This window comes from Excalfactoria chinensis, chromosome Z (genome assembly GCF_039878825.1).
Source record: "Excalfactoria chinensis isolate bCotChi1 chromosome Z, bCotChi1.hap2, whole genome shotgun sequence".
Taxonomy (NCBI): Eukaryota; Metazoa; Chordata; class Aves; order Galliformes; family Phasianidae; genus Excalfactoria; species Excalfactoria chinensis.
Window position 1 is genome coordinate 23,254,167 of NC_092857.1, and position 142,785 is coordinate 23,396,951.

At 41.6% G+C, this 142,785-nt stretch overlaps 5 protein-coding genes across 8 annotated transcripts; 3 read left to right on the plus strand and 2 right to left on the minus strand.

Moving 5' to 3' along the window:
- Window positions 1-6,145: 6,145 nt before the first annotated feature.
- FAM169A (family with sequence similarity 169 member A) lies at window positions 6,146-47,732 on the plus strand. Its single transcript, XM_072359698.1, has 13 exons — window positions 6,146-6,422; window positions 25,275-25,412; window positions 26,714-26,813; window positions 27,849-27,934; window positions 29,720-29,891; window positions 31,796-31,975; window positions 34,128-34,250; window positions 34,459-34,556; window positions 39,417-39,471; window positions 39,839-39,959; window positions 40,433-40,595; window positions 41,984-42,187; window positions 42,906-47,732. The coding sequence occupies exons 2-13, from the start codon at window positions 25,278-25,280 to the stop codon at window positions 43,473-43,475; spliced, it is 2,007 nt and encodes a 668-aa protein (XP_072215799.1). The 5' UTR covers window positions 6,146-6,422; window positions 25,275-25,277; the 3' UTR covers window positions 43,476-47,732.
- A 1,699-nt stretch (window positions 47,733-49,431) lies between these two features.
- Window positions 49,432-53,221, minus strand: NSA2 (NSA2 ribosome biogenesis factor). The gene is made up of 6 exons (XM_072359372.1): window positions 53,089-53,221; window positions 52,688-52,875; window positions 51,462-51,612; window positions 50,954-51,133; window positions 50,283-50,475; window positions 49,432-49,681 (listed from the first exon to the last, which is right to left on the minus strand). The coding sequence occupies exons 1-6, from the start codon at window positions 53,089-53,091 to the stop codon at window positions 49,614-49,616; spliced, it is 783 nt and encodes a 260-aa protein (XP_072215473.1). The 5' UTR covers window positions 53,092-53,221; the 3' UTR covers window positions 49,432-49,613.
- GFM2 (GTP dependent ribosome recycling factor mitochondrial 2) lies at window positions 53,090-71,278 on the plus strand. 2 transcript variants are annotated; one of them, XM_072359370.1, is made up of 21 exons: window positions 53,090-53,307; window positions 53,710-53,857; window positions 54,264-54,339; window positions 56,350-56,395; window positions 57,562-57,659; window positions 58,702-58,827; window positions 59,209-59,297; window positions 60,114-60,202; window positions 60,439-60,499; window positions 60,590-60,775; window positions 63,102-63,182; window positions 64,695-64,843; window positions 65,287-65,430; window positions 65,520-65,619; window positions 66,210-66,399; window positions 67,463-67,539; window positions 68,039-68,177; window positions 68,324-68,509; window positions 69,233-69,348; window positions 69,582-69,764; window positions 70,230-71,278. In XM_072359370.1, the coding sequence occupies exons 1-21, from the start codon at window positions 53,090-53,092 to the stop codon at window positions 70,356-70,358; spliced, it is 2,631 nt and encodes an 876-aa protein (XP_072215471.1). In that variant the 3' UTR covers window positions 70,359-71,278. The 2 variants fall into 2 exon arrangements, with proteins under 2 accessions (XP_072215471.1, XP_072215470.1); XM_072359369.1 differs by lacking the exon at window positions 53,090-53,307 and having other exon boundaries at window positions 53,395-53,857.
- HEXB (hexosaminidase subunit beta) lies at window positions 71,278-85,434 on the minus strand. The gene is made up of 14 exons (XM_072359371.1): window positions 85,065-85,434; window positions 84,801-84,952; window positions 82,293-82,358; window positions 81,473-81,519; window positions 81,160-81,270; window positions 78,888-78,989; window positions 78,433-78,562; window positions 77,145-77,325; window positions 76,002-76,088; window positions 75,346-75,418; window positions 74,535-74,709; window positions 73,654-73,744; window positions 73,338-73,442; window positions 71,278-71,463 (listed from the first exon to the last, which is right to left on the minus strand). Exons 1-14 carry the CDS (start codon window positions 85,355-85,357, stop codon window positions 71,400-71,402), a joined length of 1,677 nt encoding a protein of 558 aa, XP_072215472.1. The 5' UTR covers window positions 85,358-85,434; the 3' UTR covers window positions 71,278-71,399.
- Window positions 85,435-114,523: 29,089 nt separating this feature from the next.
- On the plus strand, window positions 114,524-127,413 carry ENC1 (ectodermal-neural cortex 1). Of its 3 annotated transcripts, none has more exons than XM_072359124.1 (3): window positions 114,524-114,728; window positions 119,289-121,098; window positions 124,355-127,413. In XM_072359124.1, exon 2 carries the CDS (start codon window positions 119,298-119,300, stop codon window positions 121,065-121,067), a length of 1,770 nt encoding a protein of 589 aa, XP_072215225.1. In that variant the 5' UTR covers window positions 114,524-114,728; window positions 119,289-119,297; the 3' UTR covers window positions 121,068-121,098; window positions 124,355-127,413. The 3 variants fall into 3 exon arrangements, with proteins under 3 accessions (XP_072215225.1, XP_072215226.1, XP_072215227.1); XM_072359125.1 differs by lacking the exon at window positions 114,524-114,728 and adding an exon at window positions 114,814-115,399; XM_072359126.1 differs by lacking the exon at window positions 114,524-114,728 and adding an exon at window positions 116,402-116,475.
- Window positions 127,414-142,785: the final 15,372 nt, after the last annotated feature.

Sequence of the window (142,785 nt, forward strand, 5' to 3'; positions counted from 1 at the left end):
CTCAGAGATGGAAGAGAGCAGCTCTTTGAGTGCAGTGATAAAAGGAACAAACACCTGAGGAGGAGGAAGAATAACATGTGTGACATAATACAGTACCACAAACACAACCAAAAATGACTCTTGGACACCTTCCAGGATGATCTATTCCACCAGCCTTGACTGCTAGAATGCCTGGCATGAATTACCCTTCCAAGTGGTCTAGTTTCCACAGTAATGTTAGTTAAAAGGCCAATTATGATAAAATATATAGAAGAGACTAAAGTATTCAGTGCCTAATTTTTAATAATAAAAAATTTAATAATAAAATTATTAATATTAATGATCATTAAAAACAAAATTTTGATTACATTTAGTATTTATGAGATAGATAAATGTGATGAAAAATCATGATTAATTTTAACAATAACAATATATAATATATATTTATATATATATATGAATGGAATAATTGAAAACCAAACAGAATAATATTAAGAGAGGATGAAGACAATTTTTGCAGCATACACTGAGGCAGTCTCTGACCTGTTAGCTTTATATTCCAGGATGCAAAAGATAAGCTCCAAAAAGAACACCAGTTTTCAACTGGTGGAAAAAACAGGAGGTGGAAAGCTGTAAACTCTATCCTGCTTGGCTGCCCAAAAATTACTGGGATAAAATCTTATACAGCTTCTTACTAAACAGCCAGTGATAAAGAATTACACAGTCAGGATTTGTCAGGTACTATAAAACTAATTCTTCTTTGGCAGGATGACTGCATAATAGGTAAAGAGGAAATGCTTGAAGAGAGATTTTTTTTTTTTTTTTCCAGTTTAAAAGGACTTGCAAAATTGGTTTCATGTGATAAAGTTGCAAAACATTGTAGAAACATGTTTTGTATGAAATCTGAACAGTGTATCCACACCTGGTAGAAAAACTCCATTCAGAGAATGTTTATTCATTATCTATCAGGAAAGGGACTTAAAATGGGGCTCTTGGGAGAACTACCTTACCTCCAGCTGTATTCCATTTTTTTTTTTTTTAAATGCTACCTTTTATGATGCAGTACACAGTATGGTTATTGTATTTGTGGGTGACACCTCAGCAAGAGAAAATCAAAGAACTCAAAGGGAGCTGTACAAGTTGGAGAAGTTGCACTGAATATAACTTCACTGTTTTTAGGGGGAAAAAAAGCTAAAAATAGTAGAAACACTATTTGAAAAGAGAAATAAAAGGTACATCCATAACACAGAGACTAGCAGGGCATGCAGCAGTTCTTAGAACTGATCCTGAGTTTTATACTACATCACAAGTTGAATGTGGAGCAGCAGAGAACATTACTGACCAACAGAGAAGCAATTCTCTTCAAAAGACCACAGGATAATGCAGGTTGGTCCTCAGGAGGTTGTTAGTCCTACTTTCTCCTCAACACACATCCACCTGTGAGGCCAACTGAGGTTGCACTGGACCTTATACAGTCTGCTAATGAAAATCTTCAATCACAGAGGCTGCACAGACTCTCTGGAAAACCTGCTCTGAAGTTTGACTGTTTTCATCATGGAAATGTGTTTTTTTTAATGGCCAGCCATAATCTCTCTTATTTCAAATCTCAAAAGGATGTGTGAATAGAAGTAATGATGACTATGGGCATTATTTTGGTCTACTCAGGCTGGTGGAATCGCAATCCTCCAGCTCATGGTTTTTCTAATATGTTTTCCAATTTGGTTTACTTCCCTTTAAAAGTGACAAGCTGTTGTGTTGAGAGAACAAGAAAGAATGAAAAAGGGAATGGAGGCATCATCTCTGTTACAAGCAGAGAACAATTTACAGAACATGTGAAAATGTTCTCTTAGGCTGGAAGGGAACAATCATATTAATGGATGATGACAAGGGACAAACAGTAATTGATATTGATATGTAGTCTGGTTAAACACCAAAGAAAGGTACGGTTTTTTGTTTGTTTGTTTGTTTGTTTTTAATACAGGGCTAATTTTGTGGATTCCCCTTCTCTGGAAGTTAAATATCTGACAAGGTTGTGTACAGGATCCCTCAGTACAAAGGGATGGACTGGGAATCCTTCTGGTTCTACATTTCTCAGAGAAGGCTTGCTGCTATTAGATGGAGTTAAAGTTGTAAAAAATCATGCTAGATTGTCAACAGCCTCTCTACCCTCCTTATATTCCCACAAAGGACTTATGTGCTTGTCTCTGTGACCTTATCACTCTCTGTCCAGTTTGAGAGCTGTGGTTACCTTCTTCATGTCCACCGGTTACCTTCTAGGCCAAATGATTCTTTGCTGGGACCTTCCCACCTGCAAAACAGTCTTTCCTACCTGTTGTGATCTAAGTACTTCCTCTTTATGGTGCTTTTGAGGGACATTCCACAGGTTTCCAGGCACAACTTCAGAAGTTTATTCTATTACCTCGTCCCAAAATACTGTCTCTTCTTCCCCATACAAAATGCTCATCAGTAATGACTAAAGACTTGACATTTGTATTCCTTCAGTGTAGAAATGCTTCAGCAGCTGCTCTCCTCAGCTGTTTCTTCTGGAGCCAGTGGGAGAGGGAGATGGTCACACAGCAGTGAGTGCTGATGCCACCCCTCTCCTGTGCTCAGAACTGACTTCCAGTATAGAGAGACCCTCTCCACCAGAGGGTCCAGGGGAACCAGCCTATAGAAACAAACAGTATGTAAGGAGAGCTGCGAGAGTAAACAAGATTTAAATGCAATTTTCACTCCAAATTGTGGGAGTAAAAAAGCAGATTTGCTGTTAAAAATGTGACTCTCAGTAGATGAGGTCACTGCTTTCCAAGCAACAAAATAGTCTGAATAAATAAAGTGCTAAGAATTAAACAGACTAATTACTAAATTCACATTTTGTGATGAGAAATGTATACATATATGTGTAGATGGAAAAAAAAAAAGCTCTTTTCTATGTCATTGGCACCAAATTGTTCAGCTGGAACAATTGTTCTCAGTATTTTCTGCATTGCAGGCCTCTGTTTTGTAATGTATATCTAATGTAAAATTAACCCTAGGACAGAATACTTGTTTTTTGTAATTATCTTTCAGGAGTGGTCAGAAACCCACAGGGATGCATATCCACATGTTAAAATCTCTACATTAGACCAGTAAAAAGATAAGGCAGTAAGAACTTTTAACCTGCAAAAATTGCTGCCTTGTAATTTGCTTATACTCATCATTGTGGAAAGTAGTTCTCACAGATAGCTTTGATTTGTGAATTAACAGTGTAAGCTAACACTGTTAATTTCTTCACACTACCTTGTTCTTGTCATGACACACTACACACTAAGATAAGATAAATCCAGCTTGATAACAGTGACTTTTTCTGTTCTTCTCTATTTAAGTAATGTCTTGCAAATGTAGTGCAATTTAACTGAAAACTTTGTTTTCTGTGTCTTTCCCCTCTTTCTTCCCATGTGTGCCCTTTAAAGACCCAACTTAACATTTCAAGTCTGCAGCTAGCCAACACATGGCTGAATTTTTCTGCACTGAGTGAATGGGGTTGCTGCAATGTTTCATCTCATGTCAGTAAAGCTGTGAAGGGCAGTAAGTCTTGAGACCAGCAGGAGTAGTAAGTCATGGGGCCAGCAAGAGATCAGAGGCCACAGGGCCAGGTTTCTAATTAACTGCATAGCAAGGGCACTGTGCAGGGAAATGGGAGCAGGGGAATTGCATCCTGCAGAGGCCATTCTACTGATTGCAGGCAGTGCTAGTACTGGAGGATGTGGAGGGTTATTAAACAGTGAAGAATCTACATATCTGAGCAAGAAGATTTAGGCAGTCTTAGAACTGTTTAGAGTTCCTTTCCATCCTCTGTGAAGTGCTCTCTCTTGGGTTGATCAGTGATCTAGAGCACTTTCTAAATCGAATTTGTCCCCTTGGCATTTCCAAACACACTGACAGTTCTCTGAGTTACTAATGTCTTTTTGTAATGAAGAGTAGAACTAATGTGGTTAAAGGCTGCACACTGTGCACACCAGTACATCTACCTGCATGGACAACACGCCTCTGACTGCAATATCTGCATGGTGCAAGAGGTCTACAAGTGGCTCACAATGCAGTTCTACCTGTATGAGGTAAAAAAAGGTAAAGAGCTATGTGCTTTAGTGCCAGAATATAAGAAGGAACAACAACAAAAAAATTCTTACAAGATGTTGCAACGCAAAATTTTGTTAATGAGTCATTTGGATAAATTAAGTAAGTCACAAATGGAGTTGCTGAGATGACGTCTCTTACTGGAGTGAATGTGGCCCTGCAAAGGATGTTAAGGCTGTATTTGACCTTAATGTGGAGACTGGTGGAGTAAGTTAAAAAGGAGATGAAGGTAGATGAACTGGATAGAGCTGTTTAAAGTGCTCCTTTTATTTGTCAATAAAAGGAGTTACAAGATGCACATTTCTTTCTTTCCACCTTTTTTTCTCTACATATATTTTCATAACACCCCAACTTTTAAGATTTCCCTTTTCTAAAAGTGAAAAGATAGAAACACAGCAAGATGGTCAGTGGCTGTGATTTTACATGTTATGCGTGCTTGGTTAGTTTTGCCTGGGTCTTGTTACATAAATCTTGCAAAAAGATTGTCCTTTTATTCCACATGGTTCAGGCTGATTCATTAGTGATGAACTAACAAGCCCTTCTTGGCTGATGAATCTTGCTGGCCTATCTTTGCACTCTGACATGCTTGCAGCCACCAAACCTCCCCCAGTGACATCTGCCACCAGTCCTTTACATGTCAGACCCTTTCTTTGGAACTGTTAGATCCCTGATTTTCTCTAGTGATCGATGCAAGGATCACTAGCTATAACATCTGCTAACAACTACATTTCATTTGCATCACATGATCCTGCAAAGCTTCTGTTAGGTCATTTAGCATATGATATTCACAAATACAGCATCACAACAACCAGTTGCCTTTTCTTTTAATTCTTTTTTCTTTCTTTCTTCTTTGAATTGGAAAGATGCTTAACCTAGAAGTCTACCTAGGCAGGCTAAGGGCATCTCATTCATAGTGGGGATTAAAAAAACAAAAAAACAAATGTGGGAATACAAGGGAGACTATTCAGAGCAGATGCTGCAGAGCAAGATAAACAGCATGAGAAAATAAGGCTGAGAACTAAGGACATCTCTAGAAGAAAAGCGAAAGGAACTGCCCATGGCTCTGACTAGATAAGAGCCTGTATGCACGGTTAAGGAGTGTTTGTGGAATGCTTTGTTGTCATGTAAAGGCAGATGGGAAAGTTGTAAGGGTGGTTGGGAAAGCTAGAAAAGGAAACCTGTGAATGTAAGTGACATGAGAACATGTAATAGTCTATTTGAATTGTTCACATATGCCTGGCTGCCACAACTAACAACTCAGACAAATGTCTCCCAGTCTTGGTCTTGCCTCACTGCAAGATGGGCTAAGGAATTCATTAAGGTTCCTTCCAACATGACATTTCTTAGAAAGCATCAGTTGTTCTATGAGACAACATAGATCAGGTTAGAGAGAAAGAAGTGGGCATTCCTATGTGCATTTTGCATGGAGACATAAGAGAGGAAAGAAATAACAATAAAAAATAAATGAAATGAAGATCTATATCTAAACATTGGTGAGGCGACGTGTGAGGGCAATTGTTTATTGCACGATCTCTTCTTTCTCTTCCCAGATGATTTTTAATAGCAAATCCATATCCTAAGCAAGTAAGGTGGAAAATATTTTATTACATCATTCATTGCTAAGGTTTGCAATATTACACTACCAAATTAATGTGCTAAGAGATGGATGAAGAATTTTTCCATCCAAAAAAAATCAGGATTTTATTTTGAAAGAAAAAAAAATAATAAAACAAAAAAAGGCACGATGCAGGGTTAAATTGTCGTTTGTGTCTTATGCTATTATTTATGCTACATCACTGCAAAACAGTCACTGCTGTGTAACACTGTAAACTGTTTTTCTGCCCTTCTTCGACCACGAAGAGCAAAATACAACAAGTACTAATTTAGGAGGGATAAAATAAGGTAGCACAGACCCTGGTCCACCTGCACGGGCAGGAGTCACCTCTGCACTCGCAATTCCCACTGAAGAGCGATTTCGCCGCTCTCCGGCCCCGCTCGCACCAACGCCGGGCCTCGCCGCTTCCAGCCCGGGGCGGCGCCAGCCTCCTTTGTGCTCCGGGTCCCTGCGGAGGCAGCAACCGTGGGATGAAGCAGGTACATCGGGAGCCGCCATCGCGAGGCCGCCGGCGCCTCGGGGCGTAGCAGCGGGAGTGCGTCACGACGAGGGGCGGGGAGCTGCGGAGGGATGATAACAGGCGCCGGGCAGCGGGATCGGGGTGCGCAGGAGGTGAGCCGGCAGACACTGCGAGGGAGCCGCTGCACCCGGCCATCCCCGAGCCGCGTTCTCATCTCTCCTCCTGCCCCGCGGAAGGCCGCCTGGGGCTGAGGTAAGGCTGCTCCTGAACGGCCGATCTGCGGGAGCTCACCGCGGCGCGTGGGCCTGCCTGGGGGGTGGGTGGGCGCGCTCGGAGGCAGGGGGCATTGCGAGAGAGGCCCGGCCCGGTCAGCGAGACATGCGGCCAGCCGGAGGCAGGTGGGCGGGCCGCGGGGCCCGGCTCCAGGTGTCCGCCGCCCCCGGCGGGCAGCGCCCGGACCCGGCCGCCTTCCAGGGCTGCAGGGAGGTGGGGGCTGAGGCCCGAGAGGGGGGTGGGGGAGAGGTTCAGCCGCACCTCGGATGGGCGGTGTGGCTCCGCCGGGCTTTCCCCTCCGCGGGACCGGCTGCCCCTCGTCTCGGCCCGGCTGAGCCCCGCAGAGGGCGAGCCGCCCGCTGCCAAGTTCTGGGCGAGTTTTGAGGGAAGCGGCTTCGTTTCTTCTGGCCCGGGCCGGTCTGCGTTGGGTAGAGCCAGCCATCTTTTGTGGAAGGCATCTATTGTACCGCTGCTATTTGCATATTTAGGCACGTTTGTGTGTGAGCTCTGATATCTCTGGAGGTCTGTTACGTGCGTGTGTTGGGAAGTAAAAATGACCGTGTTACAATAGATGTCTTCCACAAAAGATGGCTGTGTCTGTGTGTGTGTGTGAATTACGTGTGGGGATGCACATGCTTGCCCTCCCTTTTCATACACGTGATATGTGGGTTCTAAGCATTTTATTTTAAGGTAGAGTCAAATTCTTCCATTGTAAAATAAGGGGAAGCATCCTGCCCAAGGTGTTTGGTATAGCATTGCCATCCTGTTTGCGGAGTCTTAAATCCAGCCTGAGGAAGTGGGTTATTCTGGGAGCTTGGGTTAGAGCAAAGTGTTTTATGTCCATTAAAGGAAAACAGAATGCATCAACCTTCTAGTTTTATATTTGAGCTAATGTCCTAGATAGAGAACAAAATAAGAGTAATGTTTGGGTGGTCATCAGCTGTAGTGTTTGTATTACTAAAAATGAGAAATTCAAAATGCCTGCCTGTCATTTGGAGATGCAGTCCAGTGATGTTTGGTTCCTTATTCACAGAATCATTAAGGTTGGGAAAGACTACTAAGGTTATCTGGTCCAACCACTAACCTATCCCCACTGTGCCTACAATCCACATCCCTCAGTGCCTTATTTCCATACTTCTTGAATGCCTCCAGGGACAGTGACATTTCACTAGACAGCCTGTGCCAGTGCTTCACTGCTGTTTCTGCACATAATTTTTTCCTAATAACCAACCTGAACATCTCCTGGTGCAATGTGAAGACATTCCTTCTCATCCTATTGTGTGTGTATGTGTACGCAGTTCAGAAAAAGAAACTTCTGCTTGTTATTCTGCTTGTTTGTGAGTACTGGGCAGCACTATTGGTCCTGTTCTTGTGTCTAACTTGATGGTTTTTAAAGGGAGTTAGCGCAGTGTCACAATGCTCTGGGTAGTAAAAGTGGTGCTGTGTTGCTGGAAGTACTGCAGGAGGAGGCTGCTGCAGGTGATGGTGGTCACTTCTCTCATTCAGACTCTTCCCTTTGGGAACTTCATGCATCTTCTGTCTGGTTTCTTAAACACACCAGCATCTTCCTTATTTGAAACCTGCCAGACTTGAAAATTGGTAATTTCTCACCTCTTGTCTTAAGAATGGTCAGTAAGCGTTTCACTGGGGCACCTATTTCTCTCTGTCCTGGTGCTTTTCTCTGTGAGGTTTAAGCTATACACGTTTTAAGTTCAGGTGTTGTCAGCCTCTTATTTCAACATCATTTTACAAAAGAAAAGCCTGTTGGGACTCTGAGATTTGTATTTCAGTTGCTTTGCTATCCTTCTTCCTCCTGTAAGCTGGTCTTACTTAGTATTTGCCATGTGTAGAAGTGGATGTTTCAGTGTCATTGTCTGCTGATGTGAAAGATGGACGCTACTGTATCTTTTTCATTGAGATCTCTACAGCAGTGCACGATCAGGACACACAGTACCATGTTTTTGGAGTATTTTATAACCTAACTCTTCTACAATGAGGCTTTACTCTGACAAATGATTTGTAAGAAAATATTCCTCATCTCATTCACATGCATGTCAATGTAATGTCTCTTCATTAATTAAACATTTTTATGTCTATTAGTATTGCTAAGGTAACACAACTTAAAAGTGAAGATTTACCTGCATTACTTGCACAGACATCTTTTTTCCGACACAAACTGGTTCAAATAATTGTAGTATGTAACTATTGGAGATCAGAATCTTAACCAGTACGTGGTAGTTGTAGCTCACTTGGGTGTTTAGGCTGATGTTCAATAGTGTTTTTGTTTCTTATTTTAAAGAGAGAAAGTAAATGCTTATATGAAATTCTGTAGTAGTAGAAAAACTCATCAGAGTAGAACAGCCCTTTACTTACGCTGTTAGGTACGAGGCTTGATTTATTAATAACTCTAATTTGTACCATTCAGTAAATATTGGGTACTTTTTTTTTAACTAAACCAAGTGAACTTCAACTTTCCTCCCAAGCTTCTGTTTCTGGAGCTTCCTGTATAGACTAAGCAATCTTGAGGGCAAAAGCCTGCTTTAATATTGTTTCCCCTACCCCCTACTGCATTTTTTTTTTATAAGTATATGTTGTCAGGAGAGCTGTTACCTGTCATGCTAACAGTTGTGGTTTGTTGTTTTTTTTCTGTGAGGGGAAAGCAGGTAGCTAAGTCAATGGAATGTGACAGCTCGTATTTATTTAGTCATTATAAATTTAGGTTGTGTTCAATGAGCCTGAGATCTTTGAAATTGCTCTTAAAATATGTAAAAATTCTTCCTCAAAAAAAAAAAAAGTAGCAAGGTTTCAATTCATCGCGAAAAATCTCACTAAAATTTAGTAAGAATTATCAGAACTAACATCTCTTTCATTATTCAAAGTTAACTGGAAAGTCCTGTGTTCTAAATGATATATCTCCATGTATTTAAGCAATCCCTTGAGTTGCAAATCTAAAAAGTTAATTTTTTTTTTCCCACAGAATCACGAGGTTGGAAAGGACCTACAAAGTCATCTAGTCCAACTGTCTTCCCATTACCATTGCTACCACTAAACCATATCTTGTGGCTCCTCATCCAAATGCTTCTTGAACACTGCCAGGGATGGTGACTCTGCCATCTACCTGGTCAGCCATTCTAGTGCCTGACCACACTCTGAGAGAAAAAGATATTCCTTATGTCTGATCTAAACCTCTTCTGGTACAACTTGTGGTCATTTCTTCAGGTTCTGTTTGTTGCCTGGGAGAAGAGGCCAAACCCCTCCTCATCACAACCTCCCTTCAGGTAGAGTGCAGTAAGGTCTCCCAGGGGGACCAAGGGTCCAAAATTGAACACAGTACTCAAGATTACGATGCCATTGACCCCATCGGCTACTCGAACACACTGTTGGCTCATGTTCAGCTGAGCATTGACCAACATGCCCAGGTCGCTTTCCTCTTCAGAGTCATCCAGCCACTCGGCCCCAAGCCCATAGCTCTGCATAGGGTTATTGTGGCCAAAGTGTGGGACCCAGCACTTGGCCTTGTTGACCCTCATCCTGTTCCTCAGCCCAGAGATCCAGTCTATTCACATCCCTCTGAAGGGCCTCCCTACCCTTTAGCAGATCAACACCACCTCCTGACTTGGTGTCATCTGCAAACTTACTGAGGGCATTCTCAGTGCCTCATCTGGGTCATCAATGAAGGTATTAAACAAAATGGGCCCCAGTACTGACCCCTGGGGGGCGCCACTTGTAGTGGGTCACCAGCTGGACTTAACTCTGTTAACCACTACCCGCTGGGCATGGCCCTCTAGCCAGTTCCTTACCCAAAGGAGGGTATACCTGTGCAGGCAGCCAGTTTCCCCAGGATTATGCTGTGAGAGGCCGTGTCAAAGGCTTTGCTGAAGTCTAGGTAGACTACATCAATGGCCTTTCCCTTTTCTACTGTTGTTCTCGACAACTGATCCTGAGCTGGACCCTGTCCAGAGAGAGACGCAGTCATGGATGCCATGGAGTCTTCTCTAGACTTTACTGCTGTGTCATATGGCTTATATACCAGCATGGCTTCCACACGTTTGTCCTGTGCACCTGCTATGCAACCCCATGCACACACAACCCTTCCCACTTCCAGAGTCTTTCCTTGAATAAATCATGTCATCATGGGACATCTGGCAAAGCGCTTCTTCATATCCCCATTCCGTGGTTCCTCTTCAGGTGTTATTATCTTAGCAGTTCTTTACTTAGGCCCATCCCCTGGTTGATCTTATTCCCCAACATCTACCAGTCTGATCACCCAGTTGTAGAAGGAGGTGAGGTTGGTCAAGCACGACCTGCCCTTCATGAATCTGTGCTGGCTGGGCCTAAATCCCCTGGGTGCCACACATGTGCTGTGTGATCTCACCCAAGATGAGTTGTTCCATAACTTTCCCTGGAACCAAGGTCAGGCTGACAGACCAGTAGTTTGCTGGCTCTTCCTTACAGCCCTTCTTGTAGGTGGGAGTCACATCAGCAAGCCTACAATACTCTGGGACCTCTCCAGATAGCCAGGAATGCTGATAGGTAGCAGAGAGTGGCTCAGCAATCATCCCCACCAACTCCCTCAGCACCCGAGGGTGGAACCCATCTGGTCCTATGGGCTTCTGAGAGCCCAGATGGAGGAGGAGCTCTCTAACTGTCTCAACCTGAATTACTGGGGGTGTATTCTGCATAGCATCCCAGACTTCAGATTGGGGTGTAAAGTGACCTGAGGATGACTGATCTGCCTATTAAAGGCAGATGTAAAGAAGGCGTCGAGGACCTCAGCTTTCTTCTTATCCTCAGTCGTCACATTCCATGCTGCATCAAGTAAGGGATGGACATTTTCCTTGGTTCTTCTCTTACAAATGATATATTTGTAAAAGAATTTCGTATTCTCTTTTACTGTAGTGGCCAATCTGAGTTGAACTTGGGCCTTTGCCTTCCTAACTTCCACCTGCATACCTTAGCAACTTCCTTGTAATCTCCCCAAGTAGCCTGTCCCTGCTTCCAGAGGACACAGACTCTCTTTTTGTTTCGGTGTCTCAGCAGTAGTTCCCGGTTCAACCACACCCGTCTTCTTCCTCTGCAGCTTGCCTTATGGCATTCAGGGACAGCCTGATATTGTGCCTTCAGGATTTCCATCCAGAGGAGTATCCAGGCTTCCTGGACCCCTTTACCCTTAAGGAGCGACTCCCAGGAGACCCCTGCTACAAGCGTCCTGAACAGGTCAAAGTCCACCCTCTGGAAGTTCAGGAGAGCAGTTTTACTAGTCACCCTTCTGACATCTCCAAGAACAGAGAATTCTACAATTTCATGGTCACTGCCCAAGACAGTCCCCAACCTTCACATCACTCACCAGTCCTTCACTGTTAGTGAACAGCAGACCTATCAGGGCACCACCCCTGGTAGGTTCTCATAGCATCTGCATAGCGAAGCTATCTTCCACACAGTCTAGAAACCTCTTGGACTGCTTCCTTTGTGCTGTATTATGTTTCCAACATATATGAGGGAAGTTGAAGTCTCCCAAGACTCCCAAGAGAACGGGTGCTGGTGATTGTACGACTTCTGCACAGCTTTCTCAGCTGTGAGATTCTGGAGATATTCAAGACCCGCCTGGACACCTACCTGTGCAACGTGGTGTAGGGAGCCTGCTTTGGCAGGGGGGTTGGACTCGATGATCTCAAGAGGTCCCTTCCAACCCCTACAATTCTGTGATTCAGTGATTCTGTGTAGTAAATTTGTTGTTTTACAGCTATTCAAAGTAGCATTTAAGTTTTTTATTTTCCTCTAGGTCCTTTATTTGATTTTCATAGTAAAATAATGTCTCATGATTTTATTGTTGTTATTGTAGATTAGGGGATAAACATGTTGTCAGTGCTTCACCCTTCTTACGGTTAGACATTCTTTATGGGCGTGATGGATTCAGTTATTCTTTCATTTAGGCTTCATCAGAACATGTTAAGTAAAGGTCGTTAATAAACTTCTTAATTCCATGCAATTGCTGTAGAGGAAGAGTAATCAGGAAGGATGTAGTGTCCATCAAATCAGTGTCCCTGAGGCACTGCTAGAACAGACTTCAGAAGTTGTGGCTGCTGCACTGGCCAGTCCCATGTGGGGACTGTTGATGAACTTTGAAGAATATATGATACTGCATCAGGGTGAATTAATGTTATTCTTTCGATACGCCAGATGGAAAAGTATGAAATAAGCTTAGGTTTGCCAAGAAGTTGCTAGAAGATGAATCTTTTGTGTAACTCTTCTGCAGGTAGCAAGTCCTGCAGCTGTGAAGCCTTTCTCATAGCTGCTGCAGAATTAACCATCAGAATTTATTTCATCGAATGATTTGTGAATGGATAATAATGAAGTAGCTGGGGTTGTCAGCAATACCAATAACAGCAGCAATGTTAGTGCAATGCAGTTCAGACAACTTAATGATGATTAGCTTATCTGCGTTCAGAATGCACCTCAGCTATAAAAACAAGTAATGTCTATATCTCTAGAGGAGAAACAGTTACTAGTTCTGCTTTATAGTCATTCTTTCAGAAATTCAAGTACATCCAGAACAGGATAGCCTTGGTACTGAAAGGGATGCCTTAGTAATGTGGCGCATATTACTGTGAGAAGTGGGAAATGCGGTATGTTCCCAGGAGCATGTTATGTTCTTGGAAGTATGTTTGATGGAAGAATGATGGAGATAAGGACAGGATGGCACGAGGGAGGAGGCTGTGTGTGCATTCCTTTCTGTATTACAGACATCCTTGCTGACATTCTTGGATGTAGACCTTCAGTCCTGCAGTAACTTGTTCACCAGTAGCTAGTGAATTCATGTTAACAAGTATTTGATATTACAGCTGCATCAGGCTGAACTGATTCAGGAACACAGGCAGTTACAGGGATTCAAAATGAACCAGCTGCAAGTATGAGACTGCTGGAAGCAAAGGCAAACAAATGCTTAGGAATGTGAACTATGTAGTGAGGAGTTTGCTGAATATTGGTTTTGATAGCAATAGGTATGGATAGTAGGGAGAAGTGGGTAAGACTGTGCCCTGAGCTGCTGATCATTTGTTTGGTCCCACTGGAAAGTTTAGAGAAGAGGAACGCACGCAGTCGCTGTCTAAACAGATTCCTGACAGTTTTGAGCAATGGAATAATACTCTTTTGATGTTTTAGTTTTCCTTTTTTCTGGGAATAGTATTTCTACATGAACAAGAAATACTGGACCTTACTCCTTATTTTTACTTCTAGCTGGAACAGCTTAGATGATGTCTGTTTGTTAGCTTCTTAATCACACTGATATTAATTTGCATTTGTTTCTTGAATGCTTATTTTTCAGAGGACAAAGTTTACTCCTGATTTAATTTGTATATGTCGTTTTTCCATCCTTTTGAAGATGTTTGAAGATGTGATGAAAGCAAGCATATCAATAAATCCAGCTGTGAGCCAGATCAGAATTGGGATAGTCTGTCTGTGTGGTCTTTGTACAGGTGAGGAAGTGTAGGTTCTATTTTCCAGGGATGTATGAAAGTGCTTATACCTATCACTGTATTTGCTAGTATGTTGTCTACAGCCTGTGGTGGTAACTTGTCATCTCTCTTGACAAAATGATTGGCCTCAGCCTGACATTCAGAAATGGCTTCTTGTCTGTGGCTGAAAGTCCTGATTACTAGCTTTGAACATTGTTCTTAGTGTCTGTAATGTTCACGTCACCTGAATTTCATGCTATCTTTCTCTTGAGAAGTAGTTTTATTTACCTTGTCTTTCTAGGTGACTTTGTCTTCTTCTGGTTTTCTTTAATGCCATGCAATTTTGGTAAATGAGGTTCATTATTTTGTTTTGCATTGACAAGGCTACATCTATGTACAGCTGAAAGAACTTGCTGCTGTAGAGTGCTCTGCAAGAAGCAGGTGGAAATTTGGAATTCATTCTTATCCAACTCCATAGTTTTAGCTGTCTGTCACCTTCTGAATGTAGTGGTAATAATGGTTAGGGACATCTGCTTATTTCCTGTCTGGGAATAGAATAAATCAAAGGTCTTAAGGTACAGTGAGATTTAAGTTCTTAGTGTTCCAAATGTGTTGTACTTAGTGTAGTGCCAATTTCCAGATTATGGTCCTCAATTTATAGTAAATGGGCCATGTGACTGTATACTCAGACTATGAAAAGTGTCAGTTCCACCTTGATCTGTGAAAAGGTTTAGGGTTGATTGATGAGAACCTGTAGTTACAGCCCTTTGTATCAGATTTACCTGTCTCACATCCTGAAATTCTACCTACTCCCGGGAAGTTCCCTATTCATTTCTGACCCATCTTTTCTGTATTTTCATTTGGATCACCCAAGAAAAACAAGGTGAATAGCTCTCCCTCTGTTATAGGTCTCTTCATCCAGGTGACTTTTGAAAATGGGTTGGGAGAAGGAAGCACCCTTCTACTCACAGACAATAAATAAATCAAAATAAAATACTAGTAAAAAGAGCAGGAGGTGGAATATTACTTATCACTTGCATTTCCTGTGGCTTTTCTGCTGAAAGTGACAGCATTCTCATACTTCACATGGCATAGTGGTAGCTCAGGCAACTATTTTAATTTTTCCTCTGTTATGGAGGAATTGATGAACTGCTGTTCACCCATTAGTATCTACAGTCACCTTCACCTTTGAATTTTCATCTGGAATATTCTCAAAGCACCCATAGAGAGAGTTGCTGTTGTTTAGCTGGTGGGCAGTAACTCAGACCGGATAATGTGAAGCTGATCTAATCTACACAGCTTTGTCATTTGCCCCACTTGGGACAGAGAAGAGGATGGCACAACCCAAAGTTTTCAAAATAAAAACGAATTAATTCGTAGGATTTCTGCAGTACCATTCTCACCACTAGATTAGTGGCGTAAGGTTTGGAAGCCTATCAGCTGTCTACTTGGTATTTTTTCTAAATGCAGTCAATAGAAGAGTTTGCTCCACTGGTCTAATCTCTATATATGATATAGCCTATACCAGAAGGGTTGGATTAACAATAGGGATCAGTATACCAGTTTAAGGACCAGTATATTAGTTCAACAAAAGGCATCAGTGAGTTCTAGTTCTAAAACTTACCAGTTTAGCTTTGCTCGGTACGTGAGCAGCCTTGTTTTTGTTAACAGTTCTTCTTCACAGGAGCACTGGAGTCATGGTAGACTATTTTTATCTTTGCATTCCCAGATGCAAGGACTTTTGGATTTCACATATATTGTTTTGGTTTATAGTGTAACAAGATAGAAGGTTGCTCATTGCGACATAACAAGCAACGGAAATATGATAAACTGGAGAAAACCAATTGAAGGTTGGCCGAAAGTTGCTGTGATTAAGCTGAAGGAGAAATAAAGGGGAGGAAGCAGGTGGTCTGAGACTACCTCAGATGCAGTCATGTGTGCCCAGAAGGAGACTTAATGAGTTCTTGGAAAAGACTGAACATGTATGCCAGTGTATTGGATATGTCAGTCTTTACTGTTTAAATGTGGAACTTGAGAGCACATGGTTGATTTACTGAGTCACCTGGTATATATCATGAGGAATATGGGAATGTTGGCTTTCCAACAGCACATTGGATTTAGAGTGTTTTCTTCCTGGATTTTGTATGACACTTCCAAAATTGAGAGATGTTAGATGGAGAATGACAAGTTAGCAAGAAACGTGGGTGCCACATGGGATTAGGAGGCGATCTGATAGTAAGAGGCAAATAAAATTGAAAAAAATAGAAAAAGAATTTTTTTTTACTTATTATTATATCAGAGGCACATCTTCTGAAAGAGGTACCTGGAGAAGCAGGAGGGACATGGGATTGTGAAAGATGAACAGGACAGGAGCAGTGCAGAGGAAGGCTGGCTGTTGATTTACAAGTGCTGAGCTGTAGGAAGGCTGTTCTTAAAAAACAGAAGCTATGCCGAATGAAGTACAGAAATAAAATAAGAGCTGGGGGTGGAGCTGGAGAACTGCAGAACAGCAGCTTGAAAGTGCTGAAGAGTGGAAGAGAGAAAGAGGAGTGACTGGAAAGGTGGGTCATGAGCGGTTTTGTGTGTCATTATCTTTTTTTTTTAAAGCACTACACAGGTTTGTCTTGTAGAGAAGAAGTTATAGAGGAAGAATGAGTGCTGTGCACCATAGATCAATGCATATCCAAGAGATGAGGATCTAGGAAGTAAAAATCCTGCTTAGCCCCACTGTTCTGTCTTACTGATGTTAATGATCTTCAAGCAAAACTGGAATGGATTTAATTCTGTGTGTGGTTATGTTCACTTCAAATCTGGGAGGTGGATAAGAAATGCATGAAAGATTTCTATAAGAAACTTCAGCTTTGTTAGTTGTGGCTCTTTGAAGTTGCCTCAAACACAGAATTTGAACATAGGTAGGAAAGTGTGCCAGAACAATACTTTTGTGTATCAATTTCTGCAAACCGTATACTGAATAAAGTGATCTTCAAGAAACCAAGTGATGATCTCACTGAATGTTCAAGAAAATGTAAATAACAGGTTAGTATTTTGTATACTGAAGCACTTAGTCTTTGATTAAATAGGCTACCAAATCAAATGCCTAATTTTAATGACTTGAGGAAAACATCAATAGTGTTAGACTGGTGCTTAATCAAGCGTATGCTTAAGAACTTTACCTAGTTGTGGTGGGTTTTAGAGTGTAGTTGCATAACTGAGTCTCATGATTCTGTTCTGTGGTATTACTTTTGATAACTGATAAGAATAAAGTCCTATCTTCAATAAGCTGTAGACCTTTGAAGCTGATACTGGAGGCCATGTTTATTGTAAGAGAATCTGTCATTTAATTAAAGGCACTTTTTAAATATTATTGTTTATATATTTTACTGTGTATATATTTTACTTGTTATATATTTTTATCTGGTTCTGCAGAAGAAGATTTTGGCAACAGATTAGTCTTCTTAGCTACTGAATTTTAATATTTTCACTACATGTTAGAGCATTCTGAATAAATTTAATTGCAGAAATGCTTTCTTTAAAAAAATATTGTGTTGTACTGAAATTAATGTACTTCCATCTTTCTTTTAAAGGAAAAACAAGTCTCATATGCCAGTGCTTTTAAGTGTGGAAGACTTCTTTTTCTTCATTAGTCAGCATTTAATTCCACAAGATACTATGTGAACCCAGACAAATAAACCTTTCAACCATAGTTCTTGCTTACCTCAATTGAAGTCATTATATAGCAGAACTGAAAAGTAGATCCTTCGTGTGGATCTCCTAGTTCTGTGCTATACAAGTAAATTAAAATAAATTACGACAGCTAAATAACAAATGGCAAAGACTGATGGTATTTATTTACATTCAAATGAACTGATTTGATTTGTCTGTGGTAGAAAACTAGAGCTGCGTAAGCTGCTTCCAGCAGATTATGGATTTTGTAGTTGACACAGTAATCCAGGCTGCTTGGTGCATGTTGACAGCAGTTTTTAGATCACTGTCCTGTGCTTCCATAAGAAATGTTGTTGTTGTTGTTTGTTGGGTCTTTGTAAGGTTGGAATGTTGTTATTTAGGGTTTACTAGGGTTTCCTATTAAATGTTTTTCCTTCTCCTTGGGAAAACAAACCTCTGTGAACCAGGGCAAATTTATCTGAGTTGGCAAGAAACTGTATTTAAAATTGACAAGACAGTTTTCTCTAAAAACTTGAACAAAACCCATGCAGCAGGGAGTGGTATTTATGCACATTAGTGGTATGATGCGGATGATGATATGAAGCATGCTTCAGGAACATAGAAAACCAAACTACTTGAATTAAAATCCAAGAAAACCTCCCATCAAATGTGTGGTTACGTGAGTGGGGATGGTTGACGTCTGTTCAGTGTGGCAGATCAAGTAGCATATTGTTAATTCCTCAAGCCAGTAAGATTTTTTTCAAGATGTCCTAATTTATATCCTGTTGCTTAAAAAGCGTCATCTCTTTCCTGAAATGTTGACTTCTTGCCTTGGTCTTTATATGGTACATTGCAAATTAAAATGAACAGTTTTAAGAATTAGAGATAATTATAAAATATGAAAGGTGTGTTACAGTAGTGACCTAAATTAGTTGTTCAGACATCTCCTGTGTATTTCAAACTGCAGGTTTAGTAATAAGCAAGACAGATAATTTGCAGCGTTTCAGGCATGGACTCAGATGTGAACGATCCAAATTGTTTATTACAAGTTCTCACATCCCTTTTATACCTTCACAAGTTTTTGTTTTCTAACTTTCCCATCCTCCCTCACAACTTTCCCAGCCACCTTTACATGTCAACAAAGCATTCTACAAAACACTTTTCAACTGTCCATGCAGGCACATATCCAATCAGAGCTGTGAGACCCTTCCTCTTTCAGAGGTGTCCTTGGTTCTCATGCTGTTTATCTTGCTCCACAGCTGCTGCTCTGAACAGCTTTTCTTGTATTCCCACAATAATTGGTCATTTAAATCTGTATGGAGAGTACCTTAGTGTAAGTTTAAAATTTCAGTTTTAGTATTACAGGTGGATGAATAACCTTTTAACCTGATCTTTTCAGACTCTGTTGGGATAGAAGTGAGTGAAAGTCCAGATGCACAGCGTATTACCAACGCCTCCCCACTCATCTTTAAAGTAAATGATACTGAACAAAAAAGAAGCAAAAGTGATGGAAAGATTTTGTGTACGTTACAGCTGGTAATCTAAGCAAATAAACAGCTGTAGAATGTGGCTGTTAGTAGAACGGTGTGATAGAAGAACTAAACTGGTTTTGTGATTTTAGTGGCAGGAATTGTGTGGGGTTTTATTTTTGTTGTTGCTTTTTGTTTTACTTTAAGCTGGAAGATTAAATACACTACTACTTTTTAATCACTTTTTATTCTTATTTCAACTTTTATGTGGTTTCCACTTTCACTGAAATAGCAATTGAACATAGCAAGATGGGAAACTAGAACAGCAAAACAGAAATGATGTTCCTGCTGCTCTGATTGAGAAGGTGATTGTCAGTTTAGTGCATCATCAACTCTAGTGCTGTAACAGTCTCTGGACTTGAACAATCCTATGTCTTGGGTTTCTCTGGAATGATAGAAACTACAGAGGGAGATTTAGTTTGTAATTTAAGTTTCTTGTCACACTGCTGCCCCAGGTACAGCTCGTAGGTGGGCTTCTATCTTCTCATTTATTTTTGGGAGCAGATCTTTTGTTCAAGGTGTATCATTGTTAATGAGAGGTGTGCAAGAGTCCTTGAGCAGTTCTGTGATGCAGTAGTCTAGTGATTGCTAAATACTTTATATCAGACTATGTTGCAGTTCACTTTTTGTCAGAGCAGGACAGAACTTTGTTACAGGAGTGGACCCACTGTGTATATCCTGTGGGCTGGATTAGTTCCCCTGGTTTAGCAAAAATGTTCTGCTGGTCATGGCTTGAGCACCACGATGTGTGTGCTGCTAGCTTCAAATTCTGTCTTGAAGAAGAACAAATTAAATGTTTTTAAATACAAATTGATAAGCAACTATGCAGCAGTTGATTTAGTTTTATACAACTGTGGTCAGTTTTTCTATGTTGAAAGCTTGCTGGTGGATTGTTGATGATTTTTAGTTGTGCTGTGTAAGCATACTTCTAGTATTTGTAAAGTTTGGGGTTTTTTTTGTTGGAGTATCTCATGGTCTTGTTGAAGTATTTCTCACACTGATGTTTCTGAGGGATGGATTAGTACAGCTTTATAGTTGAGTGGTTGATGTGGATCAAGTAATGTATCTTCACTCACATGAAGTCTGCCAGAGCTGTGAATTTATTCTAAAGCCTTGGCTGGCTGCCTAACCACTTGGACTTCAGTTCCCCTAAGACAAAGGCACCCAAAATGTGTTTAAAACTGTGTTTATGCTCTGCTAAATAGCTGCGAGGAAGAGCTTTTGGCTTATTTTTGTGGTATAATGGCATTCAGTACTGAAGATCTACAGTGGGATGACCACATCTTTTGATTCCCAGAGCCTGCTGAAAGCCTCATGTGGGCTAGAAGCTATGGGGTCTGAACCTCCTTCTTTCTCCTTCATCTTCATATGCTTCTGAGATGTCAGATGTCTGAGATGCTTGCATGGTTACCTGCTTACTCTCTATCTAGAAGAAGAAAAAAAAAATCAATCTTACTGCTTATACTAATGAAGATTTTGTGAGCTAAGAACTTCCTCATTTGCGCAGGGATGTGCTTTACTTATCCTGGCAAATGTGTTTTTGTTGTTCGTTGAATTGATCTATTATTCTTTGTTGCTGCAGATGTTCCCAAAAAGGACGTGCCATTTCTCATGTAATAACTTGTGTAATGTTGAGAAAAGGGAACATGATACAATTCCACATTAAAGCAAATATTGCTTGTGTTGGTTTATTATGTACAGTCTTTAATACCATTATCTGAAATTATATGGCTATGAAGAGCTTAAGATATATTTTCTTTCAGTTGAAATGTGAAAAGCATAACTTGCCTCATTTCCCTCCCTTGCCCCCCTTTCTTTCTAGTATTTATTTAATACAAATGGTTGTGATGTGTTTGGTTGCTTGAGGCTACATCGTGTGTGCATTCAGCCTGATTGTTGGCTTGCCAATTGGCATGGCACCTCATGAGCAGAGAGCATGGTCCAGCAGCATATGATAAGAATTTGACCTGACAGTTTTACAGTAATGCTACACATGGAGGCTTACAGCAACAAAAAAGGGTATGGTGGACTTCATGGCTGAGACCTGTGCTGTTCCTGCTGCTGTACAGAGAAAAAATATATGTGTGATGCTCTTTTCAGGAAAAACAGAAAATCTTTCTTTCCTCTTTCTCTTTCATGCATTGCTTAAAAGTCTATGTGGACCCATCTGTATCTTGTACTTTCCTAAAGACACTGACAAACCAGTTGTATTTTAATTTGGGCCGTTTATTAGTTTATTACTATTGGTAGTCATTCACTTTGTTTTTGGTAGGTTATTTTGCCTTTCAAAATGAAGATGCTTGCATTTTGGGTTGTTAGATTACCTTTGCATGATCTTCTATAGATTAGCATACAGCAGTCATTTATCAGCTCTTTGGTGCTTTTAGTATGGTTTTGTAACTGTATAGTTAATGATTTATTCAGAGATCTAGTGAATTGATGTATTGTGAGATATTTTAGATCTTAATGATAAGACAGAAGTAGTACCACAAAAAAATTGTGACTTTACACGTTTAATCTGTTTCATGATACAAGTAGTAGGTGATTATTAAGCAGGAATGCTAAGTTCTCTGTGATGGTTCACTCTTGAAAACTGACCTGCATTCTTCTCTCTTGCAATGGTATATGATGAAAAAGTTATTAATAGAGTTATTCTGGGAGAGGATATAATTAATGAACTATATGAAAATAGAAAATAATCCAAACGTCTGAGTAGAAAGATAATAAAATTACTCTCAAAATAATTCAGTTAATTTATCAGTGAGTGGAAAGCAGGTTTTTTTTTGTTTGTTTTGTTTTTTGTTCTTTTTTTTTTTTTAATACGAAAGATGTGATCATTGCTTTAATTTTCTAAGTGATGTAATGACTGTATCTTAGATATTTACTAAACTTCTAGCTGCATGTTTTCTCCTTTGGACCCGCACTACTGTTTTGTTCTGAAAAATGTCAGGATTTTTTACCTAGAGGCTTTCAGTTTTAACTTGTGACTTTCATGTATTTTATATTTGTCATGTAAAAGGAAAAACTCATCTCACTCATCTGTTATTCTTAGTTTTATCTAAGCACTTAGGTATTTCTTTAATAATCTTTTTCTTCTTTCTGCCTGCAGACAGAAAATTTCCTTTTTTTTTTTTTTTTTTTTTTTTTTTTCAGGTCTATATTCCCTCGAAGCAGAGGGAGTGCTGTACTGTTGTAACCAGTGAGGTGATAAAGCTTCATCCTACTGTGGAAGCAGTGACATGTAATCTCACACCTCACATGAGGCTTTTCAGACTGTGGCTATTGCAGTGTGTCTGTATCAAGACAGTACAGATACTAAGGGTTCTGAATTTCCTAGATGTTTGGTGAAGGCTGTTTGACTTTATTTCTTGGTGTTATAAAACAGCACCATTAGTGCAGTTTTGCCCTGAACAGACTTGATTCTAAGATTTCATTTGCTCTTCCTTACCTTCAGCCATTTAAAATGCCCAAAGCTGCAATGTCTCACTCATGAATTGGGGGATAAATTTACCTAGTATAAACATCTGTAGGAAGAGGAATTGAGATGAGTAATGCTCCTGATATGGAAACCCTGATTAAGAGTTCAGTGTCGGTGGAATGGATCCAGACCTTACTGTGGAAGGACCTGGAAACTAGGAAGAGTTTAGGAAGACTGCCTCTGGCATTTGCCCATGACTGAGAAAATTAGGATAAAACAGTTCAATTAGAAGGGCTTTCCAAGGATTGAGTTCAGCTGCCTGACCACTTCAGAACTACCACCCAAAAGGTCAAACACATGATTGAGGGCATTGTCCAATGTCTCTTGAGTGCTGACAAGCATGGAGCATCTGTCACCTCTCCATGGAGCCTGTTCCTGACCACACTCATGGCAAAGAAATGTTTCTCAGTGCCCAGTCTGACCCCCTCCACTGGCAGCTCTGTGCCATTCCCATTCTGCAGTCAGTTCTCAGCAGCAAAGCCCAGCATCACTGCTGCTTCCCCTCCTTGGGGAGCACTGAGATCCTCTCAACCTCCTCTTTTCCAGGCTGGCCAGTGCAAATGTCTTTAGCATCTCTTCACAGGATGTTCCTTCCTGCCCTGTTACCAGTTGTATTCCCTCCTGGATGCTTCAAGTTTCCCAAAATGGATTTTGATGGTTAATTCTGCGGAAGCTATGAGAAAGGCTTCACAACTGCAGGACTTGCTACCTGCAGAAGAGTTACACAAAAGATTCATCTTCTAGCAACTTCTTGGCTAAGCATGTTTCATACTTTTCCATTTGGTGTATCAAAAGGACAACATTAATTCAGACTGATGCAGTATTATGTATTCTTCAAAGTTCATCAACAGTCCCTGCTTGGGACTGGCCAGTGCAGCAGCCACAACTTCTGAAGTCTGTTCTTCTCAGCAGTGCCTCAGGGACTCTGATTTGATGGATGCTTTGACATCAGTTATCCTGTGTAGCCTAGGACTGCATACAGTGTTGAGTATGAGGTTGTGCCAACACAAAGTATAGCTGGAGAGTCACCTCTTTTGACAAACTAGCTGTGCTTTGTTAATGTACTTAGTGTGGCGGATCTGTCTGCAAGGCCCCTCATCCCTCTAGGGATGCAAAGCCCCTCACAGTTCAGTGTCATCTGCAAACTTGCTGAGGGTGCACTACATTCCTGCACCCAAACCACTGACAGAAATGTGGAGTGGGACAGACCCTAGAATTGAGCCCTGGGGAATGCTGCTGGTGGCTGGCTTCCAGATGGGTATAAACTATGGGTTTAAAACGCGTGCTACAGCATTGCTAGTGTGTTGATATCTGCTAGCCCTGAGAAGATCACTTTTGGATGAATGGTTCCTCCAGAAGAGATTAAATCTGTGAACTCGTGCTAGTTTGTACTTCAGAGAGCTTGGACTCTAACATGAAAGGAGCTGCTGATGGTCTGTATATAGTTTTATAGAACTGGGAGAGCTTTAGAAGAAAATAATACAGCGTTTTCCGGGTGCTCACATTCATTTTAATCTGAAACTACTTTGAAAGTATTCAAGTAGCTCTTACTCCTATGGTGTCAGTGCTTTAGTTCTTACCTTGTCACTTCCCTGAAATGTCCCATTAGTCTATTGGGGGGCTCTGATTTTATCCAGCTTGTAGCACATCATGTTCACAGTTGAAATACTTCTGGAAACAGCCAGCTGCTAGTCAGACTGGGTGGCCAGGTGTGTAGAGAAGTTCTGAATAACAAATCAACTTCTTCAGATATTTAAATGCAGGCTCTCCAAAATAAATTATCTGCTTCTTCCTGTTGTTATTTTGGGGCCGTTTACTTTTAAACTGTCTGGCTGCTTGTCGCTGTGTTGCTGTTGTTCTGTGGCCTCAGAAACATGGGTTAGGAGGAAGACAACTGTACAGCTCTACCCACGGCTCTGGCCTGTCTCACGATGACAGCTGGGCTGTCCATCCATGCACTGCTCTTGCAGGAGGTGCAGAGTGGCATGCAGCTTGCAGCTGGAGATATTTGCACTGAGGGATATAGCAAAGAGTTGGGAAGGACTTTAATGGGTGTTGATGTGAAAGGAGGTGCTAACAGAACTGTCAGAGGGAGTTGCTGGCAGTTAGTGTTGAAGATACTGGTAAGTTCCTCTGGTGTTCAGATTCTGTTGTCTCAGATTTCGAGGTGGAAGTGATAGGTGGGAAGGAGACCTGGTGAGAAGGAAGTGAGTTTTGAAGTTGAAAAGGTGCAGAATGAAAGAATGGACTTGCCACTTTTCTGACTGCTCATCCCACATACAGACTGAAACCTTCCTTTTCTGCTTGTGAACACTCTTTGGGCTCATGTACCTCTTCACAGACTGGGTGTTAATAGGCACCATTCTAATTAACATGTCAGAATAATTTCTCCTCTCTGGCTTGAATGTGAAAGATATGGTTATACTTCATGCCAGTTGAAATGACACATTTAAGCACTGTGGAGAGAGTCAGGGCTGAGGAAAAATTGGCAAAAGTATGTTTATTTTTTTAAGTTGCATGTTTGGAAAATTAAGTTGTGTTGCCAAGGTTGAGTGATACTTGTTACTTGGTTTGAATGGTCTCTCCAGAGAGCAGCCAAGGGGGTTATTTATCTATCTCAGTTTTTAATTTTCCCTAGCTATGAGTGATAGACTATGCATTGTTTCCCTCATACTATCTCCAGTGATAAGTTTTCTTGTTTTTCAAGATAATGGCATTTCCTGTGGACATGTTGTGTGGCTACACTCATGAAGACTTGGAGAGCTCTGCAGAGGACTACTTGTCTGAACTTCGGTGTGGGGATCCATTTCAGCCTGAATTCTTATCCCTATCAGACCACAGCAAAGTAAGAACCAGCAAATAACTCAGCCTCAGTTCTCTTGATATACGTGTGGATTTTAAATACTTAGAAATACCTGGTCTATTTATTTATCTATATATATTGAATTATATCACTACTTAAGCATCTTTTTTTCCAAATTCCTGTTTGTTTTATTCTGTAATTGAAGTAAATCTGGGCGTTACTGTTTCTGGGCAGTGCATTTGCATGCATAACTAAGGGGCTCATGATTTATTGAAGCTAAATGCCTCAGTTTGCATCTCAGTCTTCCAGTTATCTTCATGGCAGAATTCAGGTTTTGATAAATCTCACTGATTTCAGGAGTGATTGTTTTCTTTTTTGTGAGAAATATTCACTGCAGTTGTTAAGAATTCTGGTAGGGGCTGGCTATGTCATTTCATGTTTTGAACACTTAACCCTTGAATGATGTTGATTCTATTTAGGTGAACACTTCTAATAGTACCAAAAAAACCAGCAGCATGTAGCTTTAATGAAAGATAAGACTGCTGAGGGGATTCTCTGTAAGATTAAAAGGTCAATGCTGCAAGCTCTGTTGCATTTGCAGTCTTGGGTACTGTTCTGTATTTCTGCAAGTGCTGCATTTGTCTGTGTTAATGTCATGGTTAGTGGCATAGCATATCATAATCTTTTCAAATTGCTTTCTAGGAAAGAAAGTCAATTTAACACAGCAGTCTTTGTTTATTAACAAAATACTGAAAACATATGAATTTAAGTAGCAAAATGCATTTTCAAAAAAGGTATCAGCTCCAAAGGATTGATTTATTTGACCATTCTTCTGTCATTGCTGAGGGAGAAATCAAACAGGCAAACCTGAGGTTCCTAAAGGGTGTGCAATTATAGTGAAGAAGATGCTTTTGAATCAGGCCTTTCTACCTTGGTACATCAGAGCTCATGTTAACAAACAAAAATTCAGCTGTTCCAGTTTGTTTTTGTGCCTACCTACCTGCTTTGTTATTCTTTTGCCTTTGGCAGCTTATGTAGCTGGAGCAGATACAGACACTTCACTGCAGTTATGCACAGTGGGCTGCAATCAGCAGTGAGCTGTAACAGTATAAATTACGGTGGCTGTGTCTTCAGAGCTTGAGTTAGGGCTTTTTGTAATGTAATCTTTCTAGGAAGAAATGTCTGAAGTGATGGCCAAGGTCTGATGCTTGTCTTTTGCAATTAACCATTAAGTACTTGGTTTTCAGCATTTGTCTTGATTACCCTGCTTAACCATTCTCTGTATATTTTACTAATTTTGTATTAGTAAGAGCCTATTGAAGTATTGTGCACTCTTGTTTCAGGTTCCTATTAGCTTGTCAACTGTGGGCTTCGTTCCTCTTTATGGTGGAGAGCAGACACAAAAAGTTCTTGCTTTGTTTTCGCCAGAGGACTCTCTCACAGGTTTCATTTTAAGATTCCAATCTGTGTTGCTGTTTCTTTTTCTGTGTTGAATACATGTAACTAGTCCCTTTTTTATTCCACACTAGCATATTTCATAACTTTGCCAGTTCTGTGTTAGTTGTTTACTGCCTACTTGTTCCTATACTGTTCTTTTTGTTGTGAATTCGTGTACACAGGGGATTGAACTTTGCCTTCTAATTGGAGTAGGGCTGGACCCATTGAATACATAAAACATATACCATAATAACACAATGCTCATCTGAATCAAAGTACAACATGTGTCTCTTGATTACTTGGATGTACACATCACCTGTCCAAATGGAATTTGTTGAGCATTCATAAAATCCATTATTTTGCCAAGGAACTTAAAAGCTTTTAATTAGAAGTGACTGTAACATCACACTGATACATATTTTTTTCTCACCTTTCCTCGTTTGTTTGTTTTTTCCCCCTTTTCTCCCTTACAGTCCTCCATATAACACTACATATATGATATCCGAGTGTGCCACAAATGCTAGTAGAGTAAACTCTTCCTAAACACTAATCATTTGGCCATCAGCCTTCTTGTATTCACACGACTCTCTAGAACAGTGTCTATATGCATTCAGCATCTATATGCATTCCACAACCCAGAACTAAAATATGCTCACACATGAGACTCCTCTTGTCAGGCCCAGATTCTCATGGAAAGAGGTACTAGAGTACTGTGGTGAAGGGCATCATTTATGTCTGAAAAGCAGTTTCTATATGTTATACTGTACAAAATCTGCATCTAACTTTACTGTTTTTTGTTGTTGTTGTTGTTTTAAAGCAAGATCTTAACTAGGGACAATTGCATAAGGGAGGGGGACAAGGGGGATATGTAGCACCACAAATATTGTGCTAATGTAGTATAAGCTGCATTAATCTAGCATCAACTAGTAGGTGCTTAATTTGGTTACTGTAGTGGTAATCCTAATGGTTTGACAGCTATAATGAACATCTTCTTTTGGAATGTTAAGAATCACTAACTTTTTTTTCCCTTGTTGTCTCAAGCTGTAGCCCTGTTTCTTGCTTACCAGTGGTGGTCGATTGATGACATTTTGAGAACATCTGTTTCTTCTAGAGAGGGCCTTCAGCAGGTAAAGTTTTGCAGTGTTTACCTAGCACTTGTTCCTATCTTTCAACATAATGGAATGTGATAGCAGCTAACTACTGTCTGAGATATTACACACTTTTACTTTATTCAGAAATGAGTTAGCTATCTTACATAAAAAATAGGGGAAAAAAGGGAGAAAGAAGTAGGCACTAATGGGAAGAGAATTTTCTAGTGAAAATGTATACAGAGAACTTCAGTGCATTAGCTGCGTGTGCAAGGTATTTCCATGTTAATGGTGTTAGGACATCATTAAATGTAGTACAAAGAGTGTGGCCAGCAGAACAAGGGAGATGATCTTCCTTTCTCCACTTTGTCCTATCAAGACCACATCTGTAGTACTATGTCCAGTTCTGGGATCTCCAGTTAAAAAAAAACAACAAAAAAAAAACATCTAGAGAGAGTCCAGTGGAGCACCACAAAGATGCTCAGGGGCCTGAAGCATCTTCCATATGAGAATAGGCTGGGCGACCTGGATCTGTTCAGCCTAGAGAAGAAAGGACTGAGAATTGACTTAAAATATTTTTTAGAATATCTGAAGTGTAGGACCCAAATGGGTGGCACCAGATTATATTCAGTGCTCTGCAGCAGCAGGACAAGAGGTGTTGGCAAAAAGTGGAACACAGAAGTTCCATGCGAACAGGAAAAGGAAATTCTTTACTTTGAGGGTGATAGAGCACTGGAACAGGCTGCCCAGGGAGTTTGTGGGATCTCTTTCAGTGGAGGTATTCAGCAGTCACCTGGACGCTTTCCAGTGTGACCTACTGTAGATAGCCTGCTTTCGCAGGGGATAGGATTAGATAATCTCCAGAGATCCCTTTCAATACCTGTGATTTTCTAAAATGTTTTTTCCTTACACGTGGGGTTTGGGATAACAAGTTTGGTATCTGCTTTTTTTGTTGTTGTTCACTGAGCTTTGTCAAGACTGCTGGCACTTGTGTAGCATAGTTATGCTGTTTTTTTCCTAAAACTGGAAACCTTGACTTTTTCAGGAACTTCATTCTTATTGCTGCTGAAATTTGGTCACTCTTGGAATCTTGTATTAGATTTACTCTAGATAATTTGGCATGTTGCATTGTTTTCTGTGTTCTCCATAAGGGTAGGATAGTATGCAGAAAGGAAAGCTGAATCTGTACATGTGGGGTAGCTGAGACTTTAGGTATTGGAAAAGGGACACAGTTCCTTCATTCTTCCTTTACAGTGGTTAGGATAGTAGTGAATTTAAATCGGGTTTGTGGGAGGAACCCTGCAGGACAGAGAAAAAGGTATTGTATTCCTTGTTTTGTGCCACAGAAAGTGCTGCAACTGGTTTTTCCACTGCATTGCGCCCTGTTGTCTGCCACTGTGTCAGCAGTGATTGAGTGCACTAAATCCTGCTGCCCAGTGTGTTTTGTCATGCCTCCTCTGTAGGATTTCTGTTACATGCTAGCTCAGGAAGTCTGAGGCTGCCATACTGCTGTTGTATGGAAAACAGTTTTCAGTTAAAATATTCCCCTCCTCAACCCCCCCCCCCCGGTACTTCTCTCAGTTTTTATCCATTGGATTGGGATTTACATTGATGTTGTGAAAGATACTCAATCTGTGGTAGTGCTTTATATTTAACTTGCTATGGCATGAAAGTATATCCAAGCTCTCAAACCTAAAAGCTCTTAAACTGCTTGTCTTGACTCCATTTACGGCTCTGTTAGTTGGAAACTTTGAAATATAAAATATCTGCTGTGTATCACCTGAATTGACCACTCTTCTGAAATGTTATTCTGTATTTCTTTAGGTGAATTCTGTGGGGGAGAGGATAGTTCTGTATGTCCTGAATCGAATTGTCTATCGCAAAATTGAAATGGAGAGAAACGAGACCCCATTCCTTTGTCACAGCAGTGATGATTATGCTAAGATCATGTGGAGAAAAGGAGAGGCTGTTGGGTTCTATTCCGTTAAACCTACAGGTAAAACAGTTATGAACTGGGATATGGGGGAAAATGGGTAATGGAGGTGAGGAGGTTATTTGGAAAAATAGTAGTAGGCCTTACAAGCCTTAGGAGGCCTAGTGATTTGGTGTATTCCTGAAGTCAAGAAAAGCCAGATTGCAGTTAAAATTTCTTGCTAGTAGTTCTTAGTTCTTACTTAATTCTTAGATCTTTTTTGTGTTCTACAAAATACATTTGAAGCCATGGAAATGAGTTATATTTGAAAGTTCTATTTTCTTTGTAGAGCACTTACTTTTGGAATATACCTCTAGGACTGTTCGAAATGTGATACTAGGTAAAAAAAAAACCCGAAAATTAATTCTGAAATGAAAGTGGCATCCTGTTCTACAGTCACTTAAATGTTTTATAGCATTACAGCATAAAAGCTGTTCTCACAGACATGAGATTCAGCTATGCTTGATGGTATGAATGACATTTTCTTCCTTATACATGTTTATTGCTTCAGAGTCTACAGTTTAGCTAGCAGGTTTATGTAATTTATATCACAGATTTCAGTGTAGTTTTTCTTTTTTTCTTTCCTTCCTTCCTTCCTTCCTTCCTTCCTTCCTTCCTTCCTTCCTTCCTTCCTTCCTTCCTTCCTTCCTTCCTTCCTTCCTTCCTTCCTTCCTTCCTTCCTTCCTTCCTTCCTTCCTTCCTTCCTTCCTTCCTTCCTTCCTTCCTTCCTTCCTTCCTTCCTCCCTTCCTCCCTTCCTCCCTTCCTCCCTTCCTCCCTTCCTCCCTTCCTCCCTTCCTCCCTTCCTCCCTTCCTCCCTTCTTCCCTTCCTCCCTTCCTCCCTTCCTCCCTTCCTCCCTTCCTCCCTTCCTCCCTTCCTCCCTTCCTCCCTTCCTCCCTCCCTCCCTTCCTTCCTTTCTTTCTTTCTTTCTTCTTTTTTTTTTTTTTTTAAACAACATTACAGTTTCCTTCTAGTTGTTTTAGTCTTTGATATGTATTTAATTTTTTCCAGAATAACATTTGGTGATTGAATAGATTAACTCCTCCATCTGACATTCATACTGTATTTCTAGCAATTTGCAAATCCCATTTTAAACAGTCTGAAATGTCATTGGTATTTCTGGTCCAGCATTAAACACAGGAAAACAAACAGCTGATTTACTCTGAATTGTTACCTTTCTCTGATTTTGTTTGTTTGTTTCATTTTGTTTTATTGAAGTAGTGAAGGACTGCATAATTGATGTATGCCTTGGGATTTTTTAATGTCAAAATTTCTGTAGTGTGATGATCACAAAATGACATTTGCATTGCTGTGCTTTTTATTTTCACCTTATCCAGGTGAAAGTTGAAATGTCAAGTTCAGTCTAGAATGGGAATAGTTGTATATGTGGCATTGTTTTACTATACTTACATTTATTATATTTTTCATGATCCTCTGCCATTCAATTCAAGCCAAGTCAGCAAAGAAAGCTAATTTTTCTAGGTGTTACTAGTATTTCACCTACATTTGATTCTGTGTTGTACTCTCCGAGTGAGTAGCCCACGTGGAGAAAGAGATCTTTGGAATACTGATGGTTAAGAATGAGTATTGGAGCTTGACAAGTTTGCCTGAGTGCATCTAACTGGTGTAACTAACCATTCACATTTTCATCGTTTTTAAAATGAAGTGTGTTTGTTAGTGTCAAGACTAAGTATATTGTATAGACAACTATATGCTTCTCTGTTTCTCTCTCTTTCCTTTTAGAGGAAAGGGTTATGGTTTTTCATTTTTGTTTTCTGCTTGTTTGTTTTGTTTTTTTTTGCTTTTGACGTGTTTCGCAGTGAGTGGAAAAGTGAGGTCTTTTAAGTCCTTATCCAAATACTCTAAAAATCTGCCACAACATGTAAGTACTGAAATAATGACGGATACTTCCCTGTTCTATTAATTCAGGAGCTTCTTTTAGCCCATACCATGCTTACTGTTACCAGCTACCGGTGCTAAACACAATGTTTGTAAGAAAGAAGTGTCGTGGGAATGACTTGGGGCTAATGATGTTAGAAGACTTTGTGAAATCTTTTACTGAAACCACTCTTGGTCTACGATATCCTCTGTCATCCTTCATGTACAAAGGCAAGTTGTTTGATTCATTATCCTGATCTTCCTTATGCTTTCTTCTCATGTCAAATGATCACTGTCATTCAAGCTGCATATATGTGGCTGCATCCTCAGTTTCTGTGAAGTGTTCTGCTCTTCGTTGAAGGCTGAAGATCCTGATATGTATAATATTGTGAAGTATTTCCTGATTGGAATTTAGTCGTCTGTGTGAGGTAAAGTTATTGGATCTCTGATGGCTTTAAGCCACAGCTATGCAGTTTGCAGCTGTATTCCTTCCACAGTGGAAGGTGGGCTGAGTTGTTTCTGGTCTCCTTATATGTATCTTCTTTGTAGCACTTTTTCCTTAATTGCTTGAAATTCTCACAAGGTCATTTAATTCATGCTTTCTCCGATTGTCTTGTCAGGTGAGCATACTGGGCTGTTTAACTTAAATGTATGAGGGGAAAAATAATGTACGAGGAAACCACTTCTGACTCTTGCATTGTTAGCCTGGGAGAATGATGTCATTAAGAACCACAAACATTCAGGAAACAACGTTGCTTGGGACTGTTCAGGGAAGAAGTGTTTCCTTTGTCCCATTTCTCAAGGCTTATTTTCTGCGTATCTGCCCGGCTTATTTCTGTTAACATTTTGTATGGCCTCCTTACTTAGCCTCTGGAAATTTTCTGCTTTTCTAATTACTAATGTTTGCTATTGGATCTGGCTGGGGATATGTATATATTTTTTTCTCCTGCTAGTTTTGGCCAACAAATTTTACTAATAGAATTTAATGGCTAATCCATTTTCTCTGTTGGAGCACTCATGGAGTGACTGCACAGGTGGGTAAGGGAAGAACAGCTGATACCACTTTACTTTTGTAAAGTAAAGTGTAAGGCATTTCGCCCAGTCCCCTGCATTATCCTTGTCTCTAAATTGGAGAGAGAGATTTGGAGGGATTATTCATTGGTTAAGGAATTGGCTTTATGGCTGTATTCAAGTAGTTGCATTCCTCAACTCAGTTTCCAGATAGAGACCAAGATGCCTCTCTGGGGTTAGTGCTGAGACCAGTATTGTTTAATATTTTTAATGACATAAACAGTGGGATTGAGTGCACTCTCAGCAAGACTGTGGGTGATGTCAAGCTGAATGGTGCAGTTGATAGACTAGAGGAAAGGGATGCTGTCCAGAGGGACCTTGAGAGTGGTACATGTGGACTTCATGCCATTCAACATGGCTCCATCTGGGTCTAGACAATCCCAAACATGAAAAAAGGATAGGTGATGAATGGATTGAGGATAGTTCTGTGAAGAAGAATCTGAGAGTGCTGGTGGATGTGTAGTAAAACAACATGAGCTTTCTGGGTGTACTGGTAGTTCAGGAAGCCAACTATATCCAGAGATTTGCATTAAGAGAAGCATGGCTAGCATAAGAAGGGCATTATGTTTGTTATTATGGATTCAGATGAGGGCCTGCAAAGAACGACTGAGGGAAGCTTGTTCAGCCTGGAGAAGGGAAGGGCGCAGAGGAGACCTTTCAAAACTTAAGGGGGGCTTATAAGGCAGGTGGATAGAGATTTTTTGCAAGGACCTGTACAGACAGGACAATACGTACTTTAAACTGAAAGAAAGTAGATGCAGGTTAGATATAAGGAAGGAATTCTTTACTCAGGGGGTGGCGAGCCTGCCTAGAGAAACTGTGCCTCTGGTGGCGCAGTGGTATAAGTTGCTGCTTGCAACACCAGAGGCCCGGGGTTCAAATCCCCCCTGTGGCGTAAGTGGCAGAACTGCTGCTCTGCTACACAGAGGGCTCGAATCCCGGGAGTTGGACTCGATGATCTCTAAAGGTCCCTTCCAACTCGCACGATACTGTGATACTGTGATACTGTGAACTTATGATTGGCAGGGTCACTGAGAAATTAAATTATAAAACTCTGAAGAGGGTACTTTGAGAAGAAGGGGGAAAAAAAGCCCTTCAAATTTTATTTTCAGCTGATGATAATAACAGAAAGCAAGAAAATGTTTGTTTAGACTGGGCTGTTTTGTCAAGGAGTTCTTCCTGTGGTGATCTGTGTTTGATGAAAGACTGCAAATTAACTTATTTCAGATAAAACTCAAAAATGGAGATAAGACTGAATATATAATGTTTCTAATAGTGTTTTTTCTTTTTCTTTTTCTTTTTTTCTTTGCAGCTTGGAAGCACTATTTAGAGAAGTACCCTGGGGATAATGACCTTTTTTGTGAAGTGGAAGGAGCTGGATTTTGGTTCCAGAGAAAATCCATTGCCACTGTATTGCGAAGGGAAGAATTCAGAAGTATGAAATGATATTCTGTTATTCCCTTACAGTTTATGAATGTTGTATTGGTTTGACAGTGACTTCTGTGAACATTGCCTATGGAGACTAGTAGAAAGACTTCTTTGCTGTTGTTCTGATACCATGTTAGGTTTGGTTTGTTGTTATATGAAGGTACCATAACTGTCTTTTCTTTCCCCCCATTGTCACTGAATGCTCTTAACAACAGAAGGCTCTCAGAAAGCAAGTGTGACTTTCCAGACAGGGGATAATGTTCTGCAATCTGCAGCAAATGAACCGAAGACGAAGCCAGAAACGCAGCTAAGTGTAGGTACACATACAGTTTCTTCTTTATTAATAAAGCTTGAGCTGTAAGAGTCTTCCATAATCATATAGTTTACTAACTCTAATTACCAGTTCTTCATGGTCAGTGAGTGTTTTTAACCTCTACAAAAGAGCAAATATCTGAACTTTATGAAAGATTTTAGCAGATTAATGCATGTAATCCAGCTGAATGCTATGCATGTTTGATATTTGTTTCAAGTTCTTGAAGAACAATCTTTGGTTGTGCGGGTGACTTGTACTTTCTGTGTCTCATCACTATGTGAAAGTGGCAAGAAGTCTGGTGTCCTGAATGTTTACTGGAAAGTAATGCCCTTTTTTTCTTTTTCTTTTTTTCCCTTGATTGTTTTGTTACTAAGTAATACATACAAGCAAAGTATACAAAATATCCATTGAATCATAGAATGGCTTGGGTTGGAAAGGATCTTACAGCCTGTGTGGTCCTGGGTGTGGGCGGGGTTGCCACCTGTTAGATCAGGCTGCCCAGGGTCCCTTCAACCTGTCCTTGAATGCCTTCAAGTATGGGACATTCACAACTCTGGGCAACACCTTCCAGTGCAACATCACCCTCCGAGTTTAAAAGACAATAACAAACCTCTAACATCTGTTCTAAATCTCTCCTCTTTTAATATAATACTATTCCCCTTTGTCCTATTTGTATCTGCCTGTGTGCGAAGAGTCAGTCTGCCTCCTGTTTATAACATCTCTTTAAAGCATTGGAAGGCCACAGTGAGATCTCCTCTGAACCTTTTCTTCTCCAAGTTGAACAAACCTAGCTCTCTCAGCCTGTCTTCCGGCCCTCTGTTCTTCATGGCTTCCTGCACCCACTCCAACAGCTTTGTGCTGTTGTTGTCCATTCTAGAATTTAATTGTTTCACATCTCCAGTTTAAAAGACAAGTGCTTTGGTTACTTTTTGCATGGAAGTTGTCTTCTGCTAATGTGACAAACTAACTTGGGATTAAAAATGCCCCCTTGGTTGTGGGGAGAAGGAGGGTCCTCACTTTTTTCCACTGAGTGAAGGGAGATCTGTGTTGCAACTGCTTGTGTAATAGTTGAGGTTGTCACTTTCTAGTGGTACAGAAGAGGGAGAGTGTTTTAACTGGCCTGAGATTAAACTGTCTAGAAAGGCTGTTGAAACAGCAGAATCACAACAGGATTGGATAGAGTGAGGAAAACTGTTTATAGATGTACACATTCACATCACAATTGAACACAGTTGAAAGTGTTCATTTGGCATTCTGGGCTGCAAATCATCTACATAGGAGAATTACAGCTTCCTGCAAAGTAGTGACATTCTTAATCTCTGTATTGTCAGGAGCAATAGCTGATAGTTTTATTTGATATGTATACTAGTTTTCAGGTTACAGCAGTCTTGAGCGTCATTGCTGATGATCACTAGTGATCATTTCACCAAAAAGATCCAAAACCTCTTACTTTGGTTGTGTATCTATGTGGGTATCCTTGGAGGGAACAGCAAAGGGATATTACTAGTTCTTAAGACATTCATGGCTCTTTCTGAAGAAGAGTAAAGTAACAGATTCCAAAGTGCTCCCAACTCCTCCCATCTTAACAGAATTACTGGCACCCCTCTTGTTGGCACCTGCACTCACAGCTGTACACACAGCTCTACATGGAAAGTACAAGCTGTCTGCACAACCAGGCTGTTCTTCAGGAACTTGAAACAAAGCTCAACAGTGCTTTGAAAGCTGTTGGATCACTAAACAAAACAAAACCACTACAAGCAAACAAACAAACAAAACAGAAAAAATCACCTTTCCTTAAACCTGAAGAAAAACATTCTGTGAAGATGTATTTTCACATTATTTCATAGTGCTTCCTATATGTTTTAATGCTAGAATAATTTATCATTAGTCTATAACTTCTTATGTATTTAAAACTTGCTTGAATGTGTTTCAAACTGCAGAATCTGCATGGGGCCACTTGTTGCTGTTTTTTTTGAGTTGTGCTGAAAATGAAGTTAAAAAGGAAAGATAGAGGTTATTGCCAATGCTGTGTTTCCTACAGCAGCTAAGAGTAATCGCTGAGTTCTTACTTTAGTATCTGTAACTTGTGCACACTTCTGATTGTCACATGCTCAAACACAAAATCGTCTTCTAGCCTGCAGAAAAAAAGCTGAGATATTGGGGTAGTATGGATGAGTGAAGGAGAAGAACTCAAGAAGTGGGGGCTTTAACATAAATAGTGTGTGCTGACTATGCATGTAATCTGTGTTACGGCTGCATGAGTAGGTTCTTTTTTATTGCTGGTCTGATCTCTTAAAGATAACCTATGGGATACTGTCTTTTGTTGACTACCATGGTAAAAACAAGACTACAGAATAGAATTCAAGTATTATGATAAGTGTCCTATTAAATTTTGTCAGCTATTCTTGTATGGACCCATCTCTCTGTACAGAAAATAAAGGCTCCTAGCATTCTATAGATTCCTGTTGTAAACTGAATAATGAAAAAAAAAAAAACTTGTTATTTATATCAGGTTACTTTTAGGTCTTATCTTCCATGTTGGGGCCAGAAGAAAAATGCAGAAAATGTCTTCATGCTTTTAGTAAAGATGATTTTTAAAAAGTCAGTTAGGAAGTAAGAAATATCCATTGCTTCTTTGGAAGAAGTAGATTAACTTCATCCCATTCAGACCATCGCAGTTCTTATCCAGTCACGTAAGAAGCAATTTTCTGTTCTTTGCTGAAATCACTGTTAGTGGACACCATGCTACATTTGGATGGCTTTCTGATGAGGCCACCTGGGATACTTGACCCTTCCTCTATCTAATTGTGCACTTAAGCATGTTATTTCAGTGGTGAAGTACTTTTATTTACTTTCTCCAAGAGTGATGACCTGCCTTTTCTCGGCAGCTGTGCCAGCTCTCTCTCTTCAAGTTTATGCCCTTGGGCTTTGTGAGGCCCAGTCCATACTCACTGCTGGTCTCACCACATACTTGCTTCCACTGTCTTCTAGCTGCGTTAGGGCCTCTCTAAATGGGGCTTTACACATCTTTGGTCTTGAAAGCTGCCTTTGCATGAGACTCTCATTTTCCCAGCTTTTCCCTAACTTGCTTTATTTGTCCCAGGCCAGAATTAGAATCACAGAACAGCCTGGGTTGAAAAGGACCATAATGATCATCTAGTTTCAGCCCGCTCCAGGAGCTCCGTATCTTTCCTGTATTGGGGGCCCCAGGCCTGGATGCAGCACTCCAGATGGGGCCTCACAAGTGCCGAGTAGAGGGGAACAATCACCTCTGTCTCCTTGCTGGCTACCCCATTTTTAATGCATCCCAGAACACAGTTGGCCTTCAGGGCTGTAAGCACACACTGCTGGCTCACATCCAGCTTCTTGTGCACCAGGACCCCCAAGTCCCTCTCCACAGGGCTTCTCTCAAGGAGATCTTCCTCCCAGTTTGTGTAGATAGTTGGGTTTGCCCTGACCCAAGTGCAGCACCCTGCACTTGGCCTTATTGAACCTCATTAGGTTAGCATGGGCCCACTTCTCCAGCCTGTCCAGGTTCCTGTGAATGGCTTCCCTTTCTGCCAGTGTATCGATGGCACCACTCAGCTTGGTATCATCCGCAAACTTGCTGAGGGTGCACTCAATGCCATTGTCTGTGTCACCTATGAAGGTGTTGAAGAGCACTGGTCCCAGGACTGACACCTGAGAGACACCACTCATGACCAGCCTTCACCCTGACACAGAACCATTGCAGCCCATTGGCTGTGGCCAGTCAGCCAATTCTTAATCCATCATACAGTCCATCCTTCAAATCCACACCTATCCAATTTAGAGAGAAGGGTGTGGTGAGGGACCATGTCAGAGGCTTTGCAGAAGTCCAGGTGAATGACATCCATCACTCTTCCCCTGTCCACCGAAGTTACCACTCCATCGAAGTAGGCCACCAGATTGGTCAGGCAAGATCTGCCCTTGGTGATCATGGACACCTGTATTTCCTGTGCCACATAACAGAAACGGGTTGAAACACTTAAGAAAGGACGGATGATACGCTAGTAATGGAAGACAGCAGTTTCATTACCTGAGCATTTCTGCAGTTTTTTACTCTAAGCAAATAATGTATAAATTTTTTTCTTAATCAAGATCTGTTAGTTAGTAGAGGAATTGAATATATTTGCACAGTCTCTTTAGGGTAGCATTTCATAGAATCACAAGGTTGGGAGGGACTTATAAGATCATCTAGTCCGCTGGGAATATCTTGTCAGCTGACTGATGTCTTTTTGCCAGACTCTCTCAGACCTCAATTAATGTTGACTGCATATTCATTTAAAAACAAAACAAGCTTTCACCGTTGCATTAAAATTATTCAGAGCTTCAAGAAGTAGCACAATTCTTTTAATCAGTATGTCTTGTTTACTTGAATTACTATTTTTGTACAGACTTATTCCTAAGATAGATTCAGAATAGAAAAGAATTACCTTCAATTCAGACTATGCTTTAATGTGAAGAGCTCTTACAGTTTGCTATGGCAAGAAAATAAATATTCATGTACAAGAGTTCTTGTCAGCAGCAATCCACTTCTGTACTGGTCAAAATAGGCTTGCTGTAACAATGCAAAGTGCTTGAAAGGTTTGTCTTTAATCTCTTTAAAGCACATCTTTTTTTGCTTTTTAGTGTTAGAGTACTCTAGAGCAAAAGCTTTTAGTGCTGTTTATATGTGTATGTGTCAGTATATACATACTAAATCAGGAGTGGTTGTAGTCACTTCCCTTCTATCACTTCCATAACATTATAATTTAGAAAGATGCTACCACAGATAGGGAATTGAAGGTATTTCAGAGAGTTCTGAATTTTTGAGTAACACTGGGCTTGCTTTTATATCAGGCTGACTCTCAAAAAGACCAAGAATCATTAGATGACCATGCAAGCACATCTGAAGGTAAGAATAATGTTGATTATCAGCATTGTAATTATAATGGATTAGTAGGTCAGCAAGCTCTTTTACTGCCCTCTAACTTAGTGCATTCATCTAAGAAGCATGTGGAAACATGCCTTCCTCTGTGGTGCTGTGGCCCAGCTCAAGAACATTTGGAGGTCTTTGGATAAAATGATTTGTTATTTATCTTACTAAAAAGCTATGCATATATCTTCAGAAAATAAGTACCACAGTGAAATGCTGTTTTACTTGCACTCAGTAGCTTTAATGAAGTATCAAGGTACAAAATTATATACATATCTTAAACTGCATTTGTTTGCCTCTGCTTATTTATTTGTCTATTATTGCTTATTTATTTATATCTGACTAGAACATGTTACCATTCGGACACGAAGCAGACACTTAAAACGTCCCAGGACGGGAAAAAATAGCCAGGAATCTGAAATATCCCAAGGAGATGACGAAAATACTCCTCACACATCAGCAGGCAGGTAAAGGAGATAGTATTTTATTATCTTTTATGCTTTTGTTTGGGGAGTCACCAACTATAGTAGTAGTACCATTGTGGTAACTGGAATTTCTTCTGCTTTATTTCTGCTTTGCTTACTTGATTTTAAAATGACTGCAAATGAAGCCTGTTGTGAGAAAAGACACTGAAACAGCATGTGAAGAATTAGAGCACCAAAACACTGGTTTCTGACAGCAGGTATTGGAAATAACAGTAATGAAATAGTGAGGCATTAAGTTGTATTTACAAGCGGACTTTGTTCTAATGTAGATTGGTTGTTATTAGAGTAAAAATGTCTGTACACATACAGCACAGATTATTACAGTAATATAACTGGATGTGTATCTTCAAAGCTAGACACAGTCTGGGAGAGCTCTCTGTCTTTGACCTCTTGTTATGCTGGCATATTGCTGTAAAACAAAATCTGACTGGGGTACATAAAAATATCTGCTGCAGGCAAGAACTTCCAGCTCACACATCGAAAAGGTCTGAAGTCATAGAGGAAGAACCTGAGGTTGATGTTGAAAGTGGTGAGGAAGTGATTGCTTCAGAAGAGAACCAGAGTGCATTAGAAACTGAGCTACGTGCATCACAGTCTGAGAAGTTGAGTGAGAAGGAGGTGAGATGGTTTCTAACAGTCACGGTAGATGACTGTATTCAGAGCATTGCTACAGTTTCCTTTAAATATGTTCCTTCCTGCCTTGATCTATGTGATTCTGTTCATTTTTTGCACCAATGCTTTGTTGAGTAGCATATCTGAGAAGCTAGAGCTTGTACAGAATTACTGACAATGGAAAATTGTTTTAAACTTATATGCAACAGGCATGCCATTGCTTGCTCTTCGAGGGAAAGGGTTGTCTATCTCTCTGCTTTGATGTGGCCCCACATTGTGTGCAGTTTTGGGCACAGTATAAAGGAATATAAAACTATTAGTGAGCATCTAAATCAGAGCTGTGAAAATAGTGAAAGGCTGAGAGGACAAGATGAATGAGGAACAGATGAGATACCTTGATTTGTTCAGCCAAGAGAAGAACAGTCTGAGGGGAGGCCTCATGGCAGCTGCAGCCCCTCATGAATAGAGCTGAGGGGCAATGCTGATCTCTGCTCTCTGCTGACAGTGACAGGGTCCAAGAGAATGGCATGGAGATGCCTCATGGGAGGGTCAGGTTGGGGATTAGGGGAAAGTTCTTCACCAGAGGGTGGATGAGTATTGGAACGGGCTGCCCAGGACAGCGGTCACAACACCAAGCCTGTTAGAATTCAAGAAGTGTTTGAACAGTGCTCTTAAAGGTAGGGTTTTGCTTTTGGATGTTCCTATGTTGTGTCAGGTGCTGGAGTTGATAACCCTTGTGGGTTTTGAGGTAGATTTCATAGTTTCTTCAGCAAAATAAATTTTCAGCTTGTTTATTGAAATAGTATTCTTGATTGATTTGAACTTCTCAAATATTGCAGAGAACTGGAGTAAGGTCAAGGTCTGATCCAGGATCTCTGAAAAAAAAGGGAAAGGTTTAGTTGAAGAAATCAGCAGGTGATGTGCTTCACTCATAACTGTTGCCTCTCTTTCTTCTCACTGTAAAGCTTGTTTGACTTTATAGATAGAAGTTGGAATTGAACAAAGTCTTGTTACTGTATGCAAGCTTAAATTCAGATCTTGGGGTATCCTTAGTGTCTAATGATACCTCCAGGATTCTATATTCATACTGATTTCTGAGAAGGTAGATAATAAGTTGTGCTGGGTTCATTAGCTTACATTTCAAGGAGTGATTGTAGCATGTATGCTACTTGGTTTGGCTGTTAATCATGTATGCCATAGTCAGAAACTTAGGACAACATCAAGCTAATATGCTGGATTAGTAATTACATAGCTACTGTGTACTGGGCTTACTATAGATTTCAAGGTACCTGAATTAGCTGCTTTTTTATCTAATGTACAAACTTAGAACACATACACTGTTAGTGATGGGGGTAAGGCTTGGCATAATCTTGACTTAAAAGTATAATTTTTAGGGAACTCCAGCTGAATCTCTTAATGGGGAGGTATCAGAAGAAACTTCTAAGACCTTAGTTATGGCTGAAGAGGAAACTGCAAATGAAGTCCTAAGTGGTGAATCAAAGCTGCAGTCTGAGAGTCAAGAAGAACCCTTAACACTGCTTGTTCCATTAATCCTCGAGCCTCCGACAAAACCTTCAGAAGATGCTGTGTCAGAGAAGGTGAGAGAATTCACACAACAAAGTGTTGTTTTTCCTTCAGAATGTACATACTTTGCTGTTTCCTCCTTCCGTTTTGTAACAGTTAGGGGGAGGCACCCACCACTGTATGAAATTCTTGGGAGATGCAATTATTACGCCAGATGATGCTAATCCATTAACAAAATATACTGCCATTTCTGCTTTGATTGCAGAAGTGGGGCATATATTTGCGGTACCAGCAAGATAAAAGAAAGTGAAAAGAGATATTTTACTCCAGTTTCCCTTGGCAGTAACAAAACAGCTGTTTCTCTCTGAATTATTTGTTGGATATATCTGAAAGCATCATCTATATTTTATCTAGTACATCTGCAATGATTGAGTGTACAAAGCAATTAATTACTGTTAAAGTACCTTCTGTAACACGGGTTTTACCATAGGCGGTTTTGAAACACTGGTATTTTTCCCTGGGTATAATTTCAGAATATGTTTACTCATTTATTTATTTATTTATTAATAGTTTGAATATGAAAACATGATGGAGAACTCTGAATATCAAATGCAGTTCACAAAATAGTTTTGTGCAATGAGGAGGAGGGGGTTGTTTAGTTGACTGTATATGAAGTAATGGAAACCGTTGAATGCCAAAATATCCTCTGTGATTGCTAGCTAAGGTTAAAAGTTGTTCATCCTCTTGTATCTTAAATTAATAATTCCTTTGGTAATCTTGGCACACCCTCAGGTTTTAAATGCAAATGATTCAGAAGGACTGACTGAAGAAAGTGCATCAGTGGAAAAGAAGGGCACTGATGAAGATAAGCAAGAATCTGAAGAAAAAAAATCATCTGCTGAAAATGTAATTGCTTTAACATCAAAGGAAGAACTCTCAAACAATGGCCTACCAAACTCCATTAAAAGTGAAGCAGTAGGAGAAGCTGTTTCTGAAAATGTGGCACACAAACCAGCTTCCTCAGTGGAAGATCAAAACGAGGAAGCAGAGCAGAACTCGCAGGAGGCTTCTGTTGCTTTGGGTCAGAGCTCTTTGATGGTGGTTGAACTGGAGGGTGTTTCTTTTCAGCAGTCTTCTGGACAGGAAGGACAGAATAACCAGACAGAAGAGCACTTGGAGGAGCATGCTGAGCAGGCAGAGCAGTGCACGCAGACAGACCAGTACACACAGACAGGAGCTGAGCGGGCTGACAGCAGCTCTGAGGAAGCAGAAATCGAGGTGCCCATTGTGGATCGGAGAAACTTGCGAAGGAAGGCCAAAGGTTACAAAGGTCCACCCAAGAAAAAAGGAAAGCCAGCTTAAAATAAATCGTTAATTCATCTATTTGTACAAAAAAAAAACCCTACCTTGTTATTTTGTGTAAAACACTAGGTTGTGACTAAACCATATAGAACACAGGACATTTAAAAGAAATGCTGGGTTGGACTTCCTTTTGAGATTCACCACCTTTGGTCAAAATTTCTTAAATTTTTAACCAGTATAAATTGATTTTCCTCAGAGTATGATAGTAAATAGCCAGTCTCCTCCTTTTATAAAGGATACATGCTAAATAAAGATGTGCTAGCAAAAGAACAGTTTGCATATTTCAGGTTTCAATCTTGGAAGGAAAAATGAAGTGTGAAATTCTGGCTTTATTAACGTTACTAAAATATCATGGACTTCTGTGAGGCCATTCATCACAAATTATTTTAAAAGAACTTAAAACATTCTAACGTTCTGCTTCTCTCCACAGCAGAGAAAAAGAAACATCACTCCTCTCTTCTTAATTCCCCACGGGCTTTTTCACATGAGATAAAAGAATGTCAGATTGCAATTCCTGGTCTCAAAATATACAAGTTATAATTCTGTAGATCAAAACAACATAATGTAGCATCTGTCTTTCACCAGAGTCGAACTGGAGAGAATGGCTCCGCTTCTGACTCCCAGACTAGAAAATTTCATTTGCTAATGACTTGAAACAGCTGAGTTACCAGTAACAAAATCAACACGGCATCTACCATAGCATACACCTAAAATGAAGTTTTTTATGTGGGAAGATTTAGAGATGCCTACATGGTAAGACTGTATTTGTAGTTTCTGAAGTGAGTGTCTTGTTAAGCGTGAGTTTCTCCAGAATGTATGGAGCGAGGACTCCAGTGCGCTTAGAAAATTGTTTGCACAGCCCTTCTGACTACTTGCATGTACTGAATGAATACTTGCTTACTTGTCGCGCTGCAGGACAAGACAATGTTTGATCTGGTACTGGTCCAACTGGAAGTGGTGCTTTGTGTTTTCCAAACAATTGGCTTCTGCTGTAACTGCCAGGTGTGTAGCTCCCGTGAACTCTGGCATTTCAGGTGATTGTGACATTCATTACTGTCAAAATATTAGTGGATGTTACAGTGAATGCTTTTTTTTTCTTTTTTTTTTTCCTTGGCCAAACTTCTACACCTTTAGGAGATTGTTGCACTTATTTGTGATTCCCACTTCCTTTTTGTAAACTGAGTGTAATTTCTGGGCTGACAGCTTCCCAGTTCATAGCTCTTACTGGAAACAGGAACTAAACCTTGCTATATACAAGCAGAAATACAAACAGGCTATTACGCAGATTAACCTTCAGAAATTCTCCCAGCAAAGCATATATTTAATGAAGTTTGTTGGGTTTACATTGAGTTACATTTTAATTTGCAATATGTTTGTTTCAGTAAATGAAGTTCCTCTTGTAAAGAGCTGAAAAGTCAGGAATAAGAAAGAACAGTGGTCCTAGTAACAGGAAATTACACAGCTATTCGCCCTGCTGTTTAATCTTAGGTTAGTGAACTAGTTTCCTATTGTGGCTTGGAAGCCTTGGGCTTCTGAAAATTGCTGTTCAGGTTCACTTGAATAGTTGCAATGCTGTCTTAATTTTTATCCCTCTGTGAAGCTAAAGTAAGAATCTACTTTATGCCTATAGTTCCGGTGTACTGATATAGTATTTTAGCTGTATAAGATGTATTCTTACTATTTATTTCACCTATTGAAATACAATCCTATTTTTAATCCATTTTAAGAAAAGCTTATGTGGGAGGTGTTGTTTTTGTTGTTAGTCATGTGAATTACATACCTCTTTGATTCAAACTTTAGACTTCAAAGTGGACGGGATAACTGAGTTTCTTGGATGCTGAGCATAGTTGTAACTTCCTGTCAGTGTGCAGGTGCTTCTCATGAGCCCTGTAACTGATTAACGTTCAAGGTATCTTAATGATTCATTGTAAAAACATTCAAGGGAACCTTAAGAATTCCTAAAACTTATTAAACATTTTCTATAAGGCACATGGGACAGACTTGTTACCAATAGTATGATTTGTCTTATAATGCTAAATTACTGTAAAAACAAACAGCCAAACTAAAAAAGACCCACACACAAAACAGACATCTGTTGCATTGCTGAGGGTGGAATCGGAGGGCTGATGTTTTAAGAAATGTATACAGTTTCTAGTCACTCGTGTTCTATTTGTTAAAGCAAGCTTTACTTAGTACTGATCTGTTAAACACTTCAATTGGTACATGTGTTCGCAGTTGCGAATTCTGCTGTCCATGAACAAGTGAGATGTGCTTGTTTCCTCTAGGTGGATTTTTTTGATGCACATTTTTGTCACTTGTATTTCCTTGTAAGGTCGGAAAACCCTTTATGGGAAGGTTATTTAACTTTTGATATTTCTTTTCATGACTGACTTGGGACTAGTTTCAATTAGTACCTTCCTTTTAGGACATTTATATATTGAGTGAACAAAAAACTACAACAGAACTATTAAATGAGGTGAGTCTTGGTTTCTGTTGGAAGCAGTCAGCTATCAGATCAGATTCCACAGAGTTGTGAAACACTGAGCTAAAATTCACATCTTTACGTGTACTCTTGAGTAGCTGGCTCTGTTTGTCTGGAGTGCCTGAGGTAGTAGCCAGTGGCCAGATTGTTATCTACCTATTGTGGGCAGTCATGGAGCAACTAGCAGTTCTAATAAGCAGTATGGTCTTGAAACCTAGAAATAGTTCCTAACTGTGATCACAGCAGTACTTTGAGCTAGAATGGAGCATATTTCTGTAATAACTTGTTGGGCATCAGTCATCTTGCAGTAAATACTGAGTAGCCAAATCAAACTACTGATTTAAATAATAGTTTGTATTGTTGTGCTGATTGTCCAATTGGAACAGTAGTTTAATAGTCTATACCTTCTATTGCATTAAAGCAAGGCAACTTAACCTGACAACTGTATTGACTGAAATGTTTTACCTTGGGGGAAAAAAAAAGGTGTTTTATGCCTGGACATTTTTTCTTTGGTTGGTTTGCTGTCTGGCTTCCTACCATTGAACTGCTGAAGAGTTTAAGATCTTACCATACCAGCAACCAGTGATTAAAACATCAAAGTTCATTTGTTTGTACCAAATACTGTTACAATATGCCATGGAACTGCGTGTGCATGGTGGAAGCGAGCAGTATTATTTTGAGCTTTATTTAGCCTGGGAATGGGGTTTAAAGGGCCTTTATTTGTGACTTTCAACCTTGCACTTGAATAGTAAATGGTTTTGTGTTTGAATGCATCTCTTGTTAAAACGTTTCTCTTGTATTGCTTCTTAATTTCTAAAAGAACTTGCTTTGTTTCACCCAGTTCCTTTTGGTCTCTCCATTTCACGCAGAATTGTTGTTTGCCATTCTCACGTTCCATAGCCTTTTCCATTAAAATGCATATTTATTGCAATTTGCTTTTGTTTTATTTAAGCCATACTTCTTTTCCATTTCATTTGTGGGTGTCAGTAATCAAATCGATCATTTAGAACCTATCAACACTACTAGGATGAAAACAGCAATAAATAGGCCTAAGTTTCATCCTCTTCTCGAGTGACCATTAAAAAATACTATTACCAAGGGGATACACTTCTATATTTATTTTCATGAATGTGGTGTTAGATGTTTTTTAAACTAGTGTTTATAAATCCTATGAAAGATGTGATGCTGTTCTAGAGTACTGTACTTTGAGCTAGTTAGCGTGTTCGGAATTTTCCTTTCTCTGTATTGTCTTGGCTGCTTTTGAAATGTTTTGAAACAGTAATTAAACTTACTTTGTGATTCATTTGTAAGTATTCGATCCCTTTCTGCTATGCAGGTGGCATCTTTTAAAGTGGTTCAATTCACTAGAAGAAAACTGTGTCATTATATTTGGTGTTATTTTGCAATCTATTATCTTGCAATCTGTCTGCTACCGAAGAGCTTTAAATGCTGTAAGTATATTAATTGAAAAAGAATTCCTGTACTTTTGGGTTTTTTATAAGTGCTGTATTTACTTAGCTTGTGCATCTTATGAATAGCCTATTCTACAGCTCTTTAAGAAGTATGCTTACCGTATGCATTTTGCAGTTTCCTTCATCCTGCGTTGTTTCTATGAACTTAACCAACTCTCTGTATAGTGTTAAAATGTAGTTTGGTTGGCAATAATTGTACTACTCAGCCAACAAGCCATGTATTTACAACGCAAAATGTGGCAGTGCTCTTGAGGCAGCCGAGTTTATGTTATTAAAATGCATTAAAAGCTAATGTAACACTTTGACAAAATGCCCTCTCCCCAAGCAAATCACACACTGGCTTGTGACCTCCTTTTAGTTTTGAATCACTTATCAATGCAGGAACAAATAAACAAGAACCTTAGTAAGTTGCAGTACAGAGTCCAGGCTAGGGGAAACTGGTGAACTAAACAAAGTAGCCTGTAAGAGGAGAGAGCAGTAAAAGTACTGCTCCTGTCGGATGGTGTAAGAGAAATCACAAAACATGCAGAACCAGGATGCTCCTGGCTAGAGTTCCAGGTCTGGAAATGCTGTTATGGTCATGAAGATGGCTGGAGCATCACTCATTCATGAGGCTGAGAGCGCTACAGTTGAGTTAAAAGGTCTGAGGCTGGGGGAGTGGACATCTTTCCCTTATGTGCAAATACCTGCTGTGAGGCTATAAAGAAGATGGAAACAGATTCTTAGTGGAGCTCAGTAACAAAGTGAAGAAAATTCCATTACACTTCCTAACTTTTATAAACACTCGGGGTGGTCAAAGACTGGATCACATTGCGCAGGGTAGGTCACCATCCCTAGAGATAGTTAAAACCTGTCTGAACGTGGTCCCTCATACCACTAGAGTTGAGTCCTTCTTTAAGTAGGATGTTTAGAAAGTTTCAGCAGCTCCTTTCAAATTTTATCATCTATCTGCCACCATCTGATACTCAGACTGCCTATTCCTGTAGCCTGTTGCAGACATGGCAGGTGCAGGTAGCTGCCTCTTTTGTGTTTAAAAACAACTCCCCAGACTACTCACTATTTGGCTTCTGAGGATCCTTGAAGCTTTGTTTGAAAGTTCCCTCTTACAGTGTTGGGGGAATAAGAGGGTTTTCATAAACTAGGAAAAGTTCAGGATTTTACTTCAAATTCGTGCTTAAAAGCTCCTCTGCATGGAGTACTATGTAAAAACAGGAATCAATGGTGTGTATCAGTGTGTGTTTGTAGTGACAGATGGTGCTTAGTTTATTTACCACTAAATTCTTGACTGGAAGAAGTCAGTGTAAAAGCAGCTTTTGTTTCCTGTGTTTTGAAGATGGAAGCTAAATATACATTACCAGCTGATGCTTGTGCCTTTAGGTTCACTTCAATGTTTGTTAAAAGCACCCAAGATAGCTACAGTGAATTGTAACATCAGTACTGTTATGCCGCTCTTGCATTACAGCCTTCTGGTATTGAAAGGAATATTACAAACAGGAGGGAAATAACTTTCTGCACAGGCCAGTGGTGATACAACAAGGGGGAATGGTTTTAAACTAAAAGATGGAAGCTTTAGATTGGATGGCAGGGGGGAATCTTTCCCTGAGAGGGTGGTGGGGTGCTGGCATAGCTGCCCAGAGAAGCTGTGGATGCCCCAGTGCTGCAGGTGTTCAAGACTGGTCTGGGTGTAGTGCTGGGCAACCTGATCTAGTGGCTGGCAACCTTGCCTAGGCCAGGGGGGATTGCAACCCAGTAATCCTTGAGGTCCCTTCCAACCCAAGCCACTCTATGATTCTAATACACTTCCCTTCCTGCACTCTCACATAGCACCTGTGATCTTAAATATCTGCCTAACTTCAGCTTTGCAGTAACTCAGCACAAGTGACAGTGGCTGTATTTCCTGTCAATAGGGATGTGAGCTAGATATTCATAGAAAATAACCCAATCTGCCTGACTGCTACTCTACAATCATGAAGGTAAAGACGAAATCCATAACATAGCAAAATATGAAAATTGAATCTCTTTATTTGGACAATGGTCAGATAGATAACTCAGACTTTAAATATAACAGTCTTTTCTGGCACGCTTAAAAGATCAGCATGGCTGAAAGCTTCAGAGATCTCCCAGAATTGTTGAAACTCCCCTGATGTTGTAGAAAGCGGCATCCAGTGTGTAGCATCGAACAATTTAGACGAGCAGAACTGCATTAATACAGCCATCGTTTTCTGGATTGTTAGTGACTTGTGCATATTTTCCTAAAGAGAAAAGGAAATCAAAAGTCATACAGTAAATTACGATTCTTCCATTTTGAAAACTTAACCCACAAGCCCCCTTGGAAGAAATTCCTGCTTCAAAATTGAAGGTGGATCACTGTGAATCTGAACACACTTTCTGATGAGCTGCAAACCAGTTCCCAAAGTATCGTGCTCAGGCTGTCTTTGTAACATACCCAGAACCTCAAGGAATTCATAAATATTGTAGGTTCTGTCACAATCCAAGTCAGCCTCACTGTTAAAAGAAGTCAGTCTGATTCAATGAAGGTATTTGAACACACGACTTTCACTGAAAACATGGCATAATCATTTTCACATGGGTAGGTCTTAATAGCCTTGTAACGCTGCCTGATGTGATGGCTGATGTCTTGCATTAAGTCCTTTTTCTGGATTTCACCTAATTTGATGTTCAAAGTGTGAACTGAAAGCCTAAGATTAATACTTTTTAAAGCTGTCCTGCAGTCGCTTCTGCTACAACCAAAACTCAACAGAAATTAATTATGACAAGACACAGACTTCACAATATAATCAGGCAATAAAGACTTAAAACTTGTTCTGCACTGCTACTGGATTAAATACTTACCCCAAATAACTTTGCCCCCTTGCGTCACGAGGCCCAGTTCGCTCACGTTCACTTCAATGACAGTACCTTTGGTAATTACACCCAGACTTGTATACAAAGGAGAAGAAGGATTCTTTTTCACGCCAAGGATAGGCAGGCAAAAAGTAGCTTTAAGTTCAGGATGTGTCACATGTGCCTTCTTGAAACGTAAGCCCTGTAGCACAAGGTGTTAAAAAAACATGAGTATATATACTTCAAGTCCTCAGAGCTAATTTAACATTTCTAGCATTATGTCCTCAGATTTATACATTTTACGAGACTGGGAAGAATGAAACAAGCCAGAACATAGAAAATTGTTTGCTTACTACAGAATGGTTGTTAAGAACCTGATTAATGACAACGTTAGGTACTTTTTTTTTTAATGGCTAGCTTCAGAATGCAGCTTTTTTAACAGCAGTGAAAGAAGAATCATCACTCTCGGGAGTAAAGCATGTTTCATGAAGAAATCAGGTGTTTGTTTCTGTAGTAGGTTTTAGACTTAATTTTTTTCCCTTATTACTGTATACCTGAAAATAATTTCATGGATAGTGAAACATTAAACGCCCATCTATTACACGTCTTCCTTCTAGGTAGCTGTACATTTAAGTTAAAATAATTAGCACCTAAATATTTGAAAGTTTCAAGAACGTTACCATTGGTCGGATGAATCTTTCATACTTTGGAGGTTTCCTAGTAAAGCCATCTCCAACAAAACAAACTTTTGTAACCATTCTCTTCCAGGCCTTCTTCTTTCTCTTTCCAGTACGAATCACTTTTAAAACTTCTGTCTCTCCCTGCGCACGGACCTTTGGCACAGGAACCTCCCATTTCCCCTGTAGGAAACACAACTCTCATTAGGTATGTGCTGGTTTTAAATCAGACAGGATAATCAAAGTGTAAAATTTTAACTAATCAGAGTTGCTGTAAACCATGCGTTTTATGCAACTAAGAGCTACTTACTGTAATTAGCATTCAGGTTTATGGAAATCAAGACTTTGCACATGCTTACTTTGCTCAAGGCGACTAAGCTATTCAAAGTTTTAGCTTTCGCACATCAATGCTTAGACCTCACCCACAAGCTGCAAGACACTTAAGCATCAGTAACACAGTGATTATCACCATGAGACATACTTAGTATCTGAAATAAATCCAGCTACTTACAGCTTTTTCTTTTCGTTTCTGTTTGATCATGTTAGAGAGAACCTTAGCCCGGGACTGGCCCTCTCTGTCCAGCAGGTATGCTGGTACGGCTCCTTTAGGAGTTTTATCCTCATTCTTTTCCTTTGTATTTCTCTTTTCATGCATTTTAATTCTGCAAGGAGAAACAAACAACACCACCGCCACAATATTAAGAACAGAAAAGAAGCCAATTTTGAGATGCAATAGCTTAGGTTGTGCCTATTCAACATATTCTCTAAAGTAAACGCAGCATTTACATTTAAGGAACAGTGCCTGCATACAAACACGATGCTAGATGCAGATGACACTAAATTGGCTGGGAGTGTGGATCTGCCTGGGGGTAGCGAGGCCCTACAGAGGGATCTGGACAGGCTGGAGAGCTGGGCTGAAGCCAATGGGATGAGGTTCAACAAGACCAAATGTTGAGTCCTGCACTTCGGCCACAACAACCCCAGGCAGCGCTATAGGCTTGGGACAGAGTGGCTGGAGGACTGTGTGGAGGAAATGGACCTGGGGGAACTGATTGATGCACGGCTGAACATGAGCCGACAGTGTGCCTGGGTGGCCAAGAAGGCCAACGGCATCCTGGCTTGTATCAGGAATGGTGTGGTGAGCAGGACTAAGGAAGTCATCCTGCCCCTGTACTCGGCATTGGTGAGGCCTCACCTCGAGTACTGTGTCCAGTTTTGGGCACCTCAGCACACGAAAGATATGGAAGTACTGGAGCAGGTCCAGAGAAGGGCAACGAGGCTCGTTAAGGGCTTGGAGAATTATCCCTACGAGGAGAGGCTAAGGAAGCTGGGGCTGTTTAGTCTGGGGAAAAGGAGGCTGAGGGGAGACCTTATCGCGCTCTTCCAGTACCTGGAAGGTTCTTACAGTGAGAGTGGGGCAGGTCTCTTCTCACTAGTGACAAGTGACAGGACGAGGGGAAATGGCCTCAAGTTGCGCCAGGGCAAGTTTAGGTTGGATATTAGGAAGAACTTCTTTACAGAAAGGGTGGTTAGGTACTGGAATGGGCTCCCCAGGGAGGTGGTTGAATCGCCATCCCTGGATGTGTTTAAGAGCCGTTTGGATGTGGTACTCAGGGATATGATTTAGCAGAGGTTTTCTTAGAGATGGGGTACTGGTTAGGCTGCGGTTGGACTTGATGATCTTCAAGGTCTTTTCCAACCTGGGTAATTCTATGGTTCTAGGACAACGTTACTCACGTCTTCTTCATCTGGATCTTCTCGGCGTGCCGCTGTTTGTGGTACAGCTTGGCCTTCAGCCCAATCATCTTCTTGGCCTTCCTGGAGCGCTCGTGAGGCTCGCGCCCTTCCTTCTTCCTCTTCTTCTCATGGTAGTCCAGCCGGTATCCGTACCGCTTGCGGTGCAGCTCGATGTACTCGTTCTGCGGCTGTGGGCACAGGGCAGCGCGTTTAGCGCCTCACGCCAACGGGACGAGGCCGGGGAGCACCCCATCAGCGCGGGGCAGCGGGGCCGCATCTGTCCCCAGCCCAAGCCCCGTCCCCAGTCCAAGTCCCGTCCCCAGCCCCAGCCCCATTGGCCTGGCCTGGCCCGTCCCGACCCGACCCGACCCGTCCCGCCGCGCTCCCAGCCCCGCTCTCACCATGGCGGCGGCCACACGTCGTCTCCCGTCCGCGCCGCTCGCCCCTCCGCTGCCAAAAGGGCTGTTACTTCCTCCGTCCGCCCCGGATGGAAACGCTCCCCACGGCTCTTTGGTTCCGCCTTGGGAACGGACGGCACCCTGCTCGTCCCTAGGGCTGCGGCCTGTCTCGGCGTGGCAGAAAAGGGGCGAAACGGGAGGAAAAGGCCGTAGTGTCTGTTAGTTAAGGCCTGCGTCTGTTGGTTAGCGGCGGGACTGAGGAAGACGGGATGGCTGCGGGGGAGCTCAATGAGGCGCACACCTTCCGGTGCGGCGACTCGTCCTCCGGGCCGGCTGGGCGCTGTGGTGCTGGGCGGCGGATCGCGGCGTGCCCGTGGGCGCTGCGCCGCGGCCGCTTTGACGATGTAGCGTCTGATTTTGTTAAAGAAAAAGAGCACTTTTACCGCCTTCGAGAGCAGAAGGGTGTATTTCCCGGCTCAGAAACCGTGCGTGAGTGGGTTGTGCCGCGTGGTGAAGGCCGCACGGCGCTGCGGCTGCAGCCAGGCGTGAGGAACGGCAATCTGAGGTGGAAAACTGTTGGTGTAGCCGTGTGGAAACAGCGGAGGCGCAGCTCCTAGGAAGCAGTCGGCCTGTGGTGCAGCGCTTACTTTGTGCTGGGCTTCTGTGGCAAGGGACGGCTGTAGAGGCGGCAGCCAGAATGTGGAGAATCATGAGGAAGTTTTCAGTGAACGCACCAAAACTGTCGCTGAAATTGACAAGTTTGTGCAGCCAGGTAAATGCCTTCCCAGGCGTTAACGCCTTCTGCATGAGTTTAAGGAGATTGCCCACGTTACACCAAGTAAACCGTTTTTATTGCATTTTATTTTACCTTGGTCTTTCGAGATACAGTAATCAACGTAAGCTCTTGTTGAGGCCAGGCTTCTTGTATGTCACGTTTTTATTGAGCTTCCTGAATGTTGCAGACTCTTATTTAAGCTCAGGCCACGCTTCTGCTTCCACGCAGGTGACAGTTTCAGTTTATGTAAATAGCTAATAAGCATCAGTTGATTCAGGTCTTGTTTATACTTTGTTTTGTACAACTGGAAAAAGTTACGCCTACAAATCAATAATCATGTTATGCTTATTAAGTCATTATGATGACAGTTGTGTGTGTTTTCTCTTTTTCCTTCCATTGCCAGCATGCGTGTTTCAGGAAGCCAAAAGTCACAGTCCTAAGTGTGAAGAACAGTGAAAGAAACTACAGCTCTCCGCCAGGTATGCTTGTAAATTATGTTTTTATGCTTCTGAATGTAATTTATGACTTATTAGCAGGAGTTACGTAGAAGTGAGTAAAAGTACCTGCAAAGCTTTGTTGATAATATTTGGCATTTGAAGCACGGAGTGGTTAAAAGGTTCAAGAATGGAAAGGATGGTTTTGTATTGCTGCTGTGTTCTCAGTAGTTTTGTGGTGTAAGGATTTAGGAAATAAGAAAAATGAAAAACACAGGTGGATAAAAAGCCAGATTAGCTATGGAGGGTGCAGTAATCCCTGTCCAATTGCCTGAAGTATGAGTATTAATAGATCATTGACTAATTGCTGATAGCCAGCATGGTGCACGAAAGCCAAGAGAGACATCTATGATTAACAGAAGGAAGTCTGAGGTTACTGTCATTCACTTATCTTTGCAGAGTTAGGGCAAAAGAGAGTCGTGGCCTGATTAGTTACTGCTTCTGCAGAGCAGGACTTCACTGGGCCCATTAGACCAGGTCAGCGTGGGTTTATGATTGGTAGATCCTTTTTGACAAACCTGATTTCGGTCTATGACAGGGTGACCCACCTAGTGGATAATGGTAAGGTAGTTGATGTGGTCTGCCTGGACTTCAGTAAAGCCTTTGACACTGTCCTCCACAACATCCTCGTGGAGAAGCTGGCCGCCCATGGTTTGGATGGGCGTACGCTCTGATGGGTGAAACACTGGCTGGATGTCCAGGCCCAAAGAGCTGAGGTCAGTGGAGTTAAATCCAGTTGGTGGCCAGTCATGACCATTGTCCCCCAGGGCTCAGTACTGCAGCCACTTCTGTTTAACATCTTTATCAATGATCTGGATGAGGGGATTGAGTGCACCCGCAGTAAATTTACAGACAACACCAAGTTGGGAGGGAGTGTTGATCTGCCTGAGGGGAGAAGGGCACTACAGAGGGACCTGGATGGACTGGATCAATGGGCCAAGGTGAACTGTATGATTTTCAGTAGGGCCAAGTGTCGGGTCCTGCATTTTGGTCACGACAAACCCAGGAAACCCTACAGGCTTGGGGAGGAGTGTCTGGAAAGCTGCCTGATGGAAAGGGACCTTGGTGAGCTGATGGGCAGTCTGCTGAATATGAGCCAGCAGTGTGCCAGGAGGCCAAGAGGGCCAATGGCATCCTGGCTTGTATCAGGAATGGTGTGGTGAGCAGGACTAAGGAAGTCATCCTGCCCCTGTACTCGGCATTGGTGAGGACTCACCTTGAGTCCTGTGTTCAGTTTTGGGCACCTCTGTACAGAAAGGACACTGAAGTGCTGGAGCAGGTCCAGAGAAGGGCTTGGAGAATATGCCCTATGAGGAGAGGCTGAAGGAGCTGGGCCTGTTTAGTCTGGGAAGAGGAGGCTGCTCCTTTCCAGTATCAGAAAGGTGCTTACAGTGAGAGCAGGGTTGGTCTCTTCTCACTGGTGACAAGTGACAGGAGGAGGCGAAATGGCCCCAAGTTGTGCCAGGGTAAGTTTAGGTTGGATATGAGGAAAAACTTCTTTACAGAATGGGTTGTTATGCACTGGAATAGGCTCCACAGGGAGGTGGTTGAGTCACCGTTCCTGGATGTGTGTAAAAACCATTTGAATGTGGTGCTCAGGGACATGATTTAGCATAGGGTTGTTAATTAGGGTACTATGTTTAGGTTGTGATTGGATTCAATGATCTTTAAGGTCTTTTCCAACCTGAGCAATTCTATGATTCTATGATTCTATTGGTCTGATTATATATATGTCTTTTCCATGTGTTGTGATTTTCCTGTTGTTTCTAAGTTAAAGTTCTGAAGAGTTCCATGTGTGAAAGGGAGCGAGAGATGTTGTGAAATCTTTAGTCATTTGGGATAGGTGAGAATTAGGAGTTCTCAAGAGCTGTGACTCTCAATCTTTGTTTCCAGTAAGATTTTTAGGAGTTTTCTTAATTTGCTTAATTTTGTTAAAATCAATAATTTCTAGTTGGGATCAGTCTGACACGTCTTTTTTGTTTTCTTTGTCTCCAGGAGATGTTAAATCTCTGCGTTCTGTTATTAATCCTCATATATCCAGGTACGTCATTGTAGCTTATTCTCCCTATGTAACTGATAGTGAGGGGAACTGATGTACAATGTCAAGGGTTATTGCTGCTGGTGTTACTTAAATACATGTCTTAAATTGCAGTTCATACTTCCTTTCTTTCAGCTTTCTGACATTTCAGTGTGAGTGTCAGAGAGATCTTGAACTGGAAAAATTGTGATCTCTCGATTGTGTTGAAATGAAAAATGGTGTCTTAGAGAAGTTCAAAGTCCACAGTGATTGCTGATGGGTAAATGAGAGGGAGGAGCTTCTTGGCATGTAGCTCACCACCATGGGTGCCACTGTATTCCTTGTGTTTAGCTGTAGAGATGACATCCTTATGAATGAGGGCAAAGCTAATTGTGCAGATGACAGCTGATCACAAGCCTGCAATGAGAAGAGCTGCTTGGAAGCCTCTGGGCAAGATATCTCAGGAAAGAAGATCTGTCTGAACAAAATCTCATACAACTTTGTGAGAACTTCCATGCTAGATTTGGGACATAAATATCCACACTTACCGATACCTTATGAGCAGTGGATGGGGCCACGCTCTTTTGAGCAGTGCCCAGCAACAGGTCAGAGGGGCAGCAGGTGCAAATTGGAACACAGAAAGTTCCATACAAACATGAGGAAAAACTTTACTGTGGTGGTGACAGAGCGCTGCAACATGCTGCCTGGAGAGGCTGCAGAGCCTCCTTCACTGCAGATATTCAAAACCCTCTGAACACCTTCCTGTGCAGCCTACCCCAGGGAACCTTCTGTAGCGGTGGGCTGGGCAGTATGATCTCCAGAAGTGCCTTACAGCCTCTGTGGTCCTGTGATTTGGTGATACGTGCAATGGACTGCTTTAGTCACCAGGATTCAGGGGTTGGAACAGACAAGAAGGTGATGGGGCTGATTCCATCTGTAGAGGGGACATGTGAGTGCAGAATAAGGCCAAGCAGGTACAGAAGTGAAGTGTGGAAATGTGTTCCAGAACTACTGACTATTGCCACTTTGAAGAAAATTCACCATTTCAGTGCTATCATACTTCAGAATCAGCACGTGCACTGTATCAGTTAAGTGACAGAGGAAAAAAACCCTATTCATCTTCTGTGTTATGCTTAGTGAGTGTGGAAAAAAAAGTGCCATAGTAAAAGCTGTGTTTTTGCTTTGTGCAGAATCCGTAACATTGGTATCATGGCTCATATTGATGCAGGGAAAACGACAACAACAGAAAGAATGCTGTATTACTCTGGATACATAAGAACACTTGGAGGTTAGCAGTATATGTATTTTTTTATTTCCATAGCTGTGAGAGATTTTACAATTGTGTCAATCTCATGCAGTGAGATTGGTGGTACAGTTTTTAGCATAGAAGCCTTTTGTTTCAGAGTTGTTATTCAATTTAATGAAAGCTTAATGTGTTTTCTATTGTATTTGAATATGGTTGCACTTCTACAGCAGTTGACAGCTTGTTGATTCATTTTTTTTCCTTTTTGTTTTTTTCATACCTTGCTATTTGTTTAACACTTACTCAAAAGTTCTTTCTGTTTTACATGTTGTTCATTGGTTGTTTTGGCAAAGCTGCTCCTCCGGATCAATTCTGACATGTCAAGGGACCAGATTACCAAAAATTAATCTATATTTAAGTCCTAGCACAGGAAGAATTCCTTTCTTCACCAACTCTCGCTGAAATCTTTTAATACTGAGGAAACCAAAGCAGCCTTCCTTTATGGTACTTCTGACCTTTTAATTTTAGTGGTGTTTCCTCTGCTGCCCAGGAGAATGTTAGAAGGTGTGAGCCTTCAGGAGTGACTGAACGTGGTGGCATGCTTGTTTGAAAGTGTGGTACTTTCTCTCTTTTTATTAAAAATGATAAAAATCCTTAGCTTCTTAAACCTAAGTCTAACCTTATTGAGTTTCATCTATTAAATTTTTAAATGTCAGGTTGTATACGAAGAGCAGCCTCTCATTTCAAAAGTGTCATTTATTCATTATTTTGGGCCTTGCTATGATTTTTTAAGTTTCTCACAATGTTGCTTGATTTTTAAGCTTCTACACAATGTTGTTCTTTGATTAAAAATGAAAAAAGGTTGATGGAATTTCTTGTTTTTGTCCTACAAACAGTTTGTTCCATACATTGGCAATCTGGGTGTATGAGCTGACATTATAATTCCGTGTCTTAGAGCAGTTTTCATAACTTGATCATTTACAAAAGGGAGAGTATATCCAAATGTCTCTCACTATCTTTAGTTTAAGATAGCTTCAGCCTTTGAATTATTTATGTACCCAGCTGCAATCCTGTTTTCTGCTCACAGATGTTGATGATGGAGACACTGTGACAGATTTTATGGTACAAGAACGAGAACGCGGTATTACCATTCAGTCTGCTGCTGTTACTTTTGACTGGAAGGACTACAGAATCAATCTGATTGACACCCCAGGTACTGTACTTCAGTGATACACATGTGATAACATGAGGCAGTAGATGAGGTGAGTCATTGCTGAACTGAGGTCCTGGATACAGTGCGATATTTGGCTGATTCAATTGCTGCAGTAAATAAGCCTGCACTGAGCTCTGTTGACCTTTGTCTAGTCACTGTTTTCTGTGACTGTTCCAACTTGTTTATGGTTAGCTCAGGGGCAGCCTGTATGTTTCAAGGACTTGAAGGTGTAATTTCCTGAAAGGTAAGGTGGTAATCATGATGTGTTTTTAGACATTTAAAAAATATATATATATATCATGATCTGTTGATGTTGCCTGTTTGAATTCTGATAATTGTGGTTTAGGTTATGAATTGGAGTTGTTTCAATTGTTTTTTTAGGTCATGTGGACTTCACAGTGGAAGTTGAACGTTGCTTGAGAGTCCTGGATGGAGCAGTAGCAGTGTTTGATGCTTCAGCTGGTGTTGAGGTAAAAATGACTGGTAACTTTTTTTATTCCCAAATTACCTGAAAGAGGCTGGAATGATTACCTTAAGTGTATGTATTCTATTAAGTGCATAGGAATTGCTGTGGTAATGAGGGGAAAATAAACAGGGTTCCCTCTGAACTCTGTTGTCTATTGTTCCTTTGGTTACTCTTTTCTTTTGTTGTTTTGCTTTTTTTTTTTATTTTATTTACAAATGCAGATTGATATGATGGCTTCTGGCTAGCTCCAGCAGTGGATAGTAATGGGCATCCATTCACATCTCATTTTCTGATTCCACTTGAAAAATTAATAATTTTCACCCAGAATTTCCCCCTCCGCTCTGTCCTATTTAATAAGCTCATTGGGCATAGTGCAGAAAAGGTGTAGCCAGGCTAGTGTTTGACTTTGACGTGAAGGTTCAATTCCGTAGAAAAGTTACATGTCATATGGAACACTAAATTCAATAGTTATCTTTTCCTGAGGTAAAGGATGAAGGAACTCTTGGTCAGTGTTAGTTAAATATGTTACTGGAAAGCATTCATGTAGCGTGTATGTTCTCTCTGTGTCCTCTTTGCTCTATGCCCTGGAGGAAAGACAACAGATGAAGGAAGAGCTGTGACAAAGCTGCTTGTGGAGTTCATCTGTGTGCCTAGATAAGGGCTTATCACAATGCATTCAGCACAGTTCCCTTCTCTACTCTAAGCTCAATCTCTCAGCTGCAGGAATATAAGATGAAGGAAAGATGCTTGACTTCTCATCATAGGAAATGTATATATAGTTCCTCTGTCAATATTGTTACCATTTTGCCTTTTTGTGTAGGCCCAAACTCTGACAGTGTGGAGACAAGCAGACAAACATCAGATACCACGAATCTGCTTTTTGAACAAGATGGACAAAAGCAGGGCAAGGTATTCATATAGTTGTTTTAATCACTGTTAATAACCTCGTAATAGAATGTTTCTGATCAAGTTAAAGTTGTTCTGTTAAGCACAGAACTCGTGATTTATGTTAGTTTGTACTGTACACATCTTTAATGGCTACATATGCTATGTAGTCGTTGGAGTACTTTTTACAACAAATGAGAGTACACTATTTTTACTATATCATTAAATTTGTTGTAACCATGTCTGTTGTTTTAATACAGTTTTACATATGCTGTTGAGAGTATCAAACAAAAGTTGAAGACAAAACCTTTGCTTTTACAGGTAAGCTTAGAAATCTACCTGCATTTCTTTTGAATTGAACACCTTTATTAATTTTTTTTCAACTCTCTAAAATTTCTGTTCTACTTGCAGTTGCCCATTGGGGAAGCCAGAACCTTCAGAGGGCTGGTTGATGTTGTAACTAAGGAGCAGATGATTTGGAAACCTACTTCTGATTTGGATGATGGAAAACTTTTTGAGCAGAAGCCACTGCTAGAGTCGGATGATCCCAACCTGTTCCAAGAAGTCCAGGATGCTAGAAATACCTTAATAGAACAAGTAAAGTTCTAAAGTAAATGCATAATACATTTAAAACTGTTATTTAGAAAAATGGGATCTTTGAGGGTATCCAGTACAGTGATTTGCTAAAAACATAGGTAACTTCAGCTTTAAATCAGGTTGCTCTGGGCATTGTTTGGCTGTTCTTGGGGTCTCTAGGGATGGAAATTTAGTCTTTCTAGGCAACATGTCTCAGCGTTTGACCATTCTTGTAGATGCATTATTTCTTTTTGTCTGTATGGAAATTTCCTGAGTTGTTATGGCAGCGCTTCTCATCCTTTCCTTGAGCACCTCTCTCTGTAAAGAATCTGCCTTTGTTTTCCCTGAAAAATCATTTCAGGTTGTGGGTAGTAGGAGGCAGCATATACATCCTTCCTTTTTCCAGGTTAGGCAGACTCATCTCTCTGGGACTCCCGCTGCATTCTGATTTACCACCCTGTGGTTTTCAGCCAAATTTCCCACTGTTTCTCAATTTATTTTGTGCTGGGAAACCTAAAATCACAGTGTCTAAGATGTAGCTTCACAATTAGAGGGTGAGTAGACGGTGATAACTGCCTGCCTTTATCCACTCAGTACTCTTGCTTATATAGCTCATTAAGCAGTTTAAAAGTAGACCCTAGATTTAATATTAAATTTGTTAACATGGCATCTTTTGCCGCCTTAGATCCCCAAAGATATTTGGAACATTCACAGTGGGTTCAAACCCAGAACCTGCAGCTTTTTCATACCCTTCTGGAATGACAGCTAGAAACTGGATGGGATGTCAGCGTCTGTTCCAATTGATGCTAAATGCTGTGCTAGAGGAAACTGTATCTCATCATAAATACCAGATCCATCCATTAAGTCTGTGGGAGAGATGAGAAGGATATAAATATGTCCCATAGATTGTCATCCTGTGAAGAGAAGAAATTGTAATAGAAGCATAGTTTTCTTGATCCTGACATCTGACAGGTTTTGCAGAGTTGAGACAGTTTAGAAGTGCTGAAGAATAATGAAGTGAAAGTGTGCCTGTGGGCTGTGCAGAGCCTTTGAAATAGTTTCTTTCCAATAGTTTATTTGAGCTAATGCTTTAAAGTCCCACCTTGTTCTGTGTTAATACAGCGGTAAGAGCTGGCTGTACTTGAGAGACCCCAAACACATCTTATCTCCAAGTTAAAAGTGTGATTTTGTACTCTGTTTGCTTTTCTGCAGCCTAGAACTTTAATTGCTTTTATACAGCCTTAGAAGTGTAGTAGCAGTTACATCCAAATGTATGCTTTATATGCAAAAATATGTGAAATTAACAGTTATGTTTGCCAGAGGTTTTGAGCCATTTTGCTATGAGAAGTGCCTTCCATGCAAATTTGGAACACATATTGCTAGTACGTAGGCGATGCTGGGCTTTGTGTTCCCTGAGAAACACCAGTCTGAGCGATCCCTTTTGACTTGCTCCGAGTTCTGTAAAACACAAACATACCTGGTATTCAGAATATTCAGGTTTTAAATGGGAATGTGGTTGCTCAGCCTCTTCTCTTAGGAAATCTCAGGTAGAAATCTGGATAAGAACAATGGTTTTCAATCCTTTTTTTATATGTTTTTACTGTATTTTTTTTTCTTTAGCTTCTGGGTCCTTCCTGAAGCAGGACGGGGTGGCCCAGTAGTGTGATAAGTCAGATAACCTTGTGTTCCTAAAATAGTTTATGTTCTACTTCTAATAATATTATTTTTATCAGAAGTGTAAAACATAAAATTTAGTAATTTGACTACTGGTCCTCTTGTAAACTTGGCTTCCATTTAACCACATGAACACAAGATTTATTTGCTGTCTTGTTTTATCTGTTGGCTTAATTAGACTTTTAATTGTACCTTAGTGGATGTGCAGTGGAGCAAGAGGTGTATTTGAGTCAAGGTTTGAAGTATATTTAATTTTTAAGCTAATCAGAACAGTCTGAAAGCACAGATGATCTCTTTGACCCACAAGCTTCTGACATGAAGAAGGTCAGAATACCCTGAAGGCTTGTCTGGTTGTTGTTTTTTTTCCCCTAGCTTTATCCATTAGCTCACAAAGGTCACTTTCTGCTTAGTCCAGACTTCAGCTTTTTTACAGCTCAGAATATATTCAGTTGTGCCCTCCATGGCTGTCACAACATGGCTGCAGGCTCTTTCATTTTTGGGGACGCATAATAACTGAGTTGAGATGTGAGACATGAAATGTATCTTCTGTATTGCTTGTTTTAAGTTTATGATCTCTGATATCTTTAAAAGCTTAGTTCCTTCTCTATTTTGCTGTATTTTCAACTACCTAAGATTGGTGACCAAATAATAAAGCAGAACTGTTCTATTGAAGGTTGCAGATCTGGATGATGAATTTGCTGAACTGATCCTAGGAGAATACAGTGAAAATTTTGACCTAATACCACCTGACAAGGTAATTTTTACCTTTTGTTATTTGTAAATAAAGGTTCACTGTCTGTTATTCTGAAGGTCGGGACTACTTTGCCTTTGGCATGTGCAGATATGATTGTATAGTTGTGCATTTTTTAACCAGCAAAAAATTCACCAGCTTTTGTAGTGATTTGATGGCATTGTGAATTTAGGGCAAAATACATTTAAGCTTAGTATGAATTACATGTGATGATATACTGATGGTAATTCTCAAACATGCAGGGCACAGCTGTAACAGTTCAACCTTTATGGATGATCTTTATTGACAGGCTGCTGCAAAAGAAGTTTAAGAGAAACACGAATGAAATCACCAGATAGAATCGGCCTGCTGTGTCTGAGCTACAGAGTCTCACTAGCAGAAGTAGCATTTCAGTGGCTAGGAGTTGGTTGGCTCTTAAGACATGATATATTGAAACTGGTGAGGCAAAAGTTTCATAATAGAAAAGAGTGATTTTTTTCTTAGTTTGAATTTAGTAGCACTGTCTCACATGCACTGACTGGAAGATGACAGCGTTGCTAAATTACTTTTATAATTGGTAGAAGTGAATAATTATTCTTGTCTGTAAATAACCTATTGACGCCTGTCAAGTTTGTACTGGAATAAATGGGTTTTCCCAATAAGGTTGTTACACAGGAAAGATGAGAACTTTTAAATGCAATGCCAAATTCTGACTGCTAAAACAACAGAGCATAGGTACCTTTAAATTGAGGAGTGGATGCTGGCAAAGCTTATAATCAGGGTGAAAGTAACATCTTCAAATGAAAAGACATGAGCAAAAATCAGCGTTGTTTAAAATCTTGAAACAAGATCCTCTTGTAATTTAATGAAGCAATTAACCCTTTCTGGACTTGAAAACTGGGCCTCTGCAGTCTACCTCCAGCTAACGGGAGGTGCTGGGCAGCACTGTGCATGCAAGGGTAGTTACTGACAGCAGCTCTGGTAAGTAGCTTGGTTGTCCATCATCCACCCATGTGCTTGCAGATGGCACTGCCCTGCAAGAGCGCAGTGTACCATCCGTGCAAACCCTGCTGTCCAAGACAAACACGGTGGCTCCCGTCATCTTTTTTACTCAGTGTTGTGTGCATTACTTGCTATACCTGCTTATTCCCAAACAGTTTCTGGAGTCACTTCATGAACTCTTACTGCCAAGCGCAAAGCCTGCTGATTACGGGGTAATAACTTAGATGTCAAAGTGGTATTTTAGTACGTTGTTCAAAGTCTGCTGGATTGTCCTTGTGCATTTTTTACACACTAATGGTCTTGTTGTCATACTTAATGAAGTGAAAAAGGCACTGTTTACCTGTAGTAAACATTCTTTGTTTTTTTTTTTTTTCCTGCAAATGAAAAAAAATCTATAAAGGACCTTGTCATTTCCTAGGTCTTTGTGCAAAATCTGATAGTGATATCTGGTGGCTGGAATGCTAAGGGTAAAGCGCTGTCCAAAATTCAACAGAAAGCCTTTTCTTTTTTCTTTTCCCCTTCTTTTTTTCACAGCTCCAGTCTGCCATACGCAGAGTCACACTAGCTCAGAAAGCCGTACCAGTGCTCTGTGGCAGCGCATTGAAGAACAAAGGAGTGCAGCCGTTACTGGATGCTATTACCATGTACTTACCTGCACCTCATGAGCGTTCCTATGAGTTTCTGTAAGTGGAGTAAGAAAGGGAGGGTCAACAAAAAGGAAAAGCAAGTAGGAAAAGTATAAAGGGAGAAAATAATATTGACCGCTAATATCTTTACTGGTTTTAGATGTGCAGTGAAGGTGTGCGGACCTAAAAATACTCAAGTACTGAACCTGGCGTGCAATTATGGTCCCAAAGCCTTTTAGTCTGAGAATACTGACGTTTTACAGGTGGAGGCTGAGGATCATCTCTAGTGCCGGTTGAGTCACACGACCTCCACCATATTTTACTAGAAGTGGAACAGCTTAGGTTAGCATATTTGGTATATGAACATATATAAAACGTCTCTACTAATATTGCAATTAGAAACATACAGGTTCCTAAGAGAGTGAACACTTATGTAAATGCAGGCTTGAGGTGGAGTAATCCCAACCAGTGTGCTTTTTGTTGTGGTTTCTGTTTTGCAGACAGTGGTACAAAGATGATGACCTGTGTGCCCTGGCGTTTAAAGTTCTCCATGATAAATGTCGTGGACCATTAGTTTTCATTCGCATTTATTCAGGTTCACTGAAACCTCAGTCAGCTGTATATAATATTAACAAAAGTTGCACGTGAGTAAAAGCAGGCTGTGGGGCTGTGGGTTTGCGTCGCGTTTGGATGCCTGTTACAGTCGTGAACAATTAAATGATTTAATTTACAGGGAGAGGATGAGCCGTCTGCTCTTGCCTTTTGCTGATCAACAAATTGAAATACCATCACTAATGCCTGGAAACATTGCCCTCGCCGTTGGCTTGAAACAGGTGATTGAAAGTACTTGTTTGTAAAGAAAGCTTGTTTTACTAGAGTGTCTTCCACCTCCGTGCTACTGTATCTCACATGTGTTTGTATCTTGACTGTAGTTACAGCTGTCATTTTGCATTAAGTATACATGCATATACTTCCTCCTAAACTGAAAAATTATCGTGTGGGAATGTAAATAAATGATGTGAGAAAGTCTGTGCTGGTAGGTGGAAAGAACTGAACCTCAAGACATTGTATTTTAGTAGGGTTCTGACCTTATGTTTACAATGTAACTTTCACAATACCAGAGTGCTGTGTAATGGCCCAGAAAGGCCTCAGAGTGAGACTGAAAGTTAGTTTTAAAAAATCAACAATTGAAGTTGAAATGTGCTCGTTTCATGCTCCCATTAGCTGCCTAATTGAGTGTTTCAGTGCCTGAGCAAGCTGGACCAATACAGTTTGCCCACATTTTCTAAATATGATCTATTCTGGAATGCATAAGCAGATTTTCATTTACTGATGTACCGTTCTCTATGACTTTGGTTTCATTTTAACAACCCCCCCAACCCCTGCTGCTTCGTCTCTTGTGGAATCCCTGGGAACTGATCAGAGTGCCACTGGAGATACCCTAGTGTCGTCAAAGCCTTCAGCTGTAGCTGCTGCACGGCAGGCTGGAAGGAGTGCTGGGGGAGAGCAGAGGAGCACCGGTGACATAGAGAGACTTCTGCTGGCAGGTGTTGAGGTTCCAGAGCCTGTCTTCTTCTGCACCATTGAACCTCCTTCAATGGCCAAACAACAAGGTACAATGTAGCTGCTGAGGAGGAAGAATGTCGTAGATTGTGGTTGTCACAGTTCTATGGTGTGCAAAGTCTCCCCTTACCAAAACTGCTGTATGCCTAGTTAGGGTTTGTCTATGCAGTGTCACCTATAATATTAATGTCTTTCACAGAAAAATCTGTACCGGAGAACCTGTTTGGCTCTTTGAAAGTTTATCCTTTAGACAATCTATCAGCATTCCAACAAAGCTGAGCGTGGTTGGAGGGTGAAGGTGAAAGAATAATAAGAATCGCTATAGAATGATGGGAAGGAGCAAGGTGGAACGTAGATTTTGAACCACCTGTCTTGCAGTCTGAACCGCTGGGCTGCAAGTTATTTCTGCTAAAGTTTTGTTTTTTTTTTTTTCCAAGGGCTGTGAAGTAGATAAATGCAGTTTCAGCTGTGAGTTTATTTTTCCATCTTTGCTCTTTTTTTATGGCTGTTTTCTATGGCAGTTGTACAGGATAATGGGGAATCAGAACAAGTTATTTGCATTTTAACTTCCTCTTGTTGAACTCATCTTTAAAAACGTAGGTAAATCGTATAAGGCTTGACAGTTTTTCTCATCCATAAAAAGGGAATGGTACTTTTTACTGTTTGATGAAACACATTTTCATGATGTATGTCTTTATACAAGTGTAAAATATGACTTGGAAAAATGTATTTTTTGTGGTAGAATTTAAGCTGGTCATTTTTCCAGTAAGCTGTTACTTGTAAGTGAGACCGTCATTTTATTCCAAAGCTTCTGCCTTTAAATGTTGAGTGGAGACTGTTCAGCTTTTGCTTGGTGTCATTAAATTTTGCTGTTTAAGAAGACTGATCAGTTATGGAAGCTCTCTCTAACATGCAATTAATTTGTTGGAGAGAAGCTGCAAGTTGTGTGTAATTTGAGTTGAGTGTCTACCAAAATGCGTGCTTCTTTAGGGTCCTTTAGACTACTTCTGAGAGTAAGATATGACCCTGCAAGGAAAGTGATGTTCAGGGATTCATTGTCACTCTCAAATTACTGAAGACTCTTTGGACGTGTTGTTTGTTGTTTATGTACAGACTTGGACAATGCATTGAGCTGCCTTCAGCGTGAAGATCCAAGTTTAAAAGTGAAAATAGACCCTGACACAGGGCAGGTAAGATGAATCTTCTATTCCTCACCTGGTAATTAAGCTTCATTTTAGAACTGCCAGGACCACCCTTCATTTAGTTTACATCCTTTGATTGCTGTGAATCAAAAGCTTCTCTCAGTGTTTGTGTCATGTAGGACCAAAGCTGTGAGCCTCTAAACAAACTAAAATTAAACCTTGTGCACATACACTTCATGGAATAAAGGAGGTCATCCTATGTTCTGCGTGTTTTGAGAGTTATTCATGAGGTCAGAAGAATCTGAACTATGTACTCTTTAAGCTAATGTAAGATGCTCTCTTACCAGGTGGTTTTAGAACAGAAATTGCTGTTGCACGTAGGGTGCTTGTTGGATGGCATAAAGTAGTCCTGTTTGTTTTTTCTCGAGGTTCCTTGAAATACTTTTAAGAAGGTATTAAGAGCCCGTGAGCCCTTGTTTGAACAGTTCTTATGAAAACACGAGTTTCTTATATTCTTCTACCTCTCTCTCTACTGTCATCTCTTCAGACCATTCTCTGTGGCATGGGAGAACTGCATATAGAGATCATTCATGACCGAATCAAACGTGAATATGGAATAGAGACATATTTGGGACCACTTCAAATAGCCTACAGAGAAACCATCCTAAATGCTGCACAAGCCACGGGTAAAAAGAAGGAACCTAAGGAACATCTTGTATCTTGTTTTGTTGCTTGATTTACTTTCAAGTATTGCTTAAAATTCATCTGAAAGTAACTTATTCGTGTATTGTTTTTTTCCCCCACCAAATTCCTGTTTGTTTGTATCCTGAAGATGTGTTGGATAAAGTAGTAGGAGATAAAAGACACTGTGTGACCACAGAGCTTGAGGTGAGGCCTGTGTCAGGAGAAGGAACAGTGACCAAACCTATCATCAGGTACGCGGAGAGTATCATTGAGGTGCTACCCAAAGAACTGCAGGAAGCAGTAGAAAATGGAATCACGAATTCATGCCTTCAAGGTAAAGGAAGTGCTGTAACAGCTACACTGGTCTAACTTCTCTGCAGGAATCAATTCAGTATGATTCTGGGAGGAAAAAAAAACCTGGGAGCTTAAAAGCTAGAACATATTAACCATAAATATACTACAGGTGCAAAGGAAGTTCTGGAATCTCCTTACCTACAAAAAGGGCTACATACCCCTTATGCAATACCAGCAATAGGTAACTAGAGAGGCAGGTGATCTGTTACAGAATTGAGTTACTGCTGCAGTTTTGGTAATGGGTTGGTACTAGGAATTTGCTGCAGTCATTCTCTGTTGAAAATATAGAAGATATGCTGGTTCAAGGTTAAACAAAAGATTTCATTACTTTGGTGTTGTTTTTTTTCAGTTAATGCCTTGTTTTAGCAGATGAATTTTGGATGTTGCAACTTGTAAGACAGTTTGGGAACAGCTGTTTGGATGAGTGTGCTCAGGAACTTTCAGTTCTGAAAATCATTAGCTGTGTTTTGGTAAGGAGAATAAGGAAGTTATGAATCCATATGCCTTGCTCTTCAGGCAAAGCTAGGTAATGATGAAACACAACAGCAAGTAGCCATGCTCATAGGGAGGAGAAGGGAAGGAGGAAAGCAAGAAGCTCCACATTGATCCTGAAACTTTTTTCCTCCTCTGTGTCATGATATTGTGAAAAGAAAGTGTCTGTTTTTTAATGCACATTTTTTTTTTGCTTTTTCTTTCTTGTTAGGACCCTTGCTAGGCTTCCCTGTTCAGGATATAGACGTGACAGTGCAGTCACTGACAGTGCATCCCGATACCTCTGACACAATGATATCAGCCTGCATCTCCCGTTGCTTGCAAAAGGTATAGCAAAGCCGTAAGCTGTTGTAGAGCACAGGAGCGTGATGTGTCACTGGGAAGACAGGGGAATATCATTACCTGGTAATTTGTTCTTGGAACATGTAACCTTGCTTGGGGAATTTGTAGCTTTTGGAAGCAGAAAATGCGAGTGGCAGAGCTGACAAACTGAACATTTCTTAGGTCAGCTTTTTAAAAAGGGGTTCGGTTCAGCATAACTCTCCATTGCTTCCACGCAGGCTCTGAAAAAAGCTGGTGTGCAAATACTGGAACCCCTGATGAGCCTGGAAATCACAGTAAGCGAAGATCACCTCAGCGCAGCACTTGCTGATCTTGCACAACGAAGAGGCAGTATTCAGGAAATCCAGAGTCGCCAAGACAACAAAGTTGTGATTGCTGCCGTTCCGTTAGCAGAAATGATGGTGCGTAATTGTGGTGATGCGTAAGAAGACTTACAGACTTCGGATCGCTTTTCCTGTTACATATGAGCAAATTTGGAATTGATGTTTTTAATCATGTTTTAATTATTGGAGGTCTGAGGCAAGTTATGTGGAGGCTGTGTGGGTTTAGAGCCTGTTTCATTACTGTGCTTGCAAACTGAACAGCATTTTGAACATGATTCAGTGTGTTAAAATGGTGTGTCATCAGTTTTATGCCAGAGCAGCAGTAAAATCTGTTTTTACAGAGAATAGCTAAAAAAATAAAATTAAGGTTAATTTTTGTGCGCATTGCACTTTTAATATAGTAATGTTAAAAAAGCTTCTAGAATGTTGCAGTATTCTTAAGACTCTGTCCCTTTTTCCCCTAGGCATGTAAGAGTCTTCTCTGCTGGTTTATCTCCTCTCTGCCCTGCATGAGGTGATGCATGTTCTCTGTTTTTTGTTCAGGGCTACTCAACAGTTCTGCGTTCTTTAACATCAGGCTCAGCAACTTTCACTTTGGAGCTGGCCAGCTATCAAGCCCTGAACAGCCAAGAGCAAAATGCGCTGCTTCAGAGGAGGATGGGGTTGGTGTGACTGCTTCGCTCTGTAGAAAAATAGATACAAGCTATCCTCCATACCAGATACTTTTAGGAGACTGCCTACATAGACCAGAATGTTCTTCTGCGATGAACTGATTGTGGCAAATGATGAATTAGCTGCAGTATGATTGACTTCTGCTTGTGACTTTCCATGGGGATGTTAAGAGGCTGATCTTCACACAAAGCCTTGTAGTGGCAGGGCAGCTGGACAAGAGATGAAACTACCATCTGCTGCTTTGGCAATCCTTATCTTACAGATAACCACAATGAGAAGTGATGCAAATCCTTCTTACAGGAATGAGCACTACGTGCATCTCAGTGTGTACAAGAGACTATTTCTTGCATAGTAAGTGAAGTTTGTAAGTTAACGTCTATAGATGAGTAGCTACAGACTGACAACGCTGTATCTTGATTCGTTTTCAGCTACATGAGACTGTTTAAGAAGCACTGTTAACTATAAAAATGTGTTTCTGTATGGCTAGAAATCAACTTGAAATAGAATATGATATCACTGGATATAACTCACTTCAGTTTACTTTAACAAGTACCTGGAATATGTCCTTCTGCAAATTGAGTAAGCAAAAAATACAAGAACCACAACATCAGTCCCCCCTGCTGCCTTGGTTTATACTGAAGGATTTTACTGACATCTAAGAATGACTGATGGAAGCTTTAAATGGTCTGGATTTGCTGGGCATTCATTTGTCATTTGCAGTTATGCAGTTATTTAGGAAAGTACCAAATGACAAGACACACTGATATACAGAGAGCAGACTTTTCTACACATGTAACTTTACATAACTAAAATTGAAGGAAAATAAAGACTCTGTAGGGAAAAATCCCTCTTTCTAATTAAAGTTTGATATGGAACTAACCTTGTCATCCTAGATTCAAAAAATAAAGGTTACTCCAACAAGCATGTGAAAGACCTTTATTTTAAAAGTGAACATGTCTTTGGTTCAGCAATCAAACCACATGTGCACATCTTCACACCTCAGAGGCACTTCAGGTTGCTGAGTGGAGGTCTCTGAAGCAGTCACCGCCATCTTGCTTCATGGGGACAATAGCCAACAAAGAGAGGCTCAGCTGCTATGCCTCTGCTGTTAAAATAAAGTTGAATATGTATGAATAAATCAAATAATGGGCTAGTCGTTTAGGAAGGAACAGAGATAAGGGCAGTCAGTTTTAATCTGCTTTATGTAAACAAATTGGACTGCCTGCTTAGAGTGAAAAAGGGCCCTGTTCTGTAGATTGCATTTGGTTACCAAGCCAAGTACAGTACCCTTGTTTCAGTTGAACCTACCAGAATACTAGAAAATGAGTTGAAAAGCCTAATTTCAGGGCTGGTGGTCTTGCTGTTCTGTAAAATCTATTGCTTTTAAGATGAGTAATTAACATGAAAACACAAGACAGTTAACATTGCATGTTCCCCTCTATTTCCTAAGCATGCAACTCTGATTATGTCATTTTCATTCAGCTCATCACTACAGGAAGCTGAGTTCAGATCTGAATGGAAACTACTTCTACAGTACAATTTCGGTAGCAACAACCTTTCCCTTATACTAGAAGAGCTGTTGTTCTTCCACTGACTGATCTAGCTGTTAGAAAGTTTCTGCCTGCCCTTTCACTCTGCCTGGTAATCTGATGCACACAGCAAGCCTGAGCTGTTTTATTTGGAGAGGCTCCTCAGCCTGCTGAAATCACCACTGTTTGTGTGTATGTATTCTATGTACAAAAATGGTATCAGGGATGTAGTCCTTTGTCCACTTTCTAAACTTCTGTATCAGTTCAATTAATAAATATAAATCAGCTCTTTGGAGTTGAAACAAAAGTCAGGAAATCTCACGGAAGGTCCAATGGAAGGCAGCGTAACTGCAGATAGAGGGAATGCTCATTTAACCAATGGAAACAGGATGATTTCTCTACCGTCCTTCTGGTTTAAAGCCCACATAAAAGTAGTGCCTTTAAGGAGGACATGCCTTTTCTAACAGTCCATATTCACCATGAGTTTATGTGCCAACAAAGCACACGCTGAGGTATCTACAGGAATCTGAGGAGAGTGCTTGAATTTTGGGTGCTGACTGAAATTGCCATATATCCTGTCCTCTAAAAACCTGGTCTGTATCTCTCTCTAAATCCTTCTTCTCATGGTTGGAATTTTCTGTGTTTTGTCATGGACAACTATAAAACTAAATGGCATGCTCGTTCTTGCTGTAGACCAATTGCAGCAACATTTGAGCAACCATAAACTGATTTCTGGCTGTGTACTTTTACAAGCGGAGTCACACTGAAACTTAAGACCTGGAACTGACTCATTTCTACAACCACAAATATACGAAGACAGCACTAGCAATAAAGAACCAGTAACCGTCCACTTTCTGAGAAAGAACTGCAGTGAACAATCTGTTATAAACTGATATAGTTTATGGTAGGCATTAAGAAAAAAAAAGTTTAATTCAGCAGGGGCTCCAGATCCACCCCTTCACACTCTACATTAAGGGAACACCTGGAAAAACAGGTCATTCAGGTCCACTTCTCTTGCAAGAAGCTCCATTTGATTACCTGTGGTAACAATTAACTTGTCATTTCCAATAACTAACTAAAAAAATCAGTCTGTTTTTTTCTCCTGTCTGTGCACTCCTCCCATATGCCTTTTATTAAGTCTGAAATAAGTCAGTCATGGAATATGTTTGTTTTTTCTTTAGAGGAAAGCAGAACAGAGAGAAGTTCTAGCATTTCAGTTAGGTGCGTTCATGGTTTTGAGAACGTTATCTGCAAGAATCTTCTGAACTCCTGTCTTAATATAACTCTTTTTCCCCTTCTGGGGATACTGAAACACTTGGGACGATATTTATGTGATCAGATTAGTCTCCCAGCTTTCCTTCATTTTGGAACCAGCAAATTATGCCTGTACTTCAACTCCGCTGGCTCTAAGGCGTGAGAGCCATGGGTTTACTAGAAACATGGATCTTACCTGAGCATGCGGCATCGATGGTTAGACAGCCTTTTATAGGCATCCTGCAAGTCGGTCACATTTTTGCTGCTCCAGAGTCTCTCCCCTACTGCACTTGCCCGAGGCCTGTGAAGATATACTGAGTTTTAGAGGAGATACAGTCTGCAATCAAGAATGGATAGAAGTCTTAAATACCAGCTCTTCTACCAAGGAGCATCAATTCTTAACGCTGCTTATGGTCAGTATAGAACTCCAGCACTGTTACCACTAACATACAGTAGTTTGACTGATTAATTCATTCTCCTTGTAGCTTTCTCAAATACAAAGAAGTTCATACCATAATCTTGGTGTGAGGTTAGTTGCATCCACATACTCTCCCCACAGGCAAGCTTCTCCACCTATTAAGAGCCTTTTCTGTTTTTCAGATCCTGTATTCAAAGCAGAAAGTTGGAATTTCCATTTGTCCAGGACGTTGGCATGTATCACAATTATTTTCTTTTTCTCCAATACTCAGGACTGCTCTTCATCTGTTACTTATTTTTATCACATATCTGTCCTGAACACAAACTTCGTGTTTTCGTAATAGAATGTGAAATGGCCAGCATATTTGCCATAAAAACACATTTCCTTCCCCCTGTGGCAGAAAAGACTGTAACTTTTATCTTCCATCCTTCACTCTTCAGGGATTCAAGTTCTCATTCAAACTGCTCTCTCTACAACACACAGAACATTACTTGAAGAACCCGTGGAACTCAGATGTTCTCCCTAACACTTTGCATAAAAAGAAAGCCTAGGAAACAGCAAAAGTTCTGACCACCATCTTCAGCCAGAGGGAGGGAATATACCTTTTTCTTTAACAGTCTATGACTGTTAACACTGTATATATCATAACACTGTATGAAGTTGCTTCAAAATACAAGTTAATTGTCAGTCCACTATCAGCTGCTTTGTGTTGTCCCTAATGCATGACACGTCTGTTCACGCTGTGCAGCTTCCTGTCTCACACATGCACCAATGCCACATGTTGGAGGAACTAATGCTCTCCCATTTCAGAAACAGGAAGCTGCATATTTTTTTTTCACAAGACCTCTGATTATAGAGTATTTGATTATACCAACTGCACGCATCTCTGAATAGCCTTGTTTATTCAGTGTATGCCCTATTATGAACCAAATACATTCACACACAGAACCATCATATTAAAAAAAAGTAACAAACCAGGGAAGTTAAGTGGTTCAACACGGTAGTATTTTGTCCAGTCTTGTCCATAACTAATGTAGTCCAAATACCAGGGAGCTGCCAGGATAGCAGTGAACCCTGCTCTAGTGACGCTGCTTAGTTCGTGAGCGTAGTTATTTGCCATCCACACTTCAACTACAGTGTCTGGTTTCAGCTAGAAAGGAAAAATAAAAATAAATCAACATGAAAGACCATCCTAATTGCTCTTGACAGGAAAAAAGACACAGTAACAGATTCCAAAACTTGGAGGGGGGCATTCTGCTTTGAAAAGGAGCACGCTGTAGGCTAGCTTTTGGCTTTGTTTTCTTTTTCTAGACAGTCTAAAACTAGTAACCCATTAGTTTTAAACACAGTTCACACTAGAATCAAGTACAGATTACAGACAGTCAGTTCCCCGAGATGGCTCCTACATACACTGGTTACCTGACAGCTTCCAAAAGCTGAGCACCTGGTGTTACTAGTCTGTTACCTGGGAAAATTTGAAGTATATAAGAAAGCAGAGAAGCTTTCCTACTCTTCACGCATGCTCTACATTAAGTGATACTATCTATTCCTACTTTAAAGAAAGTGCTGCAATGCTCTTGTTCTTGTTTCACCTATTTTACCTATTAGATAAATGTTAATTTCAGGTTAGGGTCCGCACCTGGGCGGACCTACTGGTATTGTCTATCAAGTCCATAGATTTCCTTTAAACACAAGAATAACCAAAACTACTTAATAGTCTATTTTGGAAGCCTCCCAGGATATTGTGTTGTTTTATGAGAGTATCCTATTTACGTTTCCATCTTACCTTTGCATTGTTGTCAAACACTTCCTGCCAGACCATGTATCCTTTGTTATAGGAGGCAACAATATCCAAAATCCTAGGATTTAGAAATAAGATCATGCATGTGAATGTCAAGTAGCCCAAACACAGACACCCAACACAGTAGTATTTTTACTCTAATGCACATTGCACTTTTTCATTCATAAGGGACCTAAAGAAGCCAGGCTTTTCTCATTTTGGCCTTCAGTGTTCTTCATAGTACATATATATAATGATATGCATGTACATCACACAAACTTTGGTACAGAACTGCCAGTAACTCATAAAGATGTTGAAATAATAAATGCCACTTAAAAATCAGTAGATGTCTGCAAAAACCTTTTGATTTTCTCTCCCAAACTTGTTAACTGACATTTCAATACACCTAGTTTAAAGATATCCAATACTTTCAGAGTGTGTTTAGAACGAGCCTACATATCATCGCTGTGTCCCACATTTTAAAGATGTAAACACTATATTCAGTGTAATAATGGGAAAGAAACTGGGATGTACCCCATGCATGGGAATTCTTGAAAACTATAATATATATAGTCTAAAATAGCCTACATATGTGCACCCTGACATCCCTCTCAGATAGCAGGTGTGAAAAGCTGGGCAGGAGTTAAAAATTAAGCACTTACTTCTGAATATAGTATGATTCCAGTTTAGCATAGTCTATGCCAAATCCTTGCTTCTTCATGAACTCTTTCACTTCAGGGTTAGATCTCCTTAAATAGAAAAAAATAAATCATAAGAATTACTTTTTGTTTGTTTTAAACCTCATTTCTCAGTTATTTTTATCCAGACACAGTACATTAATAGATGCCTTAGGTGTGTCATAGCCTTAAATGCACAACAGAGCAGAAGCAGCAGAATAATACGATTTGGGTATTTTGAAGCCAAATTTAATCATGATTTGAAACAAAGCCAATAGTCCTAATTCTCTGGGAAAGCTACTGGAGTCCCTGCCCTGAGGCAGCTTCTGGCAGGGTTCCTCGAGCTGCTCAGAGCTCTGGGGTTCCTGGCACCTCTCTCACTCAGTGGAAAAAATCGCCAGCAGGGCCAGAAACTAAGCAGCCAAGGAGCACCAGGGTATCTGCAGCAGTTACACTAATAATTGAACTTCAAAGGAACTCCCTTAAAGCAAACTGACACTTTGTACTGAAGCATTTGACAGAACTTATCTCTACTTCAAAAATTAAAGCAAGTTCTGAGTGTTCAGGTTTGTTTCTTCAAGAGAAGCCACAAACACTAACTAGGATCAATTTGAATGCTATTCCTATTACATCAGCTCTGAATTCTGTGATACTATTAGTTACTCCACCATAAAGACTTAAAAATAGCCAAAATCCACAATTTGAAAACCTGTATAAACATATGCAGTGCTTGTAATGCACGCACACAAGAGTCAGTACTGTAATTCCTAACGTTAGCAGATTTTCTATAAGGCAGGGCTCAGTGGAAAGGACTAGTTTTCCTTTAACACAAGGCACTTCATAATTAATGACCTTCTATAGTGCTTAACTCCCCGAACTGTTCTCCCTTCTGAATGGTTAGTTTTCATAAAGAAATCCCTTGGAGTATCCCAACATGCATGAAACACAAATGGTCAAAACAAAATTCTGCACAACTGTAACGCCCACAACACCTGCTTGCTGAAAATACTCCACCTGTACATTCTTTCAGAATATCTTCGGGACAAGCAGTGAGAAATATCTCACAACTGATGGGTTTAGGCAAGTTAAAGAGGCACTGGCTATTTATTCTTTGAACTGTGACCATACCAACAATTGAAGCTCACTTCATCTCCTCCCAGGTGGATATAGGCATCAGGAAACACACTGCTGATTTCTTTGAATAATGTAGCCATGAAGTCATAAGTTGAATTCAAAATAGGATTTACAGGTCCAAAGGACCCACTTGGCTGTTCTCCACTGTAACAAGGGGTGAGAAGATCTTTTTGACCTAATAGAAACAATCAATAGAGGATATTCAGTTCCATGCTAGTGTGCTACCTCTGCTAGCAGAAAGTAGATCACTCATATTACAAAGGTTAATATTCATGACAAAGTCCACATCTATTCCATATAAAATTGAATAGAGGTGAGGTAAAACAATTATGCCTGAAGTTGAAGAACCTTCTAACTGGAAATGAAGACTAACTTCTAAACTTCTGATTTAAAACCACAGATTTATAGAACATACTCCACCACCTGAAAAGCAACTCCTGGATGACTACTTGAATAACAAAGCTTTAACAGACTTCATAACAGCTTCATAACAACCAAGACTACATAAGATGAAAGATTCAGAAAATGTGCTTAATAGTTCAACTTCTATGTTGCTCATTTCCTTCTCATGAAAAGTGAGGAAGAGCCTGAGGCATCTTCCGATGTTCTGTCCACATTTCCTGCAGGACGAGCACAAGACTCATCTTGTAGCTACAAGGACTAGAAAATATATATGAGTCTCAGTTTAGCAAAAAACTCTGCAGCTTAACTGCAGTCCATACATCTTGAATCAAGGCACAAGGTTTCCTGATCTCTGAGTACATGTAATAACTGTAACTCTGCGTTCTATAAAGAAAAACATTACTACTCTGAAAGCAAGAAAACGGAGTAAAGTATGCATCCAACTCTGCTACATTTTGTACACTAGCAGAGCTTGACTTTACTAGGCAACAATAACATCAGCCACTTTGAAAGAAAAGGTACCTCCAGGGACAGCAGCTCACTATTTCTACCCTCTGCTTTATTACTCTAAACTCAAGATGACTCTATGGGGTGAAAACACCAATATGAAACCAAAGCAGATAGATTATAGTTAGTTTTTGCACACGCACCCTGCACAGGAAATGACTGCTCAGTTTCAGCTTCCTCCATTCACTTTTGCTTCTCTCACATCTAAGGTCTTAACCATCACCGGATTCTTCTCCTTGTTTACCTCTTCCCAAATGCCTTTCAAAGAACTTCAAAAGCTGCTTTTAACAAGCCCACTTACTTTCATATAGGAATATTATGCTGCACTTTACTCATCACAATCCTTTAATCATTAGCACTTTCTTTGACATACCTTTTCCCCAAGACTGTGTATGTCCTGGGGTATCAAACTCTGGGATAACTCTAATGCCCCTTAATCGGGCGTACTCGATCACCAGACGGACGTCAGTAGGGGTATAGACGTGGTTGTAAGAGTAAGCCCCCTGTGAAGTGCATATATTTAGACAAAGTTTACATAACATTACACCATCAGGCTTTCTTAGTAGTTAAGGGTTATTTATTTTTTTATTTATACAAGAAGCAAATTTGACTTTCCTTCCATCTCTTTATCACTAATTCTGAAACAAAGGACCCTTGTAAGGTTACATTCACTACTAAAGCAAACATACAGATGGTGGGTAACTCTGTTTCACAATAGGCCAAGGGAGATGTAATCAACCATTTGTAAGTTCTTGTGTCTGCATTTGGTTTTCAAGGAATACACCAGATTTCTGCCCTTTCCACTGTACTCTGAAGATGTCTACTCACCTTGTTACTAAGCTCAGGAAAAGAAATACTCTGGTAAGGAAATGACTGATCATCTACTATATGCCAGTGGAGAACATTGAACTTGTTAAAAGCCATGGCATCCTGTAACAAACAATGCAAGAAAGTTCACTTAAGCGTTTTATTCTCATAGAAAACCTGTGCAAAAAAGATGGTTTCGTCCCAGTGTACCCTGCACACCTAGCACAATGACTAAAGCAAAGCAAAAGCATACCATTTTTTACTGAAACTCAGAAGTAAACACCAAAATGCAACAACCTGATTAATATCACTTATTTCCTCTACCACCTATTTGCTGCAGTTCTGTCACCAAGAAATTGATCATGCTACACTGGCAGAAGGGGAACATCTATAAATTCTTGTGGATTTTTTCCACTTCTCAACATATCTGGTTGTTTGTCTACAAACGATCGGCTACTTCAGCTTATAGGAAAGCTTACATTTTTCTACCTAAATACTTTATACTTGAAAGTTATGTTCCTACTACTGATTACATCCTCATGTGACAATAACCTCCTCAGAATGCACTTCAAATTCAGGCAAAATATACTGTGCATTTTTCAGTCAATAGAGTGTCAGTACTTCTTCTTTGTAAACCGTACATTATGCACACAAATGTAAACAAATTTATTACAGAATCATTACTCCAGATGGGCACTTACACACATATTATGGGTTTCATAAGTTTTTCAGTCACTGAAATGTTGTATACAGGGAGGAATTTGTGCTCTTCTGGGACAAGCAATTGCAACACAGTTGCTTCCAATTGCTTGCACAATCCATCTTTTCCCCTTCATCCAAGCCGAATTTTCTGAAGCAGCTGAATTATTATTGCTTGTCTTCATGCATCTCTACAGACTCACACCTTTCCACATAAAAATTACACTTCCTGATCCTCCCCCAGCCCCTCCCTCCCCATGGACAATGCCCTTCCTTGTGATACAGCACAGCAGTCAGACACAAACAGGAAACATACTTAAACTGCTGCCTTAAGCATCTAATTACCACATGTCAGTGAAGGGATTACTGCTGCTTTTTATTAGGCTATTCTGGATTCAAGCAGACACAAAGAAGGAAAAGCACACTTTTTCTTAAACTGGTAAAATGACCTAAAGCACAGCTCTGAGGAAGTAGCTGAACCACAGACATCATTTAAGGAAAGAAAACAGAAGAGTAACAGTTACAAAAATTAAAAAATGATAAGAAACCTCAAGGCTCAAAAGTCAAGTTACACTTCAGGCACACATCTGTTCTTTCAGAAAAGACAACAAATATTGACACAGGAACCACCTGAGTAGATGGAACATTCCCAGTTGTACATGACTACCCACATAAACCGAATTGCTGAGCATGGAATGATGTTACAGGCAAAAACAAGCCGTAAAAACTTATGGAGGGGCTAGCTCCAAGTGCTGTTCCCAGCAATAAAGGCTGGCTCTACCTGCACTCTCCTTTTGCCCACCTAAGCCTGCTCTGCAAAGTTCAGGAACACAGAAGGGAAGTAACTAAGAAAAATTAATCCTGAAAAACAGGACAGACAAGACAGGAAACTGCTTATGCCCTCATTCACAGGCTCCTCCACTTCAACCAAACAAGACCTTCTACAAGTACTTTAGGAGAAAATAGGGCAGTATGAAGTAAGAAAATCCATGGTGTCTGGTGCTGAATTAGAAAAATTTCTGACCTTCTCATCAAGTGAGAATATGCATTTCTTACTCTGCATCAGCTCTTCATAGAAATTTTACTACCTTCTCTCTCTCTCTCTTTTTTTCTTTTTTTTTTGAAAAGCAGTAATGAAAAAAAAAAAAAATCAGCTCACAATGAACATTTAGAATTTGCCTCCTTTTGTACTTCATTACTGAATTACTCCTAGCAACTCAAGAACTGACTACATGGTTACTTAAAAGACTGTCGTTTTCCTGCAACCACTGGCACCCAAATAAGTGATTGCAGGGTCTCCCCTATACTGCTTGCTGACAGATGCCTCAAACATGCTTCCGGGAAATACCTGGTTCAGGCAACAGCAAATACTGAAAACCCAAGGTGCACAAAATCCCAGTCTCCTTGACAAACTATGAATCACTTCATCTGCCCACTCAATTCATATCAAGCACAGATCCTGACCTCCACTTAGGAAAGTTCACCCTGCCCTTTCAAATGTTATCCAGGTTCTCATTTCATACCAAGGTCAGTAGCTACCTACTTCAGTGAAAAAAATACGGTTACAATAAGTCTTCCATGACACTCCACTTACCAGGTTTGTAAGAATAGATTTCAATGGCAAATAGTGTCTTGACGTGTCAAGTAAGATTCCTCTGTGTGCAAACCTTGGGAAGTCATAGATTTCAGATTCATTGATGAGAAACTATAAAAGTGAGATTTGAGAATTAGAATTTCCATTTTATGCTCATCATTACAAACATGAAATATTCCTCAGTTTGTTAACAGCTTTCCAAACACTGTTTTCTGAGTAAGTAATTAACAAAACCTGTTTATCTACTGTTCCTTGAGGAATAAATGTGGGTGTCTGTTATCAGACTGTGTTTTCAGCTAACATCTATACTTACACTTCCGTAATCATCTTCGTGAACCAACTGACTGAAGGTTTCCAAACCTGGGAAAATCAAAGAAAGGAATCTGGAATACAACTCACTGTTATTCCTTAAGATTTTAGTTAAAAATATGACACAAATTATTTATGGGAATACACATAGCAAGAAAGAATGCCTTATTGTTGAGTTTCTTGTTATCACATTTGCCTTTGTTGCTCAAACAAGAAAGTTAACAAAGTACCAAAAAGAGAATATACTGAACTCTCCATTATACACAAGCATTGAATATTATTACCATGGCTCAGAAGCACCAAATTAATCTTTGACAGAATGATAGCAACAGAGAGTGAGGTACGAATGTCTGTTGTTATCATACATATATTCCTGTCATTTCTGGAGCAGGTGAAGTTTCCAATTCAGCATAATAAAAAATGCTAATTTAGATAACATTCCAGTAAGAAATGCAGACTGAGACTTCAGCATCATGGTCTACTTGGTGATGGTGACCTGCACGTTGTTATTAGTGCAGTCACAGAACAATTTATTGACACTACAGATAGAGAGATTTTTTAGCACTCAGGATTTGGTTGGCCTGGCTGATTTCAAATACAGTGAGCAGGCAGTTATGGTGTGCCACTGGATCTGGGATACTGAACACACAGACTGAGGTAGTGTGCAGTGCACATCTTGGTACCTTTAGGCCCCCACACCCAAATCTGCCTCCCATGAAGGACTGAATGAGGGCATGCCTCAGCAGTCAGCTGGTTCCTACTCTGCCATGCAGTCTGTATAAGCTTAGAACAAAAACAGCTCTGTACAGAAAGCATCAGCTTACCTCTTAAAGCTCCCCATACTTCATCTGCTTTTAGTATAGCCACAGGCTCAGTTACAGTCAAATGATCTAAAGAGAGGGAAGAAGAGTTATTTCTAGAGAAGGCAAGGATTGCCAAGACATTATCAGGCACTAAGATAATCATGATTCCCTTTTTTCTTTTTTTTCTTTTTTTTTGCTTTTGCTTTTTCTTTGTAATTCAAACAAATGCTCTTTTCAATGGTGATACTATGCAGACATTTTTCATTTTTACATATGCTTGCTACATGTGCAAGCTCCCAGTCAGAGGCCATAGTTAGTAAGGTGTTAAAACAAATATGAAGAATGACTATGTTAAATTTTGTACAGTGACCACAATACCAGCCTATTTTAGCTTACCTGATTTTTACACATATTAAATGATGCTTTTGCATTTAGAAAGCAGGCAGCATTTAGAAAGGTTGAGTAACTAAGCCAGACAGAACCACAGAAATGCACTTCTCCCTTTACGTTCATTTCAGACACTTTATGCTTACTGATTACTTTTTTTAGTGATATCACTTATAAAGGTCTAATTACAAAGCAAAAAAAATGGACAGACCATCTAATGAAAGTCTGTAAGGCAGGAGTAAGATAAAGAAAGGCAAGTGAAATGGAGAAGAGTATCTGAAGGGATCTATAGTAATCCCTTGTTGTGCATAAAGTACCAGAGGTGTAAAAAAAAAAATAGAAGCCATTTCATTTTTTCATATGAGATAATTCAACCAACTCTATTGAAGACAAAAATATTAGAGGGACAACTGTTGCATGACAGTTTGTTGGATATGCCTCAGACCGTAAGAACAGCTGGTTACAAACTCGCTGGTTTGAACACTAAACAAATATTTCAGAGAGAAGCAACGAAGGACATCAAGAAAGTATTTAGTTTTCCATTTTAACCTAGAGACAATTCTGTATGTACTGGAAATACGGGGAAAGAAACAGAAGATGGATACAATCTCTATGTGTTTTCTGGGACCTTTTTTTCTTGCTTGCTTTATTTTTTTCTCTTTGTGGTAAACTGTGGGCCAATCAGTGATGTGCTTCTCAACATCTATCTTAAATGAATGCAGCACAACAAGTTTTGTAAGGATAAACTGAACCTTTTAAATGATAGCTATACTCCTCATCATAGAACCACAAAATGGCTTAGGTTGAAGAGGACTTTAAAGATCATCTAGTTGCAACCCCCTGACATGGGCAGGGTTGCCACACACTAGATCATGCTGCCCACAGTCCCATCCAGCCCAATCTTGAACACCTCCAGGGACTGGGGTATCCACAACCTCTCTGCCAACCTCTCTGGTGACTCACCATCCTCTGAGTAAAAAATTTCTTCCTAACACCTTATCTAAATCTCCCCTCTTCTAGTTTGAAGCCATTCCCCTTTGTTCTGTCAATATCAATTGTACATAAAGTCAGCTCTTCTCCTGCCTGTAAGCTCCCTTCAAGTACTCAAAGGCCACAGTGAGGTCTCCCTGGAGCCTTCTCTTCTCCAAGCTGAACAAGCCCAACTCCCTCAACTTTTCCTCATAGAGGAGGTGCTCCGTTACTCTGATTATCTTCATGGTGCTCCTCTGGACCTGCTCCAGCAGCTCTGCATCCTTCCTGCATTGCGGGCCAATCCCCTTCCTCTCCCTGCTGGCCATCTCCCTCTTTTGATGCATCCCAGGATATCAGTGGCTTTCTGGGCTGCAAGCGCACACTGCTTTTCACTCACTAGGTCCCCCTGGTCTTTCTTTGTAGGGCTGCTCTCAATGAGTTCTTCTCACAGCCTGTACTCATATTTGGGAATGTCTCAACCCAAGTGCAACACCTTGCACCAGGCCTTGTTAAACCTCATTAGATTCTCATGTGACCACTCTTACACCACTGACTAAACCATACCATTTCTGTTTATAAAAAAACAACAACAAACTGCTCAATGCAGCAAGTGAATAATCTCCTTACAGAAAAGAAGAATCAGCTTTCATTAAGAACTGAAGTTCACACGGCTGTCCGAAGTTCAGCTAGTAGTAAGGCAATGTAATAAGCTGACCATGGCATAAAAATACTGAAGCATTTTGCTGCTTCCTGTGATAACTGTGATAAGAAACTAAAGAATTAGTGGTTAGGAGTTTATTTTAGAGTGTTTGTCCAATCTGGATGTCAGCCATGGAGAATCAGAGCAGGACAAATCCAATGTAACCATCACGTTGTTAATCCTGCCTTGTACCTGCTGACAAAATGAAAGCACTTTTACAGCACTGCAGGACACAGGTGAAGAAGCTCAGCTGCTCTTTCACCCAGCACCTCATGTTGAGGAGATCACACATGATGCCACTGACTAATGTCATGACTTGGCATGCTCTCAATTACACAACAGCGATTAGGTATGAGCTGCTGTGTCCTCACGAGCCTCCGTGAGCCTATTATATCCAGGGAGGAAAAAATAAATCACCATCTGACTCCTGCACTGGCCGTTAAGCCTGAGCACAACGCCACGGTACTCACAGGCCTCGTTGGAGGCGAGGTGCGGGAAGCTGTTACAGCCGGGCTTCGGGGAGGCGATCACCACCTGCAACTGCGACAGTTCCCCTTGCGCAGACGGCGACGCTCGGTGCGGCTTCCTCCAGCGGGAGCGCCCGAAGATGTACTCGTAATACCTGCGGGGAGCGCAGAGCTCACGGAGCTGACGCTGCTCCACGGAGCCCCTCTGCCCGCCCGCCGCCCTTGCAGCCCCTATGAAGCCCCTGCCGCCCCGCCGCCTGCCCTCACCTGCGGAAGGCGTCCTGCAGGAGTCCGCAGGTCGGTCCCGCCGAGGAGCCGGCGCCGTGCACCATCTGGAAGCGCTCGGGGGCCAACTGCAGCCGGACACGGGACGTGCGGAGCGACTGCGGCAGCGGCCACAGCGAGTCCTCGGGGACGGCGTCCGACGCCGCCCCCCATTCGGACGGCTCCGGCTGCAGGTCGGGGGGCGGCTCTCCGCGGCCGAAGCTGGCGCCTAGCAGCACGGCGGGTACAAGGAGAAGCCCCAGGAGCAACCCGGCTACTCCCATGGCTCTACCCATAGCACTGCGGCCGGCGGAGGCCCCGCCAAGTGAGCCCGCCGCTCCGCCTCCGCCATCACGGGACCGCCGCGCACCGCCCTCCGCGCCGCCCCACGGCGGGGCGCCCCGCGCCTCAGAGAGCCAACGGCCGGGCCGGGTCGGCGAGTGGGGGCGTGGGGGTTGCAGCCAGCGTGGTTTGTGCAGAGGATTCCAGCGCAGCGAAGGAGTTGTCTGTATTGCCAGAAAGCAATTTCGGCCTTAGCTGAACCTGTTAGGAGGGCTTTCTGCAGAACGGAAGTGTGCAAACCCGGAGAGGTTCCTCTGGAGATACTTAGACACCCCTGGACGCCAACCTGTGCAGCCTTTCCTTAGGGGCCCTGCTTTGAAGGGGGCTTAATGACCTCTAGATGTTCCTTCCAGCCCATACGATTCTGTGATTTGTGATTCTGTAAACTGGTGTGCATTAGCAGCAGTCTGACGTGGAACAAAGTAACATCTGCACCGACAGGTCCCACTGTAAATCTTGGAAGTCGTGAGGTGTTTGGAGGGCAAGGCATGTGGCTGGAAGCTGGAAATTCCAGTAGGGAGGCATTCTGATTTGAAGGCACTGCTAATTAAATGGTTAACGAGAGCCTTGCATGCTAATGTCCTTGCTCAGGTGACAAAGGACAGCAGCTGGACGCTCTCAGCTGCACACTGCTCCTGAGGTGCCTCTGCCAGCAGCACCCTTGCCAGCAGCACCGTCATTCTTTCAGGAGGCAGCTGTGGAGACATGCGCTCTGGATAGAAGAAACAGAAGAAATGAGGTATGGAGAGGATGCTTTTGTGTTGTCAAGGTTGCTTCCCTGCAAAAAGCCTCACTCTTGTGACTAATTGCGGAGTGGGTTTGCACAGCAAGATGAGTCCTTGCCACTGATTGTCCTCAGCAGTGTGATGCAGCCCTGGGTTCTTATGCTGACGCTGGTGTGGTGCCACAGTGAGAGCATCCAGGTGGCTGGCTGGTCTGGTGTCTCACACCTTCAGTGTGCTGGAATAAGGTATAGGAAGGAGCAGGACCTGGGGAAGGCTCAGGCTGTGCCAGGCCTGCTTAGGCTGTGAAACAGTGCACCAAAGAAACAGTCACAAACCATCCTGCTTCTGTCAGTTGCCATGCCTGTTCTCACAACTGGGGTATAAAGAATGGCTTGGGTTGGAAAGGACCTCCAAGATCATCTATTATCCATCCTTCCTGCTGCAGGCAGTTTGCCACCTACCAGCTCAGGCTGCTCAGCACCCCCTCTAACCTGGCCTTGAACACTTCAAGGGACAGGGCATCCACAGCTTCTCTGGGCAGCTGTGCCAGCACCTCACCGCCCTCTGTGAAAAACTTCCTCCTTACATCCAGACTAAATCTGACTTTCTTCAGTTTGAAACCATTCCCCTTTGTCCTTTCACTACCTACCCATGTAAAAAAGCTCCTTTCCCTCCTGATTATAATGTCTTAAATATTGGAAGACCAATGAAATCTCCTCACAGCCTTCTCTTCTGTAGGTTGAACAAACCAGCTCCTTCATCCTGTCTTCTCCATACTGGTGCTCCAGCCTTCTAAGCATTGTCGTGGACCTCCTCTCCAGAAGCTCCAAATCTTTCCCATGCTGGGGGTCTCAGTCCTAGATGCAGTACTCCACACGAGGGCAGAGCAGAGGAGGACAATCATCTCCCTTTCCCTGCTAGCCACCCCTTTTCTGGTGCAGGCCAGGATAACATTGGCTTTCTGGGCTGCAAGTGCATGCTGCTGGCTCCTGTTAAATCTTTCATCTGCCAGGACCCCTAAGTCCTTTTCCACAGGGCTGCTCTCAAGTTCTCCCCATCTGTATGCATATCTGGGATTGCCCCAGCCCAAGTGCAGCACCTTCCACTTAGCAAATCTTGATGGAAGCTGTTTGACCATGGCAAGATGGTACTTAATCTTATCATATTTTAGGTAAAAAATAAACTCCTTATTATGGGATACCAAGTAGGCACCTGCAGCATGCAGCTCAGTGTAGAAGTGGTCTCCTCAGGCTTTCCCAGAGGCTGTACTGTACATGCAGTCCAAGCACAGACTTCCAGCTTCTTGATGTGCTCTTACCCCTTCCCCTCTCTGACCATCTTCTCAGTTGTGCTGCTGGAGCTGCTCATGGTATCCATTGCTGGTCATGTTTTGGGGCATATTTAGGAAATCTGGATTCTTTTATATATTTCCTTAGCACAACTGAGAGATCAATAAGCTCTCAGAGCAAGTGGTGACAAACTGAACTTGGTAGGGAGCTATATGCTGTAACAGCAGGCCTGCTGTATTAAGTACATTTATTTCTTGATGTCACCCTTTAAACAAGCTGCTTTGTGCACTATCATGTAATTAAAACAGTTTTGCATTTTCTTCTCTGTGTGGACCTTCTGATAATCGACAAGGACAGCAGGTAGCTTTTTCATGTGTAAGTATATGAAACACAGACTTAGTTCTCTTACTCAGATGTTGTGAAGCAACTTCCAGGAATGTAATCTCCCTGAGACATCTACCTCAGATAGTTTAGCTTTAAATTGGACGCTGAAATTTAAAAGCTGTTGGATTAGAGCTTTACTGTGGAGGAGCACTGAAGTGCAGGCTGCAGTTCCCCATCCTGTCAGCTGGCTGCTGAGCGTCAGAGGCCTGCTGACTTAACCGTGGTTTTCACTGCGTGTAGCAGGCTGGGGGAACTGCAGTGCATGAAGAGCTGGATGAGAAGACATCAGTGTTTTTCAAGGCAACGTGCTATTTAACTAAGTAATTAAGTAACCAAATAGTTTATTTGCTTTGAGGAACACATCAAGAGGAAACAACAAAAGAAACTGAGCTTGTGATACCAAGGTATGGAATGGAGTATGAGGTTAGAGAACAGCAGACGGATGAGAGCCCTTGCTTTTCCTCTTGTATTTCATGGATACGAAAACGTGAGATCTAGAAGACTGAGTGGTTCCCCCCACTCAGTTCCAGCTTTCAATTCCTTAAAGGCAACTAAAAAGGCAGAAAAAAAAATAAAAAATGATATAGATATGGCATAATTCAGTGTCAACATCATGCGGCTTCATGTAGATTAAATAAATTCAAAATGAAGTTTTTACTTGAAAGGGTACAGGGAAAATAGCCACATTTCAATATGATTTAAATTATTACTCAAACCAAGGAAGTGACAGACACCCTGCTTAGTTACCTTGTTTGTTAGGAAGTTCATAACCACACCCCATAACTACTCGGAGAGCTTCCTTCCATTTCCCCCTCCCCAAATACAGCATGCCTTCTCTGCAGTGTGAGTCACAAACCATAGTATCCAGTGTTGTTAACACATCCATGGCAGAACAAATGATCACTTTTCTTCTTAGGGAAAGCAGGACACTGATATCAGATATTTTATGTGGTGCATTATTTCCTGCTAGTCCCAGGGAAGGGGTCTGTGAGATAATGAGTTTTTTTGGTGGGATTCATTAATATAACATATAACTAGTGAGATGTTTCATAATAGTTTCCGTGGCCTGAAGAATATGCATCACTGAATTTAATTCTTGAATAACTTTTCTGCCTTTTACAGAACCATTAATTGTGTCTACTTTGCCTTTGTATTTTTAGAGAATCAAGTATGGATGGGGGCAGTGGAAGAGAGAAACAAGATGAGACAGAGTAGAAGAACTAAATGTGGATGAAGCAGGAACTGGGAAAGAATAGAATTTTTTGCTCTTATCTGTAGAAATAACAAAATGGGGCCATAACAGGTGGGAATAGGAGTAGAGAAAACACCTCAGCTAAGACATTTTAATCTCATATAAAGCAAAGAGGCTTTGACAACAGAAACAAATTTCAACTACAAGGTACACTTTATTGTAGGTACCTATTATAGTGGGATACGAAAGTGTCACAGTTATATGGAAAAGTGCTCTTAATTGGTTTTCTTTTTGAATTTTGCTGGTAGGTTGAATGCATCAAGTGATAACCAAGGCTACCTTCAGTGATGACAGATATGGTTATTTTTCCAGAGTGTACTGCCATTAGCAGCTGCTGTGCTAAAATACCTGTTTATGAGTTTGAACCCCTAATTCATAGCACAACCCAGGGAAGCAATGATAGTATTTCTCAGAGATCATTGTGCTCCAGTAGCAGTTCCAAGTCTTGAATGTGGAAAGCTATCATGTTTTATCCTTAGCCTGTGCTGTATATTTCATATGCCTCTGAGAAGTATGGATTTTGTTTTTATTGTAGGCTTTTTGCTTAGACTGTAAACTTGTCCTAAACAAGGAATGTGCTCGTATGTGTGTTTGTTAAGACTTATGCAATATTATAGCTCATAAATACCTACTAAATGAGTATTAGGATTCTGCATTTCTGCTGAAAGTACAAGTAATGAATAAATGACTAAGAGGCTGGTGTCAAACCAGAAACTTTGGGTTCTTTGACCATGGGGCAGTTTACTTGGCCTGCTGTCCGCCCATGGAACCTGTCTATCCAAAAGGGGGCAACAAATCCTAGCGCAGGATATAGCAGGGCTTATCAAAAGAGCTTTAAACTAGCTATGATGGGGGAAGGAGATGAAACCGCGCTTGCAAGAAGTGAGCCTAGGGGAGCAGTGTTTGAGCTGCAGGTGAGGCAGATGACTCGGCTGAAGTGCATGTACACCAATGCACACAGTGTGGGCAACAAGCAGGAGGAGCTGGAAGCAAGTGTATATCAAGTGAACTATTACCTAGTTGCTATTACCGAAATATGGTGGGACTGCTTCCATGACTGGGATAGGTGAGGAAGGAATGGTGGTGGTGTAGCCCTTTATATTAAAGACTGTTTTGATGTTGAAGAGATTGGGGTTGGGAATGATAAAGTTGAGTGTCTGCGGGTAAGGGTCAGGGGGAAGGCCTGCAGGGGAGACGTCTTGGTGGGGATCTGTTATAGACCGCCTAATCAGGATGAAAAGATGGATGAGGGATTCTATGAGCTGCTTGTGGAAGTTGCACATTCACCAACACCCGTTCTCTTGGGAGACTTCAACTTCCCTCATATATGTTGGAAACATAATACAGTGCAGAGGAAGCAGTCCAAGAGGTTTCTAGTCTGTGTGGAAAATAACTTCACTATGCAGCTGGTATGAGAACCTACCAGGGGTGGTGCCCTGATAGGTCTGCTGTTCACTAACAGTGAAGAACTGGTGAGTGATGTGAAGGTTGGGGACTGTCTTGGGCAGTGACCATGAAATTGTAGAATTCTCTGTTCTTGGAGATGTCAGAAGGGTGACTAGCAAAACTGCTCTCCTGAACTTCCAGAGGGCGGACCTTGACCTGTTCAGGATGCTTGTAGCAGGGGTTTCTGGGGAGCCACTCCTTAAGGGTAAAGGGGTCCAGGAAGCCTGGATGCTCCTCAAGACAGAAATCTTGAAGGCACGAGAACAGACTGTCCCTGAAAGCCATAAGGCAAGCTGTAGGGGAAGAAGACGGGTGTGGATGAACTGAGAACTATTGTTGAAACACTGGAAGAAAAAGGGTCTATGTCCTCTGGAAGCAGGAACAGGCTACTTGGGGAGATTACAAGGAAGTTGCTAAGGTATGCAGGTGGAAGTTAGGAAGGCAGAGGCCCAACCTGAACTCAGACTGGCCACTACAGTAAAAGAGAGTAAGGAATTCTTTTACAAATATATCAGTGGTAAGAGAAGAACCAAGGAAAATGTCCATCCCTTACTTGATGCAGTAGGGAATGTGACCACTGAGGATAAGGAGAAAGCAGAGGTCCTCAACACCTTCTTTAAATCTGCCTTTAATAGGCAGATCAGTTATCCTCAGGGCACTTTATACCCTGATCTGGAAAGTCTGAGATGCTACGCAGAATACACCCCCAGTAATTCAGGTTGAGACAGTTAGAAAACTCCTCCTCCATCTGGGCTCTCAGAAGCCCATAGGACCAGATGGCTTCATCCTATGGTGCTGAGGGAGTTGGTGGGGGTGATTGCCGAGCCACTCTCTACTACCTATCAGCATTCCTGGCTATCTGGAGAGGTCCTGGAGGATTGGAGGCTTGCTGATGTGACTCCCATCTACAAGAAGGGCCATAACGAGGATCTAGAGAACTACAGGCCCATCGGCCTGACCTTGGTTCCAGGGAAAATTATGGAACAGATCATCTTGGGTGAGATCATGTGGCATGTGCGTGGCATCCAGGGGATCAGGCCCAGCCAGCATGGGTTCATGAAGGGCAGGTCGTGCTTGACCAACTTCATTTCCTTCTATGACTGGGTGACCAGACTGATAGATGAGGGAAGGGCTGTTGATGTAGTCTACCCAGGCTTCAGCAAAGCCTTTGACATGGCCTCTTACAGTATTCTCCTGGGGAAACTGGCTGCCTGTGGCCTGTGTACGTATACCCTTCACTGGGTAAGGAACTGGCTAGAGGGCCATGCCCAACAGGTAGTGGTTAGTGGAGTTAAGTCCAGCTGGTGACACGTTTCATGTGGCATCCCCCAGGGGTTGGTACCGGGGCCCATCTTTTTTAATATCTTTATGTATGTTTATAACTATACGTATAAATAATATATATATAATATTATACATATATGTGCACATATATATTACACACACACACACACATATGTTTATATTTATATACCAGTAGAAAAATTACAAAACCATGACACTTTATTGATGACCTAGATGGGGAGATTGAGTGTACCCTCAGTAAGTTTGCAGATGACACCAAGTTGGGAGGTGGTGTTGACCTGCCTGATGGTAGGGAGACCCTTCAGAGGGATCTGGATAGGCTGGATAGCTGGGCTGAGGTGAATGAGATGAGGTTCAACAGGCCAAGTGCCGGGTCTTGCACTTTGTCTACAATAACCCCATGCAGTGCTATGGGCTTGGGGTTGAGTGGCTGGATGTCTGTGAAGAGGAAAGGTACCTGGGGGTGTTGGTCAGTGCTCAGCTGAACATGAGCCAACAGTGTGCCCAGGTGGCCAAGAAGGCCAACAGCATCCTGGCCTCTATAAGAAATAGTGTGACCAGCAGGAGCAGAGAGAGTCATCCTCCAGTACTCAGCACTGGGGAGGCCGCACCTCAAGTATTGTGTTCAGTTTTGGGCTCCTCACTACAAGAAAGACATGGAGGCCCTGAAACGTGTCCAGAGAAGGGCAATAGAACTGGTGAGGGGTCTGGAGCACAAGTCTTATGAGGAGTGGCTCAGGGAGCTGGGATTGTTTAGCCTGGAGAAGAGGAGGCCCAGAGTAGACCTCATTGCACTCTACAACTTCCTGAAGGGAGGTTGTGGTGAGGAGGGGCTTGGCCTCTTCTCTCAGGCAACAAACAGGACCCAAAGAAATGGCCACAAGTTGTACCAGAAGAGGTTTAGATTGTACATAAGAAAGAACTTCTTCTCTCAGGCACTGGAATGGCTGCCCAGGGAGGTGGTGGAGTTGCCATCCCTGGCAGTGTTCAAGAGGTGTCTGGATAAGGAGCTACGAGATACAGTTTAGTGATTTGTTGTAGCTACAGTAATGGGAGGACAGTTGGAACAGATGATCTTGTAGGACCTTTCTAACCTTGTGATTCTATGATGATAGTAATATATTTTGTTGGAGTAAGTGGCAAAGATGTTTTCAGGTTATTGAGTCTAGCTCTCCGATCTTCCTATTGTAATCTGGCTATAGCAATCACTTACAAGTGTGTAGCACTCTCTCAGCAGTGTTTCCACATGTGCAGAGGGACTTATTACAGAACCTCTGCAGTTCTCTCCTCTTCTTACTTGAGAAACAGCAAAGAGGCTGAGGGGAAATAGTGACTTATCAATAATATTGTGTGGCCAGTGTAACCTGGTCAGCACGTGGGGAAGTTACTGTTGAGGCTGTGAATTGAAACCATACCAATACTTTCACACTGGTATATCTTGAAGACATTTTTAGAGTATGTAGGCTTGTCCAATGTGTTGTTTTTTTTTTTGTTTTTTTTTTTTTTTAAATTTCTTTATTTTTTAAGAAAGTTTATGGAAGTTAGCAGTAAGTGTGATTTTTCTTAAGATAAAATCCTAAGGTAACTGAAAATGGCTTGTATCACAAGTAGATACTTCCCTAGTGGCTGAAAGCAGTTCAGCTGTTCCAGTATATGATCAGATTGCTTTGCAGATGAGTCTGACTAGTACCTTTGCAAGCAGTAGTTTAGTGTCTTGGTAAATGGTGTATTGTACATAGCTAAAGGACTTGCCAACAAAAAGTTATTGTGGCAGAGTGAGTTTAGGATTATAATTTTGCAGTACAAGAAGCTGCTCACATTAACTTTCTAAAGGGAAAGCCTTCAGAGATTCTGCAGCTTGGAAAAAAAACAACTACCAGGAAGTGACTTGCACTGTAAATTCTTCTGTATAGTTGTATGTCCACATTTTACTGGTCACATCCTGGTGGCTTAGTACGGATTTTATTTATTTATTTATTTATTTTAAGGACATCCTTTGTGCCCAAAAGATCTAGTAGGTTGGAAATGCTCAGCAGCCTACAAATCCTGTATGTGACCACAGGGTTCTCCCACTTGATATTACAAGAAGCTGTGTGTGAACTACATGCTGAGAATGCTGGTATTGATGTTGACATACATAAGTAATTAGGGATGAGAGCTAACAAAAACAGGATGTTTAACTGGTGTTACTTGAGGAAAACTCACAGGACAAAGCTGTTTCAAATAATAACAAGGATGGTTTGTGAATGGATGCACATGCCAGAAGCATGATCAGTGTAAATATAATAAATAGATACAAGGCAAACTGTAGACCCAGCATGTGTAAAATATGCATATTGTTTTGTAAAGGGAGCTGTGGTTAGGCTGCTAGCCTCACTGTGTGCTAGTGTCTAATATTTGGTTTATTACTTGAATACAAGAAAGTCTGACTGACACTTATGAGTCAAATCTGTGACTTCAGTATTTGAGTTCCTCAAAGGTGTGAAAACAGACATTGGAAGAAAGTGACAGCATATGCCAGATGCAGGAACATTATAGTTTATTGTACTTATTGGATGACTGTAAAACTCCTTGTGGTCTTCAGTGTTTTTTTGTGTATTTTTTTTTTCACAACTATCTGGGGATTCTGAGGTCTGGAATTCTTCTATTTGGTTGTAGAACTGCTGCTCCCAAATTCGTTACTCCTCCAGGGTCTTCAGTTTCATCAGTCCTGGTTCTTCGGCATCCAAGTGATTGTGTGAGATGTCAGAAGGAGAAAAAGGTTGAATTGAGCAATCAAGTAAGGGCTCTTAAAGAGGTTGTTCTTTAGTAATGATTGGTGCCTGATCATTACCTGATGCTTTCGTGTGTTCATGTCTGTGCATACATTTTGCAGGATAGAACAAGGCAGGGTGGTGCTGGATTAGAAGAAGCCACTTTGCCGAGCAGAGAGGAATGAAGACTAGTCAGGCAGAAGGAGAACTGAGATCCATAGATCTTTACCACTGCAGATCCAGCAGCCACATAACTCTGGCCTTCTACTAGATAACATTAATCCTAAAATAGCCCCATTTTTTCTTCTTAACTTTTCTCGGGGTAGAAACCTTCACAAATATGAGTGAACTTCTTATCTTCCTGCATCTGAATTCCCTCAATCATGTAACTATGAGCTATGAAAGATTTTGTTTATTTGGTTTTTAAGTGCAAAACGTCTTACTGTGTTGGAGATTCTTTGTACATATACAGAGAGGGTGCAACTTAGATGGGGCGAGGGGACTCAGAAGTAACTACTAGTTTGTGTGAGACAACTATGAGAGCAGTGCAAGACAGTAATTTCCTTAAAAGATTCCTGATATTAACCAGATATTTGAGGCCTCCTGCCTCTTTGGGAATAAAATCTATGATCCCAGCACAGCTCCAGCTCATAACGTGACAAGGCAGCATAGCACATAAACCAAGTCTGAGTTTGCTGGCTAGTCACTCTTTCTTCTGAACTATGAGGATGGAAGTGGACCAAGGCTGGGGGTACAGCAGTGTTTAATCAGAGAGGTGGGGTTTCAAGGCAGCAGAGCACACCAACAGAAGCAGACTAGTGAACCAGGAAAGATATAGTACAGGAAGACACCTGGAGAACTGTGAATATATTATGAACAAAAGGCAGAACCATACAATCAGAAGTACTGTATGCTGGAGGTTAAATTACTGTCAATTAGAACAACTTTGTCATTTTTCTCTTGCATCATTGTGATAAATTACATAGTGCAGAGATTTTTGCCTCCATTGTTTTGCATTCAGCTGAACTGCTTGTTTGTACAAGCTCAAAAAGATATTCTAGAGAAGCATCTCATAAGTATTAATAGTATATATTATATAAGTATTAATAGGAATGTGAATTAATTGAAGTGGTCCAGAAACACATGGTAGCAGTAACCACACAACACCCATGGTAGAGATTTTTATTTATTTATTTTTCATCCTTCTTAGAACTAGTAATATTATTTGGCAAGACATAAAAAGCCGTTTTTCCCTTCTGAAGCCTTGTCTTTAGCAGTAGGTGGTGCTGTGCTTTCACTGAATCAGCGTTTGGCTCTCATTCCTGGGTACAATTCCCTAAAGTGGACCGACAGCATGATGAAAATAGGAATTAGTTGCGTCTGCATATTTTGTTAGCTCATTAGAAGGTGCTCCTGGGTTCCATATGCATCACTGTAGTGATATTACCTTCTGTCCTTCTCTGATATCTTTAGCTAGGGGAGATGCATTACACCACCTGTCTGTTCTGTGCCTTTCCCTTCTACCCTTTTCCAGCTGGAGGCAGAGACCTAGCAGCTTCAACGTGACTGTGCCTTGCTACGCTGGGGCAGCTAGGATTGGGAACAACTGACCTGGACGTAGAGCACAGCTACAACTGCCTCTATGTAGCCCTGGAAGGGGCTTCCCTCCTTGCATGGAGGGAAGAGAAGAAAAAATGTGTTTGTATCACTCAGTACTCTAGAGTTTCCAATGGTAAAGTCCCACGAATAAAGTTCAGGCTCAGAGGCAGCCAGATCACCTACCCAGAAAGGAGTTAGTAGAAGATTAAAGTCAGAGATCTGGCTAAAATGTGTTGTAACACTTGGCCTATGGTATCTATTCAGTATCTGTCCAAAAACTCAGACTGTGTTGTGCTCCACCAATGTGTACTAGTGCTTTGCCAGGCTAGATTTGGTACATTGTTTAGTGCTGATTTTCCTTATTTTAAAACAGGTCCATGATATTGAAGGGCAGATGTATGCATAGTAGTCTGTTAAGACGAAAATAGTCTGAAATCTTGTTTTGCAGTGTCAAATGCAGACTCCTTTATGCAGAATGAGGTGGTTGATGAGTATGGAGGTACAAATTAGCCTCCTTAGGCTTATTTCTTTTTTTTATCACAAACTTTGATTACAGAACAGGCATGCTTTATGGAGCAGTAAAAAAGCCGGTGGATACAAACTCTTCTATTGGTTCTTATAAAATGAAACAAGAACATGTGTTAGGATTACAGCATATGTGCAGACAGGGTCCAGAGCACATAGAAGACGGACATATTTTCTAGTCCAGAAAATGAATTATAGATTGATATCCTCTTTCCTTGGATTTTATGTGAGCTGCAAAAGGAATACCCTATATCTTAGACAACAAAACAGCTAAGGGTGTTTTGAAAAAATCCCCAGAGGTGCAAAGAGAGGACACAGCTCTGTTTTTAACAATACTTTGCTTTTTCTTGGAAAACAATGTTGTAGGGAGAGCTTGCAGGTGCTTTCAGTAGAAATGTATGGAAGTGGGACATAGGTGAATGCATTACAGTAAAGATTGAGGATGAGGCCAATTTTACCTGCCATATAATTTGTAGCTGTTCTACTTTAGCGTGGGGTTTTTTCCATCTCTGTGACTTGGTTAGCATATTTTTGGCTAGTATGGAATATTTGGAGAAGTGTCTCCTTTGCAGGTATTTGGAGACCTCTTAACATAAACACTACCATTAGTTTTTATAGTCCTTATGTTCTGAGCTTTGGAAAAAATATCCATATTGTGCATAAGGATGTAGATCCTATGATGTTTGTAACAAAATGCTTGTTTTGAATTCTCTCACTATTATGTGTTTATACTGCTGTAGTCAGTTAAGTTTAGCTTCATTCCAGTAGATACAGTACAGGCATATTCTAAGTGACAGATCTGATCCCTAGAGGTGTCAGAATGTTCATCAGCACAGGGAAGCTGAGTTGTTTTTACTTTCAATAGCAGGAGTCATGCAGAGCCTCAAGATTAATTTAGCCAGAGCTTCTTAATGGGATCCAAAAAGGAACAATTTGTTTAAGTTTTTAGCACAGAAACTCTGCTCAGGTGTATACAACTTTTTTCTTCTAGCATTGCACAATTGCATTCACTGTCTTCCTTTTTGTGTGTGTGTGTGTTGTTGATACATAAGATTATCTTGTATGCTCCATCTTGTCTGAGCAATTGATAATCAGACTGCTCTCTGTCCAGATAGCTTTCCATTTACTGGAATTGAACAACGAATTGGAAGAAGGGGGAGGAAATCATGCAGTAGCGATGAAGCTGATGCATACATTGAGAAATATTAATTACTTCCTTAATCTTATCACAGCAGGTTCAACCATTGTACACAAACGTTTTGAGAGGGGAGGTGAGAACTCTCTGGGCTTTGGCCACTTTCCATTCTGAAAAGTCCCACTAAGGAAACCATTCAGTTTCAGCAGTGGGTCTTTTGTTTTCCAGGGAGAGTTTCTGTGCCGTGTGACTGCCATTCCATAATCCTAGATGTAATGGTACTGTAGTTGACAGTACAGCAAACCTCAAGTTGTCTGACTGGTTGAAGGAGCCTGCTGAAATCCTAATCAGTGAGCAGTCGCTGGGCCTTTAGAAGAGAGAACAAATTTCTGCAGCAGGACAGGCCTTAACCTGACAAGTAGCATGTGTAATTAATGACCACCCTAACTTATGTCTGAGCAACTACTGGTGGCAGTGAAGTAACCATCATGTTTTTTATGGGCAGCATGATGAATACTTTACTATTTAAGATAACAGTGTTAATCCCTAGGACTTAAAAAAAAGAAGTTAGGATATAAAAGTATTATGTAAATTGGAATAGGACACACAGTGAACTGTGGAGAACATCTAGGTTTTCAGTGATGGCATAGGAAATATTGCAGAACAGAAGAGAGCCTTTGGTCAGCGTTACCTGTTAGAAGACAGGAGATTCATTTATAATGCCATTTTGCATAGGATTCCAAAGCAGATTTACTGTAATCACTGCAAGTTTTTTTCAGGGATTAAGTCAGAAATCATGCCAAAACTCTAAATATTCCAAGAACAGTGTGTTTTTTTAGTAGTTTTCACATATTGTATAGCTTGTGCCTCGCTAAACCAAATCCTGTGCTTAATGAAATGTACTTCAATGATGAGAAAAAACAGTTATTACCTTCCAACCCCTGTTGCTGTGTACTTTCTAGTAGCATTCTTAGATCTGTTTCATTTTTACATTGCTGTGCTCATACTGTCACTTCTGACATTTTGGTGAAACACTGTTTTTATTATTTAGTGCCTGCTGCTTTTCCTTTATGTTGTACACTCACCTACATTTTTCATCCTCTCCTTTACTTCATACAGTGCATATTTTTACACAACACTAAGAGATCTTACAAGACTGAGGTTTGTAATGCAATAGGGAATGATCCAAACAAGCTTCTCAGATGTCATATGGCTCCTTGAGAACTGTCACCTTCATTTCAAATAATGTTTGGAAACACAATTCTGCCCTGGCAGATAAAATAAAAAAAGATAAAAAGACTGAGAAAAAATCCCACAGTCAAACTCCAAACTAGAGAAACTAAGGCAAGCAAGTCCAACCCACTGCCTGATCCCTGCCCCATGCCATCATGATGGCTGCTCTGCCCTGCCCAGCTGAGCAGACCAGCCCTGTGCATGCACCCATTGCTCAGCAACAGCCAAACATCAGCGTGTGATGGGCACTGTCTGCACTGATACCAGAATGTGGGGATTCCCGAGCAGCTGTTTTCAAGGGTGAAACACAGGAAGAGTAGAATTTCATCAAAAATCTCTGTCAAAGACCCTGAGAACTCATTGAGAATTGCAATCATTGCCGTTGAAACATCCTGATGCATTAGTTTCACAAAAACAAGGTCCAATATTCCACTAGTCTTATGTGTTTGCTAGTCTCTTTCTTTAATCTTTGATACAAAATGTAAAAACAAAACAACAACAAAAAAGTGTTGTTATTCATGTAAATTAGCTGTATCACGTATTTTATATGTGTAGCTCAAGACAACTACTCTTCACTCAGTGCAACCCAGGCAAGCCAAGGTGTTGTACACCTATGGTCTAAAGTAAATTTGTTTTCAGTACCCTCTGTATTTTCATTCGACTGCTTGATACGTTTTTGGAAAACTCAGCAGTTACCATTGCTTTTTGTACTAACTGTTTCCATTTCATTTCCATTAGTTGCTCAGTCTGCTTATTATGAATACTGCCTGCAGTTACGTGGCACTTGCTGCTGGAAGAATAAGTTCCTATTTATAATGAAGTCTACTGAAATTTTAGTCTGAAATTGAATTTTTAAGTGCATCTCTTCAAACATGATAATACTGGTGATTCAGTCATGTGATTTGCCATTAGCTGTATCACAAACATTTCCTGTAGCTTAGCTTGCTGTTCCTGTCCCTTGCCCTCTTGAAATAAATGGACTTCCAGCAACAATTTTGACAATACTCTTGTCTGCAAGTAATAAAACATGTGGAAATTAGGCTAGATGGATAAAACAGTTCCATGTAATAATATGTATCTGGCATTGATACAAACTCATGTTTTTTATGGACCAGATGTGGTATTTATGTGTTATGAGGAACAGAGGCATGTTCAGTCAAGCTTTTTATTGCATTTAAATGGAAGGTATATTTTAATAACTCTCAAAGGGAATTGTCTTCTATTGATTAGAAACTGTCAGTCTGTTGGACGTAAACCTGAAAATGCAATGAATCTGTCAGAAAACTGTAGACATAATTCAAATTGACATTTAGTTGTATACTTATTTGGAGCTGATTTTAAGAAATAAAAGAGAAAGCAAAGAGAAAGAAAAGCTAATAAATATCAACTTATTCCTCCAGTGAAGGTGATCCATGAATCCTTTTATCTAAGAGTTGTTTATTTCTTCTCTAGAACTGTTGCTACATTTACAAGCCTATGAAATAGTAATTCTTTTATGTTTATTCTTCGGACTTTCACATTTGCTCATTAAGACAACAGCTTTGCATAAAAAGCCAGCTGTACACTCTCCATTTTTATACTCTTCTATGGTATATACACTTACAGTGAATTTAGCATATATAGAGTGGAGAAGAGGTTCCACTGAACTCTGTCCATCTTGCTTTTGTCATCATGACTTTCCAAACAGCCTTGAAAAGCATGCAACTGCACTGTTTTCTCCTCTGGACCCTTTCTTCATCTAAGCTTTGTATTGTTTTCAACCTGAATCATAACTGCTTTTTCAAGAATAGTGCCCGTGACTTACTTTCATTTACCTGATTCATTTACCTCATTTCTGATTTCTGCTGAGCCCCTAAGCTCTGTCTACATAAAACGATCCTACCATATCCTGCATTCACTGTAATCCTTCTGTTCCATGTTCCTCTCTGTGATCATTACCAGTGAAAGAGCTATCAATGTCAAATCTCTCTTACAGCTTCTTTAGTTGTCTGCAGTGTCTCTGTAAACAAATAAATACTCTGCATATGCATTTCCAATTAGATATTAAAGGTTCTTTTAAAGTTAGCACACTAAGGCCATCCTTGACAGGTGTCATTACCAGAATACCACTGTAGTTCCTCTAGTGCATCTCCACTTTCCTTAACTGTTACTGAATGGCAGGAAGAGCCTGCAGGGATGCTGGCGTGGCAGCTATTAATTGTTTATTATCATTATTTTTTAACCTTGTAGGATCAGTCCAACTAATACAATACTTTGCTTAATAACCTTCTGCAGTACTGAAGGCGAGAAGTCTTGAAACAATCTTTGAATCTGAACCAATTCTTCAGTTCACTACACCCCCTGCAGTTTGGGTGTATGTCAGTGATCTCTCATGATCTCTGCAGCACCACCTGGCTTTTTCCTTGCTTCAGCTCTGGCTCTGCTGAAATTCTTATTCATAATTGAATCATTTCCTGTCTCAAGTATTTCAGCTCTTTCTTTTATAGTTCTTCTAAATCCCTATACTCTTAAACTTCAGGAGATCCAGAATACTGTGCTTAGATTACTTTTTAATCTATATTGTTCATCTCTCCCTCCAACCCAGGCATCCTTTAGTTCAGATTTCTCCTATGAAGAACTCTTCCTGGATTTGTACCTCCTCCTTATTTTCTGATCTGTAATGGTGTGGATATACATGCCTTGTTCAGTAACATCATAAAAAAAAAAGCAAAAGCAAATTGTGACTTAGAGAAAGAGACCTTACATTCAAGTACAGGATTAAAGCAGTGTTACTGTCAACCCTTGAATCTAGTAATACAGTTCCATTTGGACTTACAATGAAATCTGTAGCCCTGATAGAGATGGGCTAAAGCAGTGGTATGTACTGTGTAATTTAGATAAGTGGAGCATCACAATGTGGTTCTGTTAAAAAAAAGCAAAAAAAAAAAAAAAAAAAAAAAAAAAGAAATTCTAAGTCAAAACACTAGAATCATTCAAAAGCTCAGATCTAAATATTTGTTTATTTTTAAATGGAAAAATAAAAAATGTTGCCCTCCTTTTTTCAAGTAAATTCAAGCTGCCTGTGTCTGACACTTGTTGGTCATTGAGATTACCCCTGTGTGCAAATCATACCGCAGGCACAGCAGGAAACCAATGCAGTCAAGTAAGGAGCTGTGTGGCTGAGATTGAACACAGGAAGGAATGTTTGCTTTCTTTCAGTATTTAGTGCAGAATCTTCTACAGTTTTTTGTAGTTGCTAGCAGAGTTTGTGGGAGAGAGGTACTACCCACAACAGGGGAGGATCAGCTTAGGAAATAATCATTCCTTCAATACACAATCAATGCACAATCATACTTCTCAGAACTTAGAGATTACTTTGAAGGTTTCATTTTTTGTGCTAGTTTCATTTACAAGTACACTGTGAAGCCTGAGAGTTGTGATCTGAAAGCTATGACTCTGAAGACTCTCAGTGATAGATTTATGTAAGCACTGAATCACGACTGAGATACCACAATATAACTAAAAGGCATTTGTGAGCAGTATTGCTCTGTGTAAAGAGTAAGACCTGTTGAAAAGAATTTCAATATTTATTGCAAAATATTTTGGATAAAAGCTTTTTTAAGCAATAAAGAAAATCTTGCAAAAGATCAGGTTTCAAATAAAATAGTATACATTTAAAATGACCCGTGGATTTTAAGAACTGTGGAATGGTTTTGATTGCAGTTAAATGCTAATATTTTCCTTGTATGGACCCTCATAACAGATGTTGCTTTCTCTTTTGGCTGTCTGTAAGTAATCTCTTTTGTTCAGTGAGCTCTAATGCTTGTGTATTCTATTTGCAGTTTAATTTGTCAGCAGAAGTAGTCAGATCATGTTATTTAACTCATGCTTCTTGTAGCCATTAGTTACTTGCGTTACCTGGGATACTTTGTGTAAATGTTTTCATAGTCCTAATGTGAATGAATAGCATCAGAAACTCACATAATACCTCTTGCTACTAGGGCTGCTCCAAAAGTAGTGCTTCCTATTTTATTGTGTCAGCCCATGATGTCAGTGATGGATGTTCATACGGCAGTAGACGCTGAACCTTCCTACCAGTATTCCACTCCATATTGTCATGTGACAGATGGCAGCAGAGGGCACTCTGACAAATTGGCATCTGACATGGAAATGCATATGAAGCAAAGATGTGTCATTGAACTCCTCCATGCAAGAAAATGGCACCCACTGACATTCATCAACAGTTGCTGAATGTTTCTGGAGACCAAGCAGTGGATATGAACACAGTGAGACAACGGGTGATGCATTTCAGCAGTGGTGACAGCAATGTGAAAAACAAGCCACATTCCAGATGGCCATGCAGAGCTTTCACACCACAAAATGAAGAGCATCTTCATCATCTCGTCTATGTAAATCAGCAGATATGACCAGAGAACTATGTACAGAGCTGAATATTGGCTTCAATATGTTGGAAATTATGGTGGCCATGTTGGAATCTCACATAGTTTGTGCTAGGTAGGTTCCACAAATGCTTGCACAAGAACAAGAAGAAAACTGTATGAAACTTTATTGGGACCTACTGAAACAATGCTTTGCTAAAGGTAACAGAACAGTTTCCTGGGTCACATTATTACCAGTGACAAGACATGGTGCCACCACCATCAGCAGGAGTCCACTGAGTGGTGAGATGTGAATTTGCCATCAAAGAAAAAATTCAAGATGCAGCCTTCAGTGGGTGAAGTGGTGTGTGCTGTCTTTTGGAATAGGGAAGAAGTGGTCATTCTGGATTTCCTGGAACCCAGATGAACCATCAGCTATATCACAGCTGACAAAGCTGAAGGCTCAGACTTCCAGAGTCAGGCCAGAAAAGATACTTTTCTCTTGCGAGATGGTAACGCCAGGCCCAACACCAGTTTGAAGATATTGGAGCACACTGCCAGTCTTCACCAGACTGTCGTAACACATCTACCATGTGGGTAGATGTTTACTACCTTCTGATTTCTGTCTATTCAGGCCATCTGTTTTTCTGCTTTCTCTTCCTGAGGGCTACTAAAAGTAACCACTGTAGAAAGAATAGAGGTGGCTTTTTGCCTTCGCTGTAGCTAGAACTGGAGAAAGGGAAACATGGAGAGGAAGGAGGTTTAAGCCATATCTGTCTACTGCTTTCAGTTCTGCCAATAGCTGCTGTGCCAAGGCGCCAACATTTTAAGGAGATTGCCTAATTTGATTAGTCATGTGTTTTGTCATGTAGATTTATTATTTGTTTTAAAAATAATCAGACAAAAAAGAAAAAGAAAAAAAAAAAAAAAGACACAGTAAAAATACATACCTCTAGGCGGAGTCCGAAACAATAACATTTTCATAATGTTCAAGTTGATTTTCTGATGAAAAATGAGAAGTGGATTTTTATTTTATTTTTCTTGATACTTTGTATTATAATGTGCAGAATAATATAACATGGAATCTACCACTGTCTGGTTTACAGACTTTGCTATCCAGAAGGAAACTGTAAAATCCTGAGCTCCTGAAAGAAGGGAAAATGTCAGAAAATAGGCCTGATGCTAGGAGTTTGATGCCGTATGTACTCGATATCATAATGTTGTAGTCTATCAGTTCATAAGGTGTGGTTTGAAGCCAAGACGTTTAGAACTCTATCTTCCAGCAAAATAAATGTATAGAGAATTTGGTGGTTTGCTGAAGGCGCCCGATTCTGTTCCCAGCAAAGGCAAAGGATAACTTGTCTGTACTTTGCGGAAATTGCGATTGGATGCCTAATAAAATTACAGTGTAATACAGCATGATTGGCAGCTTCCACTTAGGAAGCCAAGGAACAAAATAACAGAGGCGTCAGCACTCACTGGCAAAGTTCCCATTACTTCCCAGTAGCCGGGTTTTAACCTTCATTAATAGTGTTGGGAAAAGGTACTTCAGAAACTTTGAGTTTATCTGTTGGTTCAGATCAGGGTAGAGTGGACAACAATGCCTGCAGGCATTTACAGGTCAGGCCTATTTTTGCATGGTTGTGGGATATACTGAAATGAGTGGATCAGATAGGGGGTGTGGTACCAAACCTATCGGGGTGGAATCTGTGCAGTCATTCCAAAGTCAGTCCATTACCAGGGCGTGACCAAGTGTATTTTGGCTGTGCACTTGGCAGGCTTCTCTCTCTGCAGCTCCTTTTACCTTTACGGATAAATACAGCTAACTTAGGAGGGCAGCAGAGAAAAAATGGATGTCCAGGACATGGTCTGAATGCACCATCCCAAGATGGAGCAACACTGGAATGTACAAAGAGCAATACATGCAGAAAACAAGGGAGAAAGTACTATTGCCATGATTTCCTTAAGAATATGCTTATCTATTAAGAATAAGTAATTGAATCACAAGTTATAATAAAAATATGAGGAAGGATGTATATAAGAATGGGGCAGCAGAGTCAGTTTTATTCCTGTGAACCTGGAATATGTAAATGAATGTCTGCCTCACTAAACTTAATTGCATAGTTCTATAATACTGAGACAAAACCATATCTCTGATCTTCTATCTTCTAGTTACAAGACAGCCAGGATTCCCCTCGTGCCTTCCAAGTTAGCTGACATTCGCTGATAACAATTGATTGCTCATGCAGTTAGAGTAAGGTTATTTCTCACAAGCTTTTGGCTATTTCTTGCTTTGCCCTGTGCTCATCTCCCAGTCAGAGCCACGAGAGGGTGTCTGTGTCCCAGACAGCCTGACAAGGCATCATCTGCCACAGGTTTCCTAAAGCATTGCATCTAGCCAGCAAGGAATGGTAATTCGATGGTAGTAGATGGTAGTTGTGGTGCTGTGACCATGACCATCTAATGCTTGGAGAGGGATGGAAATTTGAAGAGATTTCTGCTTCTTCCAAACCCTAAAACCTTTTCATGGTACGAAATTACTGAAGGATTTTTAGAAATTCATTTATTGATTATTTATTTATTTATTTATTATTTATTTCTGGTCCCTGAATACAATGGACTGGAATTGTTTGTGCTTACTTTTTATGTGGAAGTGTATTAAGGTATGCTAAAATGTAGCATACATGCATAGAATCCTATACACAGCATTTTGTACACAGGATATTTAGGATATAGTAGAAGGAAGGTTTGACAAGTTACAGAGTCTACAATGAGTCCTTGTTCAATGTTACTCTGAAAACCACTGGCAAATGCTTTTGGTTTATATTTGTATGAACCAGGAGCCCTGTGTTACTAATGTATTTTCAAACCTATTACTTTATATTGAGGCAATAGCATAGAAAACCTAAAGCACATCTCATTACTTAATGTATATTTTAGAACGTTGCACATTAATGCGCACATTAATTTGGTAGGAAATAAAAAGTGGGTACTCTAGAAAGTTTAAAACTGTTTCATTCTGACAACACAGCTGTCATGCAGAAACACATCTCCATGAGACCTTCCCCAGGAGGGAGCCTAAAGTAGTTTCCTTTATTGATTATGTAATAACAATGTGGAATCTGCTGTGTCAAGAGTAAATGAGAGTACTGTGCTTATTTTTCTTAGAAGTCCTTTTTGTTTTCCTTTTCCCACTTTTGGTCAGACTGTGATCTGGAAAAAGCAGTTATGTCTTATGAAATCACTTAGAGTTATTTGTCAGATGTTTTACACCCCCCAAGATTTCTCCCCATTTAACTTACTGGAGTCACAGTGACTCCCAGCTGAAGGGAAACTGAAATGTTCCTGGGTTAGAAGAGAAACAGAAGGTATGTTCGAAGCATCTTAGGAGCTCAGGTAATCCTTCAGGTGTGTTTTAGGATTGTTTGCATATGCTTGAAGCCTTAATTTGCATAAAAATCTGGCAGCTGTGTTAGCTGTTATTGGGGCTTTTAGAAAGCCCAAGCGATCGGTTAGCAAACCCGCAACTCCGCACTTCAAGTTCTTCCTAGTTTAATGTATTACCTCTATTACTTCTTAACGAGTGACCTGTTACAAAGAGGCAGAAGCTCCCCTTTGTTTTTCCAAAGTGCTGTCTTTTCTTTAAGCCAAAATACACATATGTTGACATGCCAAGTGGTTCCTTCTTCAGGTAGGAAAGTAGAAGCATGTTCTGACATGTCCTGGAGGTTGGGAGAAATGCCAGAAAATGCTTAAGCTCAAATAAAGCATCCACAGTTTCGTTCTTACTGCTTTCAACAGCAATCAGATCTCTAATTAAACTCCATTAACCTAAAATAAAGCAGAGCTTTGAAGGTGCAAATCAATAATCAGAGTAAATGCCACATTCGCTGTGTTAGGAAGGTTTTGAAGCTTTGCCCGCACTAGACATCCTTCCAGTTTTAAGCCCTCTAACTTGTTTTAGGCTTAACGAAATCATCCGGATTAATATTTAGAGCAGAGATGTAATGGGACTTCTGGAATACAAGCCAACTAAGGAATCTGGTTTCCTCCCACTGTCGAACATGAAACTTGCAAGGTTTTGGCTATTAAGCTGTTAATCCTTTGTTTAAAAGTATTTGCTGCAGATCTAAATGCACCAACAGCAAGGTCCGTCTATAACGGCTTGCTTAAAAACAGCACCATGAAGGAGGACCTCAGAAAGAATCTAAGTGTTGGTATAACGCACAGGCTGTGTGACAGCGTTGATTTCCTTTGTACACATGAACAATAAAGTTTCGAATAAATGCTTTGAGAGAGTACACAAACAGGTCTTTTAAAGCAAACGAAATGTGTCCTTTTAAGTCTTTCTCATTAAAGAGGCATCGGCTGATGAGGCTACTCGTGCATCTGAATGCCTGGGAAACAACCCCTGCTGTAGGCAACATATTCAAAAGTTAGATCTAAACCACAGAAATACCAGCTCAATAGGACACATTTCATCCTGCTAAAATGTATGGAATCAGGTTACTTAGTCCTCACAGCCATCAAGCTTCACAGAATACGACTAGGTAACTAAGATTATTTTAGCCTTCTCATGTTCTGCCAAGTGCCTTCAGAAGTGTTCCTTTCTTAAGTGTTCTTAGGTTAAAAAAAAATGCTATTTAAGAACATCCAGAATTAATGTGCCCTCAAAACTACTAATAATGCTGTTCCAGATGTTTGTGGTAAATTGTTCAGCAGGAAAATTAATAAAGCCATACTTACACAAACAAGCCTGCTTTACAATGCTTGTCTGGATCTGTCCTAATCCCATAAAAATCAGGAAATTCTCTGCTCTTTGTCTCTGTAAAGCAGCGGTCCCTGGCAAACCTTGTTATGCTTCCAAATTTCTCATGTATTCTTACCATCTAACTTTTTAAATTGAAAACAGTATAAACTTTACATTTTAGTTTGGTTCTGTGGACCACTTCCCATGACCTCACAGCCTGTAGTTTGGAAACTAGTGCTCTGAGATGTATGTGTATGATAATGGAAAGCATGACTACAAGACACGAACCAGTAATTACATGAGCCAGCAGTGTGCCCATGCTGAGAAGAAGGCTAGTGGAACCCTGGGCTGCATTGGGTGAAGCACTGCCAGCAGGTCAAGGGAGGGGGTCCTTCTTCCTTTACTTAGCACTGGTGAGGCCACAGCTAGAGCGCTGTGTGCAGCTGTGTGCAGCTGTGGGACTCCCTGTGTGAGACACAGATATGCTGGAGAGCATCTAACAACAGGCCACAAAGGTGATGAAAGGACTGGAGCCCTGATGAGAGGCTAAGAGAGCTGGGTCTATTCAGCCTGGAGAAGAGGAAGTTCCAGGAGATCTCATCAGTGAATATAAATACCTGAAAGGAGGGTGTGAAAAAATATGGAGCCAAACTCTTGTCAGTGGTGTCTGTTGCCAGAACAAAAGGCAAGAAGCATGAACACCAAACACCAGAGGTTACCTCTGAACACCAGGAAGCTCTTCTGTGATGTGCAGCTGGCTGAGCACTTGCACAGGCTGCCCAAAGAGGTTGCAGAGTCTCCATGGAGATCTTCAGAAGTCGCTTGGTCATGGCCCTGGACACTTTGGTCAGGGTGTCTCTGCTTGAGCAGGTGTTGGGCCAGATGGACCCAGAAGTGTCTGCCAACCTCAGCTGCTCTGGGATTCTGGAATTCAGTGAAGACATATGTTGGCCTTTGCTTTGACTGAGTACAATAGACATTAGTAGCAGTGATACACAAACAGGCTGAGCAACCTGAACTTGTACCCCAAAGTTCTGATCTACTTATACATCTGTAAGGGCAGATTAACTCGGTGTCCCTCAGGCACTGAAGAATAGAAGTAAAAAAAAATTCTCTCATGCTTCCTCTTATCTACCTGACAAAGTCAGAAATGTTCTCCTAAGAAGAATGTGACGTTCGTTGCCCTTTTTTTTTCCGGGGTGATAGCTGTTGGAATACACTAATTCCTTCTGATTTGTGGGCAAAATAGCATGTAGGGGAGGGAACAATGTAACAAGTCACCAAGCTAAAACATAAATTTTTTAACGTGCAGATTTCTGTGGTTGCAAACTTCCGCGACTAAATTCGCACCACCAGAAAGGAGCGTGTATTCCCATTTGGTGTCAAAAGTCCTTATCTTTAAATACTTTGAATAAAAGTCCTTAAACGGTCCTTAAGTATTGAAAGACCTTAAATACTTTCTATTTCAATGCACACTGATGCTTAAGAATGTAAGCATAGCTACTGGGATGTGTATTCCTATCCTTACAAAACCAAAGCTACTCATTTGCATGAATACATTATTGTCTTCCTGCTTTCCGTACTAACATAAAAGGTGAAGACAAGAAAAAAAAGATAGAAAAAGAAAGAGAAAAAGAAAAATCACTTAGAGATCTCCCTGGATGACACACTGCTGTTCTCTGTTTTAATTGTCTAGTCCCTTCTAAAAGACTAAATGAATAACGTAAGAAGCAACTCAGAGATTGTTAAGTGTTTGTTGCTTCCACGCTCAGGTGTTTTGAGTTGAACCCTCAGTGCGAAGGAACTGGCCCTACAGAAGTGGGAGATGTGAGGAATACGCAAGTCCTTAGGCCAAGTTCCTGCTAGAGCGTGGAGGCTTTTCAGAGCAGACTGGAATAACCTGAAACGGGAAGCCAGCTCAGCTGTCACCACTGGGGGCCACTGCTACGTAGCAAGAGAGAAGCAAAGGGAAAGTACTGCAAGGGCGAGACTGGAGGCAGCTCCTGAAAAGAAGCAAGGAACTGCCTCTGTGTGGAGTTCAGGACAGGCAATTGAATTCTCCTGAGCGTCCGACGCTAAGACTTTTGCTGATCGTCACCTTGAATGTCATTGACCCCTCTTTTCAGTGGTATCCCCACCGCTGTGCTGGACCATGTATCTCTGGGAACTGTTTTGCGTGCCAGAAAAAAATGGGGAAGCCTTGCTAATCAAACTTGGTCAAAAGCATGTTATCGTCACTACTGTCTTCACCAGCAAGGAACAATTTTTCTTACTAAGAGGGAGACCAAGCAGGCAATATAGAGTCAGCAAAAAAATAAAAAGCAAGGTAGCAGAGACTGTTTTTGGGTATCTAAAGGGCAAGAAGGACTGGAAAATGGTACAGTGAGCACACAGGGATTATAAACAAAGCAGAAGATTTTTCCTCATAGTCTGAGACTTTTTATCTCAATATTATTATTATTATTTTTAATTAGCACATAGTGCTGGAATAATGAGAATTCTGGACTAGATGCAACAGTAAGGCTTTTCCAAGGGATTCTCCTGAGGATTAAGAAATCTTTGGTGAAAATTTTTCTCATTCCAAACATTACACACATCTATAATGTTATTTTAAAGCTACATTAGCCCCTTGATTAATGAAAATCTTTTGTGTAGAACATACTCAGCCTTACGTAGAAACCAAGGCCTATCATTTCCTTTCTCTTACACACCGTATGATGTTGTAGCTCACTGACTTCAGATGTGCCAGTGTTCATATGCTTTGCAAGAGGTGAGGGACTCGACAGCCATTTGTCATAGCAAGGCAGAACAAATGTTTTAGAGGGTAGCAGTTCCGTGCCACTTACCCAAAAATTTGCCCCTTAGTGCTGCTGCTGGTTTCCAGGGAGCACTGGATGTTATCTGCCATGCCATGCAGGAATGACATCTAAGGGGGATTCTGGCTGAATATAATCCTTTAGAAAAATTAACACTTGCAGAGGTGAGGAGAGCAAGGCAAAGAAGGACTTACACCCCCCAAAAAAGCAATGGAAAAGCTGGTGTAATTGTTGCTAAGAACTGTTCAGTGTTGACCTCCTGTCGGTAGCTTCAAACAGCCCTGGCGCACATTAGGTCACACTGGGCTGTATCCACTGAACCTCTGTTTTCAGGCTCATCTGGAGAAGCTCATCAAAGAGAAATAATAAGGAAAGCAGGTGTGGGTCACTGAGGGGTGCTCCTGGCCTCATCCTCTGGAGAGATCGCTGGCACTGGTACTGCTATTGTACAGTGTTAATTAGATCATCCTAATTAATTCATTCAAAGTGTAAATTAAGAAGGAATGAAGATAAATTACACTAATACATTTAACCCCATGCTGTTTATTTAGCAGTGGAACAAAATAATGTGGTTAAAAGAGTCTAACAAGGCAAATGCCCAAGACACAGCTGTTTAATAGCATTAAAAATGAGATCTCAGCCTGTGCTGTGGGCACATACAGCTGATTTGCATTTAAAAGGGTTGCCAAGATAGCTGTACTGGCAAACCCTACTAATGTAGATGAAAGTGATACCAACAAAACAACACAAAACAAACAAATAAACAAAAAAAGTATTTCAATCTCCTGACTGTGGGAATCTGGACTGGCAAATGGATTATTTTGCTAGTACAGTTCAGTCTGTGTTAGAGCTCCTGCTGGTGTGGCTGGGGTAGTCTGGAAGGTGTTTCAGCTGCAGAGCCATGCCTGCAAAACTCTTAAGAGTCAAAAAGTCCACGTTATAAAGTTTGCCATACATTCAGTGATCCAAGGACTTGTCTCAACACAGAAGCCAAACCAATTTAAATGACGCTGGGAGATGAAACTCATGTAGTTATACCAGGAGTGGTTTTAAACATAGCAAGTTGGATTTGAGTGGAACAAAGAAGTTTTTGCTACCCCAGTTGCACTGCAGTTAAATGTGGCACTTAGAGATCCAGAGGTGAAAATATACAGGGGTTTTTTATGCCTTCCATTTTCAAAGGCCGCACTTCCATTCCACGTAGTTATCATTAAAGCTTATTATTAAAAAGAAAAAAAAATATATATGAGCCCTGAGAGATGATCATTTTCACATGACTCCAGAATCTGGAGCTTTGAGAAAAATGCTGATTGTCTTGTGATTTGTGATAAAATCGTGATATTTAGCAATATTTCAAAGATCCTATCTATCCTGGCATATGAATGCTGGGAGAAACATGTTCAAACTAGTTCAGTGGGCATGTTAAGCTATGTCCTGGGATAGGCTAGGCTAACTTTGTTTTCAGCAGTGTCAAAATACAGATTGGCCCATTTACAAAACTGGCTTAACCGGAACTGTGTTTAAATGTGACCTGACTTAGACCAATGTAAACTGGGCCAAAGATTTGCTTTGGACCAGGTTAATTTGTTGAGTGTTTATCCCATGCTAACTAGGCGAGCACTCCAGTTATGAATGTGTTCTGAGCTGCATTTACAACCAGAGCTACCTAGTCCTAACACCTCTTCAGGAGGGACTAGAGGTGGTACGGATGCTCTTTGTCTCCTGAGCATGAAAAGTAGTTCTCATGAAGACATGTAAGAGAGCCGCTCCTGTGGTTTGTAGAGCTTCCAGTTGTGGATCTGACAGAAGACTATTGAGTTCTTCTTTTCCTTCTCTTCTCCCACCAGTAGCACTGTTTCACACAGTGCATGTGTGCTGCTACATGCACACAGAAGGGGCTGTCTGGCTCTATGGCTGTTTCTCCAACAGGAAACATGTTGCTTCATCCAATTATTCTGCCCTCATTAACCTCAACAGATTTCTTGTTTCATGGAGGTCGCTCAGAGGATTACTGTCTCATTTCAGTCACCCAGAGCACTGCCCAAATATGCGTGCCATGAGCAGCTGCATAAGCCTTACATATTGTCCTCTCTACAGAGTTTATTTTCCCCCCACCATTCTTCATCACTAGGAGCAAAAACAGACTCACATAAAAGGTGTGGCTGCTGAACTACAGCCTATCTAACACTGCCATCCCATTTCTGTTTTTCACTCCTGGTGATTATTTTGCCTGCGTGGAGGGAGGAGAACAAACATGACACTGTATGAAATTATGTGACCTCGTGTTTTTAGTCGTAAGGGATGACAACACTAGACTATGCAGAATGCACCATAATGGAATTTGTTCTACTAGGGCAGGATTTGACTGGAATCTCTGACTGTTTTGTTGGAGGAAAAATGGGAGAAAGCAGGATCAGTTTTTATGGAACATGATAGGACGAAAGGAAAAAGCCAAATTCATAACATGACAGCCCATGGTGCTAGAAAAGTCAGTCATGAATCCAGAATCCACTAGTGCTACTTGACTGAAATGAGCACCAGATCAGGCCCTCGTGTCCATGAATACCCACTGTATAAGATGATCTGCAATTTCCAAGAGCTTCTCACACCTAGGCAGCTTTGAAATACACTTTATTACATATAGATATGCAACATTTTAAATCTTGCAATCTACAGCATTTCACGTCATAATCAAACTATTGTAAACATACATATGAATGAAAGAGATTACTCTTTCACCCGCTCTTTGTCTAACTGAAATGAACATGCTTTGCTGTTATCCCCAGGTTCTCCAGAGCTTCAGATGTGTCCTGCTATACACTAAGCTTATGTTTATCTGCGGCGATGGAGTGCAACAGGAACACAAGTAACCATATGCATGCTAGTGAATTGCTTACAGGGGTGTTTTTTTCTGACAGAAGAAACGGTGATGTTTCCTTATGATGAACAAATGAATTGTGCAAACTGTTACATGCAGCTGTGAGCTGGTGGGGGTAAGCAAATTGTTCATATCTTTCTTGAAGCCTCTTTAGACTAACGCCATTGCTGCAAGTAGCATTAGCAAAGAGTAAATCAGCAACACAACGCCATTATGTAAACACTGTTGTTTTGTCTGTGTTTATTTTTCACATCAGCCTTTTGCACATGTGCGTTTTTCTCATACTTCGTTAACTGGGAAGTAACTAAAGCCAGGCGCAACCTCGCGCTGCAGCGCGTAGTCACAGAGCTACCCCAGCGCTCGGCGCTGCACTCGAATTCTCCGCGGGGCAGAGCCGGCAGCTGGATACCGGCTTCTGCCCGCACCCGCGCGGGTATCCCTGTGCCCGCATAGCGGAGCGAGCTCCGACCGCTCCTTGGGACCGCAGCGCGGCCACCCGCACAGCCCTGGAGGAGCAGCGCCGGGACACGCTGCACCTTCCCCGGAACGCGAACTCCAATGACAGCAACGCTGCGCTGCGCGGCGCAGCCAGCCAGCCGCCCGCCCCCTCCCCGTCCCTCCCCCGGGTGTCACCCATCCGCTTTGCATAGCCTCCCCGCCCCCAGCACATATACCCCGTCCCCGCGCTGCCGACGGGGCAGAGCTGCGGCCCGGCGGTGCCAGCAGCGGTCGGTCTTTCTCGCGTCCTTCTCTCCTCCTTCCCTGCCGCGGCCCGCCTCCTGCTGCCGGCACCACCTCCGCCGGCCGCCTCTCCGCACGGCCGCCTCTCCCCTCCCATGCGCGGAGGCCGAGGGACGCCCGCTCGGCAGCAGCCGCTGTAAGTCGGTGCCCGGCAAGCCGCGCGAGGAGGGAGGCGGGAGGCGGGAGGGCAGCGTGGGGTGCGCGCAGCCGGGGTGGGACAGGGAGGCGCTGCGCCGCAGCCGCTCCTCGGCACCGCTCCGTCCCTTCCTCCTGCCCGCAACGGGGAAGCGGTTGGTTGCCGGCACTGGGATTGAGTGCCTCCGGTACGCGGCTGTCCTGCGGAGCGCCGGATGCTGCTGCGAGGCTGCCGGGCTGCCTCCCCGGGCCGGGGCATCCCTCGGCTGTGGCAGGCACGGAGGAAGGACATGCGCCGCGTTGCTGCCGGAGCTGGCAGCGGGGCTGCTCCGCCTGCTCTGGAGCAGAAACTTTTCCACGTGGTTGTTGCTCTGAAAAGAAAAACAGATGCGCTTTGACTTCTCGCACTGTTTCTGCATCAGATTGGGAAGAAAACCGTAAATTTTTATTTCAGAGAGGAGGGTTGTTAAGGCACCGCGATGGAGTGAACTATAGGGAATTTAGAGCTGGGTTTCTTTGTCTGCGTGCGGTGAGCAGCGTTGCATTCCTCGCAGGAGCAGCGTGCTCTGCTTTCCATCTTACTGCAGGTCCTGGGGAGCCGCTAAGCTTGTGCTAGAGGAGTTCAGGCAGGATCAGGACTCGGCTGAGCGAGACCGACGGTATCGCCGCGGGGTTAGCAACTGAAAGCGGTATCAGTCAGATCAATGGGATGTATGGCAGATTTCCTTTTCCCCGGCAGTTTCACTGATTCTACACTAAAACTCCACCAGCCCCAAGTAATTACAGACCCGTATGAAAACGAGTCTATCATCGTGGCTGTGTCGGTAATTTGAAAATACTTAATTCTTCATTTGATTTAGGCTGTGACCTGCACGCTGCAGAGCTGCAAAGAAGTAGGGCAGGGAGTCTGTTGTTCAGTTTTAAAGTCGTGTTTACTACAGGGCTGCTGTGACGAGCTGCCTGTTGAAGTGTAATTATAAATCAAAGTCTTGGTTGAACCTCTGTTCCTAGATAAAATCTATATCTGTAATTTACTGACCGCTTCTTGTTTTTTACATACTAATACTATTATTTCTAAGGAAAAGCTGCCTGAAGGGAGTTGACTCATTTTATTCAAGATGAACATTTGCTCACTGACTGTAAATTACCTCCGCTGAAGTATTTGAGGCTTGCATAATTTCCAGCACCAAACGGAGAAATCAGAGATGTCATTTATACCATTTAACATTCTTGTATGATTCTGGATGGAGCTAATTGTCAGGAGCTGCAAAAAGACATGTTCACAGAAACACTGCTCGTTAGTGAATGATGATAATTGCTCTTAAGGGTTCGTCCATGTGTGAGCTCATCTCAGCAAGCACGGAGGAGGAAAAGATACGTGTAGATACGAATCTTTGTTCTGTTTGGGGAAGTATGTTAGCTTATCTTAAATGTGAACTGGCATACCTTGAATTCTTCTCAGTGGATGGCATTGTGATGATACGGTGTTACCCAAACAGTTATAGACCACTGCAAGTGCTCCATAAAAACTGGCAGTACTCACTGAGGGACCAAGTCTTCACCTTTAGTAGGGTGAAATGTGACTGCCTTACTGTAGCTGCATTTCTTATCTTACTATTATTATTTCTTTTAAACAGCAGTGCTTCTTACTGGGGCTGTGGGTGGGCTTGGGCAGCATGCAGCAATCTGTTCCTCCCTTCCACAAGCGCTTTTAGCTCAGTACCCTCCAATGTCTGTGCAGTTGCCAGGTGAGTTTTTTAAGTTTGCATCTATTTTGTTGTGGTTGTGGTCTCATTCCAAGTGATCTTTGCTAGTGGTTCTTAGTGGACTGTAGGTGCTGAATATTTGCAGCCTCTGATGTGAACTTTACTTGCCCTAATACTGAACCCTAAGTGCATAGTGAGAGGTTTTCTGCATTGTATTTCCTGACATACTGTGGAAATCTTGGCATGCCAGAGCTGTTTGTCTGCACCTTCCTTTGACTGGGACAGGGAGCAGGGGGCATTGGACACCATCGTTTCATACTGGTGGCTCACAGTGAGTGTTCAGCTCCCATCCAACAGCCTGGCAAAGGAGGCCTTGCAGGTTTATTTCCTCAGTGTGAGGAAAGCTGAGCTGTAGGGATCCAGACAGTGCTGTGTATTGCATTGTGATGGCACTTAAAAAGGTAAGATGCTTGGAAAAGTAATAAAGGCTTTTAGGGGATTCTTTGTTGGTGAATGGCTCTTCCCACCTGTCTCCCCACTGTTTGTGTATATATATTTTAAGCCATGACCCTTTCTGTAATCCTTCATTTCCAGCAGGTTTCAGCCTGAGAGAGTATGTGGTCAGTATAATCTTTTTGGTTGTAAATTAAGTAGGTAATTTTAGCCTGAGACTAGTGTTGAAGATCCTTGAATGGCATCAAAGTCAGACACCATTCTCCTTGCTAGCTAATAGAATTGTTTTAAAGGTAATTTCATTTTATCCTATGAAAGAGTTTGCGTTGAGAAGATGTACCAGCCTCCTGAAGCTGCTCTGTATCTAGGTGCTTGGTATCAATGCATTCTGTAGACTGGTGATGGGACCAGAGTTTTAAAACACCTTTCCAAACTTTTGTGTGTCAGGTACTCGGGTTGTGGCTCTGATGGGAAAGGATTCCTATGAGCTTTGAAGGATTTTGGACTGAGCACTCTACACTGAACTGTTTTGCTTGCTCTTTTCAATCCCAGTTGAATGGTACCAGGGAAGTCATTTTCCATATTAAAGGAAGTGGGTTATGGTAGTTTTACACTAAGGTGCCTCTTTGTTTTTTAATTCATGTTGGCTTGAAGGTGGGTTTGATTTATTATATATTTTTATTTTTTTTCCTCTCTCTGCAACTGAAGTGAAAGATGTGTCACAAACTTTCTGTTATATGTGACAAATTGATTGTTCTGCATGTTATTTAAGCAATGCAGAATAGTACTGGCTGTGCTGCACATGTGGCGCAGTGTGTGTATCCTCCATTATGCATAAATAGGAAATTCTGAAGTGAAGTCTGTTGTCCAAGTGAATCATGTATGGTTTTGATTTTGTTGAGGGTTTTGTACCTAGAAAAACAAGTGCATTCATTAAAGGTTTTGTTTTTGGTTGTTGTGTTTTGTTTGTTTCTTGAGGCTCTTGTGTCAGCTTGAAGCATGAAATGTGGGAATAAAGTTGTATGGTTGTGTACTGCTTAAACATGCTCAGGAATATGAAAATGTGCAAGTCTGTGAGAGAGGGAAGTACATCCACATGAAAAACCTCTGCAGGTGGCCCCAGGTCATGCTCTGACTTTGAGGACTAGGAGATTCCCAGGTAGGCTTTTGCCCTGATCCTTATTTGAAGGTGCAGTGAAAGGGACTCTGCTTAAGAGAGTATCGTAGCAATTAAGGAAGCTTGGTTCTCTTCTTTCTCCAAGTTTCCTCTGCAGTTTGGAGTGAGAAGAGAGGTTATAACAGTAGCAGTCACAGCCATAGTCTGCACTGGGCTCTGTATGCTTCACCTATTCATTGCAATATTCATTTCAGCCACCAGCTCTAAATTAAACTCCCAGTATTCCCCTCTTCCTGTGTACTCTGTGCTGTTTTGACACAATTCTTAGTGAAATCTGAAATCTTACTCCAGTAATCATATGTAGCCCTGTGTAGCCCTGCATATCATGGCAGATAACAGGAACATTCACCTGATAAGGACTGAGAAGCACTGTGCTTGTCAGGAATAGAACTGTATAGGATATATTCTCCTCATCTCAAAAGCAGCCAGTAGCAGTCGATGACTTGTGCTCTTGAAGTAGCCACAGCATGGTGATGCCTTTATGACTTCATCTGGCAGTGAAAACATCTTTCTGCTGACTCTGCCTGTTGTGTGTGCTGTATCACTGCAGCAGGCGGCCACTGGCAGAGTTCAAGATGTAATCTCTGAAATCCAATTGTAATATTATTTTTTTTTAAAAGATTTTGCAAGTCTAAACTTATGATCCTTGTTTAGTTTTCCTTTTAAGGTTCCCCTTTTCATTCTCCGCTGTTGCATATGGAATTGTTGTAACAAAGCAAAGCTTCCTAATGGGATTAGTAGTTTTTTGTTCATCATGCCGCTTTTGACATTCCTTAGGTATTCTGTCTGGTAGCTCTTCCTGCTATGATTCAGTACAGGAGAATGTTTCAAGCATGTGCATATGTACATATGTAATGAATCAGCTGGACTAGATTGGGGAAGGGTGAGAAAATCAGCCTTGGTTCCTTTTCTTTCTCCTCTGACTTACTTGCTTACTGTATTGCTGTGGAAGTTGGAGATCAGGTTTCCCAAGACAAACCTGCTCTTGGGCAACAAATTTAGAGTATGTCATTTATGAAACTCATCTTACAAAAAATAAACACATGCCAGAGGTACATGCAATTCTCTGTCCAGTCATCTACAAATTAAGCTTTTTTTTTTTTTTATCCCCCCCCCTCATCTTATAGTGAATAATAGATACCCTTCTTGTTATGTAAAAAGAAAATGAATTAAACTCTCATTAATGTCATTTATATATATATATATATATTTTCTTTGTTTGTAGGTGTGGAAGATGTCAGTCAGCATGCATGAAAATCGCAAATCTAGGGCCAGTACTGGCTCCATAAACATATATTTATTCCACAAGTCATCCTATGCTGATAGTGTCCTGACTCACCTGAACCTTCTGCGTCAGCAGCGTCTCTTTACAGACGTTCTTCTCCATGCTGGGAACAGGTCGTTCCCCTGCCACAGAGCTGTCCTGGCTGCCTGCAGCCGCTACTTTGAAGCAATGTTCAGCGGAGGACTGAAAGAGAGCCAGGACAGCGAAGTCAACTTCCATAACTCCATCCACCCAGAGGTCTTGGAGCTGCTTCTGGACTATGCGTATTCCTCCAGGGTTATCATCAATGAGGAGAACGCAGAGTCGCTGCTGGAGGCCGGCGACATGCTAGAGTTCCAGGACATCAGGGATGCTTGTGCAGAGTTTCTGGAGAAAAACCTTCATCCTACCAACTGTCTTGGCATGCTGCTGCTGTCAGATGCTCACCAGTGCACCAAGCTTTATGAGCTCTCTTGGAGGATGTGCCTTAGCAACTTCCAGAGTATCAGTAAAAGCGAAGACTTCCTCCAGCTGCCAAAAGACATGGTAGTGCAGCTCCTTTCCAGTGAAGAATTAGAAACTGAGGATGAAAGGCTCGTGTATGAATCAGCTATCAACTGGGTCAACTATGACCTGAGTAAGCGTCACTGTTACCTGCCCGAGCTACTGCAGACAGTGAGACTGGCCCTACTGCCAGCCATATACCTGATGGAGAATGTGGCAATGGAAGAACTTATCACCAAGCAAAGGAAAAGCAAAGAGATAGTAGAAGAATCGATACGATGCAAGTTAAAGATCCTACAGAATGATGGAGTGGTCACTAGTTTGTGTGCCAGACCCCGCAAAACCGGCCATTCGCTTTTTCTTCTGGGTGGCCAGACTTTCATGTGTGACAAGCTGTACCTGGTGGACCAAAAGGCGAAGGAGATCATTCCGAAGGCTGACATACCGAGTCCGCGGAAAGAGTTCAGTGCTTGTGCCATAGGCTGCAAAGTGTATATCACTGGGGGAAGAGGGTCAGAAAACGGAGTCTCCAAAGATGTGTGGGTATATGACACCCTTCATGAGGAGTGGTCAAAGGCTGCTCCCATGCTGGTGGCTCGCTTTGGCCATGGCTCTGCTGAACTGAAGCACTGTCTGTATGTGGTAGGAGGACACACCGCAGCGACTGGATGCCTTCCAGCTTCTCCTTCAGTATCCTTAAAGCAAGTAGAACAGTATGACCCTGTGACCAACAAATGGACCATGGTTGCCCCGCTGCGAGAGGGAGTAAGCAATGCAGCTGTGGTCAGCGCAAAGCTGAAGCTGTTTGCTTTCGGAGGGACCAGTGTCAGCCATGACAAGCTGCCCAAAGTTCAGTGCTATGATCAGTGTGAGAACAGATGGACGGTGCCAGCCACCTGCCCCCAGCCTTGGCGCTACACTGCTGCAGCTGTCCTGGGTAACCAGATTTTTATTATGGGCGGAGATACGGAATTCTCTGCGTGCTCTGCTTACAAATTCAACAGTGAGACATACCAGTGGACTAAGGTGGGAGATGTGACAGCCAAGCGAATGAGCTGCCACGCAGTGGCATCTGGAAACAAGCTGTATGTTGTTGGAGGCTACTTTGGCATTCAGAGATGCAAAACACTGGACTGCTATGATCCCACTTTGGACGTATGGAACAGCATAACGACCGTGCCCTACTCGCTGATTCCCACGGCGTTCGTCAGCACATGGAAGCACCTCCCCTCATAATTGTGTGTGTGTTGCAATTAGCAATTACCAGGTAAGGAACAGCAACTTTGAATTCCACTGTAATAATGCTTTTCACACAGCTTCCAGTCTCCGCTCTGGGGGGGTAAGTATGTGCAGTCCAGTGGTGCAGCTGGAGCAGTGAGATACGTGTGACTGGCCAGAAACCCACCTGTGACAAAGCAGGTGCTTCAGGTGGTTTGCCACCCTCCCTGCATCCAGTTCTCCTCACAGGACTTCTTGCTGCACAATTTAGATGTTGGAAAATGTTATTTTTCTAGGCCCTGTCCTTGTGGGGCAATGCAGATGATATTTTGGAAACTGAATCCTGCTCTGCTTTTATATGCCACATGCATGCTAAACAGGGGATTGGAGCTGTTCTCCTGACTGCACGGGTCAGGTCACTCTGCACATCCAGTAGCAGGGACTGTAAATTCTGATTTGAAGTGTGATAGTGAATTCAGTTGCACTTCCAGGCGGGCTGCATGCTTTCCTCTTTTGGGAAACTTGATGTCTTACGTCCTTGAGAAGTGTTTTGCAAGACTTCGCAAGAAATTCACTGTCTCATCTAGATAGGAAGGCTGCACCTACCTGGGATAAGGTTGAATTTCTCCCACTATTACACTTCGAAATACAGATATTTTTTTTCAAAGTAGTTATGGACATATATGTTGGGCTGCATACAGTGTCAGGAAGACATATAATTAATATTGCTGGCTGAAATAATTACCCGTCTATAGCACATACTGTTCCAAAACAATGTAATTACACATAATGGGCCAAGCTCTTACAGATGCAACTTCAGCATTGTATCTTCTCCCAAGCAAGTCTCAGTCTCCCCATTTGGATATTGTGACCATCCAGTTTTTAGGAGGAGGAGAGAAAACATTCATTAAAAAATAATCTAGGTGCCTATATACATTGCCAGTGTTCTTCAAAACTGTTTTCTTATGTTCTGGACTACTGCTTGTTTCAACCATTTCTAGCTTTTCCCAGTTTTTATCTTTCCAAGAGTTACATCACATTAAGTAAGTTGCTGATATTTTCCAGAGCTGTTACTCTGTTTTGCAACAAATCTGTCAGACTCCCCTTAGTGCTGTGTTGCTCTTTCCCCCCCCTCCCAGAGACATCAGGACAGAATCACCATTACCGCCAGCCAGTCGAAGGAACGTAGCGGTTTGCTTAATCCTAAATAATTTGTGTGCCCCATGAATGGCAACTTCTTTTTGGATTTGAACTGTGTGTGTAATGTAACCACAAAAGCAGTAAGGCTGGAAGGAATCAGGCAAATACATGCAGCTGAAGTAATGACGTGAGCTTTGCCTTGGTGTTTTAGTTCCCCACAAGTCCAGACTGAGGTGGGTTCTCCAGAAAGCAGAAAGAACGTTGTGTTTGGAGACTCCCAGGGTCCTTCTGCTTGGGACCCTGATGGAGGGTGGGGAAGCTTCATTTCTGTGCCACGGCTTCCCCTCTCACTGGTGAAACCTCTTTACATCTCCAGTCGATTTCTATTATTACTCACTTTCAGTGCTTCTTGCTGTTACCAGAACAGTAGTATTGAATGCCTGGACTGAGGTCTGAGCCAAGAAAAATATTGACTTATTCTTCTGAGACTGACTTAATAGTTCTAACGTTTACAGCGCCTGAGACAGCATGTTTTATTTTGAAAGCCCATCCTCAGAATATAGCGGTGCAAAAGCTTTCATTTGCTTTGCAGTATCTTGTTAAAGCCATTACTTTAGCTTCACTGACACACAAGATAACTGGATGAACGCAGCCACAGACTGAAAGTCTCTCCAATTCTGTGTGCTCATCCAGCAAGTGCTTTTTTTTTTTTTTCTTCCCACTGACTCCTGCTGCTTTGTCAGTGGGTGGGAGGGACAGAAAGGAAATTACTTCTGATTACCCTCTGTTTTCATGGCGCTGTGTGGCCCCAGTCTTAGTCTGCTTTGTCCCTTTCTTCCAACTTGGGGTTTTCGAGTAGGTTGGATATTATATATATATGTATGTGTATATATATGTATATATATATATATTATTTTATTTTATTTTTGAATCATTTATATATATATTTGTTTTAAAGTTCATCCCATAATGGGGAAGATTGTTTTGGCTTCAGAGTTGATTTGTGTGTTCTTCAATGGGAAGAATGACAAGCTGCCCTGAGGAATGTCTAGCAAACACTGATCAGCACTAAGAGCAGAAGCTTTTTTGGATGTCATGAAGGTAGCCTGTTTGAAGCCCACAGCTGCAAAAAAGGCACGATTCTTTGGCCTGTTGTGTGGGCTACTGCATTTCCAGTGCGTGCTCCCTGTTATACTTGGACATAACAGCTTGAGAAACACGTGTTACCTTCAAGCGAACTGAGTTCACTCCAGCTCTTTGGCATTGTAGTGGTTTGGGTTCAACTCTGAAAATGCTAGCAGTGCTGTCAGAAACGACTGCTAAGAAGCTGATGATGTTCTGGAAGCTGCCGTTTTAGTGCAGCTTCAAAGTGAAGATGGAGAGCACAATCTCGGGATCCAAAGGCTGAATTTTTCATTCAATAATCAGTTTTTATAAAAGACACCAGGATGGAATTATTGATGCGTGGTACACTGCTGTGTGGAAAGGAATGAAACAGGTTTCTGCTCTAATGAATAGCAGAGATGTTTTAAGTAAGGGGATTAATATGTCCTTTTCTATACCATGAATAAATTCAATTTGGAGTTCTTCATGGTGAATGGAAGCATTGGGGTGAAACGCCTTCACCTCCCCGTTTGCATGACTCCAGCCAGGTTTGCTGTGGCCCAGGGACAGAAGGAACTGTTCAGTTGGGCTTCTGTGGGAGAGATGTTGTACAAACTTCACTTAAAAGAAATCCACAGGCATGTAGGTGGAACACAGAAATGCTCAGGTATGCAGGATGCAGAGCCCATCGCGTTAAGCTGTATTTGGCCAGTTTGATGTCACTTTCAAATGATTGGATTTATAACTGAAGATTTAACTGACCCTTTTCAGTGACTGAGTGGGATGGTTTATTGAGGTGGGCTAGTAAGGCAAATCTGACCCTAAATAGTTGTGTTCATGGGTGGTTTATTTATCAGTAGTTGGAGCACTAAGGTGGCAGGGGGTGGGAAAGCGCATCAACTGGATTGTGTCCTAAGCCTAGCTGTTAGGTTTTCTTCAGCATCTAACAAAAACTTTATGATACATTGACTCTACATTGACTCAGCAAACACTTTAAAGCCTTTTCTCTCTCTTTCTGTTTTTTTTTGTTTTGTTTTGTTTTTTTCTTCCCATGTTTTTAGTTTACTCCACTGTTTGGGGAAGAGAATTGGAACCTTGGATCTGGATAAATGGTTTTAATGAAGAAAAATCATTCAGCATCTCTTGCATTTGAAGAAAATCATCTGCACCTTGTAAATTATCTAAACTAGACATGAAGGAATAGGAGGAAAAAAAAAACAACTGTCTTCTGGACTTCAGCACATGATTTAAATACGAATGAATGAAACTATGATCTGGTCCTTGTGCTATTAATTGTGGATTAGTGCCGATCTTAACCAGTCCTTCAAAAGAGAGAAAGAAGAGACAAGACTTCTCTGAGCAGTGCAGCACACAGCTCCCTGTTTTCGTGGACTCTGCTGTTTGTGTGAGAAATTTGAAATGGTTGTCACTCCCATTTGTGATGACTTGAAGCGTCAGCGCCAGCTGCAGGGTAGCAGGCTGGGTCAGAAGCAGCGGGATGAAGGGAGCTGTGCTGCTCTGGGGGACTCTGTGTGCCAGGGGTGCTTGTCTGTGGGCAGTGCCTACAGCGTCTCCTGGACCCTACAGCGAATGACCTCCTGCTAGAGGAGGAAGAGCACAGTGGCAAAATCTTGCAACAGTGGGGAGCAAAAGTGGCACCCCCGAATGCTTCTTGTTCCCTTTCCTCCCTGTATTTATGAGTAACCTGGACTGTCCTATTCTTGTTACGTTACTTGTTGTAGATACAGTTATTTATTGTTCTGTGCTTGCATGCTGAAACAATGCCTGCAATTGTCTTCATGTTGTAAGGGCTTGTGTGGATCGTTGTATGTTTTGCACATTTTGTGATTGCTGACTTGCTCTGCTGCACAAAGAAAGAAAACTGTTGGGTAACGGTGGGAGGGAGGGTTGGCTTCCCGGTCAGAAATGGAAGGATTACAAAGCAGGATCTTACTAAACACACGTACTAAAGGAAGAAGCCATGGAAGTCACTTTCTCATGCCACCAACACCCCGGGTTGCATGTGGTGCATCTTGTAGGTGGTGTCCTTGCTACATTTCATTTGCTGGTCATGCCTTTCAATTTCTTATCCGGAAATAGCCAAAACCATGTGCAGCTCTCTCTTTGTGCAGCTCCCTGATTGCAATGCAAATACTGTGGAATAGCTTCTGGATACCAAGCCCAGATGAAGTCATTGTCCAAAGTTATTTATTTATTTATTGGATTGGAGAAGGGGATACCTACAATTCAGCCACATTGACCCCAGTGAGCGGAGTGCGGCTGATTCAGGAATAAAAGCAAAACAAAAACAAAAACCTCAAGATATGTTAGAGATGAAGTCTTAAATGCAAGAGCAGCAATTTTGCACTGACCGGATTGCCTCATCCATCTGGATTTCAGATGATCACCTGAGTGGGCAAGAATCAAAGACCCAAGTGCTCTAGCAAATTGTCATGGGGATAGAAAACGAATTTCAAAGCTCCTAGTCTTAAAAAATAACCCTCAGACTGTTCTGCCTTTTTCTTTTCCATTGCCAGGTATGTATATAAACATTTGGTTGCTCAGACTGTCCGATAGAGCCCTGAGAAACCAATCTAATTTTTTAAAGAGATTTGTTTCTTATCCGTCTGGTCTTGAGAGAGATTTGAAGCTACTTTTTTCCTTCTGGATTTCAGAAGCTTATTTTTCACAGGTGCTTTCTTTGCCGGATTCTGTTACAAAGCATGTATGGTATTGTGTTTTTCCCTAAATGTTTCTGGAGCCCAACTTGACTGGCACATTCAGTAACATGGTTGGTGTGTGCTGCAGTATAGGTAAACAGCTGCATGCGTGCATGCAAAACAAAAATAGTCACATTGGTGATGCTTGCCTTTCTGTGTGACAGTGGTGTAGCTGTAGTTGTGAAAGCTGTGTCATCTGAAAGTATTTACACTGGTCACTGGAAGTTTCTCTGTGCTGCCTTATGTTTGACTTGCTGTTTGGAGTAGACCTTTACATTTCAGAAATAGAGTACTTGGAGTTCTGTGAATACTCAGACAACATTGATTAGCAAAGGCATTAGCAGCTTCTTTTAAGGGTGAGGCCCAGTTAGATGCAAACAGTTGTAGTTCTTCTAGTTTAACTGATCTGTTGAAATGATAGATTAACAAAGTGTTGAATCCCACAGCAATCCCCCCACCCCACATCAGCTCCTTTCTGCTACATGGCTTTGAGCAATAGAAAAACATCTTAGGTAGGATAGATCTCCTCTCCGCACCTCTTTGCATGCACAGGATGCCCTGCTGCTGGCTTGTGCCACTGGTGCCGTGCATCTCAGACCAAATCAGCTGTCACGTTGGACACATGTGTTTTGCATGTTCCTCTCCCAGGTGTTACTGATGGTGCAAAGCATGGGGAAGTGAGGAGCCAGGGTCCCTTCCTTGATTCAGGGCATCCAGATTAGAGACCTGTTTTCCCTGTCAAACTGATGAGAGTCCAGGTGCGAAGCCTCTCTGCACCTTAATTCTCAGCTTACAGCACAAATCTGCTCTGTGGCACTGTGTGGCTTCCAAAAGTGGGATAAGCCTCCTGCAGCTGTTTCCAAGGTCTGCTTTCCTGCCCTTTGCATTAGTTCCTGTGGGTAGGCTGGAGGAAGCTGGAGTTGGGGTGGGCAACTGGGCACTTGCTTGGAGCTGGTGTGGGAATCCCGGCGGCATGCTTGGCCATTCCAGTCCTGTGCACAGCCTGCGCTTTGAAGTGAAGGCAGTTCACAGCAGAGTGCGCACAAAACCCTTGGCATAAGACGAGAAGGTTCCTCTTATTCTGTGGGCTGGTTGCTGTAGAAACATGTAACAAAGGACAGCCTTCCTCTCCTGGTATAAATGTGCAGCCCCTTTTCTCTAGGTCTGACACCTGTCTGAATAAGAGTGATTTGAGCAGAATAATGTTCTCTTTCCTGGCTGTTGAAGAGATGTGGTTCATGTACTAAAAGGAAACTGTACAAGTGAAGAAGTAAAATGTCCATGGTGTGTTTTTTTGTTTGCTACTACATTTTAAGGTTTTGTAAAACTTGCGTTTTTGTTGGTTTTCTTTTTTTTTTCACAATGTGAAACTGAAGGTCAATAAATTATTAGAGATTTTCTCTCCATGGATCATTTCTTTTAAACGTTGTCCGTTCCTTCCATCCCCCCTGATGTTTTGAATCCATTATAGCGTCCTTTTCAAGTCTTCTTAATAAAAAGAGGTCAACAATATGTAGTTTACTGCTTTGGTTTAAGCTTCTGCTTCACTTGCACTTCCCTTCCCTTTGTTCTATTCTGCTGCTGTTACTATGATCAGTATCTCAAAGTTCAGCAGTTAAACCTCCCGAGAGCCTCAAAACATTTAGGAACAGGAAATGCAAGTTTGCTGGTACTTTCTGCACAGTTCAGGCTACTGCCTGATATGACTTGGAAGCGGTATTAAGCATCTTGAATCCTTCGTAATTATTTGCCAAGAAAAAATGCTGGCTGTGTATAAAACATTCCAGTCGTTATATATAACATACATAGAGCCAAACCCTTTGATCTCTTAAGCTCATTTACATTTTATGTATATATATATATATATATGCACTTTATTTATTTATGCTATTGATTTTCCACATTGCCTTCGTACCTCTCTGCCCTCAGATGTAACTTAATGTCCAAACCTAATACAGCATTTTGCAGGGCCATCAGTGCACACCTTTGTAGTTCAGTTCCTCAGGTCTGCTATGTGCTGGCCTGCTTTCTTGTCTGGACTTTTGTCCAGTCCATTGCTTTGGAGCAAAGCAACAAGAGCTTCTCTCCTTGCTTTTCACTGTCTGCTGTCCCATCCTTTTGCTTACAGAATTCCAAAGAAGGAAGGGAAAGAGGAGATGTCCATGGGCTGTAGCACAGAGCAGGGACAGAGCTGATGCTCTGGGTGCCACCACCAGCCTGTGCAGCCTGGCCCTGAACGTCCAAGTGTTGTGTTTACTTAGCATAGCTAGAGAAAGGCAAAGTCTCAGAAAGAACTGTTTTCTGCAGCAATTAAGTTTTCTGAAGTTTTCTAGTCTACTTGTGTCAAACTTCTGTAACTGCCCCTTAAAAGCTGCAGGCTTTGAGGCATTTATCATCCTGGAGTAGCAGTGTGTGGATGACAGGTCCCAGTCCATTCATTTTCCCTGTTTGTCTGTAGTCAATCTTGGCTGGGGCACACTTGACACAGGGAATCAAAAAATACAAAAGACCTTGGAAGAAAAAAGCCATCTCAGATGGGACAAGGTTGCATCAGTTGCCTGTCCTGCTGGACAGGAACTCTGGATTCTCAGCATACGGAGGTCCAGACTGCTTACAGCAGCACTGGGCATCAAATTGACTCACTGGTCTCTTATGGGGTATCTGATTCCTTTTTAGATGGCTTTAATCCTATCGTGGATTCTAATTCCCATTGCTTGGTGCTGAATGGGGAAGACTACTTCTACTGGACATCCAGTATGTGCAGTGAAACTTCAAGCCTTCACACCTCTGCAAGACATGCAAAATTTACTCCCCTCCATAGTACGAGAGGCAGCAATCTGCAGTGATAGCCTGGCCTATCACATGTGTGAACCACACAGGAATACAATGCCTAACAGGAAAAATTACTGTTTATTCAAACCTTTAAATTTATACATAGGTGTGGCATGGAATAAAGTGCCAGCTCCCTCCATGGATAACACTTACACAACAGGGCCATCTGTCCTGAGTGTGCTTCTAATAGTGGCCTGTGAATTTTTAAGTATCAGTACTTGCTGGAAACTGTATATTTGAATATGAGATTCACCCCTGAGACTGAGAAAGTACATAAGACACAACTGAGAATTAAAATGAGTGGTCAAATCTCTTTCATCACCAAGTTTAGGCTCTGCATCTGGCAGTATCTGGATACCATGGGAGACAATGTGTACTCCTTCATGTGTGTCTGCCCTAAAAACCTTCATCTATATCTCTGAAGGAGGCAAAGCCACTGGAATTTCTGCCGGGACACCTCCTAATATCATTCTTCTGTTATCAGACGTTTTATAAATGACTTCATATTGCGTACTCAATGAAGTCTGTTAGATATTTTGTAATTGCTGTGCAGAATTTGTGGGTCATAAGCCATGCTGTGATTCAGAAGTAGAGCTTATGGTTGGCCATATTACAGAATCACAGAATGACCCAGGTTGGAAGGGACCTCAAGGATCATGTAGTTCCAACCCCCCTGCCTGGCAGGGCCACCAAACATACATCTTTACTAGATCAGGTTGCCCAGAGCCCCGTCCAACCTGGTCTTGAACACCTCCAAGGACGGGGCATCCACAACCTCCCTGGGCAGCCTGTTCCAGGACCTAACCACTCTCCTAGTAAAGAACTTCCCCCTAACATCCACCCTAAATCTTCCCTCCTTCAACTTGGATCCATTTCCCCTAGTCCTGCTATTGTCAGCCCTTTCAAAGAGTTTACTCCCCTCCTGGGTGTAGGTTCCCTTCAGGTATTGAAAGGCTGCAATGAGGTCATCCCGCAACCTTCTCTTCTCCAGGCTGAACAAGCCTAACTCCCTCAGCCTGTCCTCATAGGGGAGGTGCTCCAGCCCCCTGATCATCTTCGTGGCCCTCCTCTGGACCCTTTTCAACAGCTCTATGTCCTTCTTGTACTGAGGGCTCCATACCTGGACACAGTACTCCAGATGGGGCCTCACAAGAGCCGAGTAGAGAGGGACAATCACCTCCCTATCCCTGCTGACCACCCCTCTCCTGATGGAGCCCAGGATCCCATTTGCTTTCTGAGCTGCCAGAGCACACTGCTGGCTCATGTTGAGTCTCTCGTCCATCAGGACCCCCAGGTCCTTCTCTGCCGAGCTGCTCTCAAGGACAACTCCTCCCAGCCTGTACAAGTGCCTGGGGTTCTTCTGGCCCAAGTGCAAAACCTTGCACTTTGCTGTGTTGAACCTCATTAGGTTCACCTGAGCCCAGCTTTCCAGCCTGTCGAGGTCCCTCTGGATGGCATCCCTTCCTTCCACCGTATCAACAGCACCACTCAGCTTGGTGTCGTCAGCAAACTTGCTGAGGGTGCACTCAATTCACTCGTCGATGTCATTAAGAAAGATGTTAAAGAGCACCGGTCCCAAGACAGACCCTTGGGGGACACCGCTCGTTACTGGCATATTATTCAACTTATTCAACTGCTGTTGAACATTTATGTAAATTAGAATCACACACATAAACTAATATTCGATGCTTATATTTTACAGGGTCTTCCATCAGATTTCAATGCATCCAATCACACTACATCTCAGCAATGGCTTTGGGACAAAACCACTTCCCTAAGGGCAGGGAAGCCTGGCTGGGCTGCAGGGGGCTGTGGGATGTACCCATGTCCTATCATCCACTGCCTCCTGGCATCTGTCCATGGGCAGAATTTGGGGCTGCTGTGTATGACCGCTGTGGGAACTCACCTTGAGGGACATCGTCCTGCAAGATTAACAGGAAGAGTCCTGCCACAGGATAGAGTTAAGTGGTTTGACTTTCTAGATAGTGGTCTCAAGCCAGGGACAATGGTTCTGCCAGCAGGAAGGTTGCTGTTTAGCCAAGGAGAATTGATAGGAAGCAGCCAAGTTTAGGGCACAGCTGATATTAGAGCTGAATCATGGTGTTATCCCGCTCTGCAGTGCAGAGGGGTACTGAGCCAAAGGAAGAAAGAAGCAGGTCTGACTGTTAAGGCAGTCTGATTTCTTATCTCAGAATAGAGCCATCTTGCCTTACAAATACTCAGTTTCCATGCAAGGTGCTGTGGATGGTGTTTGCTTATAAACTGCTGTTGAATACGGTCCAGGGACTGTATCCACCTGACTAATAGCCCTCCGAGCATCTGCCACTGTCTCTCTCTACCTGAATAGGAGAGCTTTAGCCCCTTTTTCATGGGGCTCATGGCTGTCAGCTGTTTGAAGCTGCATTTGGCTCCACTCTGCATCTAGCTGTTTCTGGATAACTTTGCAAAACCCTGGAAATGCTCGTGTCATAAGGTAAGATCAGATGTGTTGTGTTAGCGAGTGTTTTGTCAGCTTTAAAAGGGTTAGTCATCAGTGCTGTGTATGTGTCCTCCCTGGTTTAGCTGAACCATGCCTTTCATCTATGATCCTGGATAAAAGGTTCTGGGACAGATGGACGCATGTGCTCCTGGTAAACATGGCTCACAGGCCTCAAAGCACCTCTTGTGTCACTGCAGGTCTTTTGTACAGGAAGTGATCTGCTGCTATGCCCTGTCAGCAGATTGGCTCTTGCTGATAGAAATGCCCCTCTCCTCCATCTCTCCTTTAGCCACAGAGCAAGCCAGACTTACAGCCCTGCTCCACCCAGTGTTGCTGCTTCTTACTTGCTTAATTCTCTCTTCCTATTTTTTCCTCACCTGGTGTGTACCTACAAGTGCTTTTTGCACATTCCCCTTCCACGCTCAGTTTGTTGTACAAACAAAGGACTTTTCCCAGGGTGTGACAGGAGATCACCACTCCCTGCACTGGCTGCTGGGCAGCAACTGTGGGCACTGCTGGAAGCAGAGAGGGAGAGAGGCAGCTGGGAGAGCTGCTGCCCAGGTGAGATGCTGCAGGTGAGAAGCATGGGGTGTGCAGATGGAGACATTCATGGATCACTTTGAAGGGACCTACAAGGACCATCAGTTCTAACCCCTGTCTCCACACAGGATCACTGAAAATCAGACCATGTCTGAGACTGTTATCCAGGTGCTTCCTGAGCTCCAGATGCAGTTTTCCTTTCCAAGCACTATCACTTTCTTTCACCTCACACAATTCATCTAAGTGTTTCTTTTTAAATGATGGCCCTATCTAATATTTTCATGAAATATGAATACTGATGAAAAGCTCATTGATATCTGATCCCTCTTGTTCTCAGGGATGGGTAGGGCATGCTTGCCTCAAGGCTTTGCCCTGTTCAAGGCCACGTTGAGCTACTCCTTGGACAAAAAGCAGGGAGAGATGGCACTATCTCTGCCAGCTTTGGTGGACAAGCAATTCACAGCAACTCCCTGGAACGAGATGGAACTTTACAGCACCTGTGGGTCCCAGGAAGATCAAATACCAAGCAGTCCCACAGCCACAGCCAAAACCAGCCCAGAGCCCTGCACACACTGCCCTCTCTGACTGCATTTTATGTGGGCTTTATTGATTCAGAGGTAAAGGCGCAGGATGTAAGTAACACCCAAAGTGATTTTTAACTTAGTTGAAATAGGGAAGAAAAAAAAAAAAAGATTCATTTTGATCTTTAAAAGAGAGAAATATTTTTGGTTAGTAGCTGTTAATGTTTTGGCCAATAAAATGCCATGCATTTCCCTGTCCATCTCAACTGCATCTTGTAACCAGCAAGCATGTCTGCATGTTTCACATCACATGGACAGAGTGCTCATGTTGAATTCAAGTGGGTTTATTAAGAGTGCATAAGGTTAGCATATGTGACTTGCAGGACTGTGGTTGCACGAGTAACAAACACGTTGATAATGTAGGGTGCAGGGTACTGATGTTAAAGGATTGGAGAAGGCCAAACTGTTTAACCTTGCTTTCAAGGGCATAAAAAGTTACTTGCATAGATTACCTGCTTCTAACAGCACTTGACCTACATTAGAGAGGCAACTGAGAGCAACTCAGATGACTTGGGAAATCCTAATACCAAGGATATGAACATTACAGCTGCCAACTTTAGAATTTATTTAGATTCTTTTGCAGTATCAGTTTCTGTACAGGATAAAATACAGACACATAATATGGTTAACTCCAACTTACCTTGTCTACATTGATAGATGTTAGAACAATAATGTATAATTAGAACAGTATTGTATAAATTGCTTTCCAGCGTGTTGCCAATAATTGTACTGGCAGGCAGGGACATGGCATTACTACTTCTTTTCTGAGTAAATAGGAATGAACTAGCTATATAGTGACTTTTCTAGCCCACTCTGGGATATGATTGAAGCATGAGATGGAAAGACTGAAATTATTTTTTTTTCATTCTTACATTCACGACAATGAGTGATTCACCCACTCTCTGGTGCTCTTGAGCACCATCAGCACCTCTGATGTAGGTGTGCTTCATGAATGGTCTGTCAGCACTAATCACGGCTCAGGATCAGTTTTGTGGACAATGGCTATGGTCAGGTTGGGAAAGACCAATGTTCCTCTGGTTCAGCACTTCTCGCTTTTCAGGTTGTGTCTGTTGCTCCTTGTCCTGTCACTGGGCACCACTGTGAACAGTCTGCCTGTCCCCAAACCTTCCCATCAGGTTGTTGATTGCATTTTTCTATTACTTCTATTTTAAGAGCAGACAAAATTTCCTCTGTCTTCTTTCTCCAGGATTTCTGCTATATGAACGCTGGATATATTAACCAGGCACGTGGGCTTCAGAGATGTAATCTGCCTCCATTTAAATATATATTTCCAGAATGTCATAATATAAAGATTAGTCTCTTCATAATAAGGCAGACACCTAGAAATCACTACTATTTCATAGACAAGATTTATCTTCCATGTTCAAGAAACATAACACACTTTTATTTCTCTCTTCTCTTCTCTTCTCTTCTCTTCTCTTCTCTTCTCTTCTCTTCTCTTCTCTTCTCTTCTCTTCTCTTCTCTTCTCTTCTCTTCTCTTCTCTTCTCTTCTCTTCTCTTCTCTTCTCTTCTCTTCCCTTCTCTTCCCTTCTCTTCCCTTCTCTTCCCTTCTCTTCCCTTCTCTTCCCTTCTCTTCCCTTCTCTTCCCTTCTCTTCCCTTCTCTTCCCTTCTCTTCCCTTCTCTTCCCTTCTCTTCCCTTCCCTTTCCCTTTCCCTTTCCCTTTCCCTTTCCCTTTCCCTTTCCCTTTCCCTTTCCCTTTCCCTTTCCCTTTCCCTTTCCCTTTCCCTTTCCCTTTCCCTTTCCCTTTCCCTTTCCCTTTCCCTTCCCTTCCCTTCCCTTCCCTTCCCTTCCTTTCCCTTCCCTTCCCTTTCCCTTTCCCTTTCCCTTTCCCTTTCCCTTTCCCTTTCCCTTCCCTTCCCTTCCCTTCCCTTCCCTTCCCTTCCCTTCCCTTCCCTTCCCTTCCCTTCCCTTCCCTTCCCTTCCCTTCCCTTCCCTTCCCTTCCCTTCCCTTCCCTTCCCTTCCCTTCCCTTCCCTTCCCTTCCCTTCCCTTCCCTTCCCTTCCCTTCCCTTCCCTTCCCTTCCCTTTCCTTTCCTTTCCTTTCCTTTCCTTTCCTTTTTCTTGGCTGAGATCTTGATTCTGTATCTTTTTGATAACCTAACACCCCAAAAGAGATTGTTAGGACATGAATATGTGAAATAGAATGGGACTTACATAGGCTCACAGTCAGCTAAGTATAAAGCCTGCTAATAGTACATTGTTATGGCTCCAGTGTATTACAAGCAGAGACAGTGTTGCTGCAAGTTATAAAATGACAGTATAACAGACTTTGTTAGGAAGAATAAGTATATGAGCAGGTGAGTAAATAAAGCATTGTGTTTGACACAGAGAGTGACAGAGATGTTTTATTCACCAACCTATAGAGATAAAATGCAAATCACCAAGAAACACTTCAGCCCTTTTGCAAACAACGATTTCAGACCTAAAACGTTCTGTTATGTTTCAGATCTCCACAGCTCTGCTTTGGAGTCATTCTCACAAAAGCAAGAACGCGTTCACATTGCTGCATAGATGGTAAAGCAAACACCTGTATGTTGTGGGAGCTCTCTTCTGGGGAAACAGCAATGATGGCACTGCTGGGATTTTTAAGGCCGAAAGACTGTTTTTGTTTAACAGTATAGCTGTAGCCAAAAACTTTATATTTCTCTAAGGATCTGGATTAAGTTCTGTTTGGCCTCCACGTGTTATTAGCTAAATCATCAAACCAAAGCTACAAAAGCAATTTGCCATGCAGGCAGGACAGGCTGTCAGATGGTTAACCACTGGTTTACTGTTAAATTAAAAAGTTAACCTGTGTTATAGAGCAGAGAGAGAGAAACAGTTGCTTGTGTTTTTTCTTGGCTGTGCTGCTGGCACTGAGTTAGCAGTTTTAATAATAGCTATCAAAAAAGATGGAAAAATGTGAAATTTGCCTTGAGTACAGCCATTGCCCACACACACTCTCTCAATCAAATCTCTGAATATAAGATTTCCAGAGCAGAGAGAACATTCTAGAGAACAACTTTTGTAGATTCAGGACACACTTATTATCTTCTGTGAAGTGTATCTGCATCCTTCCTTTTTTTTTTCCCCCACCACAGTTTTCATCCATAATTAGTTTCCTCCAAGAATGCGAAGGACATTTCTTCAAGATATCTACCATTTCACAAAAATGATTAAAACTAGTCTCCCATTTTTTTCTCTTTGCATTAGCACCATAAATCATATTGCTACAGGCATTAGCTACAAGAGGGTTAACGAGCTGCAGAGGCTTGGCAGGAGTATCTGATCGGTGCACATCCAATCTCACTTTCCTCCAATCAAATATGGCCTCTATGTGGTCCTCCCAGCAGCTTTTCAAATTCTCTGCTGGAGGTATTCAGGAACTGGAATGTCTGTGCTTGCAAGGGAATAACCTGTAACTTGCTGGAAACACTGAATTTGGCATTTAAATTATTTTAAAAATCGGTCTTTATTAGCATAAGAAACTTCAAATCTTAAACTCTTAAACTGCTATTTCTTCCTCAAATATTACTGTTTTAAAATCTACAGGCATGTTTTCATGCTGTAGCATTACAGAAGGCCATATCCACTGGTCAGGGAGACTGGTGCCTGACTGCAAAATCAATGAGATTTCAACTCTGAATGTTATCACTAAAAATGATAAATATACATCCATTAGAATCAAATAAAGCCTGTTTTGGTTTTTGTTGTTTGGTTGGTTGGTTGGTTGGTTGTGGGTTTTTTGTTTGTTTTTGTTTTTCCTATGAAGACTGTAAGTAACTGTCCTTATCATAAAATCTCTAAAGGACAAGAAGTCTCAACTGTCTGGAGGCAGCTGTAACTATATAATTTAGACTCATTATCTTGGTTGTATCCTGCTATTGCCTTTAGGTGTTTAGTTGTTAGCAACGTTACGAATCTTATGCATCTTCTTTATTTCCAGGAGTTGCTTGGAAAACAGGAAGTGATGACTGAGTGTTTCAGGGAAATGAAATTCATAATTTAAGCGACCCACCCAAGGATGTACAACCAGTTTGATGTGGGGCTGATCAAAAAGATCGCACTGTTTCATCAGCAAACAAGCAAGAACCTAAGGAAGCTTCCTCCTTTCCACTGTACCGCTTTCCTTAAGTTCTAGAGGCAGTTGTCTGGAGTAGCCCTCATGATATAAACTCTTTTTTTTCCCCACAATTATGAATTTTTATGTAGCTGATGCCTAAGACTTGTATTTTCTAAATGCTGAAGGCGTGTTTTGAATAGAGGAGTGTTTTTCATCCAGTTCATCATGGAGTTTTGAATAGTCTTGGTGGAAAGTGGCTGCCACTGCTTGACTGTACCTGCTGTCAGCATGGAGGAGTTCAGGCAGTATCTGGCTGCTTCTGTTGGACATCACTTGGTCATACAGGGGGGATGCTCTGTGACCTCTTTGTGCTCTGTCTTTGTTAGGCACTGCTGGGAAATGTGGGAGAATTTGGGATGAAAGCGAAAGGGCTGATTCTTTCCCAAAGGAGAAAGAAAGGGCTGAGAAAGTAGTGGGATGAGGAAAGGCTATGAAAGGTGGCCTTCGTCAGCATCTTTCAGCTCATGATTGATGCTGGGCGTTGGAGTGACTTACACAAACAGAGTAAGCTGATGTGAAGGAGTTGCATGGCATAGCACTTCACCAGCTTTAACCACAGTAGGGTCTGGTTTTTGTGATCAGTCTTTGGTCACTTAATTACAACAGAGCATTACCGTAGGAAAGCATGCAACGAAGAAGTAAAACATTCTGTTTCAAGCACAGAGCCTGTTAACCAATCAATAATGTACATAGATCTGTAATAGCTAGGAAAATGCTAGTTGGCCCTGTCAGAAAGTATGCCAAGACCTGTTGTAATAGTTAAACACTACAGATTAGTGTTTTAATGTACTGGCAAACGTGTAGCCCATGGGTTGTAGTTTGCTTTGCCGTGGGAAAAGGCTGAGTTGTCAGTCCTTCTTCTCACCAGGGGAGAAGTGACGACAGCTGAAGATTTACTTGTCTGTCACACTTCCCTGCTATAGATGAGAAAGGAGTCCAAGGGGAGGGTTAAATAAGCAAAATGACTGAAAGGAGTTATGTGGGGAGGAGGCTGAGGTAGAGCTTTCCAAAAGCTAACCTGCCTGGAAGAGGAAGAAACTTCCCAACAGCCAGGAGCATGTGGAGGATAAGGAGATGTGCAAGTGGGAAGAGAGTGACAATAGAATAGGTCTGCAGGAAAAATAGATGGATGTGAGATGGCAGGAGCCAGGAGCAATGCAGAGGGACCACTGAAGACCAGGAGTACAAACACAGCCAGCACAGAACACCACCATATGAGGTGCCTTGAGTCTCTGGAGTACCTTGCATGTCTATTCCAAAATGCTCATCAAGATTTAAGCATAAGGACAAAAAGCAGTTTTTATCCTAGTTTCATGGCTATCCGCTTAAGTTACTGCAGTAGTTGAGAGCTATTCTCATGAAACTGTTTTATAACACATGGTTCTTGCAGTGCACAGTGCTTTGACCTTCATGTGCAGGAGATGGGGCAGGGGACTGCATTGCTTCCAGTACTCTCCATGGAAGGTTAGGACCACCCAAGCAGGAGAGGGCACTTGTGGGAAGGGAAGACTGGTGTGCATGGGGAGAAGGACTGGGAATGGGGATTTTAGAAAACTTCATTTGAATCAAAGACCCATTATGCTCACATTTCCTCAGCTTCTCAAATCAAAACATATCAGCCTGTGTGTACATGTGCATGTGTAAATACAGGTGTATACCTACAAAACACTCCCTGCCCTCATCCTTAGCTGTCTTTTCAAATACCTGTGTATGCTCAGCACACTGCTTGAACTCTCTGGCTAATAAAGATGCTGTACGAAGCTATATAGGGCAGGATAGATGTGCATTGGAAATGAATAAATCTTTCCAATCCCAACTGTAAGGTAGAGTTGTACTATGAAATTAAATTATGCAAGCCTCAAGAGTCCTACGTTCTTGGGAAGGATGCTGGAGATTTTTTTTTTTAACAGTGGACTGGAGAGAACTGCCAAGTCTCTATAACATATAGTGGCTAGATCCTAACTTCTGTTTGTGGCCTGAGCCGACTGAAAGCTGTGTGAGAGTTGATAACATGATAATAAATGTGAGGCATTAAGCCTGGTTGAGGATCAGAGCATGTTAACTGAAGCAGCAGCAGCTTGTGCTTGAACTGTACTAACCCAAGTGCTGTGTTGCTTGTTGGCTTGGGGCAGGAGGAGGACTCAGTCCTGTCTGACACCCAGCAGGCAGCTCAGCACAGGGCCTGCAAGAGCTTACCTTTAACTGATCAGATACATTAGCAAAATATTTTAAGAAAGTGGATTGGAAAATCTGATTTTGCAGACTTTGCAGTTTAATGTAAAGACTTAAGTATAGCCCAGATCTGTTACCCTGGCTGAAATATCCATGTGATGTCCACTGAAATGTTACCCAGAAATCCAATGGTTTCTGGTCTACTTGTTCTTGTATTGGGTCCAAAAGGGGAGGATTTGTGCTGTGCATTGATAAAGAGAGTCTTATGTATACAAGGCAATGGCTTCCGTACAGTCACATAGGTGTGAGATTTAATTTGTCTTTTCTCTTATATTATGTGTGGCATAGGAAGGAAAAAAATCTTTCTCTTCCAGAGCCTTGAATGGCACTCACGTTGCCGGGCCACCTTTACTCAGTGCTTAGAATAGAACATAGAAAAATTTATTTAAAGTCAAATAATGCTGACATCTATAGACACCATGTAAGTATTTACCTCTTGTTCAGCCTGAAAGTCATTATGTTTTGCTAATACTACAGCTGTGATAATCAGTCCCTTACAGTCCTTCCCCTCATACTTACTGGAGACCTGGAGTACATGCAAGGTTCCCAACCTCACTGACAGTACAGTGACCTGCCATGCAGCCTGCAGCCCAGCTGCCCAGCTGAGGGTAAGTCCAGCTATGACTGAGAGGCCGTTAGGGAACATATACTTTCTTTCTCACCCTCAGTTATATCAAAGGAAACAAGACATTTCAAAAATACAGGCAAATGTGAACTGGTGGATAAATTAACACTTTGTTCCTAGTTAGAACCTAACCAATAATTTCAGCCTTGCATTCTCAGTCTATTTTTTTATTTTTTTAGTGTCTGTTCTGAAAGGGCTTAGGAAACAGTCTTTAATTAACTAGTAAATAGAGTCTCATGCCACTGAGTAGGAGATTTAGATGATCCCTTTAATTACTGGAACCAGATTTAAGTTTGATTGCAAATACCAGTTTGCTCCCTGTTGGAGCGATGTGAAGGGCTGGTAAGGTGTTACGAAAAGCTTTCATTTGCAACATCCTTCCATTCCAACTGAAGCTGCTATTACCAAAGGGAAAACTTGTTTAAGTTTGTGTATCTGTGCAGCGCTGTTTTTTTTGAATGGTAAAGGCAAGTGAAATTGGATTCACATGATGGCTCATGAAATTTAAAGCAGCCTCCTTTTTATGGCCAATTTCTCCTTATTACGTGATTAATGTCTTACAGTGTGTCTTTACAGTTCAACTGTACAAGCAGGAAGTTAACCAAAAGCCTTGTTAGATTGAATGGATGCTCAGGGTCAATGTCTGTAAGTAGTTCCAAAAACTTCCTATTGAATAATATTTTTCTAGGACTCCAGGAGGTGAGCTCCTTTTCTTGCCTCTCAAGTAACCACCAAAGGTTGTCAATGTACTGCTACTTTCCTCTCATGCTTTGGAGCCCCTGCTTAGATGTATAAAGTTATGTTAATCCTGCTCCTCTCAGAGCTCTTCCTTGTTGGAATCATCTGGTTTAAATTTTGCTTACCTGCTTAGTGTGAAACAAGTCTTCTCTGCCTGACTGCATCAGGAAGTCACAAGTCATTAACAACTTATGTTAAAGTACCTAGTGGGAATATGCACTTTGCTTACACTGATATGTTTTTCTTAGGTGGGAAAAAGATTGCAGTGAATGTTTCAAACCGAGAATGATGACTGAATTGAACAGATAGCTGTAGGACTCTGACCTGTCTCCAAAATAATTTATAGTTGCCTGGAGAAAGTCCAAAGTGATGTAAAATCCATTTGAAACACCAGATTTCCTTGAGCAGCAGCTTCCCTGATTTCAGTTGCTTGCTCTCAAAGCCAGAAGTTGTTAGAACAGGTTTGACCAGTTACTGCAATTCAGAGAACAGTTTAAATAGTTATGTACTAGTGTTGTTAGATGAATCTGTGTGAAAATACCCCAACTGCCCCAGTGCTCTCACTCCTGCTTTTTCTGTTACTTGTGGGTATCTCTCAACCAGCGCTGCTCTTGAATGCAACTTGAAAACAGATAGTAAATAATGGTCTGAGGAGAAGAATGCTTTCAGCTCCTACTAATGGCCAAATTGTGGAAGGAGAAGATCAATGAGTATTGTGGGACAGGAAAGGAACAGAGACGGGCATTCAGAACTAAATGGTGGGGAACAATGTCACAGGAGGAGAACCAGGCCTGCTGGCTTCACATCATAGCTAGGACTAATGTCTTCAGTATCTCTGGCTATTATGAAATAAAACAATAGCAAGATTTATTTCTTATTGTTCTAATACCATATGTCTAGATATTCTGTCCCACAGAACAATATCTGCCTGGTGCATGGAGATGTTCCAACATGGAACAAAAGATGATTCTTATGCCCTGAGGAAGATGTCTAGCACAGAGGAACAAACAGTGAGGACTGTTAGATGTTGGAGTGAAAGAAATTAATGTAAAGATGAGATGCAGATACATTTGGTGACTGCTTTTACTCTGCTGCAGAGGGGATATGATCACCAGGACAGAGCTATTGATTTTCTTTAAGACTTGTTTTGAAATCTGTTGCCATGTACCCAGTTGTGTGAGTTTTTTGGGGACTTGATGGGAGTGTCCTGTTTTCTACAATCATCTCAGACCCAGCTGCTCAAAGCAAAAGTGCAATAGTGTGCGTCACTGATTTTAACTTAGAGTTCTCTACAGGAAATCCTCATGTTTTAATATGTCATTCCACATTTCACATGGCAAATGTTGATGTGAACTTTGATTTCAAAGTAACTATGATCATGATTTCACTAGAGGAAGAAAAAGAGATAGATGAAACTGTTTTCCTTAGTTGAATCATAGAAAGATTAATGTCTTAGGTTGAGAATTCATAGGTACCTGGTTAGAACTGACTGAAGACTGCTGCTTATCATGTGGCAGGGACAAGGAAATGATTGTCTCTCTCCACTCTGCCCTCGTGAGGACCCATCTGGAGTACCATGTCAAGGCCTGAGGCACCCAACAGGAAACATGTGGAACTGTCGGAGAGGGTCCAGAGGAGGGCCATGAAGATGATCAGAGGGCTGGAGCACCTCCTCTATGAAGATAGACTGAGGGAGCTGGGCTTGTTCAGCCTGGAGGAGGGAAGGCTGCAAGGAGACCTGATTGCAACTATCTGGTATTTAAAAGGAGGGGAATCAACATTTTACAAGGATAGACAGTGATATGACAAGGGGGAATGGCTCAAAGAGGGAAGGTTTGGATTGGATGTCAGCAGGAAGTTCTTTACAGAGAGAGTTGCGAGTTGCTGGCACAGACTGTCCAGGGAGTTTGTGGATGCTCTGTCCCTGAAGGTGTTCAAGACCAGCTTGGTGGGGCCTTGGGAAACCTGATCTTGTACCAGATGTGATGATGATGGCCCTGCCTGTGGCAGGGGGTTGGAACTTGATGATCCTCAGGGAGCCTTCCAACCCAAGCCGTTCTATGATTGTATGATGTACTAGCTGAAAATGGATTTCCCTGTAGTCTGTTGTCCATATTGAAGAACTGCATGAAAGTTCTCAAACTGAGGGTATGTGAAGAAGTAAATCAATGCAGAAAACAGGTTACTCCATATCAGCTGGTCTGCAGGTTCCTATGCCTGTTCCTCCACTGTGCTAAGAGTGAGGTAGTTTGAAATCATGTCCTTTGATGAAAATGGATAAGCCTGTTAACATTTGCCAAATGGTATTACAGGATGAAAACACATAAAGGTACAGTTTCTGTAAGAAAAATGATGACTGCTAGCACGTTATTCAGTGGTTATTTGTAACATGTCCTCATACTCAGTATCAAGTAGAGAGGAAGAGTTAATGACTACGGCAGGTGCACTGTGCTGTGTTTCACTGCATTGCTCCCTTGTGTAAAGGAATTGATAGCGGTAGGTCCTTGAGTACTTAGTGCTTCAGATATATTTTCTCTTGGCTAGAGGGGAGATGAGCGTTTCTTAGGTTATTAACCAAGGTTACTTTGAGAATATCAGTAAAACAGCAGTCCCAGCAATGC

What these genes read in the sequence shown, in the direction of transcription:
- ENC1 (XM_072359124.1), top strand. Translation starts at nt 119,298, where the DNA reads ATGTCAGTCAGCATGCATGAAAATCGCAAATCTAGGGCCAGTACTGGC.
- NSA2 (XM_072359372.1), bottom strand. An exon ending in AAGATCCAGATGAAGAAGAC is followed by an intron (nt 51,613 to 52,687) that starts GTGAGTAACGTT and finishes TTCTCCTTGCAG; the next exon opens with AATTAAAATGCATGAAAAGA. An exon ending in AGAAACGAAAAGAAAAAGCT is followed by an intron (nt 51,134 to 51,461) that starts GTAAGTAGCTGG and finishes TGTTTCCTACAG; the next exon opens with GGGAAATGGGAGGTTCCTGT.
- GFM2 (XM_072359370.1), top strand. Translation starts at nt 53,090, where the DNA reads ATGGCGGCGGCCACACGTCGTCTCCCGTCCGCGCCGCTCGCCCCTCCG. An exon ending in ATACATAAGAACACTTGGAG is followed by an intron (nt 57,660 to 58,701) that starts GTTAGCAGTATA and finishes TTCTGCTCACAG; the next exon opens with ATGTTGATGATGGAGACACT. An exon ending in ATGCTTCAGCTGGTGTTGAG is followed by an intron (nt 59,298 to 60,113) that starts GTAAAAATGACT and finishes CTTTTTGTGTAG; the next exon opens with GCCCAAACTCTGACAGTGTG.
- FAM169A (XM_072359698.1), top strand. Translation starts at nt 25,278, where the DNA reads ATGGCATTTCCTGTGGACATGTTGTGTGGCTACACTCATGAAGACTTG. An exon ending in GTCATCCTTCATGTACAAAG is followed by an intron (nt 31,976 to 34,127) that starts GCAAGTTGTTTG and finishes TTTTCTTTGCAG; the next exon opens with CTTGGAAGCACTATTTAGAG. An exon ending in GCGAAGGGAAGAATTCAGAA is followed by an intron (nt 34,251 to 34,458) that starts GTATGAAATGAT and finishes TCTTAACAACAG; the next exon opens with AAGGCTCTCAGAAAGCAAGT.
- HEXB (XM_072359371.1), bottom strand. Translation starts at nt 85,357, where the DNA reads ATGGGTAGAGCCATGGGAGTAGCCGGGTTGCTCCTGGGGCTTCTCCTT. An exon ending in ACGAAGATGATTACGGAAGT is followed by an intron (nt 81,271 to 81,472) that starts GTAAGTATAGAT and finishes TCACTTTTATAG; the next exon opens with TTTCTCATCAATGAATCTGA. An exon ending in GAATCATACTATATTCAGAA is followed by an intron (nt 75,419 to 76,001) that starts GTAAGTGCTTAA and finishes TCTAAATCCTAG; the next exon opens with GATTTTGGATATTGTTGCCT.